Genomic DNA, 144,179 nt, shown 5'->3' on the forward strand with positions numbered 1-144,179 from the left:
ACTTTAAGAGAGATGATGCATAATGAAACCAGTTTTACTACAAGCTGATTGATATAAACAAGATTTAAGTTCCTGTGGCATATTTATGATCACAAAAACATCATGAAACTTACAAAGACCAAAACACTTCTTTGGGGGCGGGGGCTAGAGTGCCAGGGAGTCAGCCTAGCTCATAGGAACCTCAAACTTCTGGGTTCAAGTTATCTTCCCACCTCAGCCTCCGGAGCAGCTGGGACTACAGGCACAATCACAATGCCCAGGTAGTATTTTTCAATTTTTAGTGGAGATAAAGCCTTGTTCTTCCACAAGGGATTCTCTTGCCTTGGCTTCCAGGATTACAAGTGTGAGCCACTGTGTCCTGCTGAAACACTTTTAATATTAAACATTGAAATAAATGTGAGCTATACATACACGTAAGAAAGATTAACTAAGACAAGTAAGATAATTATTTACTCAATTATTCTAGACAGGGTCCTGGGTAGCCAGAGTCTATGCCAGAGGTGCACCAACCCTGGACAGGACTCCATTCTACTGCAGGGTACACTCACACACCTACCCATGCTCACTCAGAAGGGGACAATTTAGACACTCTAGTTCACCCAACATGCACATCTTTGGGAGGTGGGATGAAACTACAATACCTATAGAAACCCTACAAAGACATGAGAAGAATGCCAACTCCATACATACAGCACCCTGATGAGGAGTTGATTTCCTTTTTCCTCTCATCAACGTTATAATGAAAGGATACAATCTTTACTCATAATAATTGCATCAAATAGGAGGAATAGGTATCATCATAATATTGTATAAGTGAGGAAACTGGACATTAATGATCCTGAGACTCAGAATTTTAGTTTTCTGATTTCCAATCCAATATGCTACATCATTCCCCAGGACTACATAATATACTTGTACAAGTAAAAAACGAAAAGAAAAAGTCCTGTGCAGATATGATCCATAGACAGAGTCTCTGCTATGAATTGCATCCTACTGGGGGGTCCGCTGAGGCAGTGTTTTGATAGAAACCAATGTTATTAGTCCACAACTCCCATCATATAAATTTCCTTATCAACCATCTCCAAGTGACTATTTCTAATGTTTTGAATTCCTAATAGTTTGCTCCTTGGAGTACTTGTAATTCAGGACCAAGGAAGTAAAATGTGAGTTGCTCCCTGCTTTTTGTTCTAAGAAAAATGTGTTGTTGAAATTGACTATTTCCTCTTATACCTCAGTATAGAATCCATTACTCTTCCCTTCTAATCCCCTCTTACCAAAATCAGTCCAGCTAAGGCATTTGATTTACCATGAGCATCCCCTGGAGGGTATTCAAGTTTTTTTTTTTTTTTTGGTTTGCTTTTTGAGTCTAGGCAAATTGATATTAAAGAGATACTAACACACTGCTAAACAGGAAAGGCACACTAAGCCTTTCTCTTTGGATTAAAACATGCTGTTGGGTGACCACCCTTACTGGCTCCAGTCCTAAGCCTCAGAGGGAAGCCAATGTTCACTGCAGGGCACAGGAACTTACCAGTTGTCCACCCAAAGGTGTCCCCTTCCCCTAAGTGTTTCTTAGCAGGAAACACTAAGATTGACCTCCTTTAACGTTTCTTCTCTATTAAATATAAGAATTTTGGCTTGGCGCCTATAGCACAGTGGTTATGGCACCAGCCACATACACCCAGGCTGGCAGGTTCGAACCCAGTCTGGCAGGTTCGAATCCAGTCTGGGCCAGCTAAACAGTGACAACTGCAACAAACAAATAGCTGGGCATTGCAGGGGGGGGCACCTGTAGTTCCAGCTACTTGGGAGGCTGAGGCAAGAGAATCGCTTAAGCCCAAGAGTTTGAGGTTGGTGTTAGCTGTGATGCCATGGCACTCTGCCGAGGGAGACATAGTAAGACTCTGTCTCAATAAATAAATAAATAAAAATAAGAATTTTGTATTAAAGTTTTTAGAATTGGTTGTACTGTTTTTTAGGATCCTACACTTTCTCTTCGAATTAAAACATGTTGGGTGACAACCTTTAGAACTTTTGTCAAATCATTTCTCATGGCAATCTCCTTCATCCTCATTGTTTTCTCTTTGAAAAACTGGTGATTTAGAAGTCATTTTTGCTGATCTCATCCCCGAGTCAAAGGAAACAGCAGGGGGTAAGTTCAGGGTCTATATGCTGTATAGAATTTAGGTCTGGTTAAGGCAGCATGGTTTCTTCCATACCCACTGGGTAAAGGAAAAAGCTGAAACACTACTGGGCTCCACTACTGCTCAGGATCCCACTGACTGATAGTCAAGGCCTGCACTCCCTTTTCCAGAAGGGTGAGATTGAACACCACTCTACTGCTGAATTAGGAGTCTATAGAATGGAAGTCTCCCTTCGCCCCATGGATCATGTGCAGGCAGGAGATTGCAGAATTGACCGTGTCCTATGTGGAAGGCGAGGCACCAGCAGACACAGGGATGGGAAGCCTCTCAAAGGCCAAATTCAAATGGGCCATTGATCACCTTGGATTGGGCTATTTCATTGTTATCACAATGTAAACAGGATGCTCAGAGGCGTGTTATGGCAGACAACCAACCAGCTTCACGCTGGTCCTCTAAGTCAATCCTGGCAACACGGCTGGCAGACAGATGTTATTATCCTTACTTTACAGACAGGCAAAGCCTTTTAAAGATCCTACACTCAGAACATTGCAAGGCAGAGACTCTGAGTCCTGGTTCCGCCATCCTAAACCACTTCCTAGATTTTTCCCATGTCTAGACTGCAGCAGGAACAGATCTTGGAGAACAACATTTTAGGCCAACCCTCTCGCTTTACCCTCAAAGAAGAGAAGCGACTTGTTTAAGGTCACACGGCGAGAGCATGGCAAGGCGACAAGGGGAACCCGAGACGCCTGGGTCTCTTCCTTCCCTCGTAAGTTCCCGGCTGCCCCGCAGCCCTCCGGGGCTCAGGGGGGAGGAGCTGAGCAGGGCCCGGGCTTTCCAGGGGCGGTCCCCAGCAGCCGCGCATTCCAGAGCCACGGAGCGCCGAGCTCCGGGAGCCGAGCCGCGCGTCCCGCAGCCCCTGCGCGCTCCCGCCTCGCGGGCTCCGAGGAGCCGGGCCACGTCCGGGACGCTGGCTGGGGCTCCACTTCCAGGCGTGGGGGCGCTTCCCGCTCCCGCTCCCGTGTGGTCCCGGGGATCTTGAGGAGCGCCGAGCCTTCCCTGCCCCAGAACTTTCCACAGATCCATCGCAAGGTTTAAAGGCAGCTCTGAGGACCCAGGGTGAGTGGAGCCGTCGCGTGCGGTTTGTGGGGCGCCGGCAGAGCAGAGCTCTCCGGGCTTGAGACCCAGCTGTCGGGTGGCCCCCACGCTCCTCTTTGTGCCCTCTCCTCCCTCATCCTGCCTTCCCCACTTTTGCATTTCTTCGCCTCACCCTCCACTTCCCTTTTCTCCCGCGGTCACCCCTGAAGTTCCAGCCACCATCTGTCTGCTCACAATCTTGGGCCTCTGGTGAGCTTGGGCTGGTGGGCCCTGTTGGAGGCCGACTTCCCTGCGGGTTCCCTGCCCCTGCCTTCTCGGGAAAGGGCAGCTCCTCGGGCAGACTGCCTCCTCGTGGCTCTCCAGGCCCCGCGTCCGTGAGGGCTCGGCCCCCGCCCCTGACCACCCGCCTGGACGCTGTGCTGGGTTGTGTCTTTTGCCACCCATTACAGCGGATGCTCTGCCCCGCTCTTGTCAGATCTTCGTGTAGAAGTCGCCGGGAGGTTGGAGGTGCAGTGCTGGTTCTGCCACCAGAAGCTGTTTCTCCATCCCGTCTCCTAAGCGTGTTTCTGCATCTGGGAAACGGATGGAAAGCAAAAGAGAAAGGAGGAGTGAAAAGGATCTTGGAGAAGCCTTCCTTCCAACCTCCTCCTGGGGTTATCTGACCCTTTCCCTAGGACGTAGCTGTTCCAATTGCTGGTTCTTTTCTACTCATGCTCCGCCAATTTCTGGAGGGTAGGAGCGCCCTGTCTGTCCTCATCTCTGAAGCGTCCTCAGCACCTGGCACAGGGCTTGCAAATAGTACGTGCTCCATCCATGTTTATTGAGTCAAAGAATGAACAGTGTAGGCCATAAACATCCGTACAAACTTCAAGGATTGTTCTGATTGAGGGCCAGGCTGGATTCATGCAGTTCCACTTGTTTGTTCCAACTAGTTATGATCCTGTTGGCCTGGGGGCTTTGGGGTCTCCCATATTGAACTCCTTGAAACACCAGGTCGCAGTGGTGAAAGCTGCTCAGCCATTCCATTATCAGAGATGCCTGGAGCTGTTGTACCACTGCAGTGGGCACGTAGTCTGGACCGATAGAGAATGTCTGAATGCGATGGGAGTGGGAGCAGGAAGAACAGTTCTCTGGGAGTCAGGAGACCCTCTAAGTGACCCTAGCTGAGGGTGGACCTCACCTTCCCCCTCTGTAAAATGAAGATGTGGGAATGGAACAGATACGTTTGTGGTTGAGCATGGCATGTGCTTTGGGTTATGCAGGCCACATAGCAGTCCCCTGGACACACACAGACAGCCCAGCTGAGCTTTAGGACATCATGTACTTTTGCAGTGACAACCTAAAAAGCCAAGAAGTATTACTCCAATCCAACAGGGACCTCCTGTTTCCAGCTGTCCTGGGGTTATGAGTCATGCTTGGGGGTTACAAGTCATACTCCATGAAGCCTCTGACTTGGTGACCTCTCAGGACCTCAGAACTGTGGCTTCACTGCACCAAAAGTCGAGGGAATTCCCCCTCTCTGGCATAGCCTGCGTACCACTGAGCTGGGGAGAGGTGCTAGACTCAAAACAGATTAGAGACACTGAGGGCTTGGAGTTGTGTCAGATACTCTGCCCTTTTGGGTAACAGACCAAGGGGGTAAGGGCCATTCACAACTTTAGATGGTTTCCCAGCCATATGCTGATCTTTACTTTAAAAATGTGCTTCTGGTTCTTCTCTGTGGATTAAAACTTATGAATGAAGGAAATGCCTCCAGGGAACAAGAATCTTTGTAAACTTGGTTGGTCTTACACTGTCCCTGTTGGCAGTGGTATCAAAAATAGACATATGGAGGATGGGTGGAGGGAGGGTGATTGTTGGGACCATACCTACAGTGCATCTTACAAGGGTATATGTGAAACTTACTAAATGTAGAATATAAATGTCTTAACACAATAACTAAGAAAATGCCAGGAAGGCTATGTTAACCAGTGTGATGAAAATATGTCAAATTGTGTATAAAACCAGTGTATGGTGCCCCATGATTGCATTAATGTACACAGCTATGATTTAATAAAAAAAATAGACATATGTATTCATACTCACAGTTTATAGGAATAAACATTGGCATTGCCACACCCTGCAGCCCCCAACTCTCGCCAGGTAAGCTGAGTAATATAATAATAATCATACTTGAACATTATTGAGTGCTTATAAAACAGGCATTATTCTAAGCATCTTACATGTATTAACTCATTTAGTCTTTACCACAAACCCACTAGGGAGGGACCATCATTATGTCTGTTTTATGGATCAGGAAACTGAGGTCCAGAGAAAGTAAATAACTGACCCATGATCACATAGGAAGTGTTAGAGCTGCAGTTTGAACTCAGCTAGTCTGGTTCCAGGGTCTATCTTCTGAACTTCACTGGAATTGGGTGGGGGACAGACCAGAGTTCAAACCTTGCTTCTGTCACTTACATGCAGGTAACCTGGAAGAAGTTAAGAGAATTTAACAGCCACTGTACTCACAGATCACTAGGGACCCTAGTACCCTTCCAACTCACTAGGGACACAGAAGGTGAACCTCAAGAGAGATTGGAGACAGCTAGCAGTAAAGACTTAGTTATGTAGCCAGGAAGAGAAACAGGAGAGAATTATAATTGCTTGGGGTATTAAACAATGGCAAGCCAAATCCAGTGACTAAACTGTACTTTGAATTGCTTAGTTGTATATAGATAGAGTTTATTTTATTGATTTGGACTCTTGACTGGCTGATTGGGTATATGACTTGCTGGAGACCTGTTACATAGGATTAGGGAAAATGAAATAGAGGATAGAGAATAAGAGACAGAGAAATTAAATTGGGGTACTCAAAATCAGTTTTAATTAATGATGACATGTACCTGGCACATATATCACTACTCCTAACCCCCTGCCCTAGGCCAATGTTGATAACGAGTACTTTGCACTTCCCCCTGGAATCCCTGACTCAGTGCTCTGGACAGCCTCTACCCATGGCTCCTGGAGCTACCTTGCCATGACAGATATGCCACCTTATTCTCTGGGTATGGTCCATCAAGTAGCAAGTGGGGAATCAGAAGATTTGACTTTTCTGTTTGACTACCCTTGTAGTACCTTAGGAAACACCTGAGGGCTTTTTAAAGATTAATTTTCTCTTCTCTTCACTATTTCTGTTTTTTCTTGAGCTGTGGACAGGGCTGTAGGGGAGGTAGGATGTCAGGAGAGGAGTCAGTCCTTGAGAGCTGGCCAGACCCTAGAGATCACCTTGTCATCCTTTCCAATTGACAGATAAGAAAACTGAGGCTCATTTGAGAAGAATGACTTACTCAGGATCATACAGTGATTTTGTCCCTTCCGTTCCCTTCCCTTTCTTCCTTTCTTTTTGAGATAGAGTCTTAATTCTTTCGGCCTGGGTAAAGTGTCATAGCATCATAGCATCATAGCTCATAGCAACTTAAAATTCTTGGGCTTGAGTGATCCTCTTGCTTCATTCTCCTGAATAGCTGGGACATTATGTGCCACAATGCCCAGCCAATTTTTCTATTTTTAGTGGAGACAGGGGTCTCACTCTTGCTTAGGCTGGTCTCGAACTCCTGAGCTCAAGCAATCCACCATCTCAGCCTCCCAGAGTGCTAGGATTACAGGCATGTGCCACCACGCCTGGCCATGTATTTGTTTTCTAATGCCACTGTAACAAGTCATCACAAATTTATTGGCTGAAGAAGATCTCCACAGATCAGAAGTTCAGTATGGTGAGTCTCAAGAGAATAAAATCGAGATCTCATCAGGATGCCTTTCTTTTTGGAGGCTCTAGGGGACGATCAGTTTCCTACTTATATGATTTGCAGATTTCAATTCCTATGGTTGTAGGACCAAGGTCACCATTTTCTTGCTGGCTGTAAACTGAGAGCCAGTCCTTATTTTTGGAGGTCACCGTGTTCCTTGGCTCAGGGCTCTCTTCCATCTTCAAAACCAGCACCAGCAAATCAGGTCTTTGTCATATTACATCTCTCTGACCCACTCTTCTGCCTTCCTCTTCACTTTTAAGGGCTCATGTGATTAGTTTGGGCCCCCTGGATATCTAGGATAATTTCCCCATCTCAGAGTTCTTACCTTTAGTCTCATCTGCAAAGTCCATTTTGCCTGTATTCTCTTGGCTTCACTCTCTGAATCATTCTTCTTTTTTTTGTATTCAGGAATCTGGGTTTGGCACAGTGACTTATGCCTGTAAACTTAACTTTGAGAGGTTCAGGTGGGAGGATCACTTAAGGCCAGGAGTTTGACACAGTCTGGGCAATGTAGTGAGACCTCTATCTCTACAAAAAAAAAGAAAATAAAACAGTTAACTGGGCATGGTGGCATGTCATCTGTAATCTTAGCTACTCAAGAGGCTGAGGCAGGAGGATCACTTGAGCCCAGAAGTTTGAGGTTGCAGTGAGCTACGATTGTACCACTGCATTCCAACCTAGGTGACAGAGTAAGACTGTCTCAAAAAGAAAAAAAAAGATTCTGGGTGCCAGGTTTGATGGTGGGAGGGCATGATTCTGCCTTCTGTATGTAGGAGGCCCACTTTGGGAGAGTGAATTGCTCAGGATCACATAATGAGTCAGGGGACTAGCACCCGGACTCTTGCAGCTCTGTTATGGATCCTCCCTCCCACCCCCCACAGTGCCTGTCATGGAGAGTCTCCTTTGTCAGCCCAGCACACAGCAGACACTTAGTCACTGGCAAATACCAATGATGGATGGTAGTGACTTAAACAGGATGCTGTGGACTTGGCCTGGGTTTTCTTTTCTGCTGGCTGTCTGTTGGTTTCCAAGACTCTGTGATTGGCTGGGTCAGATAGTACGTGCAGTCTTGAACAGCTCTGGCTCTGCTCTGATCTCTTCAAAATATCCTGGTGTTTTTCCATTTTTCTAGCCACAGAGGAGCAGATAGAAACTCAGGCAGGGAATAAGTATTTAGCTTGTTAGGAATTTCGGACAGACAGGGGCCAGTTGGGGTGAAACAAGAACAGAGTGCTCCTTAGAGGTCTCAGGCCATCAAAGAAAGCCCTATAATTTGATTCATTCCATATTTTCGGTAGTTGCATGTCCTGTCCATTCCTTCCCTGGCTCCTTTCTTTGGAACAGAGGTCCTTGGTGGGTTGGTGAATGTTTGAGATTACAGAAAAAAAGAAGAACTATTTCTAAGAGTAAATGTTGAAAGGGGTTTGGGGATGTACCTAGAGACAAGACCAGGAGAAGTTCAGGCCAAGTTTAATGAAAGGGTACTAAGACCTGCCTGGGCAAAGATGGCAGCTGCTATGAGGATAGTGGCAGGCTTGTTTATATAATGGGCGTAGGGGAGGAAGATTTCACAGGTTGCTGGAGGCTTTGACACATGAGGTCTTTACAGTGGAACTCTAGGGGTGGGGCCAGGTAGAACTTTTGTTCTGGGAGGGAAAGCGAGTGAAGGGTTTAGGCCCCTAATAAATGTGAGGTTGGGATGTCCTTCTCATATTAAACTTGGCATGGGATACCTGTTTTATCAGCCCCCCCCATTCTCTTCTAAGAACAGAGAAAGAAAGGTTCACTCCTTGGGTAACAACTAACCCCCTGCCACTCCTACCTCAATGCCCAGCTCCTGAGCACAGGGTGTCAAAACTCAAATTTGAGCTTGCCAGCCTGAGCAAGTCTACAAGAAGGGAATCCTAGAGGGTTCTGAAAGGCCAGTACTCCTCTACCCGCTATGTACAGGGTGGACTGGGAATGTTAGAGGGCCCTATAATCCTTCCTGAATGTACAGAGAAGACAGAAAATGATAAAACTAGAAGATGTCATTTTATTTTGGAGATAGGATTCTAACTTTTAGGGTCACTGGGGCTTTTGCAGGGGTGTGGATTCTTTCTGGACCTCCTCTGCCAATTAGGTTCCGTGAGTTGAGCTCATATCGGAAGTACCCACTCTTCCTATGCTCTTTTCTTCACTGATCTTATTATGTTTATTGGCACTCACGAAGTGCCAGGCCTTTTGATAAGCAAGAGATGAGACTTCTGCTGTCCTTGTGTTTGCATTTGAAGGGACAAAGGAACAAGTTTTTAGCCTGTTAGGGAAAAAAGCCAGTAAAAACAAATAAGCAACAAATGAGGCAATTTTAGATTGTGAAAAGTATATGAAGAAAATAAAACAAGATAAGAATGGTAGTTTAATGGGGCGTGGCTGTAAAGACTTTTCTGAAAGGTAACATTCAGGTTAAGGTCATGAACACTGAGAATGAACTGAGAAGGGAAGAACTTTCTAAGAGAAGAGCAAGCACAAAGGTCATCAAGTGGGTCAGCCCTGGGGACACAGTCATTAGGTGTTTGGGGTGGCCTGTGGGGGACCCTTCTTGGAACTTGAGCTGTCCTTTCTGTCTGGCCTAAACGTTCCATTCTTCCCTGATACTCTAAGCATCTACTTCTGAGGGTAGAGCCTTAAGAAGGGGTCCTATAAGTGAGACGATGCTGGAAAATCCGTGGTCTTTTTTCTTTTTTTCTTTATTTATTCCTGGGACAATGCTGAAGGTTGAAAAATCCTGAGCCTTGTGCCCTGGGAACCATCAGCCTTCTTGTTCACTTTCTGCAAGATGCTTACAAAGTCACGCATCTTCACATGCCCCCAGCAACAGTGACTCAGAGCCGGTTCTAGCTGCTTCATCTCTGGCCTCCGTGTCTAGTGGAAAGGAAGCAGCAGCAAATGTCTGCTCAGAGCTCTGGCAGTGCTGGACTGAGGCCACATCTGCAGAAAACCACCTGCCTCCATCTGCCTTTTCTCCCACTTTGGGATAATTAAGCTTGCCTGCCAGCAGGAAGTCATTTCTTTTATTGCCTTCTTCCTCAGTGAACTCCTTGGCAGTAAAACCGGTTGGATAACCACTGGAAAGCTCTCAAAAGTTAACTGTTAGCTGCTGCTCAAAAGTGGAGGGTGTGCATTTCCGGTGGAAGATAAAAGCTGGGGATAGACTATCATCAAAGACTATTTGGTTATGAAATGTATCACTGCGGTTTGCTATATTAGCGGTAACAGCACTTGATCAGCAGGGCCTGTGAACTCTTAGGAACTGTGCTGTGTTCACTACTTCATTTTAACTTCTGTGAAGCCCTTATTATGTACTAGGCATCATCCTAAGTGCTTGATGTACCTTAGCTCATTTAACTTCCACGGCATCCCAATAGGGTAGTTAGTATTAGTTGTTATTCCCATTTTACAAATGTAGAAGGAAACTGAAGCTCAAAGAGGTTAAGCCTCTTGCCAGAGCCACCAGGACTACATCTACTCACAACACACCAGGTATCTCATCACCTCTGGGCTTTATTGATGAGGTCTGCTCCGCTCAGCCTGCCTTTCCCTTCCTCTGATCCTTTTGAACTCCTACTTATCCTTTAAAGCCCATACCAAAGGCTCTTTTCTGTGTAATATTATCTTTTACTTAGGCAAAAACAAAGCAATGAGGATTAATGTCTTTCTGAACATCTGTTATGTTTGGAATTCTTTACATATTGTCTCACTTTATCCTCACTACAAGATGCTGCAGTGTAGTGCAGCATCCCTATTTTACAGATGAAAACATTGAAGTTTAGAGTTTTTTCTTTTTTGAGACAGTCTCACTATGTCACCCTTGGTAGAGTGCCATGGCGTCACAGCTCACAGCAACCTTCTACTCTTGGGCTTAAGTGATTCTCTTGCCTCAGCCTCCCAAGTAGCTGGGACTACAAGTGCCCGCCCCAATGCCCGGCTATTTTTTTGTTTCAGTTTGGCCGGGGCTGGGTTTGAACCTGCCACCCACCCTCAGTATATGGGGCCGGCGCCCTACTCACTGACTAAGAGGTACTGCTCTGGTATAGAGATTTTTAAATAACTTGTTTAAAGTGTTGTCTAAGGATGGAAGGTGGGATTTACATCCAAAATCCTCAACTCCAAACTCCTTTCTCTTTCTACTTCTTTCCTCTTCTCTGACAGCAAGTGGTTTGTACCTTTAGTGTAGTACGTCTCTGGTCTGGTAGGGATTAGTAATTATGATTCTGTCTTTGTCTTCCAAAAGAAAATGAACTCTTAAAGGCAAACACTATATTTTATTAATCGTATCTCAACGTTCACTTTTTGATATCCAGCGTTGAACACAGTGCCATAAATGTTTACCAGTTTATTTATTTATTTATTTATTTATTTATTTATTTCGACAGAGTCTCACTATGCCACCTTTGGTAGAGTGCCCTGGTGTCACAGCTCCAACAACCTCAAACTCTTGGGCTTCAGTGATTTTCTTGCCTCAGCTTCCCAAGTAGCTGGGACTATAGTTGCCCTCCACAACGCCCAGCTATTTTTAGAGACGCTATCTTGCTCTTCCTCAGACTGGTCTTAAACCTGGGGGCTCAAGTAATCCACCCACCTCAGCCTCCCAGAGTGCTAAGATTACAAGTGTGAACCACTGCGCCCGGCCTTATCAGTTTAGGTTGAATACCAGCTACGTATTTGGACTGGTCACTCAGGTTGTTGATTTAAAAAAATCATTAAAAGGGCTCCACACCGATAGCTCAGTGGTTAGGGCGCCGGCCACATACACCAGAGCTAGTGGGTTTGAACCCGACCCAGGCCCATCAAACAACAATGACAACTGCAACAAAGAACAGGCGTTGTGGCGGACGCCTGTAGTCCCAGTTACTTGGGAGGCTGAGGCAAGAGAATCACTTAAGCCCAAGAGTTGGAGGTTGCTGTGAGCTGTGATGCCACAGTACTCTACCAAGGGCAAGATAGTGAGACTCTGTCTCAAAAAAAAAACAAAAATCATTAAAGGCCGGGTGTGGGTGGCTGACAACTGTTATCTTAGTACTTTTGGAGGCCCAGATGGGCGAATTGTTTTGAGCTCAGGAGTTTAAGACCAGCCTGAGCAAGAGAGAGACCTGGGCTCTACTAAAAATAAAAAAAATTAGCCTGGCATTGTGGTGGATGCCTGTAGTCTCAGCTATTCTGGAAGAGAAAACAAGAGGATGGCTTGAACCCAAGAGTTTGAGGTTGCTGTGAGCTGTGATGAGACCACGGCACTCAACCCCAGGGTGACAGAGTTAGATTCTATCTCAAAAAGAAAATCATTAATACAGATTAATCATCTATCATCTTTATGGATAAAGTAAAGACATGGTCCAAGTCTGGGATGCTAACACACTCTAGCTGAAGGCAAGGAGCATTTTGCTCAGATCAGTGAGTCTCTGCAGCCTGGAATTATAACCCATAATAAGAACCTTGTAGAATGCTTGCCAGTGTCAGGGCATTGTTAGCTACTGTGTATGATTCTTATGTAATTATCTCAACTCTATGAAGCATATACTATTTTCCCATTTTGTTTCATGTAGAAATATAAGGAAATTTAAGTAATTTATTCACAGTTGCTCGGATGACACCACATTTAAATCCAAGCAGACTGGCCTCAGAGTCTGGGTTTGTAGTGTGAATGTAAACGATCTGTCCTGTTGTTTCCAAGTATTCCTTCCATTTCGAAGAGTTCTAATGGCTGTGCTAGAATATAGGAGCTTGAGGATTTATTGATTTACCTACACTGCTGAGGAGAGAAGGTGGGCATTTTCTGTTGGAGAAGCAGAAGTGAGCTGTTTTGGGCAAATCAGTGCTGGAACAGAGTTGAAACCGACAGAGTTGTCTGTGCTGTTCTTCTCCCGGTCCCTCATTTTGTGTGTATGTGGATTTCCCCTCTTTGGTGGAATCTTTTATAGCAAGTAGGATTCTAGCATCTCTTCCTTGTTCTCTGATAGTCTGACCGCAGCTGGTCACATCTTCTTCACTGGATTTATTTGCATTTGGGCCTTAAGCCAGAGGGATGAAACCCAAAGGTGGCACTTCATACGCCAGTGATTTTGTTCTGACAGGATTGCGTGTGCGTGTGCATGCATGTATGTGCACCTCAATAAGCTTCTACATAGCTACAAGGAATAGTCAAGTAAACTGCCTGGCCCTCGTTGTTTACAGAAGTTTATTCTGTCACCACAATCCCACCACTTTTTCCAACTGCCTGCTGCTTTCTTTCTAGCTCCCATCTCAAACAAGGTGGTGATGGAATTGAAAAGAGCACCACAAATGGAATGGTCCTAGTTCTCCCCTCAGTTCTGTCATGAACTTGCTGTGTGACCTTGGGCAAGTAATTTCCTTTCTTAGGCTATTGTTTCTTTGGTCTATCCCTCTCTTCTTAGGGAGAAGGGTTACATGTTACCTGGTTTTAAATAGATAGCATCTAAATTCTGTGCAGAGTTCCAGAACACCATTGGCTTAGAGAAGTTTCATCTCCACAGAACAAACTCTGGAGGATATAGTCCTGCTTTGTTAGTGTTCTGCAGAGGCATAACAAGTACCCACAAACTCAGTGGCTTAAAACATGTATTTGTTATCCTACAGTTTCCGTAAGGAGTCCAGGCGTGTCTCAGCTGGGTCCCTGCTCAGTGTCTCACAAAGCTGCAGGTTGCGTTCTTATCTGGAGGGTCAGCGACAAATCAATCTGCCTCCTTCAGGTTATTGTCAGAATTGTTTCCTGGCAGCTGTAGGATGTATGGAGCCTTGCTTCTTTAAGGTCAACAGGGTAGTTAGTGGACGTTAGGGAAACCCTAAGTGCTCTTTTGAAAGAAAGATTGCCAGCTGATTAAGTCAGGTCTGCCTAGGATATTCTTCTTTTGATTAATCTTTTTTTAATTTATTTTTATTTTTTATTAAGTCATATACACATAGATCATGAATACATTTATTCATATGTGAGGTACAATGTGGTTTTTTAAATACAATTTGGAGTGCTTGCATCAAACTAATTAATATAGCTTTCACCTCATTCACTTGATTATTGTTAAGACATTTATGTTCTATATTTGATAGATTTGACTTGTACCTTTGCAATATGCTCCATAGGTGTGGTCCCACCATTTACCTTCCTTCTATCAAACTTCCCCTGTCCCCTCCCTTCCCACTCCATTTCTCTCCTTTAGCCTGGGCTATAGTTGTGATCTATCTTTCATAAGAAAGTGTGAGTAAATATAAATTGGTTTCATAGCAGTGCTGAGTATTGGAAATTTACTCATAGTGAGAAATGGTGACTGACAATGTTTACCTTTTACTTTCTTTACCTTTATTTGTATCTGGGCCTTAAGCCAAAGGGATAAAAAGTATAAAGAGTGGATTTCTATTATCAATGATTCTGACAGAACCTTAGTTATGTCTGCAGAGTTCCTCCACCCTTGCCACATAACCCAGGGCTAATCATTAGGGGACAGAGATTGTGGGGGTCATTTTAGAATTCTGCCTGCCACAATTGCTTTCTAGAATATGCTATTTAGTTGTACCTGGAACATGCGAGAAACAGCTCCCTCTTGACTCTTCTATTTAATTGGCTAAATTGCTTATCCCTTGCGGACCGAGGAGGACCAATCAGCTATGTGCCTGGTTCGCAGGACTGGCTGTGTAGGATCTGTGATCTGGTGGGGTAGAATGTGTAGTAGTAGTGGCTGCTCTGCTGGTGAGCTCAGGGTGATGTTAATGCAGTTTCCTCGACAAATTTCTTTTGAACATATGTCAAAGTGTATTATGCATTGATAAGACAAATCACAGATAAAGTATGCTAGTGCAAAATGACAGGAGTTTAGGCCTGACTGCTGTTTTATTTCCCATGGTCATAAAAACATCATATTTCATCAGTGATAGGATCAGTTTGTGACGCGAATGGTTTGGGCCATATTCTGACAGGAACCATTAATCAGAAATAACAAGCACTCTAGTTGTAAAGCAAGTGATAAGCAAATTGATCTATGAGTATTAATTAGATGTATCAAGAAACAAGAGTTTATGCATTCATGACACATGCCAAATGGAGGTCAAGCAGAAGTCGGCTCGGAGAAGCTTAGTGTCCTGCTTTTTTCCCAAACAAATTTTTCTAGCATGCAATTAAAGATGTTGAACGTAAGGTTTTGGGGACAGAATTTTTATTTCCTAGTGGGTAGAGGTGGAAATGACTAGAAGCCCTATTACATGGGGAGGAACAGCCCACTGAAGGAAACGCATTTGAGTGGAGAAGATTGAGATAGGCAAATAGAGCTCCCTGTGCCTTCTGATGGCTGTCCACATCTACAGCTGGCCTTAGAAACCTTGTAGTGCTAGAACAGTAGCTCTGGAAGGGCCTTTGGAGAACACTGCAACCTGTGGCTTCCAAGCTGTGTTCTGAGAAGCCCAAGAAGTCAAGGGGAAACAGAACAGTGATGTATCACCAAGTAAACAGACTGTACCAAATAGGGACACACACACACATATAACAGCCCCCCTTAAAAGAAAGACTGAGCAAAGTTATTTTCTCAGATTTTTTTTCAATTAGAAGAAAAAAGTCTTTAATCATCAAATTTCAAATCTCATGTGTTATGGTTTAATATTGCTTTGGTTTGAATTGCGTATGTGAAGGGGACAGGCACCCTAATCTCTAGTGCTTAGAGTCTCCAAGGGTATTTTTTCAGCTCTGCTGAATGGGTAGAACTGCTTCTATGAGAGCAGCTTTGCTTTTACCAGTTTTTGTGATTTGGGTTGTAAATACAATTTTTATTTGTGAAAAAGTAGTATTGGTATAATCCAGGATACAGGTTACAGAAAAAGTTACATGTATTTAACTACTTGCTCTGTTTTGTTTTCTTTTAGTTAGGGGCAGTGACATGATTAGAAGTTAATGTATTTAAGTAATTATTCTGGAGGGGGGTAGGATGGAAGGTAGGGCAAGACACCTGGGCCTCAGTTTCTCATCTGTGAAATGGGACTGATTCTAGCTTTAATATTTCATAATTCTTGATTGTGGGTGAGCCCTGAAGCCTGAGTTCCTGTAAATGACAGGTTTTGTTTATGAAAATCAGCCAGGGGAGATTTATGTATTCCTGGCATTTGGAGTCAGGGAGACTATGTGAAGTTAATGGGTTTACAGGAAGTGAATGGGTTTTGTGGGGTTCCCATTGCTTAGGGCAGGCTAGCTGTTGATGTAATCAAGAGACCACAAAGAATAATTTCTCCGCCTGTCCCTCTTTAACAGTTTGTGTCTCCTGTGACTCATGCTTCTGGGTCTTAAACCTTGGAGAAAGTGACTCCATTTCCAGGGCTGCAGCTGAGCCAGCCTGTACCTCTCCCTCCTCTGTAGGCCCCAGAGGAACTTTGATACTCCTGCGGCCCAGGGGAACTTTGCCAGAGGCGTCTCCTTCATCTTGGAACTCACCCACATCTTCCAGCCTGGCTAAGAGAACTTAGGCATCAGTTCCCAAATCTTAGAGCTGAAAGAAACTTTAGAGATTGTTGAGTATAAGGGGCGCCAAGCCTGGCCGTACATTTAAACCACCTGGGCAATGGGGAAGAAAGGCTCCTTCCTGTCCCCTTTCATATCTAATTCAGTTAGTCTGGATTGGGACCCAGAAGTCAGTGTTTTAATACTTACCTTAATTTTATTTGATTTAAAAATTATATGTGTATGTATTTACTGTTTTTAATATAGAGATAATAAAAACAAACCCTAAAATTCTATTTTCCCCTCAACCCAGTTGGCGTAAAAAATTAGAATTAATACATGGTCATGTTTAAAAATTTGAATGATATAAAAACATGAAAAACGAAAAACACGAATCTCTCCTATCCCTGGTCTAACTCCCCCCAAAGTAACTACTGTTAACACTGATTACACTCAGAGTTCTGTTGAGCACTCAGTGTCACTGTTCTGTTTCCCCTTGACTTCTTGGGCTTTTCAAAACACAACTTGGAAGCCACAGGTTGCATAAAGAATTATGGAATATTTTTATGTCTATATCCTCACTCATCTACTTATTTCTGTAAAATCTGAACCAAAGGGAATATCTTATACCCATATACATTATCCTGCATCTTGTTTTTTTTTCACTTAAAATATTTTGTAGCTTACCACAGATCAGACTTTTTTAGTAATTATTAAATAAGATGATTTCTTCCTTTTCAGGAAGTTATTATTTATTTCTCTCATCTAAGTGAACACTGTTAGACCAACATCTTCCCATCCCCCCTACCTCCTGGCCTCTGCTAACTACCAATCTACTTTCTGCTTCTATATGTTAGATTTTTTTCTTTTAGATTCCATGTACAAATGAGAATTTGTCTTTCTGTGCCTGGCTTTTTTCACTTAGCATAATGTCCTCTAGGTCCATACATGTTGTCCCAAATGACACAATTTTTCTCCTTTTAAAGGTGGAATAGTATTTCATTGTATATATACCACATTTTCTTTACCATTCATGGTTGATGGGCACTCAGGTTGATTCCCTAGCTTAGCTATTGTGAATAATGTTGGAATAGACATCAAAGTACAGAAGTCTCTTTGACATCGTGATATCAAATTCCTTACTTACATGCTCAGAAGTGGGGTTACTGGGATTATTATGGTAATTATTATTGCTAGCTTTTTTAAAGAAAACTCCAGACTGTTTTCCGTAATAGCTGTATTAGTTAAATAAATTAATATTTGTAATGTACTTGGAATAATGCTTGATTTGTACCAAGTGCTACGTATTTGTTAAATGAGTGAATGAATAAACAAATATATCAATGAATGAATACATGATAATAGCTGCACGGTGTTCCATTATATGAATATACCTTACTATATTTTACTAAAACCATGCAGAATAAGTGAGTTCTCCCCGGAAAAGAGGGAGCTCTGTTCCCAGGAGAATGGGACATGAGGTACAGGATGAAAACCAGTGAGTTTCTCATTTTGCTTTATTTTTTTTGAGACAGAGTCTCACTATGTTGCCCTCGGTAGAGTGCCATTGCGTCACAGCTCACAGCAACCTCAAACTCTTGGGTTGAAGTGATACTCTTGCCTCAGCCTCCCAAGTAGCTGGGAATATAGGCACCTGCCTCAATGCCCGGCTGTTTTTTTGGTTGTAGTTGTCATTGTTGTTTGGCATGCCCAGGCTGGATTTGAAGCTAGCAGCTCCGGTGTATGTGGCTGGCACCCTAGGTGCTGAGCTACAGGCACCGAACCGAGTTTCTCATTTTAAAGACGAGAGAACAGACTAGTAGTTAAGCATGGAACGCTGGAGTCCCAGACACTTGGGTTCACTTCTTTGGTCAGATCAATGACACCTCTGTTTTTTAAGGCTGCAGAGTCCTCATCTATAAAAGGGGCATAAGTGAAGATACAGGCCAAGAGATAAAAAATGGACAGTAATTATAGTTTCTGCCTCAAAGAATTAGTGCTCCAAGTGAGGACTGAATGAATAGACATAAAGTGCTCAGCCTGATAATTGGAAGCCCTCAGTAAATAAGCCATTTGCTGTAATATGATTAATGATCAAAAAGCCTTAAGATGCTGTATCTGGTAAGTCACCCAAGCTTCTGACACATGGGGGTTTCCCTCTAACATGGGAGGCAGGGAGGCAGCACACAGTGGTGACTTTCCTTTCCCGTCTGTTGCAGAGTGAAGCAGCATGGACGCAGTCAGCCAAGTCCCCACAGAAGTTGTGCTTCCCAAGCACATCCTGGACATCTGGGTCATTGTCCTCATCATCCTGGCCACCATTGTCATCATGACCTCCTTGTTGCTGTGCCCAGCCACTGTGGTCATCATCTATCGTATGCGGACACATCCTATCCTCAGCGGAGCTGTCTGAGAAACTACAAAGAGGGCCAGGCGAGGGATGAGGACAGGACTCCCTTCCCAGCCCTGTCCCTGTTCTCAGAAAAGCAGCATCAGGGACTCTGGAGCTTAGACCTCAGTTCTGGTTTTGATGCTGCCACTGACCAGCTATGTGAATTTGGTCATGGGGCCTAACTCTATGAGTTCCAGGTTCCCCATCTTTCACTGGGGTATGACGATCCCTGCGCTTTCTACCTCACAGGGTTGTAAAAACCAAAGCACTTAGTGGAGCTGAAAGCTGTGTGAGCAGTAAAGTCACCACAAATAAATAAGTGTAATGATGAATGCTGAGAAACTTCAAAGAACCAAAGAACCTAATTGCTGGTGATGGCCTCAAAGGTGGTGAGGGACACCCTGGGTCACAGCAGCCTTTGCTAGTGCCCCTCAGGTCAAACCATGCCAAGGGCACCCTGTCCTCATTCCAAGGGGCCAACAGTACATTGGCTCAGTTATTTTCTTTAAGGTGGCATTCCCTGTATTTTCTCAGTTGGGAGGGAACTGAGCATGGCAGGGGTAAGGAGATCCGTAGGACTTTCTAGAACCTTCTCTGTGCCAGAATCTCTGTCTCTAAGTCTGGAGGAGGGCTCTGCAATCTATCTGTTGGCAGTGACAAGGGAGCCGGGGTGATGGGTTTCTTTCTGCACTGTCTCATGTCTCTGCTAGCTTTGACACTCAAGCAATGTTGGAACATGCAGAGTGGCTGAGTTCCTTACCACTGGAGCTTTGAGGATCTCCAGTCCCCAGCCCCTCCTTGCCCCTCTGCCCAGCTCCTGCTACAGGGAGCTTCCCCCGCCACTCTCTTTCCATTCCTAGCAATGTAGCCAATCCAAGGTCCTTACGTGTTAAGAGATGTTCCCAGGAACCCAGGTGTTTGGAACCAACTCAAAGCAATGATAGTTATTTTAGATGCTATGATTTGTATTTTTAGAGAGATATTTCTGGACCACGCAAGCTCTTTGATATCAAAATCAAGAGCACCTTGGGATTTATTAAATTATGTAAGAAGATGGCATAGATACCAGGATATTATTGTGCAAAAATGAAGCTTTTAACTTTGATCTGATTTCACTGATGTGCACAGCCAATTTCCAATAAAGTGTTAGAATGAGCATGTCTGAGGTCTTTCTTTAAAGAGCACCTATCCAACTCAACTCAGATAAAAGGATTCCACTTAGACACAGTTTGAATGTATCAACAAAAAAGGGAAGAGAAGAATCAAATTAATTTCCAGGATTTTAGGTTTAGCAACTGGGTGAAGTTGTGCATTTTACAAAGACAGATATTGTGGGGGGGGAGGGGAGGGAGAACAAATTTTGGATGCAAGATAATGAATTTAGTGTTAGGTTGAATTTCAGTGCTTTGATGTTTGTGTGGATGCTATCAGGATGCAGTTGGAAATCTGGGTCTGTTCTTGGAAGGATTTTATGGTTATGGTTTGGGGCTTATTATACATAATAGATACTCTATAGAGGAGGACAGAATTAGAGTGTACAGGCTAAGGATAGTGCTAAAGGCAGAACTTGGAGGACACTAAATAGAAGTGGAAAAGGAGGGCGGCGCCTGTGGCTCAGTCCGTAAGGCGCCAGCCCCATATACCGAGGGTGACGGGTTCAAACCCAGCCCTGGCTGAATTGCAACCAAAAATGTAGCCCGGCATTGTGGCGGGCACCTGTAGTCCCAGCTACTCGGGAGGCTGAGGCAGGAGAATCACTTGAGCCCAGGTGCTGGAGGTTGCTGTGAGCTGTGTGAGGCCACGGCACTCTACCCAGGGCCATAAAGTGAGACTCTGTCTCTACAAAAAAAAAAAAAGAAGTGGAAAAGGAATGCGGGGCAAAGCAAGGAGATTGAAAAGGTCCTATAACATGAGGTGTTTCAGTGGGGGTGCATTCATTTTGTGTTAAATGAATGGGAGGTTAGGGAATTGAGACTGAGCACAAAAGCTCTTTCCAGAAATAACACTGTGGCATAGAGGTGAGCGTCAGAGGCATGTCAGGAAAGCCATGAAGGAGATTTTTTTTTTTTTTTGAGACAGAGTCTTACTGTGTCACCCTTGGTAGAGTGCCATAGTGTCACAGCTCACAGCAACTTCCAACTCTTGGGCTTAAGCGATTCTTTTGCCTCAGCATCCCAAGTAGCTGGGACTACAGGGCGCCCGCCACAGCGCCCGGCTATTTTTTGGCTGTAGTTATTGTTGTTTGGCAGGACTGGGCTGGATTCAAACCCGCCAGCTCTGGTGTCCTAGCCTGAGCCCACAAAGGAGATTTTTGTCTAAGTTTGTTCAAGCTGCTATAATGAAATACCTGAGAGTGGGTAATTTAGAAAGTATAGACATTTATTGCTCATTGTTCTGGAGGCAGGGAAGTTCAAGATCGAGACACCAGCAGATATGATAGATGCTGTTGAAAACCCTCACATGGTGGAAGGGGCAAACGGGCTCCCCCAGGCCTCTTTTACAAAGGCATTAATCCCATTCACAGAGCAAAGTCCTCCTGACCTAATCACCTTCCCCAAACCCCACAAACAATCAGAACAAAGCAAGAAGACAGCTGTGTGTGGTGAGATTCCATTGCTCTAGTCAGCATCTCCTCCAGCCTTCTTTTCTGGTGCGCCTTCCTGGACGTCAAAAGCTGGAAAGTGAAAAACTACATTGAAAATGAAAACCTGCTTTTCCCTATGCCATTGTTGGAAATTAAGACATGACCCAGGCTTTGCTCTCTAGGTGCATGCATGCCGGACTTTAGTTTGGAAGCCAGCCAGATTGGGAGAGAGATGACAAGATGTGAGACCTTCACTGTGCTGACGCAAATCCTGCAGCTGGTGCAAGTCCTGCAGCTGGTGCAGGGCTCTGGAGCCGTACCTGGATTGCAGTTGTGGGACAGTCCAGCAGCTCATAGCCAAGATCGTGGCTTTCTTATTCCCTAGAGTACCAGTTTTGCAGAAGTAGCAAATCCCTAAGGTGGCCGGTGTTGCAATGCTGATCTGGAAGGAATTCCAGTATCCCTTGCCTTCTCTGCTTCTACAATCCTTTTAATGATTTTAAGTGTATAATTCTCTGCATTATTAAAGCCTATTTAACTTAGAGCATACACCTGATTGATCCAGGTGTTAGAAAAATCTATTAATTCTTACCAATTGTTAACCTAGCAATTCCACATTTAATTCCACCATATAATTCAGAATTGGTGGGGGAGACCTCTGTTAATGAGAGGCAGATGGTCTTGGGGAAATACGATGCCAAGGAACTTACGGTCTCAGGGAGACCTTGGAGAGATTGGTGGTGATGGCATGAAAACTCTGCTCATTAGTTTCAGACATAATACTATAAGTATAGTGAGATAGTTATGTGAACATCACCAAAAGGTGTGAGACAATAAAGAGTGGTTTCTGAAAAGAGAATGAAAATAGGAATTTCAAAGTCAAATTTGTTGGCCATTTTGAAAAATAAAGGGCTGGTATTGAATAACAGTTTAAAAAAATTGTATCTATTCAAATTACTGTTTACATTGTGTTATTTAGTTTTGTAGAATGATTTAAATTTTAAAAAGTAAAGAAAAAGAAAAGTAGAGAGAATGTATGTAGGTCTGTAAGTAAGAACAGTACATGAACATATTTTCTATATGCTCCCTATACATGGCAGGTCACGTTTCCACATTTAACACTTACTGTCCTTACTGAAGTTAGCAGAAATAACATTTTGGAAGAAAAGGATTTTCGATAAATCAGAATGCTATTTCTTGTAATAACTAAAGAGCATTTAAAAACCCTTCTTATTAACTCCAACTCCAGGGATAACCAACCAATTTGAGAATTACTATAAGAAAAAACAAGAAACAATTGCACTATTTTATAGTCATAGAGAAATGGCCTGGTAAATATGGTACAAACAATGGAATGAAACCTAGTACTGAGCACAATCTATTATAACAGTAAGCAACGAAAAGTAAAGTACAAAACTGCACATTCTTAGTGGCACCTCCAGAATTTTTACGTAAGGGGTCAAAGTTGATAATCTAGTTCAAAAATGCAATGTGAACTGCTGTGATTTTTCATAGCTCTTTATGTAGGACTTGGAAAAGATCAACTGTCATACAAAGAAATTTGGAGGTGCCGCCGATAGAGATACGATTTAGAGTAGAGATGAAGAGAACTTTATTGGGGCCACTGAGATTATGGTGACCAACCATTTCTTTGTGTTTGATTCTTCATTAGTTGCAATTGTTATGAATACTTGTATTGTCAATTTGTCACTAATAAAGTTATTTCTGTGGCATTTTGTTTCATTTCCAGTTACAGGGGCAATTTCTGCTGTTATATTTCAAATGTAACTGGGTTCTTCAGATTTCTTTCTTCAAACAAATCTGTGTCTTTGGAAACCAACATTCCAAGGGCATCCCTCTATACATATTTACCTAGTCCAAGGGAATGCAATTTGGGAGAGCATGTGTGTGTACCTCTTATGTGTGTGCTAAAGTGTAACATGTCCACTGAAAATGCATATGCAGCTTTTCATCCATTTCATGATAAACATGTTTGGAAATAAATTTTGTAGTACTACCTCCCGAATACACAGCAAGTCTTCTTTACTCCTAGTTTTTAATAATAGTGTTTAGTACTGTCACTAATAAGAGTCATTTTTAATTTGCAGATGGAAAGTTTCTTCTTTCCATTCACCAATTTAGTGTTTTTCCTTGATGGCAACAGTTCTCAAGCCTTAGTTTACACTGAGATTATCTGGAGAGCTTTTGTAAATGTAAAAAAATGATGCCTATTCACAGAAATTATGATTCAGTGAGTTGACGATACAGCCAAGAATTTTGTATTTTTAAGGCAGCGTCCTATCCTTTGAGAAACAGTGCACTGAAGTGTTAGAACTTTATTTCACGCTTATGGCTATCTAGAACTTAATCCTTTTAATTGCCGTTTGGAGGAAAACCTGGAACATTTTGTTATTGACAAAGCAAGTCAAGCCCATGAGAAGCAGGAGACTGGGAATTGAGGGGTGTGGCTGTACAGAGAGCCCTTCTGAGTCTCATTTCCCGGTCTTTGAAATGTGCGGTGTATCGGAGTTAAGTGAGAAAATCATTCCATGGTTTTTGGGTGAATGACTGCAAAGAACTTTCAGGCAGCCCAGCAGATGGCGGTATATACTGTTTTTCAAATGGAGTGATTTTTCTACGTAAGTTCTGAGAGTCAATCCTATCACATTTCCAGCATATCAAGATTTTATCTTTACAGTTCAGGTTTCAGAGACTGTGGAGGTAGCGTAGGGGCGCTCCGTCTGTAGCAGTCAGGATGCCAGTTGCTGCCTGTCCTGTATTGCCCCTGCGTGGTCCTGGGCTATCTGCCTCAGACGGACTGACTCAGGGGCGTTTGTTTACAAATGCAGCTTCAGGGCCCTGCCTGAGACATAGGGATGAGAATCCCTGGCAGAGGGTCTTGAGTACTTGCTTTGAAAAGCAGTCCCTGGGTTGTGAGCAAATTAAACTTTGGGAGCCACGAGACAGTGTAAAGGAGTTTCTCTTGTGGAAGCCCCCTTAACAATTCTGTTAGAATTCTTCCCTTAGTAAGAGTGTGGAATGAGGACTCAGGGATGGCCCGCATGGGGCCAAACTGAAGAGATCAACTGTCCTTTTCCTTGTGACAGTCTAAACATTTGGAAGGTAGCTATGGTGAGACTTCGCGCTCCCATTTTCTTTGAGGGTGGAAAAGAACTCACCCTTTGCTGTTATCCTCCCTCCTGTCCTTCCCAGGAGACAATATAACCACAGATTAGGACCAAGGGCCTGGAGGCTCTTGGCTTCACTATACTTTGATTTTTTTTTTTTTTTGTGGGCAAGTAATAAACTCTTTGAGCCTGAATTTCCTCATCTCTAAAATAGGGGTGAAAGTAAGTATACCTACCTCACAGGATTGTTATGAGTATAAATGAGGACCATAAATACAAGGTGAAAAGTAAAATGCAGCAAATATTCAATAAATGTGATCTGTTAATAATAAGCCTCCAGTTTCTATATCTGTAAAAAGATGATAATAGCTATGTCTGAGCATAGGGAAGATTAGATGAGGTAATATAAGTAAAGGAGTTGGGTCAGTGTCTGACTTAAAAGAGACTCTTAATAATGATAATAACTATAAGATGGCCCATAATGAAAAACCACCAAAGGCCTATGCCCTTAATGATGTGGGATTTAAAAAACTACTAAGATAGTGAGATTGGCAGGAAGTTTCCTTACTGGCATTCTGGGGCTTGGCCTTAGAGCAAGTGTAAATCTTATATCTCTTCTATTTTAATCTCATTTCAGAAAATATTCCATAACTCATAATTATTTCATATTTCATAACTCACAACTATTTAATAATGCAAAGTTTTTAATTTTTAAGTTTTAATTCCTTACAGAAATTGCTTTCTAAACTTTTTTTTTTCAATAGAGATGGAGTCTTGTTTTGTTGCCCAGGCTGGCCTCAAACTCTTGTGCTCAGTGATCCTCCTGCTTCAGCCTGCTGAGTTCTTGGGACTACAGGCACACTCCACTGCACTGGCTGCTTTCCAAACTTTCATGAGTGCAACAAAAACATTTAAAATCTTTCTGTAAAATAAAGCTTAAGTTAGACTCATATAATTCTTGCTAAAGAGAGAAAATGGAACTGAAATTGTGAAATGTTCATTTCTGGGCCTTTTGGCTGAGATCAAGTGAGATTGTGAAATGACATGATGATAATAATAACATTCCCTTTGAAATTATTACTTCCAGAAGTTGAAGAAATAACTTTGAAATCGTCCCAATCGCATAAAGTATTTAACTAAGGTGTATTAGACGGCTCCTCAATTCTCATAAAGATTTACATGGTAGAAAAAAAAATTCTGTTGTTAGCAGGTCTATAATAACATTATTTTTTAAAATTATAAAATTATTGTATGTAGCTTAAAAATTTAGACAGCTGTAGTTATTTAGTGAATTGCTTGCATGCACAAACTTGAATCAAGCAGATTGAATTCCCATCTGGTTCTACCAGAGTGTTCCCTTTAGGAAGTGATGTCTCAGAGTCTCATTGCCCTGGCCTGTGGGAGGGGAGAGCATACTTATCTACCTGGTGCCACAGAGGGTTAAACAAGGTGCTGCAAATAGAACATTTACAGAGGGCCTGGCCAGTAGTAAGTGCTCAGTGCTTATATGTTACCTAAAAATGATAGAGTATCTTTGGTGCTACCTTAAAGAACAGGACATAGGAGGAAGACAGACAATGAGTAGAATATAATTAGGAATATTAAAAAGAGGCATGAGTCATAAAGGTCATTAGAGTTCTCTCCTAACACCGGACACTCTGCAATGGTTATATTTTTATTTTCATTTGTGTTAGTACTTCTAAGGCTATTTCTCCCACTTCACAGAAAATACTACATTCTGCCCTGAATTAGAGGTTTTTCCTTTAAGTTCTTTTGTACATTTGGGGTATTCCTGTAGGATATATTGGTGATAGTGAAATTTTCAGATTAGAAGTTTTATAGATGTGCTAAAATTTAATAGAAAAACCAACATTATTAATTAAAATTAAAGTATAGGCTTTAAAGAAACTATCAGTTCCCTGAAATTTTATATACTATTTGAAGCATGTGAACACATGTGATCTCTTTATAGATCCTAAAAGGGTTTTTTTTTAAGCCACAAATACGTCTCAGACTCTAAGATGCCTGAGGATAATGATTATTAATAGTTCCTCTCACCAGTATGGGTGAGTAAATGGTAAGTAGAGTAACTTTAAAAAATAATACATGCACATATTCTCCCCTATTAGTCAATACGTCTAGGACCATTTAAAATATTGACATTACTTTTTCCTGTTTTATTATATATTAACCTAAATTTAGTTATCAGCATCTCCCCCACCTCGTGTTCTGAATGGAAATGGAAGGAAGAGGTTAAGCATAGAACATGTTCTGGTTTGGGATGGAGAGAATGTAGCTTTCGGTAGGGCAAAGGGTAAATATTAACTCTGAGACATTAAGGATACTGACAGAGGTTGGGTCAGCAATATCAGATATCATTTAATAATAATGCCTTAAAGCAGAGAGCCATCAACTCTGGCAGTTGCATGTGTTTTTCATCAAACTCACCTGGTTACCAAGTTGCAATAAACGATGACATCAGTGTATTCCAATGCTCCTGAGTAGGAGATCCACATTCAGTGAGTGCTTGGCAACAGATGTGGACAAGAGCTTCTGAGAGCTCTTACTCTTGTCTTCTTCAATCTGGAATGGAGAAACAGGTTTGGAAACAGCCACACTCCAGAATTTGGATAGACCAGGTATATAACAGTGAACAGTGTAGGCTCTGTGGAAAAAAAATAGTCTGGGAGAGCTCATGGCTGAATGTCCTCTATTTTCTATCTGTGAATGAGAGCCCTCAACCTGGCTCTCAGAGTTTTTACTGGAAGTGATGGTAAAGGAAGAAAGCCCAGGACTTTCAGATATAGAGAATGGAGTATAAAAATGTTTGAATGGGTTGACCAATTAAAAATGAAAGGAAGGGCCGGGTGTGGTGGCTCAAGCCTGTAATCCCAGCACTCTGGAAAGCTGAGGTGGGTAGATTGCCTGAGCTCATGAGTTCGAGACCAGCCTGAGCCAGAGCAAGACCTCATCTCTAAAAATAGCCAGACACTATGGTGGGCCACATCACTCTACTGAGGGCGACGAAAAAAAGAAGGAGGGATGTGGAATTTAGGGAAGGATGTCTGAGTCATGTGTGTGTGTGAAGGGGAAGAGGGATTCGCAAAGGCGGGGCTTTGGACAAAGAGGGCAACAGCCAGAGAGAAGAAAACCCAAGTCTAAGGAAAGCCTAGGCAACATGGAAGGAGGATTAGGAGGTAAGATCCAAGAGGGGGGGAAAGAAGAGGGGAACCACACAGGTTTTTCTCTCTTCTTTTTTTTTTTTTTGAGACAGTCTCTCAAGCTGTCGCCCTGGGTAGAGTGCCATGGCATCACAGCTCACAGCAACCTCAAACTCTTGGGCTCAAGTGATTCTCTTGCCTCAGCCTCCGAAGTAGCTGGGACTATAGGCAGCTGCCACAACACCCAGCTATTTTTTGGTTGCAGTTGTCATTGTTGTTTGGCAGGCCCAGGCTTAATTTAAACCTGCCAGTTTGGGTGTATGTGGCTGGCGTCCTAGCTTGAGCTGGGCGCCAAGCCTCCTTTTCTCTTTTTTTCCAGTGTTAGAAATTAACTATGATGAGGAAGAAGCTTTTAAAAAATGGAGATAGGATAATGTCAAGATAATAGGACCAGATAAATAATGAAGAAAGTAGAAAGACAGATTCAAATGAAATAATACTAGATATGGATCTAGTATGAAGAAATAAAGTACTGGTAAAGGAAACTGTGTAGGTAAATGTAAAAGCCAGCATGATTGTATTTTTAATTTGTAATTCCTCTTTTATTTTCCGATATAATTTAAAAAGAAATTCATGAAACAATAATTATACATCTGCTAATGGGCACGTAATATATAAAGATGTAATCTGAGAAGTAGCAACATAAAGGAGAGGGATGGAATGTATAGGAGCAGAGTTTTTGTATACTATTGAAGCTAATTTGGTATTAACTAAAACATTTTTGTTATTAGTTTAAGATGTCAGTTTTAGATGTTAAGGAACAACTAAAATCACTAAGAAGACAACCAAAAAATATATACGGAAAAGGAAATGAGCAGGTGATCAAAATGGTAAACTATACAACAAAAATACAAAGAAGACAGTGATGGAGTAACTGAGAAAAAAGATATAAAATGCAGAGAAATAGCAAAATGGGAAAAGAAATTCCTTTATTATCATACTTTAAATGTAAATGAATTAAATTCCCAAATCAAAAGTTAGAAACTGACAGAATGGGTTTAAAAAAGATCCAACAACATTTCTCCTTAGTAAAGTATCTCAAAAATGGAACAAAAAGTATTCAATGTACTCAGTACTTCTATGCAACCAATTTATATTTACTCATACTTTCTTATGAAAGATCACAACTATAGCCCAAGATGAAGGAGAGAAATGGAGGGAGAAGGGAGGGGAGGGAGGATGTTTGATAGAGGGAGAGTAAACAGTGAGAGCACACTTATGGAGCATATTTCAAGGGTATAAGTCAAATCTATCAAGTATAGAACATAAATGTCTTAACACAATAATCAAGTAAATGAGGCAAAAGCTATATTAATATAGTTCATTTGATGCAAAATAAGCATAATATCCAGCATCCTATCATGATCAGAACAAGAAAATTGGTATAGAAGGGACATTTCTTAAACTGATAGAGGCCATCTACAGCAAACCCACAGCCAATATCGTATTGAATGGAATTAAACTGAAATCATTTCCACTCAGATCAGGAACCAGGCAAGGTTGCCCATTGTCTCCACAGCTTTTTAACATTGTAGTGGAAGTCCTAGCGACTGGACTAAAAAAAGGCAAGAAAAGGCGATCCAGGGTATCCATATAGGGTCAGAGGAGATCAAACTTTCACGGTTTGCAGATGATGTGATTGTATATCTAGAAAACACCAGGGATTCGAACACAAAACTCTTAGAAGTGATCAAGAATACAGCAGCATCTCAGATTACAAAATCAACACTCATAAATCTGTAGCCTTTATATATACCAACAATAGTTAAGCTGAAAAAACAGTCAAGGACTCTATTCCTTTCACAATAGTGCCAAAGAAGATGAAATACTTGGGAGTTTATCTAACAAAGGATGTGAAAGATTTCTATAAACAGAACTATGAAACTGCAAGAAAAGAAATAGCTGAAAATGTCAACAAATAGAAAAACATGCCATGCTCATGGCTGGGAAGAATTAACATTGTTAAAATGTCCATATTACCCGGGTGGCGCCTGTGGCTCAGGGAGTAGGGCGCCGGTCCCATATGCCGGAGGTGGCAGATTCTAAACCCAGCCCCGGCCAAACACACACACACACACACACACAATGTCCATATTACCCAAAGCAATATACAATTTTAATTCAATCCCTATTAAAGCTCCACTGTCATACTTCAAAGATCTCAAAAAATAATACTTGGTTTTATATGGAATAAGGAAAAGCCTGGAATAGCCAAGACATTACTCAGAAATAAAAACAAAGTAGGAGGAATCACACTACCAGACCTCAGACTATACTATAAATCAATAGTGATCAAAACAGTATGCATGGTACTGGCACAAAAACAGAGAGGTAGATGTATGGAACAGAATAGAGAACCAAGAGATCAACCCAGCTACTTACCATTATTTGATCTTTGACAAGCCAATTTTTTTTTTTTTTTTTTTTTTTTTTGTAGAGACAGAGTCTCACTTTATGGCCCTCGGTAGAGTGCCGTGGCCTCACACAGCTCAGAGCAACCTCCAACTCCTGGGCTTAAGCGATTCTCCTGCCTCAGCCTCCCGAGTAGCTGGGACTACAGGCGCCCGCCACAACGCCCAGCTATTTTTTGGTTGCAGTTTGGCCGGGGCCGGGTTTGAACCCGCCACCCTCGGTATATGGGGCCGGCGCCCTACTCACTGAGCCACAGGCGCCACCCTGACAAGCCAATTAAAAACATTCAGTGGGGAAAAGATTCCCTATTTAACAAATGGTGCTGGGTGAACTGGCTGGCGACCTGTAGAAGACTGAAACTGGACTCACACCTTTCACCATTAACCAAGATAGATTATCACTGGATTAAAGATTTAAACTTAAGACATGAAACTATAAAAATACTAGAAGAAAGTGCAGGGAAAACTCTTAAAGAAATTGGCCTGGGCGAATATTTTATGAGGAGGACCCCCCCGCCCCGGGAAATTGAAGCAGTATCAAAAATATATTACTGGGATCTGATCAAACTAAAAAGCTTCTGCACAGTCAAGAACACAGAAAGTAAAGCAAGCAGACATACCTCAGAATGGGAGAAGATATTTGCAGGTTATGTCTCCAACAAAGGTTTAATAACAAGAATTCACAGAGAACTCAAACATATTAGCAAGAAAAGAATAAGTGATCCCATCTCAGGCTGGGCAAGGGTCTTGAAGAGAAACTTCTCTGAAGAAGACAGGCACACGGCCTACAGACATATGAAAAAATGCTCATCATCCTTAATCATTAGAGAAATGCAAATCAAAACCACTTCGAGATATCATCTAACTCCAGTAAGATTAGCCCACATCGCAAAATCCCAAAACAGGTGATGTTGGCATGGATGTGGAGAAAAGGGCACACTTCTACATCACAAAATCCCAAAACAGGTGATGTTGGCATGGATGTGGAGAGAAGAGAACACTTCTGCAGTGCTGGTGGGAATGCAAACTAATACATTCCTTTTGGAAAGATGTTTGGAGAACACTTAGGGATCTAAAAATAGACCTGCCATTCGATCCTACAATTCCTCTACTAGGTTTATTTCCAGAAGACCAAAAATCACTTTATAACATAGATATTTGCACCAGAATGTTTATTGCATCCCAATTCATAATTGCTAAGTCATGGAAGAAGTTCAAGTGCCCATCGACCCATGAATGGATTAATAAATTGTGGTATATATACATCATGAAATACTATGCAGCCTTAAAGAAAGATGGAGACTTTACCTCTTTCATGTTTACATGGATGGAGCTGGAACATATTCTTCTTAGCAAAGTATCTCAAGAATGGAAGAAAAAATATCCAATGTACTCAGCCCTACGATGAAACCAATTTATATGAAAGCTATAACCCAATTATAGCCCAAGAAGAAGGGGAAAGGCAAGAGGGAGGGGAGGGGAGAGGGGAGGATAGGTGGAGGGAGGGTAATTGGTAGGACCACACCTACAGTGCATTTTAGAAGGGTACATGTTAAATTTACTAATTGTAGAATATAAATGTCTTAACACAATAACTAAGAAAATGCAGTGAAAGCTATGTTAACCAGTTTGATGAAAATATTTCAAATTGTATATAAAACCAGCACATTAGCCCATGATTGCATTCATGTACACAGCTATGATTTAATAAAAAAAAGATTAAAATCATACAAAGCATCTTCTCTGACCACAATGGAATGAAATTGTAAGTCAATATAGAAAGAAAATTGGAAAATTTGCAAATATGTAGAAATCAGGTAGCACATTTTAAAACAACAAATGGGCCAAATAAGAAATTAAAAGGTGTGGGGAGAGAAGATTCCAGGCATCTCTGGCTGGTGGGATCTGCCCAGAAACATTCCTCTGGGGACAAAGGAAGTCAGAGTGAGACTTCTGGACCCCATGAGGAGGACAAAAGCAGAGGAGAACTGGCAAGTGTTTGCATGTGTTCATTCGGTCTAATCCCACTGGCATCTGTAAGTACAGCAGCAGTGAGATTGCAAACTGGCAAGGCCTTACCTATGAACTGTTTTGGCTTTTCTGGACTTGGCACTCAGTTGAACTACCTTGGGAGAACTTGGGCAAGAGTGTGGAGGACTTTAAGCGTTTCTAGAGCCCCATACTGAGCCGCTGAGCCAGACAAAGCTAATAGTGTTGGGCTGTGGGCCACATGGAGCCATTGTGGGAGAACTGCCCCAGCAAGCTCCACCCTCAGGGTCACAGAGCAAGGATCATTCGGAAGCGAATAATCTAGTGACTGAGCAGCCTAAAGGCAGGGACTGAAAAGCCTTACAGCCTTAGCCCTCAGGGGCATAGAGTGAGACTGGTTTTGGCACACTGGGTAAGTGGATAGTGACTTCAGGAGTGATCCCAGGGACAAGTGCTTTCCTGGGAAAGCTTCTGCTTAGCCAAGTTTAGCAGTTTAAAGTGCCTTTTAAGTGGGCTAAGGAGCAATTTAGGCTCTCCCTCCTGCGGGGTTTGAGAAATCAGCAGATGCCTCCAGTCTCCATCTCCTATAGCTGTACCAGCATTGTGATTAACATCTCATACCCGAGAAGATCACCTGTTGCCCAGACAATATCCAGCAAGATATATATACCACTTTGTTTTTTGCTTTTTTTTTTAATTTCAACATTTTCCCTATAGTTTTTTATTTTCTTTCTTTTCTCTTTCTTTTCTTTCTTTATTTTTCTAGTTTAAATACAATTTTCCACTGTTACTTTTTCAACAATTAGAACTGCATTTTTGCTAGCGTTTCTACCCCTATTATTTGGTCTTTCCCCCATTTTATCCCATAAAGTTTTCTGTTTGCTTGTTTTGGTTTGATTTATAGCATTTTTGCCTTTCCTCTATACTTGGGGGTGAGGGGGTACTATGTTGGAATAGGCTAGCAAAGAGCTGCTGATCTCAAGGGAACCACCCAACCCAGCACCCCCAGAGGTTGGGGATTTTTAAGGTTGGGTCAATGTACCCTACTCTACACCTATATTGCTCCTGTCTCCCTCTTTCTGTACCTCTCTTTGTTTTGTCAATATTCCCTTTTACCTGCCCCCTCTCCTTTCTCTTTTTTCTTTCTTTTTTCCCTTCTTGCTCTTCAATCTTCTCATTCTTCTGGTCCTGTACCAAAAGAACTCATTAAAACCCTAGTCCAGAGGCATGGCAACTTAAAGATCAAAAGGAAGTGAAAGGAAAATTAGGGCAAGGAAACAGATAAAAGAAATCACTCATGAGAAAGAATCAGCAGAAAAATTCTGGCAACATGTAAAACCAGTCCAGAGCAACCCCCAACCCCACAAAGGATGGTGAGGTAGCTACTGCAGAGGATTCCACCTATAAAGAAATGTTAGAAATGACAGAAAGGGGTGTTGCTTCCGGAGAACCGGAGACGGTCCTGCTGCGGCCGCAGTTCTTCCAGTCACTCGGCATGTCGTCCCACTTAGTCGAGCCGCCACCCCCCCTGCACAATAACAACAATAACTGCGAGGAAGGGGAGCAGCCTTTGCCCCCACCAGCCGGCCTCAACAGTTCCTGGGTGGAGCTTCCCATGAACAGCAGCAACGGCAATGGTGACGGCAGTGGGAAGAATGGGGGGCTGGAGCACGTCCCTTCCTCATCCTCCATCCACAATGGAGACATGGAGAAGATTCTGCTGGATGCACAGCATGAATCAGGACAGAGTAGTTCAAGAGGCAGCTCTCACTGTGACAGCCCTTCCCCACAAGAAGATGGACAGATCATGTTTGATGTGGAAATGCACACCAGCAGGGACCACAGCTCCCAGTCAGAAGAAGAAGTTGTAGAAGCAGAGAAGGAAGTTGAGGCTCTGAAGAAAAGTGCAGCTTGGGTGTCAGACTGGTCCAGCAGACCTGAAAACATTCCCCCCAAGGAGTTCCACTTCAGGCACCCTAAACGTTCTGTGTCTTTAAGCATGAGGAAAAGCGGAGCCATGAAGAAAGGGGGCATTTTCTCTGCAGAGTTTCTGAAGGTGTTCATCCCATCTCTCTTCCTTTCTCACGTCTTGGCCTTGGGGCTGGGCATCTATATTGGAAAACGACTGAGCACCCCTTCTGCCAGCACCTACTGAGGGAACGAAAAGTCCTGGAAATGCGTGTAACCTGTGAAGTGGTGTATTGTCACAGTAGTTTATTTGAACTTGAGACCATTGTAAGCATGACCCAACCTACCACCCTTATTTTTACATATCCAATTCCAGTAACTCTCAAATCCAGTATTTTATTCAAACTCTGTTGAAGCATTTTACTAACCTTATTCCCTTTTTGGCCTATAGGACACTTTAGAATTTTCCTAACAGAGTTTACTGTTGTTTAGAAATTTGCAAGGGCTTCTTTTCTGTAAATGCCACCAGCAAATTATAATTTTGTCAACGATGCTGTTATCTCCAGTTGGTGTCACCAGACTTAGACCTGTATCATTCATGGTATAAATTTTACTCTTACAACATAACTCCCATCTTCCCCTTAAAATGAGATCAGGTTAGCAAATCATATAAAAAAAGCTTTGTTGTTGTTGTTTTTCTTTTTTTAAGACAAAGGCAAGCTTCTCTAAGCTTGAATTTATAGTTATTGAAAAGAAAACAAAAACAAACAAAAAAAACAAAACATAAGAAAAAAATCCTCGGCAATAAAAAAAATTAAACCAGCTTTGGAGCCACTTTTTTGTCTAAGCCTCCTAATAATAGCGCCTTTTAATTTATAGGAGGCAGGCTGTATAAATGATAGGTATGAAATAGGATAAGAACTAAAATACATCAGCAGATTTTAATACTAGTGTGTTGTAATGCTGTCTTTTCTATGGTGTAGAATCTTTATTTCTGATAAGGAATGTCTCAGGCCTAGAAATACATGAAATTGCTTTTGAGATTTTTGTGTGTGTTTAGTATTTTTATGTTTATTAGCTGCATGTGAATTTTTCATGACTTTCTCTAAAATTTTTTTATTTCTCCTTTTTTTCTTTGTAGAATAGGCTTTGGAATGTGTTCTAATTTGTAGTGTTAATACAGGCTTCTTGTTTTAGGAAGCACCACTTAATACTCTGAAGCCTTTAAACTCTAGAGATGACTTTTTCAGAGTTATTCCAGGCACTTGTGCAACTTTGAAAAACAGACTTGGGTTGTGGGAACAGTTGACAAGGTTCTGAAAAGATGCCGTTTGTTTCCTTCTAATCCCTCCCTGATTAATGTTTACTGTATAGCCTTCCCTGGTGATTGCTGTGAGCCTGCAGGCGCTGTTGATTTTCTTATGTAGCCATCTTTTCAGTTTTGTTAAGTTCTTGAAATTCCAGAACACTCTACAAATTCCTTCAGTCATATACTTCTTTGTTTATTTTTAAAATGTGAAGCTTTAGGACCAAATTGTTAGAAAGTATTAGGATTACCAGTTATCTCAAGCAGATCTTACTGGATTTCAGAGCACACAGCATAACTCTGAAGGATACTACTATATGTTTTATATATAAATACTGTTTTGTGATACAGACATTGCTGTTGAGTATTTAGGAAGGCATTGTTAATTTTAAAGCTAGCAATCTACGACGTACATCAGGTTGACTTGAATAAAGACACTATGACGACCGGGTTTGCCAGTTTGCAGAAATGATTTAACTCTTCTTTCTGACATCAAGGTTTATAAAATTAATGTGTTATAGTGGAAAATAGCATACAGAATAAACAAAAAGCGTTTCTATCTTTTTTCAAGAATATAGCCAGCTATCTTTAAGAAAGATGATATATTCAAAATAGTTCATTGAGTTTTATTTTTCTCTCTAGCACTTGGTGTCCTAATAGTTTTGGGTATCTTTTCATGATACCTTGTTTCTGTCTTACTCTTGAACCTGGTAACACTTGATTTGCCTTTGGTAACCTGTTTATTTCAAGTGTTCATATTTGCATTTCTTTGGGAAGAAAATTAATCTGATGGCCCACTGATTTTGAAAAACATGAATAAAATTGGAAAGGCTAGTGAAGTTAAGAGAACTAAATAGGTAAACTTCTGCAGTATATAATTTATATTACAACTGGTGTTATGGGAAGGAAAAGTAAAATTAGGCTTTAAAAGAAACTTTACAAGCGGCACATTGCACCCTTTCCAAATTCACTAGCAATTCTGTGAGTAGTGCAGTTGAACTTGGGTATATTTATTTCTTTCAACATTGAAAATAAGTTTATTTTTTGCCTTTTTCTTAAAGTATCTATGAAATGATAGAATATTACTTAAAGCCTGACTGTATCATCCCAGAAGATGAACTCGTGCAGTATTTATCAATAGCCCTAACATACAGGATGAAAGTTTTGCTCCGAATTAACTTTGTGTTGTAGAGAAACAGATCGTATGAGTGGAAAGGAGAATTCAACAAGTAACAGTTGAAATTTTAAGGTTAATGATTAAAAAGCTTTACGCCTGTTTACAATTGGGGGACAAAAAGATAGGCTTCATTTTTCATGGTTCATGAAAACTAGCTTAGTATGTCTGTAAATAGGATCAGAAGCAGAACTGCACAAACGTGCACATTGTAAAGTGTAACAAGATCCCTTGATTGCAGTAAAAATATTTACTATTCTAAAAAATGAAAATCGAAGACTTAGCCAGACAGATTTTTAAATGAACCAGTTGTAGAAATTATTGGAATTAACTGAGCCAAAGTGATTATGCGTTCTTCATCTATTTAGTTAGCACTTTGTATCATTATATACAGTTTACAATACATGTATAACTTGTAGCTATAAACATTTTGTGCCATTAAAGCTCTCACAAAAAAAAAAAAAAAAAAAAAAAAAAAGAAATGACAGAAAGGGAATTTAGAATACAGATGATGAAAACAATGAAGGAAATGATGGAAACAATGAAGGAAACTGCTGATAAAGTGGAAAATAACCAAGAGGAAATTCAAAACCAGAATCAAATAAGAGATGAACAATATGAAGAATATAGAAAGGATATAGCAGAGCTGAAGGAACTGAAGCAGTCAATTAGGGAACTTAAAGATGCAATAGAAAGTATCAACAACAGATTAGACCATGCAGAAGAAAGAATTCGGAGGTAGAGGACAAAGCTCTTGAGATAACCCAGAGAGTTAAAGAGGAAGAAAAGAAGAGAGAGAAAGCAGAATGTTCACTGACAGAATTATGGGACTTTATGAAGCATTCAAACATACGAGTGATAGGTATCCCAGAAAGGGAGGAAGAATGCCCCAGGGGAATGGAAGCCATACTAGAGAATATTATAAATGAAAATTTCCCAAATATTACCAAAGATTCTGACACACCCCTTTCAGAGGGATATTGGACCCCAGGTTATCTCAACTCTAACTGAGCTTCTCCAAGACACATTGTGATGAACCTGTCCAAAGTTAAGACAAAAGAAAAGATTCTTCAAGCTGCCAGATGTAAGCACCAGTTGACCTATAGGGGCAAATCCATCAGGGTGACTGCAGACTTCTCTAATGAAACTTTCCAAGCAAGAAGACAATGGTCATCTACCTTTAATCTACTTAAACAGAACAATTTGCAACCCAGAATTCTATATCCTGCTAAGCTAAGCTTTAAAATTGATAGAGAAATCAAATCATTTACTGATATACAAACATTGAGGAAATTCGAGACTTTAATGCTCCTCTTATAGAGCTGGATAGATCCTCTAAACAGAAATTAAACAAATATATAAGGGACTTAAATGAGACCCTAGAACAACTGTGCATGATAGACGCATATAGAACACTCCATCCCAAAGATAAAGAATACACATTCTTCTCATCACCCCATGGAACATTCTCCAAAATTGATCATATCCTGGGACACAAAACAAATATCAACAGAATAAAAAGAATTGAAATTTTACCTTGTATCTTCTCAGACCGTAAGGCACTAAAGGTGGAACTCAACTCTAACAAAAACATTCGACCCCACACACGGCATGGAAATTAAACAATCTTCTGTCAAATAACAGATGGGTGCAGGAAGAAATAAAACAGGAAATCATTAACTTCCTTGAGCATAACAACAATGAAGACACAAGCTACCAAAACCTGTGGGATACTGCAAAAGCAGTTTTGAGAGGAAAATTTATCACTTTAGATGACTACATTTGAAAAACAGAAAGAGAGCACATCAACAAACTCAGAAGCCATCTTATGGAATTGGAAAAAGAAGAACAATCTAACCCTAAACCCAGCAGAAGAAAAGAAATATCCGAAATTAAACCAGAGATCAATGAAATTGAAAAAAAAAGAATCATTCAGAAAATTAATGAAACAAGGAGTTGGTTTTCTGTTTTAAATAAATAAAATAGATAAACCTTTGGCTAGACTAACCAGAAATGGAAAAGTAAAATCTCTAGTAACCTCAATCAGAAATGATACAGGTGAAATAACAACTAATGCCACAGAGATACAAGAGATCATCTCTGAATACTACCCAAAACTCTATGCCCAGAAATTTGATAATGTGAAGGAAATGGATCAATATTTGGAATCACACCCTCTCCCTAGACTTAGCCAGGAAGAAATAGAGCTCCTGAACAGACCAATTTCAAGCACTGAGATTAAAGAAACAATAAAAAAAACTTCCAACAAAAAAATGCCCTGGTCCGAATGACTTCACACCAGAATTCTATCAAACCTTCAAGGAAGAGCTTATTTCCATACTACAGAAATTATTCCAAAAAATTGAGGAGGAAGGAATCTTCCCCAACATGTTCTACAAAGCAAACATCACCTTGATACCAAAACCAAGAAAAGACCCAACTAAAAAGGAGAATTTCAGACCAATTTCACTAATGAATATAGATGCAAAAATTCTCAACAAAACCCTACCCACCAGATTACAGCTTATCATCAAAAAAGTCATACATCATGATCAAGTAGGTTTCATCCCAGGGATGCAAGGCTGGTTTAACTACACAAGTCCATAAGCGTTATCCACCATATTAATAGAAGCAAAAACAAAGACCATATTATCCTCTCAATAGATGCAGAAAAAGCATTTGATAAAATCCAGCATCCTTTTCTAATTAGAACACCAAAGAGTATAGGCATACGTGGCACATTTCTGAAACTGATTGAAGCTATCTATGACAAACCCACAGCTAATATTTTACTGAATGGAGTAAAACTGAAAGCTTTTTCTCTTAGAACTGGAACCAGACAAGGTTGTCCTCTGTCACCATTACTATTTAATGTAGTGCTGGAAGTTCTAGCCAATACAATTAGGCAAGACAAGGAAATAAAGGGAATCCAAATAGGAGCAGAGGAGGTCAAACTCTCCCTCTTTGCTGATGATATGATCTTATACTTACAGAACCCCAAAGACTCAACCACATGACTCCTGGAAGTCATCAAAAAATACAGTAATGTTTCAGGATATAAAATCAATGTCCAAAATTCAGTAGCCTTTGTATATGCCAATAACAGTCAACATGAGAGGCTAATTAAGGACACAACTCCCATCACCATAGCTTCAAAGAAAATGAAATACCTAGGAATATACCTAACAAAGGAGGTGAAGGACCTCTATAAAGAAAATTATGAAATCCTCAGAAAGGAAATAGCAGAGGATATTAACAAATGGAAGAACATACCATGTTCTTACCATGGCTGGTAAGAATGGAAGAACATACCATGAATCTTACCAGCCATGGTAAGAATCAACATTGTTAAAATGTCTATACTTCCCAAAGCAATCTACCTATTCAATGCCATCCCTATTAAGATACCAACGTTGTACTTTCAAGATTTGGAAAAAATGATTCTGCGTTTTGTATGGAACCAGAAAAACCCTGAATAGCTAAGGCAGTTCTTAGTAATAAAAACAAAGCTGGGGGCATCACCATACCAGATTTTAGGCTATACTACAAAGCCATAGTGGTCAAGACAGCATGGTACTGGCACAAAAATAGAGACATAAACATTTAGAATCAAATAGAAAATCAGGAAATGAAACTAACATCTTACAACTACCTAATCTTTGATAAACCAAACAAGAACATACCTTGGGGGAAAGACTCCATATTCAATAAATGGTGCTGGGAGAACTGGATATCCACATGTAAAAGACTGAAACTGGACCCACACCTTTCTCCACTCACAAAAATTGATTCAAGATGCATAAAGGACTTAAATTTAAGGCAGGAAACAATAAAAATCCTCAAAGAAAGCATAGGAAAAAGACTGGAAGATATTGGCCTGGGGAAAGACTTCATGAAGAAGACTGCCATGGCAATTGCAACAACAACAAAAATAAACAAATGGGACTTCATTAAACTGAAAAGCTTCTGTACAGCTAAGGAGACAACAACCAAAGCAAAGAGACAACCTACACAATGGGAAAGGATATTTGCATATTTGAATCAGACAAAAGTTTGGTAACTAGGATCTATAGAGAACTCAAATTAATCCAAATGAAAAAAGCCACAATCCCACATATCAATGGGCAAGAGACATGGATAGAACCTTCTCTAAAGAAGACAGATGAATGGCCAACAAACATATGAAAAAATGTTCATCATCCCTAATTATCAGAGAAATGCAAATCAAAACCACCCTGAGATACCATCTAACCCCAGTGAGAATGGCCCACATCACAAAATCTCAAAACTGCAGATGCTGACATGGATGTGGAGAGAAGGGAACACTTTCACACTGCTAGTGGGACTGCAAACTAATACAACCTTTTTGGAAGGAAGTATGGAGAACTCTCAAAGAACTCAGGCTAGACCTCCCGTTTGATCTTGCATCATTACTGGGCATCTACCCAGAAGGAAAAAAAATCCTTTTATCATAAGGACACTTGCACTAGACTGTTTATTGCCACTCAATTTACAATCGCCAAAATGTGGAAACAGCCTAAATGCCCATCAACCCAGGGATGGATTAACAAGCTGTGGTATATGTATACCATGGAGTACTATTCAGCTATTAAAAAAATGGAGACTTTACATCTTTTGTATTAACCTGGATGGAAGTGGAACACATTATTCTAAGTAAAGCATCACAAGAATGGAGAAGCATGAATCCTATGTACTCAATTTTGATATGAGGACAATTAATGACAATTAATGACATGGTGGGGGTGGAGGAAGGGGAGAGCAGAGAGTGAAAGAAGGAGGGAGGGGTGGGGAAAGGTAGAGCAGAGAGAGGGAAGGAGCGAGGGGGTGGGGTCTTGGTGTGTGACACACCTTTTGGGGGCAAGACAGGATTGTTAAGAGGGTCTTTACCTAACAAATACAATCAGTGCAATCAGTGCCCACCAACTCCTGGTGTCAATTGTGAAGAGGTAGTTCAGTGGGTCTGTGCTCGAGTTTTCTCTGTTGGTTAAAGAATTTGACTGTCACCCATGGATACCTAGGTAAAATCAGCAACATGCAGAGATGAAGAGTTCCTAAGAGGCGATGACTGAGAAGAGTAAGGATGGAAGGGAACCAGCCTCCAATGGATGAGAAGAGGCTCTCATGCCTGGTCCCCCCTTTCTCTGTTTCCCTGCTGCCAGAGGCCTAGATGTACAGCACACATGTCCTTTTACTCCTGACGGCTACCCACCCTCTATCTAAGCTGGATATGAAGCACTTTATCCTACGTCCTTGGATGAACATCAGCCAGAGCAATAGAATAATAATGAAACTATAAATAACTAAATTCTTCAAGATTTCTCTAGTGCCTACATACACATTATTTAGGCACTACATAAATCATCATAAATCATCATAAATCTTCATAAATTCTGAATAAAATGAAGGATCATCTTAAGACGAATTTCAGACACAAATTAAGAGAATGCTCCAGACATGGGTTAAAAAGGACCCAGGACCTCAGTCCCCTTCCAAGATACTTTCTATTGTATCAGGGGCCTGTTCATCCCCACCCATGGCCATCAGAAGAGCACCTCAGATCTCTTCATTCACAAATTTCTCACAAAAGGCGTCTCTTCTTGCTGTCACCTGTTTAGCCAGCTGTACTTGGTACTCGGCTCTGACCACTCTCCTCTTACCTGTCCTTCCAAGACTGTCAAATCTGATGGATGTATTTGTTATCTGTTTTGGTAACCATTGACTGTTTCCAAAGCAAAGAGGGAAGACATTCTGGAAAAAAACCTTTGAACTTTCTTACCTTGCTATGGCTAAGTGGGGATGGGGAGTGATGGCAAGAGATATAGGGGCCCTTGTCATGAAGGAAACACTGCATGGGGCTCTCCTGATCCCAGGGAACCAGGGGTTTTCTTAGTGATGTTCCTATAGCCCTGAAGGGTATCTCTGCTGATTAATACTCTTGAGGCCAAAGCCAAGATAATGAGCTCCAAATCCCTCATCATGTGGAAGATTGGGATCTCTGATTATTTTTACACCAGAGTATATGGAACAGAAATGCCTGAGTTCTCTATTAAAAAGTGAGAGGGTGTTGGAATTTAAATTAGACACTCTGCCTTTTTCTTAAAAGCTCCATACATTAACAAGAAAAGTGAAATTAGCTGTCAGCCTCTTCTTCTGGGCCTCCATCCTCTGCCCGCGCCTGCGGCTGTCAACTGACCAGAGTTCGCAAATTTCCCGCTCCGATCCGACCTTCCCCCACCCCAGCTTTCTATTGTTTGAAAACTCTAAGAATAATGTCCCTGCATCAGTTTTTACTAGAGCCAATCACCTGTCATGCCTGGAACAGGGATAGTATCCAAATTCCCCTTAGCCCCATTAATCACGAAGTGCACATCTATAAGAAAAATGGGAGCCAGTGGATAAAAGCTCACGAACTCAAGGAGCACAATGGACACATCACAGGTATTCACTGGGCTCCCAAAAGCGACCGCATCATCACTTGTGGGGCAGACCGCAATGCCTATGTCTGGAGTCAGAAAGATGGTGTCTGGAAGCCAACCCTGGTGATCCTGAGAATTAATCGCGCAGCCACTTTCGTGAAGTGGTCCCCCTTAGAGAACAAATTTGCTGTGGGAAGTGGAGCACGATTCATTTCTGTTTGTTACTTTGAGTCTGAAAATGACTGGTGGATAAGCAAACACATTAAAAAGCCAATTAGCTCTACAGTCCTTAGCTTGGATTGGCATCCCAACAATGTTTTGCTGGCAGCAGGATCATGTGACTTCAAATGCAGAGTGTTTTCTGCCTATATTAAAGTGGATGAAAAGCCAGCCAGTACACCCTGGGGCAGCAAGATGCCTTTTGGTCAGCTGATGTCAGAGTTTGGGGGCAGTGGCACAGGTGGCTGGGTCCAGGGGGTCAGCTTCTCCGCCAGTGGGAGCCACCTGGCCTGGGTCAGTCATGACAGCACCGTGTCTGTTGCTGATGCTTCAAAAAGTGTGCAGGTCTCAACTCTGAAAACAGAGTTCCCACCACTCCTGAGTGTGTCATTTGTCTCGGAGAATAGCGTTGTGGCTGCTGGTCATGACTGCTGCCCAACGCTCTTTAACTACGATGACCACGGCTGCTTGACCTTTGTGTCCAAGTTAGACATTCCAAAACAGAGCGTCCAGCGCAGCATGTCTGCTATGGAACGTTTCCGCAACATGGACAAGAGGGCCACGACCGAGGACCGGAATACAGCCCTGAAGACGCTGCACCAGAATAGCATCACTCAAGTATCTGTTTATGAGGTGGACAAGCAAGATTGTCGCAAATTTTACACTACTGGCATTGATGGAGCCATGACAATTTGGGATTTCAAGACCTTAGAATCTTCTATCCAGGGCCTCCGGATAACGTGAAGCTGAGTGAGCCTCTGCCATTCAGCACGACGAACAGTCACTGACTGCAGCTCTGCCATTGGATGGAGAGGAAAGCCAGCCCCAAGGAAACACTGAAAACACATATATTGGGCAAATATCGTGTGGTTTTGTTTCACTATAAAATTGGTGAAAGTATTGGTTTTTTTAAAGCAGCAGTGATTTTTTTTTTTTTTTGGCTATTTCATTCCATTCTTGACCAAAGCTTCTCTTTAAGTAGTTATTATGGAGAATTGTCACACTAACTTAAAGGAAAGGGTGAGGGAGATATTAAATTAGATTAGAAAATTAAATTAAAATACTGGGAAAAAAAGAGAAAATGAAATTAGATTATGTTTTCTTCTCTTCTGAGCAAAGTAAGAGTTTCTAGGAATAGGAGAGTGAAAGTCTTTTGACCAGTAGCCTGGCCAGAGGGAGATGAGATGGCAAGAAGCCAGTCTGGGCAGAACTAAAGCTCTCAGTGACTGGGAGGAGTGCGTAAGTCTTCAGGGGGCAGAGCTGGTGTCTGGGGTGATGGGCCAGGATTCCAGGTCAGTGTAACTGCCAGTGAGATGCTCCCCCTCCCCCTTCCCGCCCAGGCCCTGGGGCCTCCTCTCTCCACAGTGAGTCCTGGGCAGGCCAAGGCCTCTTCTCTGCTCATGCTCCTTTTCACTGATGGGGACCTGCCTCTTAGGCACTAGGGACACAGTGAGATGGAACTGTCCAATCTGTTCAGGGACCACTGAAAGCAGTTTGATTCCTCCTTATCACTGCCCTCTGCTCTGATAGGGACACCGAGGACTCCCCAGTAATTGACCAAAATATTACACAGGAATAATTAATATTCCCTGGCCATGCTCAGGAAATATCTTTTCTCCTGGTCACATTCAAGTAGTTAGAAGTCCAGACATTCTGATAAACAAACTCCAGACCCTTGTCAAACTGAATCTCCCTCACCCCAGCTCAGTTCCACCTCAGACTGAGAAATCAGCAGTCAGGACAAAAGAGCTTTTTGTCTTTTTGTTCCCCCACCTCTTCTGCTTTGAGTCTCTGCTGTTCAGGATCCTTATGAGGTGCATGTGGGGCGTAGAGAGCAGAGGGTGGAGGGGTGGGGAGCAGAGGGGCAGCGGCAAAAGCAGGACAAGTCCCCCTTGTGTGGTACAGCTGCAGTAGGCCTCAAAGACCTCTGGGGTCAGAGGTGACTGCCACTGCCTATCCTGTAGTACGAGAGACCAAGAAGGACTCATTCAGATCCCCTGTGGGATCTTTGGATAGTCATAGCCGCAATCCACAGGCCTCCTCTTGCCTCCTTTGTCTCTGCAACAGCTGGGCAGCCCCAGTGCCTTTCAACCAAGGTCATCTTGCCCCAGAGACCTACGTCCTGCACACTGAATTCTTCTCTCTAGCCCTAACACTGGCCTTTGGTGAAAGCTCATCCACACGCTCCTTATAGGGATCCTGTTTCCTGTTAGTCTGATGGTGGTTCTGTTCTGGCCTGGACAAGAAATCACCCAAGTTCACAATCTCATAGCTGCATAAGTGATTTTGCAACTGCAAATCCCTGAAAAACAGACATACTTGATCATCTTGTTATAATCTCACAGAATAGCTCCTATAACCTCTGCCCCTTGCCCTGGGGCATCTCTTCACTTACTTTCGACAGCCCTGGGAGCTTTTATTACAGAGGAAATGAGAACACTGAGAGGGTAGGCTGGTGCCCAGACTCACACAGCGAGTGGCGCATGGTGTCGGCGCTCAGACCTTGACCTCATGTTCGCCAGTCGCCTTCGGGCATTTGTGCTGCTATGATAAACAACTTTAGACTGGGCAACTCTAAACAACAGAAATTTATTGCTTGCAGTTTTGTGAGCTGGGAAGTCCAAGATGAAGGTGTCAGTAGATTCTTTGTCTGGTTAGGGCTTTCTCTGCTTCATAGATGGCCTCTTCCCTGTGTCCTCATTTCCCTGTCTGCACAGGGCCGAGATCTGAGGATACAGAGCAAACAACATGGCATGGGCGTGGTGTCCAGGATTTCTAAGTTTATATCTTGTGCAGAACACAAATGTCAGCAAGAACTCCTAAAGTATTGTGTTAGGTGGTCAGCGGCAGGCACAGCGGGACAGGTATGTGGGAGCAGGTGGGCAGTGCCTCAGGGGGCCCTGTCGATGGAGGGAGGATGGCAGGGAAGAGGACCGACCTGCTCAGTGGTCCACGCCACAGTCCACAGAGGAACTGAGGGTGGGGGTGAATATTAGACCTGGGCAGGGGGGAGGCAACCCAGGGAGATAACTTTTCAATGTGTCTGCACTTATCTGTGGGTTGCACATCCACAGTCACCCAGGGATCAGCATTGTGGCGCAAGGTCACAGGCTCCAGGCTGAGGAGCCGGCAGGGGACCTTTATTGTGCTCTATGCCCCCACTTGGCCTCTGCACAGTCAGCAGGAATCCTGAGCACGGCCTCCCTGCCCATCTGGGCAGAGGCCAGCGTTGCTCAACCTTCTGCACTGTTCGGATTCTGACTCCTCTGGGCACGAGAAAGTGAAACCCTTTCCACTTCTGCTTTTTAAGAAATAAAATCATTTCTAGGAATAGGAACTGAGAAGTCCTCCCACCAGGACCCTCCCCCTGGACTGGGGGAGGACTTTAATATGGAAACAAGGGAGCTAGGAGAGCTGACCTACCCACTAGCTGGGGTCAGGAAGGCGGCTCCTGACTCAGACTCGGCCTGTTCCTCTCCAGCTCCTCTTCTCCAGGTATTGGCCTGTTCTTCCTTCAACAATTCCTGTTCCTTACATCATCCTTTTGGAGAAAACTGGGATGATCCTAGAGGGAACTGCCTCTGCCTGGAAGGGTTGTGAACACTTCCCCAAGGAAAGGGTGAAGTACCAGGAATTCCCTTGACTTCTGATCATGAAGACTCTGCTTCCAGCAGCTGGTAAGTGAGAGAGACACTTGTGAGATGACAACTGGGATAAAAACTGGGCTGCTTGTTAAGACAATGAGAGGGAAAGCTCTGACACCGAGGATAGGAGAGAGTTAGGTCTGACTTGTTTCATTTCAGCCATGAATTCAGAGCAGGTGTCCCTTCTGACATTCATCAGGTTCTGAGTACAACACTCTCCCAACCCTACCAACCCACAAGTGTGGGAGGCAGTGCATCTTTCATCTAGATCCTCTCATACTAGGAGTTTTCCCATAGAGATTAATTTGGACAAATATGGCAGGTGTGACACTCACATCCATTAGAACCTAAGCTGGAATCTCTTGACACTCAATGTGTAGACACTTCCCAAGATCAGAATCAGCTACAGGCAATGTCTGAGATAGCCTGGAATAATCCATCAATCAATTTGTCAAGCTAGAACACCAAAGGAATAGGTACCTGAGAGTTAGGGGGCTCAGAAATTAGGTGTCTAACAGGCATTTTAATTCCTCTAAATTATTTATCTGCAGTCAACAGTCAAGAACCCTGTTCTTACCACAGGACACTAAATCTTTCCATTGTAGATGCCTTTAATGAGTGTGTGTGTGTGTGTGTGTGTGTGATGGGCTAAGGGAAGAAAGGTGGTAATTTCCACCATCTTCAGAAAATGCCCAGCACATATACTGTCGACCTATGGAAATTTATTCTGCTATTCTGGAATAAATCAAATTGATTTTTCCCTCCACCTTTGCTGATAATGATCAAATAGGAAAAAATGTCTAGGATTTGGTCCACATTGATCTCTGGCTTCAGGGACTTCTCTGATTTCTCAGACCTACATCAGTGCTAAAGCCAGGTTCTACTTCACTATAAGTACATTTGTTCAGGGATCAAGGTAATTGGGTATGGAATGAACTATACATAACTTGGCATGGGCAATCCACTAATCTTTGTTCTTCATTCTGTAGGCTTTGGCTCATGAAATTAATGTAGTGGGTTATGACCAGTATTAAAAAGAACCCAAACAGGTGAAAGAACATTCATAGAATGGAATAGAATAGAATAGAATGGCATAGAATAGAATAGAATAGGACACTGGAGTATAGAGTGGTTTAAGGAAAATCATTGTATGATACCTTTGATTCGTTTGTGTGCATGGGTTTGTGTGCATGTATGCTCAGTTTCTATATGAATTATACCCCTTACTGTAATTCTCATTCAATAAATTTAGGAAGAAGCTCCTTCCAAGGTCTGGTTCTCCTTTTTTATTGTAATTGCCACTCTCTAGCTGACCTTGGCCCTGGGGCTCCCTTTAGAAGGGCCTCCTCAGCCCTTATCTGGAGGAAGGTATCCAGCAATATAGTCTGGGCAGGATACTCAAAGAGCAGAGCACAAGGGCAATTGCAACCAAGGGTGGCTTTGATAATCTCTCCTAAATTTTCAGGTCAGTGCTCCAGGAGGCTCATGCACACAAACACAAAGGCACACTGACACCTCCAGAAGACACTCCGACCTCATGCAGAGCAATGATGCCCTCTCTGGTGTAGAAGTGACACATGAGGCTGGGTAGGCACAGCCACAGAAGAGTCCTGGGGCTGGGGCTCAGGTGGGTCCAGGGTGCAGCTGGTGGACCTTCACCATGGACACAGAACAAATGGGTCATATGAGCAAGGACTGGAGCAAGATAGTTAGAGCTGTGCTGCAGGGTCTCTGGCTCTTTCCCACGGGGCTCAGCACTGGTGGCCAGGTGGGCAGACAGGTTTGGAGATGCTGGGTCGATTCACAGTCATGATTATGGAAAAGGTCTAGAAAAGCAGAGGGTTTTGTACCCAGCTCCTACATTCACCATGGACAGTCAGTAGCCTGGACTAGCCAGTACCCAGCTCAGCAGAACGTGCTTTAGAATGGGGCGCATATGAATAGGCTCCATCCTTAGCAGGTAGATGGAATTTAGAAAGGGAAGTTAATTTATCTGTCAACTAGTAAGTTAATAACATACACAAAGTACACTGTATTTCATTAATCAAATGAAAATATGTTAAATAGCCTCTGGTATTAGAAATACACAGGCGGGCAGCGCCTGTAGCTCAGTGGGTAGGGCGCTAGCCCCATATACCGAAGGTAGCAGGTTCAAACCCAGCCCCGGCCAAACTACAACAAAAAAATAGCCGGGTGTTATAGTGGGTGCCTGTAGTCCTAGCTCGGGAGGCTGAGGCAAGAGACTCGCCTAAGACCAGGAGTTGGAGGTTGTTGTGAGCTGTGACACCACAGAACTCTACGAAGGGCAATAAAGTGAGACTCTGTCTCTAAATGAATAAATAAATAAACAAATAAATAAATACATTGGCAAAGAGTCTAGTTGAAATATTTTATGGTAAGTGCCAAGATCTGCAGATGCATAATATGAGGCCAAGCGTTTAATCCTAGATGAAGCAATAGCTTCTGGGAGTAACTGGGTTAAAAAATGGCCCAGCCCAGGTCCCCAACCCCATTGTCCACCTGCCTGTGCTCTTGCTGCACTCCCCTTGTATCTATCAGACACAGTGTTGTGGGGAAGGGGAGACTTTGATTCCTTACCCTACCCAGCCCACCAGCTGTCCCCGCAGAGACACCAGGGGAAACTCTGAAAGCCAGACCTCCCTGCTGCATTCTCCAGCCAGGCTGCAGGGATTCCACTCCCACCTGGTGACTGTCCTATCCCCTTCCCTCCACATTCCATAGGTTACTTCTTCCCCATTGTGGATTAGCTAAAAGTAACTATGTTAAGTAGCATTTGATGAGAAGAAACTAGTTACTGTAAACCAAAATAATTATTGTTACATCTGTGATAGTTTAGCAACAGATGAAGTCAGTGATCATAATGGGGGTCACAATTTCTTCCTAAGACAAGTGAGGCACCAAGAAATTGAAGAGTTACATGCAGCTCCAGGAATGGGGGCTCTCTGCCCGCTTTTGTCTGATAGGTCTGTCTGATAGGTTGTGGTCTGGAATGGTTGCATGAGAACCCTGACCTGGTTTGTGGGCCAACTGGGAAACAAAGCTGAAGAAAAATAACTTAGGCTAGTTTAAAACATAAAGTCTGAGAATGCCTGGAGAAGGCTTACACTACCTCAGGCCAAGCAGTAAGACCAAGCAAAAGCAGCCCTTCTCTGGCTTCTTCAGAAGGCTTCTATTGATTTCTAACACAGGCGCATGTGCAAAATGCAAAAGTGCCAAAAGATAAGGTAGTAAGAATCCCAACTTCCCAGGAAGATTGGGTAGAAAGAGAGGCTGGGTTAGAAAGGGGGAGGGAGAAACTGGTTCTATCCCTGCAGGGGAGGTAAACCAGGTTTCCTAACCTAACTTCATGTCACAAGTTCACAGCACTTAACCCTTCCCACTCTTGAGTCTTGGCACATAGGTATGGTCAGTTCTATCCCAGAGCCACCTGCCTCTTTTCATCTTCTGTGGTTTTGATGAGCCCCCAGGGATCACAAGTCTGTTTGCTTTCCCCTAGATACCCCAGGATTGAGGCAGGGGAGTCCCGCTGAGAAGTCAACCTATCTTCCTCCCACAGGTCTTTTCTTCCTATTGATAGGTGGGTGGCTGGAGCCTGGGCCCCTGATAAATCCAGTTGCTGGGTAGATCTGTTTTCTCGAGCTCTCAGGAGGCAAAATTCTGCATGTGTGAGCGTGAGTCATGTGGAGCGGGTGTGGGCATTGTGCACACCAAGCCTGAGGGAATATCTGTGGTGAGTGAACATGTGTCAGCCTGTGTGAGTGTATATCTGTGTGCAGTGTGTGTGAGCACATATGCACCAAACATGACTTGTGTGAACATGTGTCTCCATGAGTGAGTATGTGTGGATGAGTGTGTGGGGGGCAGGTTGAACACGTTTCAGCCTGAGTGCACATGTATGATACTGTGTGTAGGATAAATGAGTGTGTGTATGTAGTAGTGTTTACATGTGTCAGCTAGAGTATGTTAGGGTGTGTGAACATGCGTCCGTGTGAATGGGTGTTTGTGGGTGTGTGCATTGAGTATGCATGTGTACATGCCCAGGGTGAGTGTGTGGGGAGGGTACATGAACGTGGTTGGGCATGGGTGAGTGTGCATACCAAGTGTGAATGGGTGTGTGCAACTATGTGTTCACACTGAGTGTGTGAAACAGGCCTGCCTGGCCTAGGAGTAGAGGATCACATTATTTTAATCAGTTCCCCACACCTGGCCTTGTGGAGAACCTGAAAGAGCCAGATTTGGGCCATGCAATGATGATCAGTTGCTTAATTGCTGCCTTGCGGAAGAGCAGAACATTTGAAAAAACTCCTCCCTTACCTCAGCTGGGCCCAGCACGATAATCCATTGATTGTCAGGGAAGGGAAAAGAAGGTGGCCACTTCCTCTGTACTGCCGCATTTCAGTGTCACATTTCACTTGTGCTGTCCTGACCGGTGAGGTTACCTGTGAAAAGGACATGCTATAGCTTCAAACGGGCAATGGGAATCAGATGTTTTACATCCCCTGGTACCATCTACAGCAGAGAGATATAGAAGTGACTTTTACTTGCCTGGTCTTTTATTGGTCATGAAATATGTACTGAAAATTGTGAAGGAGCAGACACCTATGTCAGAGTAGAGTAACAGAACAAAAGAAAAAAGCCTTTGTGGGACATGCGGGAGACTGTTTGTTCTGTACTTTCCTGCTTTGGAGGCTGACCTCTGGGGGCATGACAAGCCTCAGAGCGCTCTTCAGGGGCCTCACCTTTGCCGCCCCCTAGAGGACGGTGCGCACGGCTTGGATGAGCACCTTTTGCTTGCTTGGATTTTAACCCAGCTGTCTTTACTGTGGTCTTCATTGTTGGAGAAAACCCTAAGCCAGAGATCTGAGTCAGGTGATGCTCACGCACCCTGTCCGTCCTGACTCACCAGCTCTTCTGCCTTCGCAGGTCCTTCTGCTGCTCACTGATGTGACGGAGCTCCTGCCATTCCCTCCCCCTCTGTTATCTGCATCCTGAACCTCTGTTTTGCCACAGCGTTAGCATTGGGGTATTTTATCCAAGGCGGAGGCCATGGACATTGAGAAAGCCGTTGCAGATGGGAACTTGCCAGCGGTGGTCTCCGCCATCAGGGAGACTCTGCAGATAGTGCTCAGGACACCAGTCAACATCGCTGTGGTGGGAGACTCTGGCAATGGCATGTCTAGCTTCATCAATGCACTTCGGAACACAGGACATGAGGGGGAAGACTCGGCTCCTGTGGGGGTGGCAAAAACTACCCAGACACGTGCCTCCTGTTTATCTCCCTACTTTCCAAATGTGGTGCTGTGGGACTTGCCTGGCACAGGGTGTGCCACCGACAGCCTGGAGAACTATCTGATGGAAATGCAGTTCAGCCGATATGACTTCTTCATCATCATTGCATCTGAACAGTTCAGCGTGAGTCATGTAATGCTTGCCAAAACCATTGAGGACATGAGAAAAAAGTTCTACATTGTCTGGACCAAGCTGGACGTGGACCTCAGCACAAGTGCCTTCACAGAAGAGCAGCTGCATCAGACTATCACAGAAAATATTCTGGAAAATCTTCAGAAGAAGCAGGTATGTGAACCCCCTATATTTTTGGTCTCCAGCCTAGAACCTTTTTTGCACGACTTCCCAAAGCTTAGAGACATGTTGAGAACAGATCTCATAAAAAATAGGTGCCATGACCTCCTTCAAAAGCTGTCCCACACCTGTGAGATGGTCATTAATGACAAAGTGACCTCCCTGCAAAAGAAAATAACCACACAGTCTTTTCAGGATGCCTGTGGCATCTCAGATGCAGATGATTTGGGTGTGTGTCTGAATGCCTACCAATCGTTCTTTGGTGTGGATGATGAATCTCTCTGGCAGGTGGCACAAAGAATGGGGAGGATATTCACGGACTATATGAACATCTTGAAGTCTCGTGATGTGCAAGGTCTCAGCAAAAGGGATTGGAAAATGACTTGCCTGACTTGTGCAGTCATGAAGGCATTCCTCAGTCTCCTGAGCTACATCCCATGGCTAGGTGACTATATCATCTGCTACTTCAGAGGAATGAAACATAGGCTCTTACTTGCCATAGTTGCCGAGGACACAAAGACTATCCTAAGAAAAGTCCTGGAAGACTCCATCATCCCCCAGTGAAAGCCAACTTGAGAGAATTCTAGCAGGCTCTTTTTCAGGTAACACTAAGGACCTTTCGGGGTTCTCTTCTCAATAGGGTACACTTTCCTCCACTCTAATCAGTTAATATTTTCTATTTCTTAGTCTTATGAATTCCTTGAAATGAATTATGAAGTTTGCTTAACTTCCTAGCACAAATGAGGGTACAATTCATCTGAGATTGCAGCAAACAATTGTATTGCTATTGTTGAACTTATTAAACCAGTTTCCTGGACCCACAGTATAGGAATTATGCTTTCAGTTGCAAAGTGGCAGGTACATCCAGAACAGGATCTTTCCCCCTGCTTTGTTAAAGTTAATATCATTCTTCTTCATTAAACCTTTTGATAGTTAGTTAGGAAAGGTTCTCCTGGGAAGGAGGACAATGGTGGGGTCATCTGGCCTCTATCTTGGTGCCTCCCACCTTCATTTAAAAACAAAATTTCTTTTTTTCTTTTTTTTGAGACAGAGTCTCTGTCACCCTGGTAGAGTGCTGTGGCATCATAGCTCACAGCAACATTAAACTCTTGGGCTTGAACAATCCTTTTGCCTCAGCCTCCCATGTTATTGGGACTACAAGCATGTACCACCACTCCTGACTAGTTTTTCTATTTTTAGTAGAGATGGGGTCTTACTCTTGCTCAGGCTGGTCTTGAACTCCTGAGCTCAGGCAGTCCACTTGTCTTGGCCTCCCTGGGTGCTAGTGAGAGCACATGTGGTGAAAATAAGATGGAGCTAGTCAGGCTAAGGCCAACATGACGAACCAGGTCCTACCTGACCTTCACCTTGTGTGTCTCTTTCTTGTTATGATGTAGATTCAGCTCTAACCTGAAAGTGTATATCTTGAGTAGTTTAGGGTAATTGATTTAAGAGATTGTTTTGGGTCATGGGTTATACTGATTATTGTTTATTATGGGTCAAAGGTTATGCTGATTATTGTTTAAAATAAGGGTTAACATGGTTTTTACTTTGAACTTTAGTGTATAAAACTGTAACTTTTGGAAATAGAAGAACAGAGCAGTCTTGGAAAGGCTACTCTCACTGTTCTCCAGAATTCTGGCCTTCTGACAAATACTTGGGTGGACCTATTCTGGTCTCTGCATATTGGCCAGACCTTCTTCATCCAGTAACATTTCTGGCCACAAAGGGAACCCCAGACTGCTCTGGTAAGTCCTGTACCAGGGAAGCCTCGCGGTTGCCTGAACAGGTGGGCCTTGGGGCTGCAGTGCTCCAACACTCCTAGCAGCACTGCCTGGAGATCTTTCCCGGGAGTCTTGGGGCACTGCTCTCACGCACTCACCCTCACTGATCCCTGAGTTCCACCTGCTCTCCTGTCATGCACTCACCATCACTGATCACTGAGTTCCACCTACTCTCCTGTCATGCACTCACCCTCACTGATCACTAAGTTCCACCTGCTTTATTCTGGTTGCATGCTGAGAACTTTAGTTCTCGTCAGTTCTGGTTTCACTGTTGACAAATATGCTATTTCTGTCTGTATCTGATCAGTATTGTGGCAGTTCAGGCCTCAATATCAAATGACAGCCCACTGGGGTATATTCTGTCTGATTGGTCTCGGTATGGGTACCTGCCTTTAATTAAAAAGGCAATGACATTTTACTGTAACATGGCCTGGCCAATGTATTATCTTGAATCCAGAGAAGAGTGGCCTGTAAATGGATCCTTAAATTATTATACCATCCTACAGTTGGAGCGCTTTTGTCAAAGATCAGGGAAATGGGGTAAAATCCCATATATGAAAGCCATCATGACTTTGCATAATAAGGATGCTGATTCTAAGAATAATCTGCTTGTGGTACTAAAGGAAGTAAAACCAGAAACAAAGGGAGAGCAGGGGGAAAATCAAAAGGTGATGTTAATGCTCATGTTGAGCAGGACATTCTAGAGGAGGGTGCAGTGTCTGCTTCCAGAGGACTTAGGACAACAAGTGCTCTGGCACCAGACGAAGAGGAACCTGCTCCTCCTCACTCTGCTGAAGGAGGTTTGGAAGTGGTCTTCCCATCTCACACCCGGCAGGGGGCTTGATTCAGTTAGAGGACCCAAGGAGGTAAGGTGAGGCAATACCCTCTGTGCCAAATGCCAGTGGGAATAAATCAGCAGGGCCAGCCTGCTGGATACTATTGGACCATATGCCTTTCTCCACTTCTGATCTGTTAAACTGGAAAAATAACAACCGCCTTACCATTCGGATCCTGTTAAAGTGACTGAACTAATTACTATCTTTGCTACTCACCACCCCAATTGGGCAGATACACAGGTTCTTTTAAATCTAATTCTCACCAGGGATGAAAGGCGGCTGGTGCTGGATCAGGCATGAGAAGAAGCTGCCAACTCCAGGATAAGGATGGGGAGATTACACCAGTGTCAGAGGAAGCTGCTCGGTTGACAGAGCCAGACTGGGATCTGAATAATGGTTGGTTGCCCCTCCTCCTTTCAACACAGAAAGGAGTTCCCAAGCAAAAGCGTCTAAACATGGTACAGACTCTGCAGCAAAAAGCAACTGAGGACCCATCTGAGTTTCTGGGAGAATATGTGACGCCTACCATAAGGGCATGGACGTGGAATCTCAGGCTCCTGAAAAATCAGTGAATAGTAAACATGACTTTCATTTCTCAAAATGCTCCAGACATATGGAAGAAATTACAGAGACTGGATGAGGCTTTAGGAATGAATACTTCTCAGCTGGTAGTCATTGCCTACAGGGTTTTCAACAATCAGGAGCATCAAAAGGTCCAGGCAGCTACTATTTTTCTTGAGACCACAAAAGATAAAAGGGGAGAGGGAAGGAGCCCCGGGAACAGGATCCTGAGGTGGCAACCAACCTTGATTAAGGAAAAGCAGTGTGCCTAGTCTAAGGAGGTGGGAACTGGAAAAACGAGTGCCCCAGAAAAAGAGAGCTGAGGAGTGGGGTCACATGCCCAACAGTGAGATGGTCGAACTGGACGGCTCTGAGGATGACTGAGGGTGCCTGAGACCTCAACTGGATTTTCTGTCCTGTATCATCATTGTCCCCCAAGAACCTTGGGTAGAAATAAGATGGGGGAAAGACTGGATTTCCTGGTGGATGGGGACAACATTTTTAGTACTCAACGCCCCACTCTCCCCTCCGACAAAACAGTCCATTCTGTTGACAGGAGTGACTGGACATTTGGAACATAAGTTCTTCCTTAAACCTATTGAATGCTCAATTGGAGAAAAAAGAATGACCCGCTGATTTCTGTATATGTCTGATTGTCCTGTTCCTCTGTTGGGAAGAGACTGGTTACCTAAACTAAATGCTCAGATCACTTTTATTCCAGAGAATCACAGCCTCCAGTTGGAGGTTTCACATGAGCACACTTGGCAGCTACTTCTCCAGCAACCTGAAACTGAGACTCAACGGCCAAAATAAGTCAACAAGAAGGTAAGCCCCTGGGTCTGGACTCGCAGAACTCCTGGAAAGGCCCTCTGGGTCAGTCCTGTGGAGGTCTGTCTGAAACCCAACATGCCACTTCCTTGAAAAGATCAATACCCACGTAAGTGAGAGGCATTAAGAGGAGTAGCTCCTTTGATTAATGAGTTTAAAGCCTGTAGACTTATAAGGCCCTATCAATCTCCTTATAATACTCCTATAATGCCAGTGAAAGCCGGGAACAGAAGAATACAGTTTGCACAGGACCTGCGGGCAGTAAACGAGGTGGTACAGGATACTCACCCATGGTGCCTAACCCTCATACCTTCTTAAATGACTCACCATCAAAGGTGACCTGGTTTTCAGTTTTTGGAATTAAAGGGCACTTTAATATTCTCTTTTGCATCCCACTGGGCTCCCAGTCTCAGGCAGTGTTCGCCTTTGAATGGCAAGATCCAGACACCCTTAGGAAGAAACAGTTAAGTTGGGCAATGTTCCCCCAGGCTTCAAAAATGCACCCACTATTTTCAGGGAATCTGGCACAGGACTCGTTAGACCTTAAATTAGAAGATGGACAGATTCTCCAATATGTAGATGAGTTGTTAGTCACTGGGCAGCAGTTTCAGAACTGTTTTTGTAACATCTCAACACTGAAATCACTTGACAAAGTGCGGCTACAAGGTGTCTAAGAGAACAGCCCAAATTTGCTAGCAGATAGTAAAATTTCTTGGGTTTTTTTCTGGGACAGAGTTTCAAGTTGTCACCCTTGGTAGAGTGCCACGGTGTTACAGCTCACAGCAACCTCAAACTCTTAAGCCATTCTCTTGCCTCAGCTTCCCAAGTAGCTGGGACTCCAGGCACCTGCCACAATGCCCAGCTATTTTTTGGTTGTAGTTGTCATTGTTGTTTGGCAGGCCCAGGCTGGATTCGGACCTGCCAGCTCCGGTGTATATGGCTGGCACCCTAGCCGCTGAGCTACAGATACTGAGCCTTCTTGGGTTCTTTTTTTATTAAGTCAAATACACATAGATCATGAATACATTTATGCATATGTGGGGTACAATGTGTTGATTTTTTTTTTATATACAATCTGATGTGGTTACATCAAACCAATCAACCTTCCTGGGTTCTTGTTTGAGCTGGGCAGTGCAGCCTGCTTAGAAGCAGAAAGGAGTTGATCTTACACATCCCAAGACCCAATACAAGAAGACAGCTGAAGAGATTTCTAGGAATGGTGGGTTTTTGTAGGATCTGGATCCCAAATTATGGTCTCATTATAAAGCCCTTGTATGAAGTCCTGAAGGGATTTGAGGAGGAGCCTCTGACATGGGCAAAGAATGTGAGAGAGTCTTTGAACAGCTTAAGCAGTTACTGACTGAGGAACCCACACTGGGACTACCAGATCTGACAAAACCATTTTATTCGTGTGTTTATGAAAAACAAGGACGAGGGCTGGAGATGTTTCTCCAGAAGATCAGGCCACACCTCCACCAGTTACTTATTTGTCTAAACAACTTGACTTCATAGCCTCAGGCTGGCCAGCCTGCCTGAGGGCAGTAGCAACCTCTTAAAAGAGGCAAAGAAATTTACACTGGGACAACCAGTCTCAATCTATATTCCTCAGTGGTACTGACAGCTGGATGGATGGAGAAATACCAGGCAATCCTCCTTGACAGTCTGGGAGTGACTTTGGAAGTAGTGTCCAGATTAAACTCTGCCACTCTTCTTCCTGACCCTAGCCAGGAGCCCTTGAGCATCAATGCCTTGAAGTGATGGAACAGGTGTTTTCAAGCCACCCTGATCTTTCAGATTGTCCTTTTGAAGGAGTAGATTAGACTTTGTAGATGGAAGCAGTTATGTGGAGAAAGGAACGTGGAGAGCTAGCTATGCAATGATAACTATGCAAGAAATAAAATGAAAGCCCTTCCTCCGAACTTCAGTCCAGAAAGCTGAATTGATTGCACTAATGAGGGCTCTGGAGTTAGAAGATAAAGTGGCTAACATTTATACTGACTCAAAGTACTATTTAATATTGCATGCACATGGAGCCATCTGGAAAGAAAGAGGGCTGTTGAAAACAGGAAAGAAGGAGATCAGAAATGCTCCAGAAGTCCTTCACCTGTTGTAAGCCACTTTGCTTTCCTGTAAAGTGGCAGTTATACACTGTCCAAGTCACCAGAGGGGACAGATTGGACTGCAGAAGGAAACCACTTAGCAGATTTGACATAAGCAAGTTGCAGAGATGGAGGTAGTGGCTCTTTTGATGCCCCCCTCCCCCCCGCCCTCCCCACCGCGTGAACCTGGCAGAGTTCTGGGCCTCCTATGACAAAGCAGACCAAGAGTGGACAGAAAAAGAGTGATTCCAAAAAGAAAGAGGAGGGTGGTTGATGAACGACTAGGGAAGAATCCTGTTACCCCAGACGGAACATGGTACCTCAAACCCTCCAGTGAGTACATGAAATAACCCATTATGGCTAGGAGTCTCTGGCAGAATTCATCTGTTCATGGATAACAGGCAGACAACTCACCCAGATCATCAGAGAAATCACCTCCCGGTGTCTACTGTGCATGAAAAACAATGCAAAGACTGAGAACAAACAAAGGATGCTGCTACAACACCAAGAAGCAGTCCTCTTTGAAGATTGGCAGTTGGATTTTACCCAAATGCCCTCTTCCAAAGGCTTAAAGTATCTCTTAGTCTTTGCAGAAACTTTCTCAGACTGGGTGGAGTAATTTCCAGCCTGGACTGAGAGAGCAGCAGAGGTTATAAAGGTACTTCTGAAAGAAATAATTCCTCAATATGGGCTCCCGAAAACCCTCCAGAGTGATAATGGACCCTCCTTCATTGCTGAGGTAACCCAACAGGTAAGCAAGTTTTGTAAGAATACGGTGGAGACTAAATACTGCATGGAGATCTCAGTCATCTGGCAAAGTGGAGAAGATGAATCACAGTTGAAGAAACATCTCACCAAACTGTGTCAAGAAACCCATTCACGTTGGATTCAGGTATTGCTCGTTGCCTTAGTTGAGGTGCAGGTAGCCCCTAGAACAGTGGTTCTCAACTTTCCTAATGCTGCGGCCCTTTAATACAGTTCCTGTGGGTCGCAACCCACAGGTTGAGAACCACTGCCCTCGAAGCAGGCTTAAGTTAAGCCCTTATGAAATTGTGTGTGGAAGACCCTTCCAGGCAGTCTCAGTCCTAATTCCTTTCCAGGAAGAGTGTGATCTTAGGGTACAAAAGCATGTGCAGCACATTCAACAGGTGTTGTCTTTAATCCATAATTCTCTCTCCCCAGCTCTGCCCTGACCCCATCTGGAAATCTGCACCCCTTCCAGTCTGGAGACCAGATCCTTCTCAAAATTTGGAGAAACGGGGCAGATGAGCAGTTAGAGGGAAATGGACTGACCCTTGGGATGTCCTGCTCACTGTTCCTACCACAATTAAACTGGCTAGATTAAAGACCAGGACTCATCACACCTGAGTGAAGCTTTACCCATTGATGGACACAGCAGAACAGGATATAGTGCCCAACAACTGAAAGAACTGGTTGTTGATAGAAAGATCAAGACATGGCCAGGAGACTCACTCTCTTCCTCTTCATAGCTCTTCTGACCTTGGGGACTTTGGGGAATGGACAAGACATGATACCCTTCCAATGGGATGAGAATATTTGGACTTAGTTGGCTAAGAATGTTATGAATGTATCTGATTTTTGTCTAGCAGGCAGAACTCATGTAGACCAGTATTTACATCTTGTTTACTAGGAGTCTGTATTCCTTTAGAAATGCTCAGGAAATTTCACTGTGTTCCACCACAGCCAAAGGAATCTCACCTATCAGGATTTGTATGGGCAGGGACCTGCAAGATGGACTAAGGAATGGTATATATTTTCTATCCATCTTAAAATAGTTACACCTGGTAAAGATTATGTAAAGTTCTTAGGATGCACCACCCCCACGTCAATTTAACTAATAGCTTGCTTCAATATCATAAGACAACTACCATATCTTATGCCTATATACATACTAAAATCCCTAAGGGATGGTTTTTGGTGTGTGGACAACAGGCCTTTTTTTATGTTCCAGCTAATACCACAGGAGGGCCTTGTTCTCTAGGGAGATTAGTACCATTCTTGCCCAGGGCACAGGACCTGAATAATACCCTGAGCATATGTCTTGTCCTGGGCATGCATATGACTATAAATTTATAATACAGACAAGTACTTTGAATGCCCTAATTTCCTAAAGAAATCAGGGCAGAGAAATTAAAGAATTCAAAGTGCTTTTTAAAAAATGCTTTACTACTTTCCTCAATTGTTGTCTTTCACACTAGGTAAATGTAGACTGTTCACTTGTGTTATAGTGTTTTTGAGGAATATCTGCTACTTTTGTTCATTGTGTAGTTGCCTTTTTCATTATTCAGCATTTATTTGGTTGCTTTTAATATTTGACTAAACAGTCAATAAAGTTCTAAAAATGTTGATTCTGACAGTTTTTACTTGACTTTTCTTACTTTCTACTTTATTTAGTACTTGAGCACATCTTCAGTTGCATTTTACATATTTAATATGCTGCATTTTTATCATTTGTCAATGTGAAACATTTTATAATTTTTATTGAAATTTCCTTTTGGAGGTAGTTTGCAGTATATTGCATATTTTCCAACTTAGGGGCATTTTCCCCACAATTTTTCTAGTAGTGATTTCTATTTGAACTCCAATCAGAAATTCTTCTGAGTCTTCCATTTTTGCCCATCATGTGGTCTATTAAGATGTAAGTTGTAGGTACATTTGAAAGGAATATGCATTCTTCAGGTTGGGGCTGTGGTGTCTATACAAGCTAATTAAAATAAGTCCATTAATCATGTTGTTCAAGTCTTGTATATTTTTATGCTACTTCTATTTATTATCTGTGCTTCCCCTGGTCTCCCACCCTCCATGAAACTGGGTAAGGGTTCCATTCTCCTGAAGAGCTCTGAGCAAAAAATTATCCGGCCTCTTTATGAATCATGGGCTGAGAGGAGAGAGAAAAAGGTTTAGGAATAAAGTTGGCTGAGTCAAAAGTAGAAAAATGCCCCATCCAAGGCCATCAACAAAAAGGCTACTGAATGGAGGTGTCTGGGCTAGAAATGCAGATATGAATATGTACATAGTATATATATAACTGACTCAGGTGGGCCTGAGTCCTTGATGCAATTCCCTCCAGGAAACTCCAACACACTGGCTCTGCACCAGAGAGATGTGGGGACAACAGCTCCCCGCTGTGTAGCTTATGTAATTGCCTCTGATAAGTCTTGAATGAAATCTGACAGCTAACAATATAGAAATATTATTGACCACTTTCTTATGAACATATATACATATATTTTAAATCAAATATCAGGCCAGGCAGGGTGGCTCATGCCTGTAATCCTAGGATTCTGGGAGGTGGAAGCAGGTGGATCACCTGAGCTCAGGAGTTCGAGCCTAGCCTGAGCAGGAACAAGAACCCCCCACAAAAAAAAAAAATATATATATATATATATGTATATATATATATATATATATATATATATATATATATATATATATACAAAACTAGCTGAGCACTGGGGCATGCGCCTGTAGTCCCAGCTACTTGGAAGGCTGATGCAAGAGGATTGTTTGAGCCCAAGAGTTTGAGGTTGCTGTGATTTATGACACTAGGGCACTCTACTGAAGGCAACACAGTGAAACTCTCTCTCAAAATCAATCAATCAATCAATCAAATTTCAGACAATTAAATCCTATGAATATAAAAATAATATGATTTTTCTTATCTTAGAGCTAAGCATTCTGCCTCTATTCTGGTTCTCAGTGTGCCTATTGCATGGTTGGAGTCTAATCAGAGGTTCTAGTAACCTTAGCTGCCATGGACATGATAGAAGATGTCTCTAGCTATAGATAAGTAGATATCATCCTAGTCTGGATAGCTTTAGGATTTAGAATCTAACCACAAGAATAGGAAGTAAAAAGTACAAAGATGTGTAAGGGATTATTCCCATCCCATTTTCTGGGATTGGGAGCTTTTACTTTTTTTTTTTCCTCACAAATGAATACTTAGAAGGCAAGGATATTTCTTATTTTTATTTCAGATTAATATTAGGGTACAAACCTTTAGGTTATATAATTTACACATGAAAGGTTAAGGTCAGAGTTGTGGCTGAGCCCTATACCCAGGGAATGTGCCTTGTATCCATGCATTATGCCTGTTGGGTGGGGAGCTACTGAACCCTTTCTGCCCCACTTCTTGAATTTAATTGAGATGTTCTCTCATGTGGGTTTGTGATTGTTAATCTTCTAGTTTTATTTTGGTATTGAGTGCCTATGAGGGTTGAGTTATTCTTACAATCTTGTGATACAGAGGAGAATGTTCTCCAAATCCATCTAGGTTGTTACAAACGATGCAAAATTTCCACCTTTTTAGGGCTGAATAGTATTCCGTGACATACATACACCACGGTCTATTAATCCATTTATGTGTTGAGGGGCACTTAGGTCTGCATCTTTGCTATTGTGAATTGTGCTGCTTCGGGCATTTGAGTGCAGGTGTCCTTATAGTAAAATGTCTTTTTTTCTTTTGGATGGATGCCTAGTGGTGGGATTGTGAGATCAAATGGAGGTCTACTTTAGTTATTTGAGGAATAGGAGGCTTTACTTACTAAAAACCTCAATTGTTCAGCAAAGTGTTAGCTAGAAAGCACTTCATCAATTTCCTCTGCCCCCTTTGGCTCTGTGTTTTACTATAACTCCTAGTTTGTTCATTAATATTTATAGAAAGACATGTTGTATTTGGCTGCATCATGATGATATCAGTGCCAGTTTGCTTGGTTTAAGTAGAAGATCCATTTAAAACATAAAAAGAATAATATATCCAACTAAATTTTAATTTAAAGAGATAAGATCATATTTATATTTAAAAATCAATGAATTGGACATACAGAAAGATACTAGACTAGGAAGCTCCAAGCCCTCATTCCCCCATAGAAACATTAAAATAACCAAAATCTAGCTAAAATAACTATAGGAGTTCTGCAAGAAAATCACTTCTCTATAACAACCAAGTTAATGCCAAATCAAGAAAAAGATTCTGAGTTAGGCCCACTCCACAGCTAGTTTGGCCCCCATGGACTTGGGCTTTAGGCTAGCCCTTATATACTCAAGCTCTAGGCCTTCTCTAGGCTGCAAACTGGCCTCAGTGCCATTCAGGCCTCCTATAGCCCTAGGTTCCATGCTGGCTTTTGTGGCCCCAAGTTTCAGTGAACACAGAGTCTAGGACCACTCAAGCATACGCAGGATCCAGGTCCACCTCAGAAGGACCTGGCATTGGCCAACTCCATGAATATAGGCTCCAAGACTGCCCCAGCAGACCTAGGCTCCAGGCTGGCCCCCACATACACAGAACCAAGCCCACCCATGGACTTAGGCTCCAGACCCAGTCACAAACCAGGCTAACTTCCACAGACTCAGGCTTCAAGATGGCCCCAAGGCCATAGGTTCTATGTCTAGCACACTGGACCTCCCCACCAGGTCCAGCCCCAGTGGACCTAGGCTCTTTGTTTAACCCTGTAGACCCAGATACAAAGCCAACTCATCTGCTGACACAGATACCAGTACAGCAAGCCTACCCATGGGCCCCAATAGCTCACTCAGAATTTTTGGACAGTCTGGTAAGGATCTTCCCTGATGAAGCCAGCCTGTAAAGCTTGGAATGGGTGCCTCCTTCTCTAAATGCACAGACACTAACACAAATCCACAAGGAAATTACAACCAATTAGAGGAACATGACACCACCAAAAATCCAAAATAAAATACCAGTAACCAATCCTAAAAAGATGGGGATTTGTGAACTTCCTGAAAAAGGATTCAAAATAGTTATCTTTTTTTTTTTTTGAGACAGAGTCTTATTCTGTCGCCCTCAGTAGAGTGCCAGGGTGTCACAGCTCACAGCAACCTCCAACTCTTGGGCTTAAGCAATTCTCTTGCCTCAGCCTCCTGAGTAGTTGGGACTACAGGTGCCCGCCGCAACGCACAGCTGTCAAAATAGTTATCTTAAAGAAACTGAATGATCTACAAAAACAGAGAGAAATAGCCAGACAAAATCAGGGAAATGATACAAGAACAAAATTATAATTTCCACCAAGAGACCATAAAAAAGAATCAAATAGAAATTCTGGAACTAAAGAATACATTGATGGAACTGAAAAATTCAGTATGGGGGTTTTAACCACAGACTTGATTAAGCAGAAGAAATAGTCAGCAAACCTGAAGGTCTTTGGAAATCATACAATCTGCAGAGCAAAAAGAAAAAAAAATGAAAAAGAGTGAAGAACACTCAAGAAACTTATGGAATACTATCAAAAGGAAAAACATGTACATTAAATATTTTAGGAGAAGAGAGAAAAAGGAACAGAAACCCTATTAAAAGAAATAATAGCTGAAAACTTTCCTAAGCCTAGAAAAAGAAACAAAAATACATATGCACACAGCAGAAATGACACCAAATATGAGGAATCCAAAGAGACTGACTCCAAAACACAATATAATCAAATTGTCAAAACTTAGTTAATACTGAAAGCAGCAAAAGGAAAAAGACTTGTAACATACAAGAGAACCTTTTTAAGATTATCAGAAGATTTTTTAGCAGAAACTTAGAAGGGAGTAGGATGATAAAATCAAAGTGCTGCAGAAAAAAAAAAAATCCCCTGTCAACCAAGAATACTGTTGGCAAAACTATTTTTCAAAATTGAAAGGAAAATAAATACTTCCTCAGACAAAAGCTAAGGAAGTTTATTATCACTTGACCTGCCTTACAGATAATGTTAAAGGGAGTTCTTTAAGTTGAAATGAAAGTGCTAAAAAGAACACAAAGGCATAAAAAACTTGTAAAGGTAAATATATGGGCAAAAAAGAATATTTTACTACCATAACAGTAGTGGGCAAATTGATTTTATAATAGGTTATAAAAGCTAAAAGATACAGCTATGATTTAATAAAAATAAAATAATAAAATAAATAAATAAGGCTGCTATGAACATTTATATAAAAAAGCTAAAAGATGAAAGTATTAAAAACAACTACAACTAAATAATCCTACTAAATACATAATGTAAATAGTTGTAAATCATGACATCAATAGCACATAAAATAGGTGGGGGAGAAAATTTCTGTCTTGTACAGTTAGTATAAGAAGTTGAAAATGCCTTCAAGTTATAATGCAAAACATCTATTTTTGTTTTTAATCACTGTCTCTTCAACTAGAATGAAAAAATAATTTTAATTGTTATTAAATTACCGGTTGATTTATCAAAAGCCTTATATAAAAATTTCTTGAATTGGATCATTTCAAATTTAATTTATTTTTAATGCATAGTTATTTGCTTAGCAATGATACAGCAGTTTTCAAAACTGGAGGTTCAGAACGCTTTGACAAATTAAAAAAACTCCCTGACAAGCTTTATTGCAATGCCCACACGTATGCCATTGATTTGTAATAATTTACTGACAAAGTTTACTTCCTGAGCACCCACAGTACTTGTCCTGAAGCTCATGCCAAAGAGTTAATAATTATGCAGACACCATAAGAACAAGGTCCAAGATGGACAGGCCAGCCAGGTCCCTGTGCTGCTCCTCAGGCTATGGCACCATTACCACAACTGTTAACTTCTGTTGCTGTCTTGAGGTCTCTCACATACAGATGGAGCTATTAGGCCAATTGCTCTCAGGGCTGTGCCACTTGCCTTGCTTGTTGGCATTTTTATGTTAACTTAGTTCTTCCTCCCCATACCTCCTGTGAACTTTTGTGAGATTTAGGAAGCTAATTTTTTAAGAGAATATTACATATTATAAAATTTAAATTTCATCCTTTCATGAGTAATCTCATCTGTAGGGAGTTTTAAGATTGCTCAGTGGATGGTAACAGTCACTCATAACTTAGTGGCTTTGATCAGCAACATCAATTTATTGCTGCTGATGCGTCTGTGGGTTAGTAGGTCTCACCTGGGTAGTTCTCTACATGGTATAAACTATGGCTATGGTCATCTGAAGGCTCAACTGGTTTGGAATGTCCAAGATGGCTCACTGGAGGATCAACTGATTTAGAATGTTTGAAATGGTGGCAGTTGGTCCTTGCTGTGGGCTAACATCTTATGTAAGGGTGTCATTTGGAGCACTTTGACTTTCCTCCATGTAGCCTCTACATGGCTCACTTAGGCCTCCCTAAGTGAGGACGTAGTTTTGGGACTGTCATACCTCTTCAATGGTGACTGGACCCTAGGAATGGAAAGTGGGAAGCTGTCAGTCCTTTTTAAGGCCGAGGACAGGAACAAGATAAAATTACTTCTGCAGCATTCTACCATTTAAATGAGTCAGAGGGCCAGCTCAGATTCAAGAGGAACAGCAGAAGGAGTTGTTCATTAGTGGTCATCAGCGTAAGGGATTACCTCAGCCTCCCATTCTTTCTATTTCCAAATGTGCATGTTCATCATGGGTATCCTGTCCTTTATTCCTTCACTGAATGTTGGGTGTGGGGGCAAATAAATTGTGATTTTTAGTTTATAGGTCTCCGAATTAAGAAAAGGTATATCATCATGATATCTTGGGCTTTGAGTCTTTGGCCAGGATGATGAAAATGTTGGTTGTATCACTTAAAGAGGGAGTGAGGATATTTTCATTCTGAAGGAAAGGGGGTAAATATTTGTGAATATCCAGGAAAGTGGACTATGCAGATGGAATTATTTTTCAAAACTGTTTACTGTTCTTTCCTATCAGAACCCTTGAATGGGTATATTAGTTAAATATTGCCTCATGACAAATTACCACAAATTATGACTTAAAAAACACATGTTTATTATCTTACAGATTTTATGGATAAGAATTCCAAATACAATTTAGCTAAGTGCTTTGCTCTGCTGTTTTTCTAAAGCTATAATGAAGTTGTCAGACAAGACTGGGGTCTCATCTGAATGTTCAGTTGAAAAAGGATCTGCTTCCAAGCTTACTCAAGTGACTGGAAGAATACATTTCCTTGAGGATTTTTTCATTGTTGGCTATCACCTTGAGCCACGCTCAGTTCCCTGTCCTTGGCATTCTCTCTCCACAGTGCAGCTTTCAACTTTCATCCAAATCAGGAAGAGGATCCACTAGGAAAACAGAGGATATAGTCTTATGTGATGTAGTCTCAGGATGACGTCCCATCAACTTTGCCATAGGCAAAAGTGGGTCAGAGTTCTTGTCCACGTTCAAGGGGACTACACAAGGGATGAATATCAAGAGGTGGGGATTATCGGGGACTACCTTAGAGTCTGTCTGTCACACCAGGGTCCTTGCTGAGGGCCAATTAGACTTTTTACAGCATACATTTCAGAACTGCACATATGACTTACTTCAGCCTATGAAGTTTGGTAGAAAATGATACACGTATCTGCTGCTTTTAAGGAGATTTAAGAATTGTCATCTCGTATACCACCTTCTCTTTTTTTTCCCTCAAGCAATTTCTCAGATATTCATCAGACTGAATCTTGGAGCCAACACAGTCTAGGTATGTAAAAGCAATAAGAAATTAACTCTATTTGTTGAAAGTGATTGAATTATAGGAAAGTTTTTGACTGCAATATAATTCAGCTAAAGCTGACTGGCATAGCTGAGCTAAGAGATTACAGAAAGAGGTGGTGAAGCATCCAGGAGCTAGCAATTGTGGGGAGCCATTACTGCCCTAGACCAGAAAGGACACAGGCAATAGGTGAGGCCCTGCAAAGGGGGATCCAAGGAACAAACATGCTAGCCTCACTCTCGTCTTTGGATCCAGTAGCAAGGAGAAGGTGGCTAAAAATAAGATCTTAAAGCGAGTGTATGATGCCCCATGATCATATCAATGTATACAATTATGATTTAATAAAAAAAATAAACTACATAAATGCCAATTTCCAAGAGCAACAAATAAATGCAATTGTTTTATCTCAAAAAAAAATAAAATAAAAATAAGATCTTAGATAATGTTACCCTTCTGGAGCAGATGATCTAGATAATTAACTAAGGATAAAACTAAAATAATAGGATTTTCAAACAGATGATTTTGCATGTTAAAAGCTAGGAAGTTGGTGAATTTCATACCTGAACACCTCTATCTTCTTCATGAAGATGATTTAGGCTATCTGCTGGATGAGGAAAAAATGATGCCTTAAAGAGTAACCATGAGAGTAGATTGCTGAAGGTGAGCTAAGACAAAGATCATTGAAGTTGGGGGCAGCGCCTGTGGCTCAGTCGGTAAGGCGCCGGCCCCATATACCGAGGGTGACGGGTTCAAACCCGGCCCCGGCCAAACTGCAACAAAAAATAGCCGGGTGTTGTGGCGGGCGCCTGTAGTCCCAGCTACTCGGGAGGCTGAGGCAAGAGAATCGCTTAAGCCCGGGAGTTGGAGGTTGCTGTGAGCTGTGTGAGGCCATGGCATTCTACCGAGGGCCATAAAGTGAAACTCTGTCTCTACAAAAAAAAAAAAAGATCATTGAAGTTGAGAATAATGATAGGGACCCAGAAACAACACTGCTATTTGTAATGCTAGTAATGCTAGGATTATAAATAATGCCTAACATTATTGAATGTTGATACTGCTGCAAGGTACTATGGGAAAGATGAACATTTATTATTCAATTTAGTCTCCATAATATCTATAAAACAATATGATCCCAAATGGACAAGTATGATCTACAAATGAATACATTAAAATTTAGATATATGACACAATTTACCCAAAGTCATAAAGATAGGAAACAGAACAGCCAGGATTTGAAGACAGATCTGTCCAACTTTAGAGTTAAGTCTTTAAATGCTAAACTGTCCTGCTTTCTAACATTGCCATTTGGTTTTCCTTGGGTGATGTTGGGCCTTCTGGGCTAGTTGATAATCAGATAGTGCGATGGCATAATTGGGAGATTGGTAGATGGCTGATAAAGTGAAATCTAGAACACAGAACTGGGTTGTATAAGTTGGTGCAGAAAGGGAGTTTTTTCATGAGGTGGAAGATGGCTATCCTGGAAGGAGGTGAGGGAAGACAGGAGAACACAGACCCTTCCTTTCCCCCTTTCTGGTACAGGGAAGATGGACACCAATACCGATGTCCATTTTGAGGGGGAGCCACAAGAAAAGGTGTATCCTGTAGGTAAACATAGGTTTCAGGTAAAGTAAGAATCTAATGTTTTTGGATCTCAGAATTTCTGCCCTAACCCAGGCAGAAACCTGATGTATTAACTAGAAGCTTAAATTTATGGATTTCTTTTGTCTTCTCTGTTCCTCATTGAAAATTAACCAAGAGTTGTCTTTGGTTTTTCAGCAATGTATAGTTCAAAGAGATAGTTGTGGGGTGTTCAGAATCTGAGTCCTTTGGTCCTGGTGGAATCTGATCTGAATCTCTTTATTTCCTACAGCAGAAGACTCTTCTCCTAACAGGCTGACCTTTGTTTCCATGCAAAACAGTTGATATATTCTAGGATGGATTCCTGGATGATTATTCTCTTTAGAACAATGATGACATTGTGATTTTGGAGGAGTGGGCCACATATGATAATGCTATAATCGAACTTCTGGGGCTTGAAGGAGCAGTCAATAGTATCCCAAGAGCACAATTGGCAAGGTACAAACTTCTGTAAGTCAAAACATTACAGACAATGCAGTGATGTCACAGCTGAGTTACTGCTAATTAGCATGTCATAACTATTAAAATATACACATATTTTTGCTGGTAAATATTTTAAAACATCTATTATCTTATACATATATATTACACATACCCCCGTGCTGAGGACGTCTGCCCTTCAGAAGGGCTCCCTCAGACTTTGATAACAGAGACTGGCCTAGGAATCTTGATAGCATTTTATACTATCCTCAAGCAATACATATTCTATCACAATTTTCCATCTCTACCTTTCTACCTCTGCCCTCCCATGTGGCTTATATATGTACATACCTATCTCCTCACTATACTGTATGCACCTTGACACAGGAATTAAGTCTGGTTCACTTGTAATAATCCTTATCCCAGCAAACACTATCATGCTTTATTTATGTGGCTCATTAATTTAATTTGACAAACATTCCTTGAGTCTTGAATATGTATTCTCTTCCTCTATCTTCAATAGCATCTAGCACATAGGAAGGACTAATAAGCTTTTATTCAATTACTAAAGAAAAACTACTTCACCTAATGCTACATGCCACATTAAACTATCATCTAGACTCAATATCACACAACACATTTGAAAAGTGCAAAATGCTCCTGGCTTATTGTACCCTCAATGAATCCCCAACAATAAAAAAAAGAAAAGAAAAGAAAAGTGCAAAATGCTGTGATGAGTGCTTTACGGAATACCTTGATATTATAAAATGGATGGTCCTGCCCTCCATTTTATTTACTGGGGTTGGGGAAAAGGGAGAGATTAGATAAATACAAAGCATAATTCAAAAATAGCATTTTACAATAGGATTTAAAATGAACTGCTGCTAAGATGCAGGAAGTCGGAGCATATCTAATTGCAAAGATTGGAGAAGGCATCTCTGAAGTAAGAGGTGTTTGAACTGGCACCAAAGAATGCATAATATTTGATCAGGCAGACATGTCTGATAGCTATTGAGACATAAAACATGATATGAAAATAGAAGGGAGAAAAAACTTCAGGTTATTTAGTAGAAATAGTGAGTTAGTCCTTTGAAAGAAAGAGGTGAAATATCAGGATGGTAAACAAGTTAGATGGAAATTATGGATAAGACTAACTATAAAATAGGAACTATAGACTTGGCTAAGAAGACAACTAGATGCCAATCCTGTTTTTAAATAGGGTTATAAAATGATCAGATCTCTAATTTTAAAGGATCATTGTGGCAATATGCATAAATTCAATTGGATAGGGATGAGATGATAGAAAAAAGGCTAACCCAGGGAGACAGTTTTGTAGTAAGTTGTATGATGTAATAAGGGACTGAAATAAAGCATTTAAAGTATACTGAAAAGAGAAATAGGATTAAATTTGGCAATCATTATGGAGAGACAAGGAATTGGAGGTGACTACAGTTTTAAGACCATTTGCTTGGGAAATGATGTTCTTAACTACTTCTCCTCCTCTTAGATGAATTTGAAGTTTTGTTGCTTTTTTAGTATTATTAGGGTTTTAAAATAAATTAGCATAAAAAAGCAATACCAGTTGCTTATCTCAACAAACAACAAACATCTATTAGAAAAGTTTCATATGGACATCAATCTATGGGTTTGGCGCCTGTGCCTTAAGTAGCTAAGGTGCCAGCCGCATACACCTTAGCTGGCGGGTTCGAATCCAGCCTGGGCCCGCCAAGCAACAGGGATGGCTGCAACCAATAAACAGCCGGGCATTGTTGTTGTGGCGGGCACCTGTAGTCCCAGCTACTTGGGAGGCAGAGGCAGAAGAATCCCTTGAGCCCAGCAGTTGGAGGTTGCTGTGAGCTGTGAAGCCACAGCACTCTACCAAGGGCAACAGCTTGAGGCTCCTCTGATTCAAAAAAAAAAAGAAAGAAAAGTTTCATATGGATAATAAACACAATAACCCTATGAGTAGAGTAAAAACAAGAGAGAAAGTGATTGCCCTATTTATTTTCCTTCTGTACTCAGGGTACTTGTGGATGGAATAAGATGAAATATTCACAGATCTAGGAACAAATGAAGTCATTCATAATAAGAATGGGGATATGAGCCTGGCTAAGATAAGCAGTTACCATGGGCAGAAGATACTGATGGAGAGAAGGAGAAAACAAAAAATGTAGTTACATTTCAAAAAAGGAAAAAAAATATTGGAATACAAGAATGGGAAACTGGTAGCAGAGAGATCCATTTATAAAGGAGGACATTGTGTTGGGACCCAGGAGACTTCATTAGAGCTTGTTCCAATTCAAGTAAACAAAGGGAATGAAAGTCAGTGGTTCTCTGAAAATGGTAAGTTTTGACTGAAGGGTCTGTACTCAGTGTCCGAGATTGTAGAAGTAATCCCTTCAGACTTACCCAGCCACTCCGGGTGGGGTGTCGGCAGTGGTAGAAATGAAGTTCAGAGCTGGTTCTACCTGTATATTTAGTGTTCTTTTCTCCTTGTTGTATGCATCTAAGGCCTTGCTGTCAATCATGCAAGACTGATGAAATCATCCAACACTGGGCGGCGCCTGTGGCTCAGTGAGCAGGGCGCCGGCCCCATATACCAAGGGTGGCGGGTTCAAACCCAGCCCCCGCCAAACTGCAACAAAAAAAATAGCTGGGCGTTGTGGCGGATGCCTGTAGTCCCAGCTGCTCGGGAGGCTGAGGCAAGAGAATCGCGTAGGCCCAGGTGTTGGAGGTTGCTGTGAGCTGTGTGATGCCACGGCACTCTACCGAGGGCAATAAAGTGAAACTCTGTCTCTACAAAAAAAAAAAATCATCCAACACTAAGAAGTCATTTAAAGTAAACACTATTTTTATTTCATTTTTACTTTGCAAGTGAGTAAGATCCATGATCTTTCTCATGGATACTCTAGATCTAGATACTTACTCTATCAAGGAAAGATAGTTCAACAAAGACAGGACATAGGGAAAAGAAAATGTGTTAATGGCATCATTTGTGCCATCTATGAGGTAAAGAAATAGATGACCTGTTTAGTCTGTCATTTAGGTAAGCAGTAATACTATTTTATACTATCAACAGTATTTTATAAATGAAAAAAGAAGAGCCCTGACAGATGAAATGACCCATCTAGAGTGCACAACTAATGGCTTCTATAGCTAGGATTTGAAATTTGGTGTGTTGATGGAAACCCTAATGCCCCCTAGCAGTGAGTGGATGCCACTCTCTCTTCTCCCCAAATTGCCGTAGGCCGTAAGGACAGGTCAAGTGACCCATAAGTCATCCTATTGGATTCCCAAACTCACACAGAGCCTGCTCCCTCTTTGCCCCGCTCCTTGCTTATCTCCCTGATTCTGTTTTCATCTTCATACAGCATCTGCCCAGGTCAAGAGAAATCTCCTGTGATCTGCATGAGTGCAGTTGAGAACCCAGCTCCTTCAGGGAATCTGAAAGGTCAAGTTGCATCTAAACATTCAGTACAAAGATAAGGACAGACTAGGATTTTACACAAGTTTAGCAACAACCACATGCAGAGTGCTGAGCTGAAACAGCTGAAGACAAGCAACTGTTACTCATTTGACCTTTTATGGCCTCAGTTTCCTTCTGGTCTCTGTGAAATGGAGAAGGAAATAATGCCATTAATTTTCTACCTACTGTGGGTTCAAATTTGACTTTTTAACATTTGTAACCATTGGGCAAGTCCCTCCTTTCAGAGCCTCAGGCCTTCCCCACAGTGCTCTGAGCCACAGGTGAGGGGACAGCAGTTAAAACAGTATGTTTGAAATATGTAAAGTGCTAAGAGGAGGTAAGTACTTATTTTTCAACATATCCAAGTGTATTGATTTGGAATGTTGCTCCAGCCTGCCATGATAATTTACACAGCATAGGTTGGTGGTTAAAGAATGTGATTCTGCAGTCAGATTTCCTGAGTTGATCCTGGCTCTGCTATTTACTGGCAGTGTGACCTCGGCAAATAACATCAATCCTGTATGCTCCTTAGATACTTCACTGCAATACAGGGACAATTACAGTATTTAACTCATACTATTGTGATTATTGTGAAGATTAAATGAGTAAATACATAGAAAGTCATAAAAGTGTGCTTGGCAAAATTAATCTGGGTTCTATCAGAATTTACAAGAGTTGTTATGCTCAGAGCACAGAAGGAGAGGTGACTGCAGGTAGTGAGGGAGAGGGAAGACTAAGGAAGGTCCTGCATCCTGGGAACAGCCTTGTTTTTGACATGGGTGCTAATTTATCATGTATTCAGTTTGTGAAAATTCACCAAGCTGTATGTTGAAGATATTTGCAATTTTGTCTGTGTATTATACTTCTTAAAAAGGTATTAAAAATAGTGCCTGGTAATTCCTGGGAGATCTTCAAATCTCCAAAGGCTGTGAGCATGGTAGAGTTCAAGCCTATATCTCCAAGGGTGAAAGGGAAACACAGCATGGATATGGGTCACAATGGGGATAAAGATAAATTTGTACCAAGAGGTGTACATATATACCTGATATGCTGAAAGATTTCTAGGTAAAAAATGGAGAACCAGAGAAAGATCTGGTGACCATCCAGGATGGTGGGTTCTGCTAGTCTAGATGGTGAGGTCTTAGATTGACCTTCCTTACTTTGTCCCCTCCCCCACACTCAAGAACCCTTTGTGACTGACTGTTCCATGGCTCTATGATGTAGGTCTGTAACAATAAACTTGGAGTAGGTATTTTCTCTGCTCAGCTAACTTAAGTAGCAATGTGCTTTAGATAATGGAGAATTTTGGCTGGTTGCTTCTGTACTTCAGTGAGCCCTGGGGCATTGCTTCTGAAAAGTTCCAGACCCAAGGATAAAATCATTCCGAGAAGCAAGATGAAAGGAAGACGGAGATCCAGTTCATGCAATTAAAGTGGTTTTTATTCCACCTGGAGGGCAGGTGGAATAAGATTCCTAACTAGGGACAAATCCACATGTGGGCTATGGAAGACAGGGATTTAAAGGGTTAGGACAGCCAGGGTTGGTGGCATTTCTATTTCCTCGGAGGGACATGAGTCTGACCTGCCTGGGTGGGGCAAGTTTATTTGGGCAGGTACACCTGATTCTATCAGCTTCCTTTTTTTTTCCCCCCTCTATGGATTTGGAGTCATCAGTCTGTCTCTTTACCGTATTCAGGGGAATACATATATTCCATTGTTGGAAAAAATATCAATCAGGTAAGAGAACTCTAAACTCAGCCTTTTTCTACTCCCTCTGTTCCAAATCTATTATTGGAATGGAGAGATACCAGGAATGAGAACTCTCAGGAAAGATTAGGACATCTCTGTTTAGGAGAACAAGTTAGGTGGGCAAAGGGAAGAGCAGAGACTAGAGCTTCACAGTCAGCTCAGAGTCTGTAGCTCAAGTGGCTAAGGCACCAGCCACATACACCAGAGCTGGTGGGTTTGAATCCAGCCTGGGCCCGCCAAAACAACGACAACTATAACCAAAAAATAGCCGGCGTTGTGGGCACCTGTAGTCCCAGTTACCTGGGAGGCTGAGGCAAGAGGATCACTTAAGCCCAACAGTTTGAGGTTGCTCTGAGCAGTGATGCCATGGCACTCTACCCAGGACAACAGTTTGAGACTCTGTCTCAAAAAAAAAAAAAAAAAGAAAGTTCACAGTCCATCTACCTAGGTGTGGTAAAGACTCTGTAAGGTAATGTCAGACACTGTGATTCATGGGTCATTAATTGGTTCATAAAGAGAGATCAGGACATGTGAGGGGAACCAGCTGTCAAAGCTTGCTCAGCAGCTGCCTTCCTAGAATAGATGACTGTGGGCTGAGCCTTCCTTTGTGCTGGAGCTGACTTGGAGAACAATGTTTCTACTCTTGGAACAGAATCCTACAGCATAGAACATACTTATGTCCAAAGATGTGAGATTCTGTGCCCCTTTACAACAGAGAACTATCTGAAATAACAATTGAGAAACACTGGCATTAAACCACTCTTTCAACCCCCCCCCAAAACATTCCTTCAGTTTAACAGAGAAAAATCAGTAGGAAATACATCAACTTTAAAAATTAATAATATGGAAGTAACACAGAACTCAGATCAACATACCCCGTTTCCCCGAAAATAAGACAGTGTCTTATTTTAAGGTGTGCTCCCAAAGTTGTGCTAGGTCTTATTTTCAGGGGACATCTTTCCTGTAAGTAGGTCATATTTTCGGAGGATGTCTTATTTTCGGGAAAACAGGGTAGAATGACACATTTTTCCATCAATGATGTCTCCTGCTTGCTTAGAATGGGAAAAGGAAGAACTCAGTATCAACTCAATGGCAGAAAGAGAAACAAAATGAGTGTTTTAAAAGCTAAGCTTTTGCTATTCAACATAGGCTCTTCCAGGGACAATTATATATCTTTTTTCATGAGGTGTCAAGTCTACAATTGCTGAGAATATCAGTTCCTAAATCCAATCCTCAAAACCCATCTTTCTGAGGAGAAACCCATGGAAAGTAAATCAGAGCCTGGGAGACTTCAATCCTCATGGGAATTAAGCACTGATGGAGCTAGATAATGGATCCTGCCCATGAGGTGGTGGTGTCAGACCTAGTAGTAGTAGTATAGGTTGATTTGAAGGCAATATTTTGGGGCCTGACTTTGTACAAGTTGTTAACTTCCCTAATTTTCAGACCCTTCCTTTGAGAGAATATCTGGCTTGCCAACCTCACAGGATTATTGTGATAATCCCCTGGGTTAAAGTGTATGGACAATCACAAAGCATTATACATCAACCTTATTATTTTGTCATTGATTTAACATTAAGGCCCAATTTCTGGAGGCTGTCATGTCAAATTTTGAAACAGTATTCTCCCAGTTGGACCTTCTACTAAGTCTCTGATGAGATCCCTTGCATTTTCCTTGAAACCATAAGCTATTTTCCTAATCTGAGAGCTTGTCTGAAAGGCACCAACGTGGCACCAGACCAGTTTCTTCTTTGAAAATGGTTAACCTCTTCTATTTCCCCACAAATCCCTCTTCCAGGCTTGTTCCTTAGACTCTCAGGACCCCATAGCAGCCTGGGGATGGCATAAAAAAGAGAAGCATGAGGGAACAATGTGATCAGAAGGTTTGGGATGGGGGATAAGAGGTGCATCTCAAAGTCAGGATTGTGAAGAAATGTGAAGAGATAGAAAAAGATAATCCATGCAAATGAAAACCAAAAGAGAATGAGTAGCTATACTTAAATAAAATAAAAATTAAGTCAAAACTTTAAAGAGACAAGGAAAGTATAACAATAAGGGGTTCAATTTATCATGAGGGTATAACCTTTATAAATATATGCAGCCAACATCTGAACACTTAAACATCTAAAGCAAATATAAATAGATCTGAAGGAAGATTTAGATTATAATATAATAGGGCACTTCAATATCCCATTTTTCACCAATGAAAGATCATTCAGATAGAAAATAAGGAAACTGGGGGCAGTGGCTCCCAGAGTGCTATAATCCTAGCACTCTAGGCGGCCAAGGGGGATGGATTGCCTGAGCAAGAGCAAGACCCTGTCTCTAAAAATAGCCAGGTGTTGTGATGGACACCTGTAGTCCTAGCTACTTGGGAGGCTAAGGCAAGAGGATCCCTGGAGCCCAAGAGGTTGAGGCTGCTGAGTTATGATGCCACGGCACTCTACCCAGGGCAACAAAGTGAGACTCCCTCAAAAATAAATAAATAAATAAAATAAATAAATAAAAGAGAAAAAGAAAAAAGAAAATCAATATGGAAACATCAGACCACAGTTAGGCCTAACAGATGTATACAGACTTTCTCATTCAACAGCAATAGAGTATACATCCTTAAGTACACAAGAAACATTCCCCAATATAGATTATAGGTTAGGCCCCACAAAACAAGTTTTAACAAATACAAAATGATTAAAATCATATCCAGTTTCACAGCCACAGAGGTATGAAACTAGAAATCAAAATCAGAAGGAAATTTAGAAAATTCACAAATATGTGGAAATTAAAGAACGTGTTCTTGAATGGATCAATGAAGAAACTAAAAAAGATGGAAACTAAAAATAAGGAAAACTAAAAAATGTCTTGAGAAAAATGAAAATGGAGACAAAATATACCAAAATTAAAGGATGCAGGAAAAGCAGTGCTAAACACAAACTATTACATTGAAAATAAAAATCTCAACTAAACAATACTATACCTCAAGGAACTAGAAAAATAAGAACAAACTAAGGTCAAAGTTAGTAGAAGGAAATAATAAAGATTAGAACCAAACTAAATAGTGAAAAGACAAATGATAGATTAAAAAACAGAGTTTTTTAAAAAGATAAACGAAACTGACATACTAGACTAAGTTAGCCTAAGAAAAAGAGAGAGGAGACACAAATAAATTAAATTGGAAATGAGTTGTAATGTCTACAATACATTACAATTGAAATGCAAAGAATTATGAGACTACTATGAATAATTATAGTTCATCTAATTGAATAACCTATAAGTGGATAAATTCCTAGACACATACAACCTATCAAGATTGACTCATGAAGAAATAAAAAATATGAACAGACCAATAACAAGTAAGGAGATTGAAGTAGTTAAAGTGTCCCACTGAAGAAAAGCCTAGGACCTGATGGCTTCACTCCCAAATTCTACTAAAGATGTGAAGACAAAATAATACCAATTTTTCTTAAAATCTTCCAAAATATTGAAGAAGAGGAAATGCTTCCAAACTCATTTTACAAGCTCAGCATTACCCTTGTAAGCTGCCAAAGCTAGATAAAGACACTATAAGAAAAAAGTACAGGCCAATATCCTTGATGAACATAGACACAAAAATCCTCAACAAAATATGAGAAAATTGAATTGGACAACACACTGAAAGGGTTGTTTATCATGATCAAGTGAGGTTTATCCCAGGAATGTAAAGATGTCTTAACACACAAAAACCTGTGAATGTGATATATCACATGAAGAAAATGAAGGGCAAAAGCCATATGATCATATCAATAGACAGAAAAAGCATTTTACAGGCTCAGTGCCTGTGGCTCAAGCAGCTAAGGTGCCAGCCACATACACCTGAGCTGGCGGGTTCAAATCCAGCCCAGCCTGCCAAACAACAATGTCTGCTGCAACCAAAAAATAGTCGGGTCTTGTGGCAGGCACCTTTAGTCTCAGCTACTTGGGAGGCAGAGGCAGGAGAATCGCTTGAGCCCAGGAGTTGGAGGTTGCTGTGAGCTGTGATGCCACAGCACTCTATCCAGGGTGACAGCTTGAGGCTCCGTCTCAAAAAGAAAAAGCATTTTACAAAATGCAATATCCTTTCATGATGAAAACAATAAATTAAGAATAGATGAAATTTATCTCAACCAAAGAAAGGCTATATGACAAATTCACAGCTAACATCACAATTGTGAAAAGTGAAAAGTTTTCCCTCTAAGAGCAGGAATAAGTGAAGAATACTCATATTTGCCACCTCTATTTAACATAGTCCTGGAAGTTACTAGTCAGAGTTATTAGGCAAGAGAAAGAAATAAAAGACATACAAATTGAAAAGGAAGTAGTTAAATTGTCCCTGTTTACAGATAACATAATGTTACATGTGGAAAACACTAAAGACTCCATCAAAAAACTGTTGGAACTAAAAAACTCAGTAAAGTTTCAAGATACATAATCACATACAAAACTCATTTTTATACACTAATAATGAATTTTCTAAATAATAAATCAAGAAATGATCCCATTTACAACACCTACAAGAACAGTTCTGAATAAATTTAACCAAGGACATGAAAGATCTGTACACCAAAAACTATAAAGTATTGATGAAAAAAATTGAAGATGACACAAATAAATAAAAGATATTCCATGTTCATGGATTGAGGGTTAAGATTGTTAAAATGTCTATAGTATCCAACGCCTACAGATTCACTGCAATCTCTATGAAAATTTCATGACATTCTTCACAGAAACAAAATCAATCCTAAAATTTGAATGGAACCACAGAAGACCCTGAATAGCCAAAGAAATCTTAAAAAAAGAAAAGAAAAGAACAAAACTGGAGGCATCACACTACCTGATTTCAAAATCTACTAACAAAGTTATAGTATTCAATATAGCATGGTCTCAGTATAAAAACACATAGAAGAATGAAGACCAGAGAACCCACAAATAATCTAAACATTTGTAGTCAATTGGCTTTTTGCAGAGTTTCCAAGAACACACAATGGAAAAAGGACAATCTCTTCAATAAATGTAGGGAAAAATTGGATATCCACATGCAGAAGAATGAAATTAGATTCTTATCTCACATCATATACCAAAAAAATCAACTCAAAATGGATTAAAGACTAGGGAGGCGCCTGTGGCTCAAGGAGTAGGATGCCAACCCCATATACCGGGGGTGGTGGGTTCAAACCTGGCTCTGGCCAAAACTGCAAAAAAAAAAAAAAAAAAAAAAGGATTAAAGACTTAAAGGTAGGACCTGAAATCATTAAACTACTAGAAGAAAACATATGGAAAATGCTCCATGACATTGGTCTGGGCAAAGATTTTCAACATATGACCGCAAAAGCACAGGCAACAAAAGGAATAATAGACAAATTGGAGTTCATCACACCAAAAAGCTGCCCAGCAAAGGAAACAATCTGCAGAATGGGGGAAAATATTTGCAAACCATACATCTAATAAGGAGTTAATATACACGATAAATGTATAAGGAACTCAAATAACTCAATAGCAAGGAAACAAATAAAACAAAAACTGGACAAAGGACCTGAATAACATTTCTCAAGAGAAGACACACAAATAACAAATGGGTAGATGAAAAAATACTCAACATCACTAATCATCAGAGAAATTAAAAGCAAAACCACAATAAGCAATCACCTCACACCTGTTATAATGGTTACTACAAAAAAGATAAAAGATTACAAGTGTTGGTGAGGATATTGGAAAAAAAGGGAACTTTTGTTGGGAATGTAAATTAGTATAGCTATTATGGAAAACACTATGGAGATTTCTTTTAAAAATTAAAAACCAAACTACCATATGATCTCAGATGTGTAGTGGCCAAGGAATGGTCAACTCAGAGAAGCTATATTTCCTCCAGAAAAACTGTGCTACTGGATAAGGATGGAAAGAACTCAGCCTGGTGCCTTAGCATAGAAGAGTTTGGCCCTCTCCCTTGTGAACAGCTCTGTCAGTCTAGAGAACTTTCTCTGATTCTCCTGCCAGTGGTTCTGCCTAGTGGCTGGAAAAGTAACATCTGAACCTTGCTGAAGCTTTCTAAAGCCTCTCAAGTTCGTGCAACCTAGCCACAAACTGCTTTGCTCCTCTCCCCATCTCAGTGGTGGTAAAGATGAAGAAACTCCCTAGGAGGTAGAGGCTCCTTCCTAAAGCTTGGAACATTGAGGTACTCCACCTAGGAGACAAGACACACCATGAACACACACAAAAAATCTCAATAGTAGTCTCACTCACACAGATATTAACCAAAGATAGGTGAACAGTGACATAGTTTACTAAAGTATCTTCCAACACAAGAAAGTATGGCTGATACACACATACAAGAACCACCTACCATTACTGAGAGCTGGGAACAGTCATTGGGATCTCAGAGACATGGCCTAAAAGCCAGCTCTATCACACTCAGCTACTGATCAAGAGATCAGATGAAAAGGAGCCAGCAAAAGAAAAAAACACCAGAAATATAAAAAAATCAATGTGAAGGGTCACCCCATAAAGAAAACAATAACTTCTTACTAATGGCTACCAACCTAAATTAAAATATCAAAATAACAGGTGAAGAATTTTGAACATGGGTTGTATGGAAGCTCATCGAAATAGAAGAGGAAATGGAAACCCATCACAAAGAAGCCACAAAGACAATGCAAGAAATGAATGAAAAATTCTCCAAAGAAATCATAATATTAAAGAAAAACCAAACATCTTCTGGAAATGAAAAATTCATCAAAGGAAATAGAAAACACAGTGGAACACCTTTAGAACAGGCTTGATCAAGCAGAAGAAAGAATCTCAGAACTTGAAGAAAATATTTTTGTGCTAAACAACTCAGTCAAAAAAAAAAAAAAAAGAAAGAAAGAAAGAAAGAAAGAAAAAGAGGACAGAGGAAAAGAAAAAGAAAATAGAATTAACCAAGCCTAGAAGAAATGTGGGACTTTGTAAAAAGACCAGACATAAGAATCATAGGTATCCTGGAGGGCAAGGAAGAAAACACTCAGTGAATGATTGGATAACTTATTTGAGGAAATTCTTAGGGAAAATTTCCCTGGCCTTTCTAGAAATCTGGATGTCCAGGTGCAAGAAGCAAAAGGGCAGCTGGGAGATTCATTGTGAAGAGGCAATCACCATGACACATTATCAGGCTGGCCAAAGGAAACATCAGGCTGTTTTCACTTTACTGCATCCCATGAGTAGTAAGTAAAAACAGTGGGTAACTTACAAAGGAAAACCAATTAGACTAACTGCAGACTTCTCAGTTGAAAGCCTACAAATCAGGATGGATTGGGGACCTATCTTCATTCTTCAAAACAGAATAATGGTCAGCCTAAAATCTTGTATTTTGCTAAACTAAATTTCCTATGAGTGAGAAATAAAGACTTCTGCCCACAAGCAATTGCTGAGGAAATTTGTGAATACCAGACTTACCTTGGAGGAAGTACTCAAAAGTATTCAGACCTGCATTACACATGGAATAGCACAACAGACACCGGCCAATGTAAAATCACCCAAAAGCTAAAGTTCAGAGCCCAGATACACAATAGCTCAAGAGGTAAAACAAAGCAATAAGCATCTACCCAAAGGAATGAACAAGAACCCACCACCCATATCTATAATTTCAATAAATGTGAATGGCTTGAATTCTCCACTAAAGAGACATAGGCTGGCTGAATGTATAATAAAACACAAACCAAGTACCTGCTCTTTCCAGAAAACACATCTAACACACAAAGACTCATGTAGACTCAAGGTGAAAGGTTTGAAAATAATATCCCAATGCAAATGGAAACCAAAAGAAAGCCATACTCAAATCAGACAACATAAACTTTAAATCAACAAAAGTAAAGAAACACAAAGATGGCCGCTATATAATGGTGACGGGAACAATCCAACAAGAAGACTTAACAATCATAAACATTTACACATGCAATACAGGATCACCCAAGATTCTTGATCAAACCTTATTTGAACTAAACAAAATGATAAAAGCAACACCATAATTTCTGGGAACTTCAACACCCAACTGACAGAACTGGACAGATCCTTCACACAGAAAATAAAGAAATAATGGACCTAAACAAAACTCCAGAACAAGTGGATATAACAGACATTTACAGAACATTCTGCCCCCAAATGGCTGAATATACATTCCTCTCATCAGCACATAGAACATTCGCTAAGATTGATCACATTCTAGGCCACAAAATATGTCTGAAAACAATATTAAAAATTGAAATTATACCTTATATTTTCTCAGACCACAGTGCAAAAACTAGAAATAAATTCCAATAGAAACACTCATTCCTACACAAAGTCATGGAAACTAAACAACATAATGCTGAATGATAGGTCAACGAAGAGATAAAGGTGGAAATCAAAAGATTATTCAAACAAAATGACAATGGGGACACAAGTTATCAAAATCTGTGGGATAAAGCAAAAGCTATCTCAAGAGGAAACCTCATAGCCTTAAATGCCCACATCCAAAAGACAGAAAGATCACGAACAGTCTAATTAATCATCTCAAGGAATTGGAAAAAGATCAGCAAACTGATCCCAAACCCAGCAGAAGAAAAGAAATAACCAGGATCAGAATAGAACTAAATGAAATTGAGAATAAAGGAACTATCCAGAAGATTAATGAAGCAAAACATTGGTTATTTGGAAGGATAAAATTGACAAGTCTCTTGCTAGATTAACTAGAAACTGAAAAGAAAGAACTCTAATCAGCTAAATTAAAAATGTAAAAGGAGATGTCACAACTAATATCACAGAAACGCACATAATCTCAGAATACTATAAAAATCTCTATGCCCATAAGTTTGAAAATGTGGAGAAAACAGACAAATCCTTGGAAACACACAGACTCTCTAGGCTCAATCAGGAGGAAATAGAACTCCGGAACAGCCCTATATCAAGCCCTGAAATTGAAGCAGCAATACAAAAATCTTCCAACTGAAAAATGTCCCAGAACAAACAGTTTTACACCAATATTTACCAGACCTACAAAGAGAAACTTGTACCTATACTAAAGAAATTATTCCATAGCATTGAGAAGGAAGGAATCCTCTCCAACTCATTTTATAAAGCCAATAATACCTTGATACCAAAGCCAGGGAAGGACATAACTAAAAAAGAAACTACAGATCAATGTCTCTTATGAATATAGATGCAAAAATTCTCAGTAAAATTTTAGCAAACCAAATTTAGCAGTACATTAAAAAAATAATTCACTCCAACAAAGTGGGCTTCATCCCACTGCAAGGATGGTTCAACATACACAAATCTCTAAATGTAATTCACCACATAGATGCAAAAACAAAGATCATATGATCCTTTTAATTGACACAGAAAAAGCATTTGACAAAATTCAGTACCCTTCCATGAAAGAACGCTCAACAAAATCAGTATAGATGGGACTTACCTCAAAATTATAAAGGCTAAACCCCCCCCCCAAAAAAAACTACAGCTAACATCATATTGAATGGAGAAAAATTGAAAGCATTTTCACTTAGAACTGGAACCAGAAAAGGTTGCCCACTTTCACCACTTCTATTCAACATAGTGCTGGAAGTTCTCACCACAGCAATCAGGCAAGAAAAGGAAACCAGGGGGATTCAAATGCGTGAAGAAGAAATAAAACTATCACTCTTTGCCGACAATATGATCTTATATCTAGAAAACCTCAAAGATTTAACTAATTGACAAATAAATTCAGCAACATCTTAGGTTACAAAATCAATGTACACAAATCAATAACTTTTGTATATGCCAATAGTCAAATTGAGCATCAAGTCAAAGACATACTACCTTTCATAGTAGCAACAACAATAACTAAATACATAGATATATACTTAATAAAAGAAATGAAATACCTCTATAGGGAGAATTATGAAACACTGAGGAAAGAAATTGTAGAGGATGTAAATGTATGGAAAAATATATCATGTTCATGGGTTGACAGAATGAACATTGTTAAAATGGTTATACTATCCAAAGTGATTTAGAAATTCAATGCAATTCCAATTAAAATACCAATGCCAATTTTTTTGTAGATCTACAAAATATAGTTCTATGCTTCATATGGAACCAGACGTATAGAGTGTAAATATTTTCTCCCGTTGTGTGACAGAGCTGGCAATTAGAAGACAAGTATATGGCTTGGTGCCTGTAGCACAGTGGTTACAGCACCAGCCACAGGCACTGAGGCTGATGGTTTGAGCCCAGCCTGGGCCAGCTAATCAACAATGACAACTGCAACAAAAAAAATAGCTGGGTGTTGTGCGGGCACCTGTAATCCCAGCTACTTGGTAAGCTGAAGCAAGAGAATAGCTTAAGCCCAAGATTTTGAGGTTCCTGTGAGCTCTGATGCCATGGCACTCTACCAAGTGTGACATAGTGAGACTCTGTCTCCAAAAAAAAAGACAAGTATGACATATGGACTATAAAAACTACCAAATTAAGAATCAAGGTGGGGAAATAGTTTTAGTCAAAAACTAGTCTGCAAAGGCAACTTAGAACATTGTGGGAAGGAAAAGGGGGAAGTTGGTTTTCACAAAACATCTAATCTGTGACTAGACCTCCTTGAACACTCATACATTTGTATTTTAGATAAATGTAATTATTTCTTACTTGCTTGAAATTTTATAGCCATTCAAAAGAAAAAATATTGAAATTAGGGTTTTTTTGGAAACTAGGGTTTCAACATAATTGATTTTGTTCATTTGTTATCTGTTTTTGTTCATTCATTGTTATACCAATATTAGTGTTGATAATTTGAGATTTTGGGGAGTATACTGCATTGGTAAAATAAGTATATCTGTTAATGTGGTTGGGAACCATTATTTTCACTATAAGATGGAGATACTAGCAAAATTTTATGATATCAATAAAATAAAACAAAATTTTATGAAAAATATGAACACAAGAAATCAGTATAAGGTCATAATTTAAAATATAAATTATTATATTAAAACATAATTTAAAATATATGTTCTGATCCCTCACCAAGTCCACTGAAGGTAGTTAGATGCAGTGACACCCCACTGGTTATGAGCCCCCAAAGCAGTCAGGTTGGGGCAGTCAAATCCTTTGTCCACTAAGAGGAATCAGTAACTTCTAGATAAAATGGCTGATTCCATGCCTGGTGGAGAATATAAAGGCAGAGCTTGGGGTATTACAGTAGGGTACTTTCTTAACAGGGACAGAAGAGCAGAAGTTATCATTACAATGATCTCCAGCTTATCAATTTTTAATTTTATGCTTTGTGGGGTTTTTTTTCCTGTTTTTGGCCGGGGCTGGGTTTGAACCCACCACCTCCGGCATATGGGGCCGGTGCCCTACTCCTTTGAGCTACAGGCACCACCCTATATGCTTTGTGTTGTCCAAAAAATCTTCACATAATTCATAGTTTTCTTCTAGAACTTCATAATTTTTAGTGTTCTTTGTTCTTTTTCCTTCCTTCCTTCCTTCCTTCCTTCCTTTTGAGACAATCTCACTATGTCAGCCTGGGTAGAGTGCTGTGGCATCACAGCTCACACCAACCTCAAATTCTTGGACTTAAGCAATTCTCTAGCCTCAGCCTCCCAAGTAGCTGGGACTACAGGCACCTGCCACAATGCCCAGCTATTTTTTGTTGCAGTTTTCATTGTTGTTTATCTGGACTGGGCTGGGTTGAACCCACCAGCCTCAGTGTAAGTGGCTGGCACCATAAACACTGTGCTACAAGTGCTGAGCCTATTTTCGTGACTTACTTCAGTTTATATTTATATAGTGTGTGACCAATGGTCAAGGTTTGTTTTTTTCACATGGCTTTTCACAGATCCAACACTATTTGTTGAAAGGATTACCTTTTGTTCATTACCTTGATAACTTTGTTCAAAATCAGTTGCCATGTATGTATGGCTTCATTTCTATTAATAGAATCTATCCTGTTTCACTGACCTGTCTATTATGACAATACTACAGCCACAATTACCTTGAAATCAGGTAGTGTGAGTCTTCTAATTTTGTTTTTTTCAAAGTTGTTTTGTCTAATTTAGGTCTTTTGCATTTCCACATAAAGTTTTGCACTTGATCTTAGCCAAAAGGCAGAGAAGCAATCCACACAAAGTTTTGAATCAGCTTATCAATTTCTATGAAAATGCTGATGGGTTTTGTGTTTGTGTTGTGTGTGTATGTAATTACATTCAGTATACAGATCAATTTGAGGGGAAGTAATATCTTACCAAAATTGAATCTTTGGGTTGTTAAATATAGAATATATCTCCTTCTATTTAGATATTTTGCAAAACCTGTTGACTGGGTCTAATAAATACTTTGTACAGTTCTTGAGATATTCTATGTAGAAGGCCATATTGTTTATAAATAAAGATACTTTTGTTTCTTCCTTTCCAGACTGCAAGTCCTCCTTTTGCTTTCCTTACTGCACTGGCTAAAATGCCAGTATAATGTAAGCAAAAATAATGATAACAGAGCAGATATTCTTGCCTTTTTACCAACCATTAATATGATAACTATAGGTTTTCTACATACAGGCAGCTGCTAGGTAAAGGATAACCCAATGTATGGCATTCCATATTTACAAACAGGCTACCAAGTCTCCCAAAAAGGATAATTTATGATTAAATAATTAATAATCTGGGAACTACTTTCTTCCACACACGTAAACAGACCTGTATGACATAAGAAATTCATTGGCACAGCATCTTTGTGTTAAAGGCTTGTCTTATAGATAAATAGAGAAGCAGCTAATAGAAACACACAAACATAAAGAACCAGAAGATCCAGAGCCAAGAAACAAACAACTGAAGCCTTTCATCTCATTGAAGCAGGATTTGCTATCCTGACACTGAACAGTTCGCAAAGGTTTACCGTTGAGTTAGTGAGATCATCAGCTACTATAAGGTCATTTATGATGAAGAAAAAATGAAAAAAGCTATGCAAACAATCCTAGATACCTTTTTCAAGAAACCAACTTCAATGATAAGCTCCTCTCTTCCAGCAACAGAATCAAATTCTGATTCTCCAGCATCCACTCTAACCCCTTCTGATTGTTAGTCTACCTTCTTGCCTCAAAAATACCCCTTCTAGGAGGCAAGACAATGATCCAACAGTAGATGACTGTTAACGTTTAAAATTCTTTTTTGAATGAGTTTGTTTTTATGTTCTGTTTGAATTAAAACAGCATAATAATTTATGTAACTTATTATCATAATACAGTATCATTATTACAGCATTACACTGTATTACTATTATCACAGATGAGCTATTATAGTACTGTTATTATTGCCATATATGCACTTTTCATCAGGGATCCAAGTTATATACACATTCAACCTAAAGACATTCTCAGGAATGAATCTTATCTGTAACCCAGGAACCACCTGTATGTCCTTCAACAACTTGAAGTGGTGCAGTGGCTCACACCTGTAACTCTCGCACTGGGAGGCTGAGGTGGGTGGATTGATTGAGCTCAGGAATTGGAGACCAGCCTGGGCAAGAGTGAGACCCCTGCTTTTACTAAAAATAGAAAAATTATCTGGACATGGTGGCACGTGCCTAGAGTCCCAGCTACTCAGGTGGCTTGAGAGGAGTTTGAGGTTGCTATGAGCTACAGTGACACTACAGCATTCTACCCAGGGCAACAGAGACTCTGTCTCAAAAACAATGAACAAAAACAAATTGAGGAAGCTGCCTTTTGTTACTAGTTTCCTTGAGAATTTTTATTCTAAATGGATGTTGAATTTTTGTCAAATAATTTTCCTACATCTATTGAAATGGTCATGTTTATTTTGTCTTAGGCTATTCACAAGATGAATTACACCAGTTGGTTTTTTATGTTGAACCAACTTTGTATTCCTGAATTAAATCATACATGGTCATGATGTACTTTCTTTATAAAATATCGCTGGATTTTATTTGTAAATATTCTCTGAGGATGATTTGTGTACATGTTCAAGAGAAATATTGGTCTTTAATTGTTTTTCCCTGTCTGTCAGGCTTTAGCTTCAGGGTAATGCTAATCTCATGAAATGTGTCAGGAAGGGATCCTTCCTCTTCCCTTTTTGGAAGAGATATTGTAAAGTTGGCATTATATTTTACATGAATATTTAATTGCATTCACACCATTTTTTAAATTTATTTTCATTTCAAAGTATTATGGGGATACAAATGTTTTTGGTTACATGGATGGCTTTTGTAATGCTTGAGTCATGGTTTTAAGAGTGCTCATCACCAAGATAGGGTTCTACCTGTTAGGTAGGTTTTCATGCATCCCCTCCTCCAAATCTTTTTAATATCTTTTAAGTATCTGTAGATTGTGAAGTGATGCTCTTCCCTTTCATTGCTTATGTTGGGTATTTATGCCTTATTTCTTTAATCTGTATTACCATGGGATTACAGCTGCATTATTTTTTTCAATCAACAATACTTTGGTTTTCTTGTCCTATTTCGTGGGGGTTTCCCCCTATTTCTGCACCTTGTTATGTCCTTTTTACTCTCTTTGAGCTTAATTTGCAACCTATCTAACCTATCAGAACAGAAACTTGGATATTTTTAGATTTTCTTTTTGCTTGGTCGGTACGTATATACTGCTATACATTTCCATTACAAGTTGGGTGAAATTGATTTTGTGGTTTAAGGTTTTTTGTTTGTTTGTTTGTTTTACACATATGGATAACTAAGCCAGAAAGATTATTTAAAAGGCCATTTCCTCCCACTGTTTGAATACAACTTTTTTTTTTGAGACAGAGTCTCACTAAGCCGCCCTCGATGGAGTGCCGTGACGTCACAGCTCACAACCTCAAACTCCTGGGCTTGAGTGATTCTCTTGCCTCAGCCTCCCAAGTAGCTGAAACTACAGGCGCCAACCACAACACCCAGCCAATTTTTTTTTTTTTTTTTTTTGCAGTTGTCATTGTTTCAGTTCAAACCTGCCAGGCTCAGTGTATGTGGCCGGCGTCCTACCCACTAAGCTACGGGCGCCGTCCTTGAGTGGCACTTTTGTCATAATTCAAGCGTCTACAGGTAACGGCCAGTTTCTGGATTTTCTTTCACCATTGATTTGACTACGCATGCGCAACACTACACTGTCTGAATTACAGTTGTTTTATAAGAAGTCTTTGATAAATTTTCTAAATTTGTTTTTCTTTTTAATTTTTAAATTTAAGTATTTATTTAACATTTATTACACTAAACTTTCTTTTAGGCTTTTCCCCTCTTTGTTGTGGGGAAGGGGAATCCTCATCATCATTTCCTTGTTTTTGTCGTTGAACTAACAGGGTCTCACCTCCGGACTTAGAGCAGTGAGAGGCGGCACTGCTGGACTGGTGACTGTTTGGGGCCAGGAACTGCCCAGTTGCTAAGGCCACTTCAGCATCCAAGCCTAACCCTTGACTGGAGTAAGGTGACACCAGTGGTCAGGTTGAACTTGGAAACTGGGTAGATTTCAGAAGTAGTCCCTGATTTAGCCAGGAGGTCCTGTGGAGATGGCTGTGATACAACCTTGCAAAGCTTTTGGCACCAGGGACTTAGCACGTTTCAGGTCTTCCGGAGAGCAGTTGCCTGACTTCAACCCACGGACATTCCCATACACTTCAGTACTTCTGCCTCATCATGGATCTGAAAGGTGTTGTCAAAATCAAAAAGATATTTCAACTTATCACTGGAGATGCTGTAATCTGTGACTGTTTTTCTGTTTCCACTGATGAGTTTAAAAGGCAGCTGGATGGTGGAGTTCAGAGGTGGAGGTCTCTGATTCTGCTGTTCTTTTTGACAATTTTTCTGTACCAGGTTTTTGAAAGCAATTTGGTGTAGGAAAAGCTGTTGCAGCTCCGCCCACGTCTTTATCCGTTCTATCCGCTTCTGCTTCTTTATCTCCAGGTTTTGATATTCCTGAGCAGAGCTGATAGGTAGGCCAATCTACCTGATTTCTTTTCCTTTGGAATTATGTTCATTGCCCTCAGCACATTTAAAGCATCATAAACTCTTCACCTAAGTTCTTCTCATGGTAAGACTGCAAATCAGCTGCTGAATGGTTATTCGGATTGGTGAGCTCTGACACCAGCTCATCAGCTACTTCCTTATACGACGTTGTGCCTTTTTGCTGAACTTTCTCACACACTTTGACTGAAGAAATGTCTCAAGCCTTTTCCATTTTATCTCCTTTTTTGCTTCATTTACTTTCTGAAAAATCAGATCGTAAATTCTCTAGCCCATTTGCTATCATGACCAGGGACCCAGCCAGCAGCTTCTGCTACATGTGTCTGAGTATTCATTGCTGGTGCAGGGGTGTATGGACTCCCATCAGAACCCTTCCTGAAGTGGTTAGTCTAGTGGTGTGCTCATAATCATCTGGGGTCCAACATTTACATTTATTGGTTCCAAGGTAAAATCTTCATTGGTGAGTTGGTGCTAGGAACTGAGTCTACATGGAGTCATGTAGTTCTATAGGTATTCGAAAGTAAAATGTCTGAGATTCATCTCCATCCCTAGGAGAATAGTCTGTTCATGCACACCAGGTCGAGTGGATTTCCCATCAACTTGACTGCTGACTGGGCAGCCATTTTGTGACTGCCAGCTTGGTCGCCATTGTGGGACCCGAAATTTGTTTTTCAAAAGGGCCTTAGCTATTCTTGGCTTGGAGTATTTCCATATATAACTTTAGAACCAAACTAAGTTAAAAAAAAAAAAAAAAGAGCTCATTGAGGTCTTTATATGGAGTGTATTGCATATTTATAAAATTGATGTAACATTATTCAGGAATGTTGAAGGCTATGACTAGTCATATGTGTTATATACATCATTAAGAGCTACTATATGAAGTGCTAATAAATTATGGGGAACAGAGCATAAGAATAAGCTGTTAAAGAATTATACAAAACAATAGATCAAGTAAGCCTAGTAACTATTGAAAGAAACAGTATCTACCATTTACTAACAGGGAGCTGACCTGTAACAATTATAGCTTTAATTCCACATAAATAGTACAAAATTTCCACTAGAGCTTTGTAGCCAGGGGTTGGCCAGCTGGTACATAGTATCTTTATAGATAAACCTATATTTATGAATGGGCTTGCTCCTTTGGATTTCAATTTCTTTCCCCTTCCTAACAATATATAAATCACTTTAGGGGGAATTGACATATTTAATATTGAGCTTTCACATCCCTGACAGGTGGACCCTCTCCTCTATAGAGGCTCTCACCCAGAGCAGCCCTGCCTTTTCACAACATACAGTTCATCCATGCAGGAAGGGGGTTAGGGGGCTGGACATGTAAAGGAATCAATCAGGAATTATGTGCAGATATCATGTTTACCCCACAGACCCCTCATCCTTCCTAAGTATGCTCTCCTGTAGGGCATCTCCAGCAGGAGTGCTCATCTAAAGCTGATCATGGAGAAGTAGGTGGAGCCACAGAAAGGAGGGAAGGAGACATATCAGAGACCTCATGTTCTCAGGTCTATGCATGTATGACTTTGCATCACTGAGTTGTCCTGTGAAACCGTCCTCAGTTGGGGCTGCAGGACAGGGGTCAGAAAGGAGTGAAGAAACTTAGTCAAGGTCTTTATGTACAATCATTCCACAGTTTATATAAGTATATGTACACATAAACAAATTTAAAGTATTTTAAAAAGTCACTTTAACATAGCAAAAATAAGGCCACCAGGGTCAAAAACAGTAAAATGGGCCAATCATAGGGGTGGGCAATCAAAAGCAGAGTGTCCAGAGGGCAAAACATGTTCATATATGGCTTTTACACATTAGCCATTTAAGTGTCCATTTTCAAGAGAAGAAAGATAAAGAAGAATTAATACTATCTTAACACAGAACATTTGCTCTACATTATACTTTTATTTACTGACCAAAAATATTCAGATGAGTAAAGTGGGCTTTCTGGAAGTCACCAATCTGTGAGTTGTTGGCCAGGACTAAAACTCAAGACTGTCTTTAGTCCCACAGTCTTTCTACCACAACGATGAAAATAAAAGGCAGACCTGATCAAAATGCATGAATGTCAAGATCTGGGACATCAACTGATATGCTTGAGACTGGAAAATACATATAAAATTTATTGAATCTGATCAACCAATCTTTCCATCTCTGTACAAGAATTTTACATGTCACTTTAGGAATCATGCTCAAGGCTTTTGTTGTTGTTGTTGTTATTGTTGTCGTTATTGTTTAGCAGGCCCTGGCTGGGCTCAAACCCACCAGCCCCAGGGCATGTGGCCAGCTCCCTAAACACTGAGCTGTGGGAACCAAGCTTCAAGCCTCTTCTTAAAATATAATTTCCAGGAACTAATGTTTTGTTTTAGTTCTTACTGAAGTTTTCTTGCACATCTTTTATAGAAAATTACTGTATCGCCATAATTAGGCCAAGCTAATATTAGTAAATTTCACAATATCTGATTATCATTATGTAGTATAAGGTATTTTGTATACATAACTTGTATACATAACTTTTTCTATTGATCATTTGATTCATAACTTTAAAAGCTTTTCATGCCATGTTAAAATGTCCTTCACTTATATAATTGTTTTCCATCATCTTTTCTGAAAACATTAGGGAACACACCAGAACCATAAAGTCCCTTGTTAAATTTGATCTATAGAAATGTTGTCCCCAAGTTTATCAAATTAGGTTTCTAGTAATTATTAAGGCTTGAGCTAATACTGAAGGATTTTGTGGTTAGTTCATTATGATTTCACTACTGTATGAATTCTCTGGTGTACAGTGAGTTGGGACTTCTGGATGAAGGCTTTCCCACATACAGCACACTGATAAGGTCTTTCCCCGGTGTGAATTCTCTGATGTAAAACAAGATCTGACTTCTGGGAAAAAGCCTTTCCACATTCAAGGCATATGTAAGGTTTCTCTCCAGTATGAATTCGCTGATGTCCTGGGAGGTGGGACTTCTGAGAGAAGGCTTTCCCACATTCAGTACAAATGTAAGGTTTTTCTCCTGTGTGAATTCTCTGATGTCCAATGAGATGTGATTTCTGACAGAAGGCTTTTCCACATTCACTGCATTTAAAGGGTTTCTCTCCAGTGTGTGTTCTCTTATGTATGATGAGCTGTGACTTCCGGGAGAATGTCTTTCCACATTCAGTACATTCATAGGGCTTTTCCCCAGTATGAATTAACTGATGTGTAATGAGTTCTGTCTTCCTGCTAAAGGCTTCCTCACACTGAGCACATTTGTAGGGTTTCTCACCAGTGTGAATTCTTTTATGGATAATGAGGTGGGACTTCTCACAGAAGGCTTTCCCACATTCAGTACACTCATATGGCTTCTCTCCAGTATGAGCTCTGTGATGTATAATAAGCTGTGACTTCTGGGAGAAGGCCTTCCCACACTCTCTACATTCATAGGGCTTTTCCCCGGTATGTATTCTCTGATGTATAATGAGGGGTGATTTCTGGGAGAAGGCTTTCCCACATTCACTACATTCATATGGTTTTTCCCCCGTGTGAACCCTCTGATGTATAATGAGAGATGATTTCTGAGAGAAGGCTTTTCCACATTCAGAACAATCATAAGGTTTCTCCCCAGTATGAGTTCTTTGATGTACAACAAGATGAAACTTCTCACTGAAGGCTTTTCCACATGCACCACAGTCATATGGTTTCCTTCCAGTATGAATTCTTTGATGTACAATGAGTTGTGACTTCTTAGCAAAGGCTTTGCCACATGTAATACACACACACGTTTTCTCCCTAGTTTCAACATTCCGATATTGAATAGGGGATTTATTGCTAAAAATGTTTCCGCACTGATTATCATCACAGGGTATTAATCCATTGTGAATTTTCTCAAGATTTGAATTGGATTCACTGTGGCTAGACAGTTTTCCACATCCAAAACTCTGATCAAGGTTTTTACCTGAACTGATCTTATTACAACTAGGTAGGTCAATATTCAGTTTTAAGTTCTTTTTAAAAGCATCATATTTGTGGAGTCTTTGACTTAATGTATCTGGATCTTTTCTTCCCAGTGCATTATATTTGTGGCTTGATACCTCAGTTACTCTCTTGCTGCTGACAAATGTGACTTGACTGAAAAGTTCGTCTTGGTTTTCCTTATATTTCTGCAGCTGACCATCACAAACTTTTAAAATTGAGTAAAATGAGCCTTCTTTTGTGACTCCTTTCAGTATCTTATTATGGAAGGAAATAGCCTCCAAAATATATGACTGGGAGTTGTGAAGATTACTCTTCCTATCTGAAAGAAGAAAAGATAAAAAAGAGTCATTGTAAGAGTCAATTAACAGAGGGAAGAGAAGTGGAACAAATGAATAATACAAAATAGTTGGATCCATCATGGAAGAAAGTAGAGCACACAGTGTTATTAGGTGAATAGATAGACAAGGATATGAAATAGAAATTTTATGTAAAAATTAAACCTAATAGAAAAGTGTCTGAGTTCTTATCACTCTAATTTTGATTTGTTCCTAGAATCTTTAATTTCTTCCATTTTTTGAATAGAAGCCTTTTTCAACTTATAAATTCATTAATCTTATAAACTATCTACTGTATATACTTCACTCTTATCTTACTCCCACTCCAAAGAAACAAGGTCTTTTCTGGGCGGTACCTGTGGCTCAAAGGAGTAAGGTACCAGCCCAATATACAGGAGGTGGTGGGTTCAAACCCAGCCCCAGCCAAAAACTACAAAAAAAAAAAAAAAAAAGAAAGAAAGAAACAAGATCTTTTCTTCCTTTTTTTTTTTTTTTTTTTCAGACAAGAGTCTCACTTTGTCACCCTTGGTAGAGTGCCATGGTGTCATAGCTCACAGCAACCTCCAACTCCTGGACTTAGCTAATTCTCTTGCATCAGCCTCCCAAGTACCACAAGGAACGGCTATTTTTTTGTTGTAGTTTGGCCAGGGCTGGGTTCATACCTGCCACCCTCAGTATATGGGGCCAGTGCCCTACCCACTGAGCCATAGGTGCCACCCACAAAGTCTTTCCTGTAGTCAAAATACTTTAACTCTCCTTGGTCTATCTGTGTAATTAACAACTAACATAAATAACAGAAAAACCCAAGATCCTGGTATGGATTCAATATTAGAATCATACCAGGAATACATGCTTAAATTCCATTACACCCAAAAAACTACCTTCCAAAAGCCCTTCTTCCTGACTGTAAGGTTTTATTTATACACTCTTTCTCACACAGTTTGCTTGTCTTCATCCTCCTCCTTCTACCTCGTCAGCACTATGTCATTCAGAGCAGCTACAGCTGTATGCTCTGAAAAAGGTCTTCTCAAATTCTGCCACATTTCTTTAAACCCTAATTTTCTGTGAACTTTTAAAACATGACTATTTGACATTTAATTTTGTATAGACATATATCTGGGCATCTTACCTCCTAAAGTAAAACCTATGTTCTTGTCTTGGAAGGACTTTGCCTTCTAGTCCCTTTAAAACCCTTTAATAAAAAACACTAACGATAAATGTGAGAGAAAGAAGATCAACAAGTTTTTCTTTTGAAAAACTCACAATTACTTTCAACTATTTGTTAAATACCTATTAAATTCACAGGATAGGAGCAGAGAATAGATTTCAGTAAAGATAATAACACTAGCCTCAGGCACCAACCAACTAAAAAAACAAAACACACAAACTGATATTTCACTTCCCTTGTCTCCCATCTGCCTAATTTTCATCTGGATAGATCCAACCTGGTATGTCTCCCTTTATGATCCATGGATCTTCTCCTTGTTCCAATTTGGAGATGACATCTGGTTTGGAAACTGGATACCCTATTAAATGGAAATCACGGAGGAATTCAGATTGACTGCACTGAAGGAGTGAGTGAAGGTGCAGTATCAGGTGGTCTATAAGGAAGTTGTCCAGTTAGCCCTTGGCAAAGTAATGATCTCCACTTGTGAAGGTACAAAAGTTGTTACTTATGTCAGCAACCACTTAATCACAACAACTGATAAGGAAAGGCACTTTATTGGACAACTCTTTATTGGAGTAATGTGGAGAAACCAACCTTACCCATTGAAACTAGATGGCTATAGTTCTCCAGCATCACATCCTTATACAGGGTCTTCTGAGCAGGGTCCAGTTGATGCCACTCCTCCTGAGTGAAATCCACAGCCACATCCTTGAATGATATTAACCCCTGTAATAGTACATTCCTGTTCAATATGAAGTGATCATTCTTATTTATGCTATGATATGCAAAACTACACCCACATCTAGTTTGTAGCATAGTTTTTAGGGAAAAACAAAGTAAAATCCTATCTTTGACAAAAAGAGCTAGACAGATCAGAGGAGGTAAACCATAAAACACCTACCTAATACATATGGTAATTTCATAAATTATACAGGCAGCATCAAAATAACTGGAAAGAAGAGGAATTACTGAATGAATAATATTGAAACAAGTGGATAGTGAACAGGAAAAAAGAAATGCTGAAGACACATGTTAAGGGTTGAATTGTATCTCTTGAAAATGTATTTAAGTACTAATTTCCTGTACCTTAGAATTTGATACAACTTGGAAATAGGGTCATTGCAGATATAACCTGTTATGTGAGGTTGTAGGGTAGACCCTAATCCATTATGATTGGTATCCTTATCAAAAGGAGAGATTTGAACCCAGACACAGACTCATGTAGAGGAAAGATGATGTGAGGAGATAATAAAAAGAAAATGGCTATCCACAAGCCAAGGAGTGAGTCCTGGAACAGACCCCTCCCTCACAGCTGTCAGGAAGACTCAAAGCTATAGACACCTTGATTTTGAACTTCTACCTTCCAGAATTATAAGACAATAAATTTCTGTTGTTTAAGCCACCCAATTTGTAGCACTTTTTATGGCAGCACTAGTGAAATCAATATACCATGTACCTTAGAAGAAAGAATAAATAAATTTTGATGGAACCAAAATTTAAACTCTAAAAAGTACTAGAGACCATAAAGGTAATAAAATAATACATAGGATAATTTTTTTTTGTTTTTTTTTTTTTTTTGTAGAGACGACAGAGTCTCACTTTATTGCCCTTCGTAGAGTGCTGTGGCATCACACAGCTCACAGCAACCTCCAACTCCTGGACTTAGGCGATTCTCTTGCTTCAGCCTCCTGAGTAGTTGGGACTACAGGTGCCCCCACAATACCCAGCTATTTTTTGTTGCTGTTTGGCCGGGGCAAGATTTGAACTCACCACCCTCGGTATATGGGGCCGGCGCCCTACCCACTGAACCACAGGTGCCGCCCAATAATTGTTATTAAAATTATAGAACAGAGAAGCCTTTTTAAAATAAATTTTTAGATTGGGGGGGCAGAGTCTCACCTGGTAAAGTGCTGTGGTGTCATAGCTCACAGCAACCTCAAACTCTTAGCCACAAGCAATCCTCATGCCTCAGCCTCCCAAGTAGCTAGGATTACAGGCATCCGCCACAATACCAAGCTATTTTTACACATGGAGTCTTGGCCTTGCCCAGGCTGGTCTCAAACTCCTGAGCTCAAGCAATCCACTTGCCTGGGCCTCTCAGACAGTAGGATTACAGGTGTGAGCCACCACGCTCAGCCCTTAAATAGTTTTTTAAAAGTACATTAAGAGAATCACAGAATGTCAGAGTCTTAGTTCATTAACTAAACTCCTCATTTCATAGGGGAAAAAAAGCCTTAGCTTTCCTTAAACTTAATAGCTCTTTTTATGTATGTGCGAAAGCTAGTCAGAAGATGAAATATATCAATTACAGTAGTAACAAGAAATAAAAAATCCCAAATAATAAAATGTGCAGAAAACATTCATGAAGAAAACCACAACAAATTAGTGACATGGCATCAATAGAGGACTTAGGTAAGAATAGAGCTACAAAATGTCCTTGGAATGAAAATAGACTTTTAAAATTACCTCATCATTACTATCACAATAATTGTCATCTAACAGCAAAAACTAATTTAATAGTGGAGTGACTTGCATTAAAACAATTTTTCAGATTGTTTCCTAAATATTCCATTATTATCAGACATTGCTTTTAAAATGAAAGCAAATTATTTTCAAATATTAACAGTGTCCTGTTTAAAAACCTCCTTTGTTTCCCTCCATGCATATAGTCTCATCCCTGTCATCTCAATATAGTTCCATAATATAGTTCCATAATCACATCATCAAGCCATTAAATATTTAGTTTATCCATGACAAACCTATTAATTTTCCTATTTTACATATCAGAAAACTTAGGGTTACAGTAGTTAAGAAACTACATGCCAAAGGTTACACACTGATTGATTGATTCTCAGATTTACTTTTACTCCATAGCCAAGGTTCCTGACTATCACTCTCCAAACTGCCTTCTTGATATTGTAAACATCATGATTTTTGTTTGTTTGTTTTATCACTTCAGTATCACTCTTAGTCAACCTTTCTATGAAGCACTCTCCACTTTTGTTTTCTTAAAATTCTCAGCCTTCCTAAAAATCATTCTTCTCTTTCTGACTTTACTAATGCTGCTTCCTGTCCTCACCTTACTTCCACCACAAGCCGAAGTGCAATCATCCTTTAGCTATTTCTTACTTCCTTGTTCCCCTCTCTGCTGTGACAGTACTGCCCTCACATATGCTACAGAGCTTTTATGTGTCAATGTTCACCTCTTTGATCCCTACAGTCCTCCCAGAAGAAAATGCCTAAATCTTGAGATATTCCATAGCTAGCCAATGCATATATATGTTGAATACTCAATACATACCTGCTAAAAAGAAACAGAGGAAGCTCATAAAGAACAAAATAAATTAAAACTCGTATTTAGTTAAGAACATTTAGTGTATCAGTCTATTACACTTTTTGATCTGAAGAACAGTAACGTAAGATACTAAACGCAGAATGTAGAGGAAATTCATTCTGAGTAGAAAATTTATAGATGTTGTAACTCTAACATTCTATTTTATTAATGATACTCAAATAGTCCAATATATTAAATAGGCATACATTTTGTTAATTTTGGGGAAAATATATAATCAGCAGAAAATTATAATTTTGTCATCTATAAACAATTTTTACAGTGTAGGTAGCTGGGGGAATAGAAGTGCCATTAAAAGATGGAAGGAATGGAAGTGGAGTAGGTATTAAAGGGACAAAGGAAGGATATGTGTGAAAATAATGACTTCACTTCTGTATGGTAAGGGAAAACCATAAAGGGCTTTTACTGAAGGAACAAGCATTTAATCAGTTAATTAACAATGGTAGCTGGATTTATTAGGCTAATAAAAAATATCTCTTCTTATTCTGCTCTAAAGCAGTCCTCTCTGACAAAAATATAAAGCTAATCAGACAGGTAATTTAACATTTTCTAGGAACTGTGTTCAAAAAATTATTTTCAATAATATATATTTATTCCAATATATATTATTCAAAATATCACTTCAACGTGTAATGAATCCTTAAAAACCATCAGTGTATTGTTTGGAACTGTAGCTTCAAAGTCCAGTATGTGCTTAGTACTTACAACATATCTCAATCCAGACTAAGCAATTTTTTTTTTAATTAAGTATTTTTTAATTTTACTTCATTTATTTATTTATTTTTTTGGAAACAGAGTCTCACTTTGTCACCCTCGGTAGAGTGCTGTGGCATCATAGCTCACAGCAATCTCAAATTCTTGGACTTAAGAGATTCTCTTGCTTCAGTTTCCCAAGTAGCCGGGACTACAGGTGCCCACCACAACACCAGGCTATTTTTTTTAATGTAGTTGTCATTGTTGTTTGGCAGGCCCGGGCTGGATCGGAACCTGCCAGCTCTGGTAATGTGGCTGGCGCCCTAGCCACTGAGCTATAGGCGCTGAACCCTGACTAAGCAATTTCAAATGGCTAGTGGCTACTATATTGGACAGCACAGCTCTAAAGCTACTGACATGCGAAAAGAAAACAGAAAAAACCCATCTCTTTGCCATAGAACTCATTTATTAAGCTCTATTGTAAAATATACATAAGGACTCCTAATGTAAAAGCTGATTTCAAGATATGACAATGATAATGATGAAGTAATTATAGTTCTAAGATGGCTTTTATTTAGTTAATTCTCACAACAACCCTATGAGGATTATAATCTCCATTTTACAGATAAGGAAACAATGACAAGCAACCAGGCTGCAAGGAAATGTTTTGCATCTGATAAATAATAAAGGAGAATCCTATGTACTGACATGGTAAGATATTCAAAATGGATGCAAAAAAAACATTTATACTGGATAGCAAGTTAAAAATCCAGCTGTGAGGGAGAGGGAGGAAGAGGTAGGGGGAAGATGGGAAGAGGGAGGGTGATTGGTGGGATCACACCTACCGTGCATCTTACAAGGGTACATGTGAAACTTACTGGATGTAGAGTGTAAATGTCTCAACACAATAACTAAGAAAATGCCAGGAAGGCTATATTAACCAGTATGATGAAAATACGTCAAATGGTATATAAAACCAGTGTATGATGCCCCATGATTGCATTAATGTACACAGCTATGATTTAATAATAATAAAAAAAAAATACAGCTGTGGAACCAAATATTTAGTATAACATTTTTTCTAAAAGAATAGTACAAGAAAATAAGAGCTAGTCTCACACATTTGTACTTTCACATAAAACAATTAATTGTAATTATACATATATCAAAAAAGGTTTAGAAGGTTAGAAACAAATGGTTAACATTGATTATTCCAGGAGAAGAAAAGTTTAAAGTTAAAAGGTCTCTTCCTAAAAATTTTTAATCTTTTTAAATAGTCTAAATGTTTATGTCATACATATAATGTTGGCAGGAAGAAAAAATACTACAGATTTTTAAAACTGGTAGAACAAAAAAGGAACAGCCTTGACTTGAACAGTAATCCTAAGAATTCTGAAACACAACAAAGGATATGGAGCATCAGGGTTTTTTGCCCTCCAAAGTTTTGCCAGGTAAATTTAAGAACTGCTTTTGGAGAGAAACTGGTATTTTAGAAGACAATTCCAAATGTGCCTATCCTACAATATTGAAATTTTATCTCTGGATAAATCTAGATTATAGTAAGCATCTATAATCATCTTGTTCTTTTAAAGCTGGGGTCAACAAACTTTTTTTGTAAAGTACATATTTTTGGCATCTCAGGCAATATGGTTTCTGTTGTAAGAATTCAACTCTGCCACTGTAGCTCAAAAACAGCCTAGACAAATGTAAACAGATGATATGGCTATGCTCCAATAAAATGTTTTTTGCAAAAACACTGTTTTTGGTCCATGGGTAAGAGTTTGTCAATCTTTGCCCTCAAGAATAAAACTCAAGGAGTTTGGTTATGACATTATGATACTCTCCCTGTGAAAAAGATCATTTTAAGGCACAACTACAAGAAATCTCCTGTGGCATTTACCAAAGGAGTGTTGATGAGGACACTGTGCACTCCATCTCCTAGAAACACCCCCCCCAAAAAAATCCCTATTTTTAGTCTTATAGAGCAAGAAACATTTTACTATGAGAAACTGATCTTTCAGAAAGACCAGAAAAAGTGGTACCTTAATTTATAAAAATGGTTTCAAGCCAGGTTTTCTAATATTACCTAGCAACTCTTTGTAGGACTTGATCTTTATTCTTGCTACCTTTTCCCTAATCCAAATTTTAGCTATCTTTACTTTCCATTTGATTATCCAGCAAACTAAGCAGGAAATTTTTTACAAAAGCAACTCACCTGGGACTTCATCATATTCTGCTCTCTTCCAAAAGGGCAGATGCCTGAAAAGGCAAAACTGGTGATCAGAACGTAGTTTTCATAGCCTAAACCAAGAATGTAGCTTCCACGTTCACCAGTCTAGAAATAAGCACCACTGGAAGTCAGGTAGATAATAGACTACCCTGTGAGAGAAGGTTGTTTGAGCCTGACCAAAGTTCCAGCAGTACCAAGTGGAAGAGTCATCAACCTTCACTTCTCTTCTGCCTGTCTGATCATGTTGAACTTAACCTGGTTTTCTCATTGAATTAGAACTGAATAGATGTGAAGATTTATTAATAGCTTGTTGTTCCCCTTAGGAACCAGAATTTCCATTTGTAAAACATCCTCATAAGGCAATAATCATGAATTGATATACAAAGAATTTAACTGCAGATGTAGCTCTCTGGCAAAAAGAATGGCAATGACTAAAAGGAAAACTGAGGAACGCATTTCCCTATTTCCCAGAAAGAACCAGCAGCTAATAATCTCCCCAAAGCCCTCTTATATTTCTTCTAACACTCCAGTCAAAATAATATTCACAAACTAAAATGTTAATTTTAAGGTGCTTTCTGTTTAAATTTTTATTGCTGATTTTCAACAGCAATACCTACCTGTAGCCTACCTGCAAAAATGGTTATGGTTTGGAACTAGTGATAAAAGAGAATATGCCACCACCAGGAAGGGACGTACCCAGTAAATTTTTCTCAGTCCCAGGACGAGTCTTGTGGACAGTGCTGAACTGGTTCAGAGGAAATGACGGCTTCCATGACAGGGAGCACCCCAGGCTTTATCAAAACACATCTGGAAGGAAACAATTAAGAGAAATAGTCATATTCATTTTTGGAAACTTAGCAGATGCTCAATAAATGTTTCTTGAATATAAAATGATTTCAATAAACTTAGCAAGGAGGACTAAAATCACACTTTTCAAAAGAATCCTATTGATACAGGGCGGGTGCACCCAGGCTTGGTGGGTGCCAGCCACCGGGAAGGACCTGATGCGCCTTCCGTATCTGCGCCCGGGCGGTGTTGGTGCAGCGGACCAGGACAGGGAGAGCTGGAGAACCAAGTGCGGTAGAGAGGGCGAGCACTGCAGAAGCCTGAGGACGCCAGTTAGTTGAGGGAGACCACAGCACAGCCCGCGCTGTTGCTGGTGCCCTCCCCCCCCACAATCATCCTTGAACCTAGAAAGCCCTCCTGTGGCTGCACTACTCCCCTGGGAACATTTCATAGGCCTAAGGGTGATACGGGCTTTCCCCATTCAGGGATGAACAGGACTTCTCACTTCCTAGGCCTGGACAATTTCAGGAATGGACAGTATCTCTTCATTAACGCGTTATTCACCTTTTCCCAGCTGAAGGAACTGTATCCATTCATTTGTTACCAAGTCCTGGCCAAATGCAACTACAAAGGACCCATGCCACTATATATACCTCTAGACAAAGAACCCAGGCCGTCAGGAGATTTCTCTGAGTTTCCCTCTGTCAGGAGCTCTAAGCGCTCTTTCTGTATTCTTTTCTGTAAAATAAATCCTATCTTACCACTGATCTGTGGTCCGTGGATTCATAGTTCGAATTCCCAAGACCAAGGACCTACTGAAGAAGAAATTCCGGTAGCACTATCCCTTTTGATTTGTTTGATCTTGTTGTAAAAAATCATTTCTGACAGGGGCACCAGGCTAAAGGGGCGGTAGTGAAATGAGAAAAGATGTGAGAAGAGACTTGACCTTAAGAACTCAACAACGGCCTATACCTGTGGAAATTTAATACGTGTAAAAGCCTTCCCAGTAAATTGCAACTGACTACCATGACGACCTCACCCCATTATTGTCTCCTTCAATTCTCAGAATCCTCGGCCCTGGCAACCACATGTCCTACTGTGGACTCCCACCACGTCACTGATCTCACGGACGCCCCCACCATTTAGTCCATAGTGCTAAAATCAACGACTCCAGTTATCCCCACCAATCAATCCACTTACACGCCATTCCTGACTCCACAGACACTCCATCATTTCATCACTCCCTAGTTACTAATTGCATAGCTCACTGTGCAATAATAATAAACCCAACACTAATCCCACGTACATTCCCCACCAGTGACTTCACAAACCTCCTATCACTGACCATCACAGACCCCTCCCCTGCCATTACCAAACCAACAGACTCACTCATCGCCGCATATATCCTTCCGACCCCCAGCTCAATTATCAAGTCTTGAAACGCCCATCACAGCTTAACCCGGTTGGCTGTCATATCCATATGGGCGAACTCCTTCGCTTCCTGTGAGCCAAGCGCGGGGCTCCTGGGGTTGCGCTGTTCGGTACCAAGCAGTTCTGCCCATTCCGCAGCTTGAGCGGCTTTGTTCAGGAGGCTATAATGGCTGCTCCCTGGAGAGGTTTCTATAGGGAGCCGCCATCTTGAGAGCCCGTTAGGTTCCGTACAGGCAGAGGGATTCGACTGGTTCCCAGCCTCAGTTGGGCTGTACCACTGTGGCAGCGAGGGAGGGGAAGACGGTGGAAAGGAGGACTAAGACAGAAACCAGTAAGGTACATAGTTTTGCAGAAAGCTTTTACAGGGGTATTGAAGAAGGGGTTGCAATGATACAGACCTCTGTTAGAAGGATGAGTTTTGTTAAAGGTAAAGAATTTGGAATGGCGCGATATTTTTATGTGTTGAGCTACCCAAATGTGTTTGTGAATGGTACAGCCCTATACTGGGAAATTCGACTTGGAGAGGGCAGGTGAAAACGTAAGATGGTACGGTCCTCTCCTTGGCTGTTCTACGGTGAGGAACAGGGATGGCACAATAAGATAAACTTTAATTATGCTAATAACAATCATAAGGAATTCTTCTAGGAGAAATTGTAAATCCAGTAATAAGCTGCAAGGGCAGACTAAAGGAAAAAGCAAAGTGAGAGACGAGGAAAAGCAGACTGAGGAATGGAAAAGCAGACGAGGAAGAGGCACAGCGAGAAGCAGACAATGGGAGGCTAAGAAAACAGGGCTGAAGGGGCGAAAGAGAGATGGGAGTATGCAGGGCAAAAAGTGGGAGCCACAGGAACATAAGTGGGGAGCTAAGGAGCAGAACGCGAAAGACAGAGATTGAGACATTTGAAAAGAGGGAATTGACTCGAAGAAATTGAGGTTATAGTTCAGAAAGTTAAATAATCACAAAACACTTGCTGCACAAAGAGAATACTATATTTTAACTTTTGATCTTATATTAAGCTTTTATATTATTGGAAAACAAATGCATGTTTTCCCCCAGATTAATATAAGGATAATACCATTAGGTTACATTGTCTGTCTGTCTTAGAAAAAGGCAAAGTTATAGTGTAGTCCTTCAGTCAGGTGTGACCTATGCCTCTACATTGTAGCAGATAGGTGGGAATTTAACTTCCCTTCTACAATCCCCTTCTTGAATTTAACTGTAATTTTCGCTCCTGTGAGCTTGTAGTTATTCCTGTACTAGTTTCAAATTAGTATTGAGTACATGGGATGCTTGTTTTTCCATTCTTGAGATACTTTACTAAGGAGAATGTTCTTCATTTCTACCCAGGTTAACAAAAAATATGTAAAGTCTCCATATCTTTATGGCTGAATAGTACTAAATATATCACTGCGAGTCTACGCAAATATGTTTGTGAATCGTACAACCCTATACAGGGAGATTTGACTTGGTGAAAGCAGGTAAAAACGTGAAATGGTACATCTTCTCCTTGGCGATTCCACGGTGTGGGGGCAGGGAGGGCACAATTATATGAACTTTAATTATGTCAATAATAATCATAAGGACTATGAATTATATAGAAGATTATATATAAAAGGTATGTACGCACACATAATTATATCACAAGATGGTTTTTTATTTGCCTTTTCTCTTAAATGCTTCCTAACAAACTTATGGTTTATGTGTAAATGGTTACAATTTTGAACCATAGTTTCCTATGGGCCATGATTTTTTACATATAATTACATAAGCAGAAATTTTCCATTTAGCGATTTTATTTCTTGTGTCAAAACAAATCCAGACATAGATAAGAGACTTTATTCAGAAAATAGGAAGCATCTCAAAATGAAACAAAAAGACTTTTTAGGGAGGAGTTAGAAGAGTTAATGGGAACTTTGTGGGGAAGTGGGACATGAGATGACATGCACAGGTGAGAAAACCAGAACATATCCCCAAGAATTGTTTTTGTGGTGTGAGATTCTGAGGCTGAGGCATTAAGCAGGAACATCTTGCATCCTAGTGCTTTAGTGCAGTATTTCAACTTAGGGGCCAAAGTTTAGGGGTCTGTAGAGAGGAGAGATGCTTGACTAAAGTTTGGAAAAGACAAAGTGGAGGGTAAGAAATGGCTGATTGTAAGTACTTGGCCACTCACCTCTAGCTTACTTCTTTTTTTTTTTGAAACAGAGTCTTGCTTCATCAGTCCTGGTAGAGTGCCATGGTGCCATAGCTTGAAGCAATCTCAAACTTCTGGGCTCAAGTGATCCTCTTGCCTTTGCCTCTGAAGTACCTGGGACTACAGGTGCCCACCACAATGCCTGGCAAATAGACAACCTTCAGAATGGGAAAAGATATTTGCATGGTATGAATCTGACAAAGGGTTGATAACTAGAATCTACAAGAGCTCAAGTTAATCAACAAAAAAGAGCAAACAACCCATCTACCAGTGGGCAAGATGAATGAATAGAACCTTCTCTGAGGAAGACAGATGAATGGCTAACAAGCATGTAAAAATGTTCATCCCTAATCATCATAGAAATGCAAATCAAAACCATCCTGAGATATTACCTAATCCCAGTGAGAATAGTCCACATTAGAAAGTCTCAAAACTTCAGATTCTGGTGTGAATATTGAAAGAAGGAAACACTTTTACTCTGTTGGTGGGACTGCATATAATACAATGTCTTAGCAATGAAGTTTAGAAAATCCTCAAAGAACTCAAAATATACCTTCCAATTGATCCTGCAAAACCATTACTAGGCATCTACCTAGAAAAAAAATTATTTTATTTGCACTAGATTGTTTATTGCTGCTCAATTCATAATTGTCAAACCACCTAAATGCCTATCAACTCAGGAATGGATTAATAAACTGTAGTATACATATACCATAGAATATTATTCGGTTATAAAAGAGATAGTGACTTTACATCTTTTGTATTAACGTGGATGAAGGTGAAACATATTCTTCTTAGTAAAGTATCAGAAAAATGGAAATGTTAAGTATTCAATGTACTCAATACTAATGTGAAGCCAGTAGATGATCTAATACATGCCCACAGAAGAGAAAAGCTCAAATCAATTCAAATTGGGGGGAGGAGGCAGAGGGAAGGGGCTGGGTGTGCTCCCACTTAATGTACACCATGTAAGGGTATATGGCACACTTTTTGGGTTCAGGACACAACTACAATAGGGACTGTACCTAACAAATGCAAACATTGTAACTTAATTGTAGGTACCCTCACATTAATCTGAAATAAAAATAAAATAAATAAAAATTGAAAAATTTGCCAGGCACTGGGGTGGGTGCATGTAGTCTCAGCCACTTGGAAGGCTAAGGCAAGAGGATCTCTTGAGCCCAGGGGTTTGAGGATTCTGTGAACTATGGTTCCATGGTACTCTACCCAGAGCAACACAGTGAGACTGTCGAAAGAAAGAAAAAAAGAAAGAGAAAGGAAAGAAGGAAGGGGAATAGGAGACTCCTGACTATCCTTCCTTTCACAGATACAACAAAAAAAAAACTATACATGAATAAATTACCTCTGAGAGTAAGTCAGAAACTCGTTGAAAGACTCCTGCACACTGAAAAACGGAGAAAACAGCCACATCAAAGGAGGTAGGAAAAGTAGAAACAAACTCATGCCCAAACTCCACTCTATGCACACCACCTTATGATTGGGAAGAATTTCCTATCCCAGGTTCTTCCCTAGGGATTAAGGGTTTATACCACATATATGGTACCCCAATTTTATGATCTCTGACAGAAGGTTTGGCTGTAAAATTACCAGGTAGAGATCAGCAGCCTTACAAATAAGGGAGCAGTAATTACTTGGCACTAGATAATTTCCCTGAAGCACAAAAGTCACAGAGATGGTTTTGGACTATGTAAGCATTCCCAGAGGCTGGAGCCTGTAGGTGTAGTTCGACTTCCAGCTTCTTTTTAGAAGGAGTTTATCTGCACACTTTTCCAATAGCTCTCTGAGGTTATGGCTTTTAAATAGTCTGTACCTAGTAGCCTATCAGGCAGATAAAGAATAAACTTCCTCCAGCCTTGATGGGAGGGACGGCACTGCTATGCCTTCTAACTCAGCTTATACCAGCAACCAATACAGGTCTGCAAACTCCTAAAAGGGGACTGTGAGACTTCTGCAAGGCGGAATAGGAAACTGAGCATTCCCCATGCCTTCCTCCCTGGTATGCTGTAGCAAAATATCCAGATCTGAAGACTCCCTGGAATGAACTTTTGCATGGATGGAGTGCCCAACTATAGTCTGAATGAGAGCATGATCATCTGTCATAGAACCTCTCCTTGACTTAGGGCAGAATGAGTTGGGAGATAAAATCTGGTTCTCAGCTTCTCCCTGAGGAAAAGAGGAAATCGGAACACCATCTAAAACCCCAATCTTTCAAGCTGCATTCTGAGGATCTGGCTTCTCTCTCACCTGTCTCAGGGTGCTCACATGGCTTAGTATACCCTAATCTCCTGGGGGCCACAAAGAAAAAATTCAACAAGTTGGACAAATACTGAAAGTTAAGAGGTAGCTGGAATCTCTGGCTGAGCTGATTGGTCAGAATATGAGCTCAGTCTATAAAGACTAGGAAAGGTGGTTGTATCTAATGAACAGAAACCAAATAGACAGTCAAAGAAAATATGTTCCAAATAAAAGAACAAGATTAATCCTGGTGAAATGGAGATATGTGATTTACTTAACAGGGAATTCAAAAGAATAGTCATAAACATGCTTGCCAAGGTTGGACACCAATGCATGAACAAACTGAGAATTTCAACAAAAAGATAGAAAATATTTTACAAGTACCAAACAGAAATCATAGAGCTTAAGGCAGGCACCTGTAGTCCCAGCTACTCGGGAGGCTGAGGCAAGAGAATCGCTTAAACCCAGGAGTTGGAGGTTGCTGTGAGCTGTGTGATGCCACGGCACTCTACCGAGGGCCATAAAGTGAGACTCTGTCTCTACAAAAAAAAAAAGAATACAGTAACTCAAAAATTCAACTAGGGGTTTCAACAGCAGATGCATCTAGTGGAAGAAAGGATTAACAAAATTGAAGACACATCAGTAGATCATCCAACTTGAGGGGCAGACAGAAAATAAGAATAAAAAAGAGCAAAGATAGCTTAAGGGACTTTGGGATGTAAAGTCTCCATTTTTTTAAATAGCTGAATAGTATTCCATGGTATACATATACCACAGTTTGTTAATCCATTCCTGGGTTGGTGGGCATTTAGGCTGTTTCCACATTTTGGCGATTGTAAATTGAGCTGCAATAAACAGTCTAGTACAAGTGTCCTTATGATAAAAGGATTTTTTTCCTTCTGGGTAGATGCCCAGTAATGGGATTGCAGGATCAAATGGGAGGTCTAGCTTGAGTGCTTTGAGGTTTGTCCATACTTCCTTCCAGAAAGGTTGTACTAGTTTGCAGTCCCACCAGCAGTGTAAAAGTGTTCCCTTCTCTCCACATCCACGCCAGCATCTGCAGTTTTGAGATTTTGTGATGTGGGCCATTCTCACTGGGGTTAGATGATATCTCAGGGTTGTTTTGATTTGCATTTCTCTAATATATAGAGATGATGAACATTTTTTCATGTGTTTATTAGCCATTCGTATGTTATCTTTAGAGAAGTTTCTATTCATGTCTCTTGCCCATTGAGATATGGGATTGTTGGCTTTTTTCATGTGGATTAATTTGAGTTCTCTATAGATCCTAGTTATCAAACTTTTGTCTGATTGAAAATATGCAAATATCCTTTCCCATTGTGTAGGTTGTTGCTTTGGTTATTGTCTCCTTAGCTGTACAGAAGCTTTTCAGTTTAATGAAGTCCCATTTGTTTATTTTTGTTGTTGTTGCAATTGCCATGGCAGTCTTCTTCCTGAAGTCTTTCCCCAGGCCAATATCTTCCAGTGTTTTTCCTATGCTTTCTTGGAGGATTTTTATTGTTTCATGCCTTAAGTTTAAGTCCTTTATCCATCTTGAATCAATTTTTGTGAGTGGGGAAAGGTGTGGGTCCAGTTTCAGTCTTTTACATGTAGACATCCAGTTCTCCCAACACCATTTATTGAATAGGGAGTCTTTCCCCCAAGGTATGTTCTTGTTTGGTTTATCGAAGATTAGGTGGTTGTAAGATGTTAGTTTCATTTCTTGGTTTTCAATTCGATTCCAAGTGTCTATGTCTCTGTTTTTGTGCCAGTACCATGCTGTCTTGAGCACTATGGCTTTGTAGTACAGACTAAAATCTGGTATGCTGATGCCCCCAGCTTTATTTTTATTACTAAGAACTGCCTTAGCTATACGGGGTTTTTTCCAGTTCCATACAAAACACAGAATCATTTTCTCCAAATCTTGAAAGTACAATGTTGGTATTTTGATAGGAATGGCATTGAATAGGTAGATTGCTTTGGGAAGTATAGACAGTTTAACAATGTTGATTCTTCCCATCCATGAGCATGGTATGTTCTTCCATTTGTTAATATCCTCTGCTATTTCCTTTCTGAGGATTTCATAATTTTCTTTATAGAGGTCCTTCACCTCCTTCGTTAGGTATATTCCAAGGTATTTCATTTTCTTTGAAACTATGGTGAAGGGAGTTGTGTCCTTAATTAGCTTCTCATCTGGACTTCTATTGGTGTATACAAAAGCTACTGATTTGTGGATATTGATTTTATATCCTGAAATATTACTGTATTTTTTGATGACTTCTAGGAGTCTTGTGGTTGAGTCTTTGGGGTTCTCTAAGTATAAAATCATGTCGTCAGCAAAGAGGGAGAGTTTGACCTCCTCTGCTCCCATTTGGATTCCCTTTATTTCCTTGTCTTGCCTAATTGTATTGGCTAGAACTTCCAGCACTATGTTGAATAGTAAAGGTGACAGAGGACAACCTTGTCTGGTTCCAGTTCTAAGAGGAAAAGCTTTCAGTCTTACTCCATTCAGTAAAATATTAGCTGTGGGTTTGTCATAGATAGCTTCAATCAGTTTTAGAAATGTGCCACCTATGCCTATACTCTTCAGTGTTCTAATTAGAAAACGATGCTGGATTTTATCAAATGCTTTTTCTGCATCTATTGAGAAGATCATGTGATCTTTATTTTTGCCTCTGTTAATATGGTGGATAACGTTTATGGATTTGTGTATGTTAAACCAGCCTTGCATCCCTGGGATGAAGCCTACTTGATCATGATGTATGACTTTTTTGATAATAAGCTGTAATCTACTGGCTAGGATTTTGTTGAGAATTTTTGCATCGATATTCATGAGTGAAATTGGTCTGAAATTCTCCTTTTTGGTTGGGTCTTTTCCTGGTTTTGGTATCAGGGTGATGTTTGCTTCATAGAATGTGTTGGAGAGGACTCCTTCTTCCTCAATTTTTTGGAATAATTTCTGCAGTACAGGAATAAGCTCTTCCTTGAAGGTTTGATAGAATTCTGGTGTGAAGCCATCTGGACCAGGGCATTTTTTAGTTGGAAGGTTTTATATTGTTTCTTTGATCTCAGTGCTTGAAATTGGTCTGTTCAGGAGGTCTATTTCTTCCTGGCTGAGTCTAGGGAGAGGGTGTGATTCCAAATATTGATCCATTTCCTTCACATTGTCAAATTTTTGGGCATAGAGTTTCCGGTAGTATTCAGAGATGATCTCTTGTATCTCTGTGGGATCAGTTGTTATTTCCCCTTTATCATTTCTGATTGAGGTTACTAGAGATTTTATTTTTCTATTTCTCATTAGTCTGGCCAATGGTTTATCTATTTTATTTATCTTTTCAAAAAACCACCTTCTTGTTTCATTAATTTTCTGAATGATGCTTTTGTTTTCAATTTCATTGATCTCTGATTTGATTTTGGAGATTTCTTTTCTTTTCCTTTTTTATTTATTTATTTATTTATTTATTTTGGCCGGGGCTGGGTTTGAACCCACCACCTCTGGCATATGGGACCCGTGCCCTACTCCTTGAGCCACAGGCGCCACCCTGGAGATTTCTTTTCTTCTACTGAGTTTAGGCTTAGATTGTTCTTCTTTTTCCAATTCCATAAGATGGCTTGTGAGATTGTTGATGCGCTCTCTTTCTGTTTTTCGAATGTAGGCATCTAAAGAGATGAATTTTCCTCTCAAAACTGCTTTTGCAGTATCCCACAGGTTTTGGTAGCTTGTGTCTTCATTGTTGTTATGCTCAAGGAAGTTAATGATTTCCTGTTTTTTTTCTTCCTGCACCCATCTGTTATTCAACAGAAGATTGGTTAATTTCCATGTCTTTGTGTGGGGTCGAGCGTTTTTGTTAGAGTTGAGTTCCACCTTTAGCGCCTTATGGTCTGAGAAGATACAAGGTAAAATTTCAATTCTTTTGATTCTGTTGATATTTGTTTTGTGTCCCAGGATATGATCAATTTTGGAGAATGTTCCATGGGGTGATGAGAAGAATGTATATTCTTTATCTTTGGGATGGAGTGTTCTATATGTGTCTATCAAGCACAGTTGTTCTAGGGTCTCATTTAAATCTCTTATATCTTTGTTTAATTTCTGTTTAGAGGATATGTCCTGCTCTGTGAGAAGAGTGTTAAAGTCCTCTGTTATTATGGTATTATCAGATATCATATTGCTCAGACTGAGTAAGGTCTGTTTTAAGAATCTGGGAGCATTTAAATTGGGTGCATAAATATTTAGAATTGAAACATCTTCTTGTTGTATTTTTCCCTTGACCAGTATAAAGTGACCATCTTTGTCTTTTCTGACTTTAGTTGCTTTAAATCCACATGAATATGAAAATAAGATTGCAACTCCTTTTTTCTTCTGAATGCCATTTGCCTGAAAAATTGTCTTCCAACCCTTGAGTCGGAGCTTTAATTTGTCTTTTGAAGCCAGGTGTGTTTCTTGCAGACAGCAAATGGATGGCTTGTGTTTTTTAATCCAGTCAGCCAATCTATGTCTCTTCAGTGGGGAATTCAAGCCATTAACATTTATTGAGATAATTGATAAGTGTGGTAGTATTCTATTCATCTTATTTTGTGAGAGTCCATTGCTTAGTTTTATCTTTTGCATCAGTGTGGAAGTTAGGTTCTGTCCTTTAATTTCTGAGTTCTTACTTTGCTGCTGATCCATTGTGGTGGTCAGTGTGCAGAACAGGTTGAAGTATTTCCTGTAGAGCTGGTCTTGTTGTGGCAAATTTCCTCAATGTTTGTATATCCGTAAATGATTTGATTTCTCCGTCAATTTTGAAGCTTAGCTTAGCAGGGTACAGAATTCTGGGCTGGAAATTGTTCTGTTTAAGTAGATTAAAGGTAGATGACCATTGTCTTCTTGCTTGGAAAGTTTCATTAGAAGTCTATGGTCACTCTGATGGATTTGCCCCTGTAGGTCAACTGGTGCTTACTCCTGGCAGCTTGCAGAATCTTTTCTTTTGTCTTGACTTTGGACAGGTTCACCACAATGTGTCTTGGAGAAGCTTGGTTAGAGCTGAGGCGACCTGGGGTCCAAAATCTCTCTGAAAGCAGTGTGTCAGAATCTTTGGTGATATTTGGGAAATTTTCTTTTATAATATTCTTTAGTATGGTTTCCATTCCTCTGGGGCATTCTTCTTCCCCTTCCGGGATTCCTATAACTCGTATGTTGGATTGCTTCATAAAGTCCCATAATTCTGACAGTGAACGTTCTGCTTTCTCTCTCTTTTTTTCTGCCTCTTTTACTATCTGAGTTATCTCAAGAATTTTGTCTTCTACCTCTGAAATTCTTTCTTCTGCATGGTCTAACCTGTTGCTGATACTTTCCATTGCATCTTTAAGTTCCCTAATTGACTGTTTCAGTTCCTTCAGCTCTGCTATATCCTTTTTATATTTTTCATATCATTCATCTGTTATTTGATTCTCTTTTTGGATTTCCTTTTGGTTATTTTCCACTTTATTAGCAGTTTCCTTCATTGTTTCCATCATTTCTTTCATTGTTTTCATCATGGGTATTCTAAATTCCCTTTCTGTCATTCCTAGCATTTCTTTACAGGTGGAATACTCTGCAGTAGCTACCTCATGGTCCCTTGGCGGGGTTGTTCTGGACTGGTTCTTCATTTTGCCTGGAGTTTTCTGCTGATTCTTCCTTATGAGTGATTTCTTTTATCTGTTTCCTTGCCCTAATTTTCCTTTCACTTCCTCTTGCTCTTTAAGTTCTCGTGCCTATGGACTAATGGTTAGATGAGTCCTTTTGGTACAGGACCAGAAGGGTGAGAAGGTTGAAGAGCAAGAAAGGGATGAAAGAAAGGAGGACCCAGTGGAAAGAAAAAAAAATAGAGAAAGGAGAGGGGATGGGTAAAAGGAATATTGACAAAAAGAAGAGAGGCACAGAAAGAGGGAGACAGAGCAATATAGGTGTACAGTAGGGTACTTTGACACAACCTTAAGAAAAAACCCACCTTCTGGGGGTGCCCAATTGGGTGGTTCCCTTTCGGTCAGCAGCTCTTTGCTAACCTGATCAGACACAGTACCCCACCTCCACCAAGTAGAGAGGAAAGACAAAAATGCTATAAATCAAACCAAAACAAGCAAACAGAAAACTTTACGGGATGAAATTGGGTGAAAAACCAAATAATAGCGGTAGAAACAGTAGCAAAAATGAAGTTCTAGTTATTAAAAAAGGCAGCAATGGGAAATTATAATTAAACTAGAAAAATTGAGAAAGAAAAAAGATCTGTACGAAAAAGGTTGAAATTAAAAAACAAAACAACATCAACAACATCAAAATAAACAAAAAAACAACCAAACCAAAAAAAGAAAGAAAACAAAAAAAAACAAAACACAACCAAAAACAAAGCAGTATGTATATGTTGTTGAATACTGTCTGGGCTACACGCGGTCTTCTGGGGTATGAGATGTTAATCAGAGTTCTGATACAACTGGAGGCTGCTGATTTCTCAAACCCCAGCAGGTAGACACCCTAAATCTCTCTTCAGCCCACTTAAAAGGCACTTTGAACTTGTAAACTTGCTGAGCAGAAGCTTTCCCAGCTTTCTCACTGGAATCACTGCTGAAGTGGCTATCCACTTACCCAGTGTGCCAAAATGGTCTCACTCTGCCCATGAGGGTTAGGGCTGAAAGGCGGCTCAGACCCCACCCTTAGGCTACTCAGTGCCAGGTTGCCAGCTCCCACCTGGATTCTAGCTCTGTGACCCTGAGGGTGGAGCTTGCCGGGGCAGATCGCTCACAATGGCTCCCTGTGGCCCACAGCCAAACACTATTAGCTCCGTCTGGCTCAGCAGCTCAGACTGGGGCCCTAGACAACGGCCAAACTTCTCCGCATTCCCCCTCAGGCTCTCCCCAAGCCAGCTCAACTGAGTGCCAAGTCCAAAGACACCAAAACAGTTCACAGGTAAGGCCTTTCCAGTTTGCAGTCTCGCTGCTACTGAACTTACAGTTGCAGGCGGGTTTAGACCGATTGAACACACGTGACCACTTGCCAGTTTTCCACTGTTTTAGTCCTCCTCTTGGGGTCCAGAAGTCTCTTGCTGACTCTCTGTATCCTCGCAGGGGTGATGATAGGCAGATCCCACCAGCCAGAGATGCCTGGAGTCCTATCTCCCCGGACTCACAGTGCCCAGATTCAAGGAAGCTGTTACTCGGCCGCCATCTTGCTCTCCTCTGCTCAGCCTTCTGGTTTTTGCACTGAGTTTGGTGTAAGTTTCATCGTGTCCTCAGCACCATCTCCCTTGCTTGCCACTGTCTCATGTTGGGGTTCACTAGACACCCAACAACTTAGTAAGGGATGCAAATTACAAAACGATTTAACTTAAAAACATAAAATATAGGGGGGAGCAATAAAAGTGTACAGTTTGTGCATGTGATAATAGTTCAATTGTTAACAGCTTAAGTATCCTGCCTGTTATAAGTATGTTTTATATAAGCCTCCTGTTAAACATAAAGCAAAAATCTATAGCCGATACACAAAAGGTATAAAGAAAGGATTCAAAGTATACCACAGCAGAAAATTGTCAAACCAAAAAGGAAAACAGCAAGAGGGAAAGAAAGGGAAGAAAATTTCTCCAAAACAACTAGAAACCTGAAAATAATTAAAATGGCAGAGGAAAGTCCTTCCCTATCAATAATTATTTTTAATGTTAACAGATTAATTTCTCCAATCAAAATAAATATACTTGATGAATTATTTTTTAAGGGCCTAATTATATTGTGCCTACATTAAACTCATTTCACCTTTAAGGACATACATAGAATGTAATTTTTTTTAAGAGATGGTGTCTCACTCTGTTGCCTAGTCTGGAGAGTGCCATGACATGATTGTAGCTCACTGCGGCCTCAAACTCCTGAGTTTAAGTGATCCTCCCACATCAGTCTCATGTATATCTGTACTACAGGCACACAAAACCAAGCCTGTCTAATTTTTATTTTTCTTGTGGAGATGAGGTATTGCTATGCTGTCCAAGATGGTCTTGGACTCCTGACCTCAAGTGATCCTCATACCTGGGCCTCCCCAAGTTTTGGGATTAAATTACAGGAATGAGCCACCTTCACCTTTTCACAAAGGTGAAAAAACAGTATGATGGAGAATGATAAACCTTTCAACAAATTGTGCTAGATCAACTGAACATCTCTATGCAGAAGAGAGAAAGAGAAAAGAAAAAAACTAAAACTCAATCTCACACCTAATACAAAAAAACCCTCAAATTGTATAAGTTTGTAAAATTATAAAACTTATAGGGAAAAAATGAGGAAAATGTTTATTATTTAGTCTAAGCAAAGTCTTCTTCAAGTTGACAACAAGAGCATGATCCATAATATAAAACATTGATATCTTGGATTGCATAGTAGGTTTTAGAATTCAAAGATTTTTTTTTTCCATGTTTGAGGAGAATAGTGATGGTTCTATAGCAAACAAAACAATTGGAAACTGTAATAAGGTCTTTTGGGCAAAATTCCAGAGAAGTGGAGATGCAAAATATGATTAATACTGACCTGAAATTTCTGATGATGGCAAGAAAGTAAAAACACAAAGAAGAATAAATTAGAGAAATATTTGGAGTGTTCAAAAAGGATGGTAATTGCTGTATTAGTACTGAAGAGACTCACAAGCAAAACTAGAAGAAGTTGATGGTTGACGAAATAATATTGATGTGAATAGTCAAGTAAAGATGAGAAGTTTGTACAAAAGGAGATGATAAATTCAATAAATTGCAGAAAATCTATTAAAATTCTTATCTAAAACTGAGCATTTTCTTATCTTTCTATTTAGAGTGACATGGCTTCACATCTCACAGCAACCTCAAACTCTTGGGCTTAAGCCATTCTCTTACCTCAGTCTCCCAAGTAGCTGGGACTACAAGTGTCCACCACAACAACTGGCTATTTTTTGTTGCAGTTGTCATTGTTGTTCAGCAGGCCTGGGCCGGGTTCGAACCCACCAGGCTTGGTATATGTGGCTGTTGCTATAACCACTGTGCTACAGATGTTGAGCCTTTCTTTTTTTCTTTCTTTATTTTTTTAGCATTTTTTTCACTGCATTTTCTTAATTATTGTGTTAAGACATTTATTCTCTACGCTTAGTAAGTTTAACATGTACCATGTACCCTACACTTAGTAAATTTAACATATACCCTTATAAAATGCACCATAGTTGTGTTCTCACCAATTACCTTTCCTCCAACCATCCTCCTCCCTCCCCTCCCTCCCTTCCCTCCCTCTCCTCTTACCCCTTCTTCTTGGACTATAGTTGGGTTATAGCATATGAAAGGTATAAATTGGTTTATTTATTTATTTTATTAAATCATAGCCATGTACATTAATGCGATCATGGGGCACCATACATTGGTTTTATGGATCGTTTGACACATTTTCATCACACTGGTTAACATAGCCTTCCTGGCATTTTCTTAGTTATTGTGTTAAGACATTTACATTCTACATTTACTAAGTTTCACATATACCCTTGTAAGATGCGCCACAGGTAATTTCCCACCAATCATCCTCCCTCTGCCCACCTCCCCCCTCCCTCACCTCCCTCTCCCCCTTTCCCATATGCTTAGGTTATAACTGGGTTATAGCTTTCATGTGAAAGGCATAAATTAGTTTCATAGTAGGGCTGAGTACTTTGGATACTTTTTCTTCCATTCTTGAGATACTTTACTAAGAAGAATATGTTCCAGCTCCGTCCATGTAAACATGAAAGAGATAAAGTCTTCATCTTTTTAAAGGCTGCATAATATTCCATGGTGTACATATACCACAATTTATTGATCCATTCGGGTGTCCATGGGCATTTGGGTTTTTTCCATGACTTAGCAATTATGAATTGGGCTGCAATAAACATTCTGGTACAAATATCTTTGTTATAATGTGATTTTTGGTCTTCCAGATATATACCTGGTAGAGGAATTAAAGGATCAAATGGCAGGTCTATTTTTAAATCCCTAAGTGATTTCCAAATTTCTTTCCAAAAGGAATGTATTAGTTTGCATTCTCACCAGCAGTGCAGAAGTGTTCCCTTTACTCCACATCCATGCCAACATCTCTGGTTGGGAATTTTCTTATCTTTCTTTTTAATGTTTGTCTCTATCTTGTTTCTAAACAGTTTTCCCCTACTATCAACAGAATACTCATGAATATTAATGACTTCAATCTTTCATAATTTTTTACCTTATCTTGCTATTATTATCCTAAAATCTTACCTTAGAAAATTGATCGTGTAATATATTAGTTGTAGCTTATTTTGGATATATCTAAGACATTCTATACAACTAAACTTATATAGAGAGTTGATCAAATGAGGGTATACTTTAATTATGCCTTTTCTCTTTTTGAGACAGAGTCTCACTCTTTTGCCCAGGCTAGAGTGCCATGGTATCAGCCTACCTCACAGCAAACTGAAACTCCTGGGCTCAAGAGATCTTCCTGCCTCAGCCTTCTAAGCAGCTGTGGGTGCTCAGCTAATTTTTTCCTTTTTAGTAGAGTCTCAGGATACAAAATCGTTGTACACAAATCAACAGCATTCCTACACACCAACCCCAGTCAGCCAGAGAATCAAATGAAAGACTAAATACCTTTTATAGAAAATTAAAGAAATGAAGAAAATTAAAAGATAGGTATGTATGTAACCAATGAGACAAGACCTCTACAGGGAGAACTATGAGTTACTAAAAAAGAAAACTGCAGAGGATGTAAACAAATAAAAAAAATCATGCTCATAGATTATCAGAGTCAATATTGTTAAAATGCCTACACTACCTAAAGTGATCACCAGAGTCAATGCAAACCTCATTAATATACCATTACTTTTTTCACATCTGAAAAGAATAAATACTATGCTTCATATGGGAACCAGAAAGGAGCCTGAGTAGCCAAAGCAACCTTAAGCCAAATGTACAAATTGAGAGGTATTATTTTACTAGAATTCAAGCTATACTACAAGGCTATAGTAACCAACACAGCATGGTACTGGCACAAAAAACAGAAACATAGACCAATGGATCAGAACAGAAAATCCAGATGTAAAACCTTCTCATGTTCTTATCTGATCTTTCACAAAGCAGATAATAATATACACTGGGGAAATGAATCCTCTATTCAATAAATGGTGCTGGGAAAATTGGATAGCCACATGTAGAAGATTAAAATAGGATCCACACCTCTCACTGTTCACAAAAATTAATTCATGATGGATAACACACTTAAATCTAAGGCATAAAATCAGAATTCTGGAAGAAAATGTTGGTAAAAACTCTCATACATATTGGCCTAGGCAAAGAATTTATGAAGACTCCAAAGACATTCACAGCAACAACAAAAATTAACAAATGGACCTGATTAAATTAAATTTAAAAGCTTCTGCACAAGGAAACAATCAATAGAGCAATTTACATACTAAGACTTTTTTTTTTTATTATTGGGGATTCATTGAGGGTACAATAAGCCAGGTTACACTGATTGCAATTGTTAGGTAAAGTCCCTCTTGCCCCCATAAAGTGTGACACACACCAAGGCCCCACCCCCTCCCTCCGTCCCTCTTTCTGCTTCCCCCCATAACCTTAATTGTCATTAATTGTCCTCATATCAAAATTGAGTACATAGGATTCATGCTTCTCCATTCTTGTGATGCTTTACTAAGCATATTAAGACTTTTCTATTATCTTTAATAAAAAATTAAATACTACATTAGGAACATGATTGATCATACAAAATTTAATCACAGAGATGTCCCTAAACTAATCACATTCATGGGTGTGTAGTATTTATTAAGGCTTGAACTGATATTGAAAGCTTTTCTGTGGTTGGACCATCCTTAGGATTTCACTACTATATGAATTCTCTTGTGCACCATGAGTTGTGACTTCTGGATGAAGGCTTTCCCACATATAGCACATTGATAGGATTTCTCTACAGTATGAATTCTCTTATATACAACAAAGTCTGACTTCTGAGAAAAGGTCTTTCCACTCTTATCACATATAAAATGTTTCTCTCCTTTGTGAATTCACTGATGTCCTGGGAGGTGGGACTTCTGAGAGAAGGCTTTCCCACATTCACTGTATATATTCAGTACATATATAAGGTTTTTCTCCTGTGTGAATTCTCTGATGTCCTGTGATATGTGACTGCTGACAGAAGGCTTTTCCACATTCACTGCATTTTTAAGGTTCTCTCCAATGTGTGTTCTCTGATGTATGATGAGCTGTGACTTCCGGGAGAATGTCTTTCCACATTCAGTACATTCATAGGGCTTTCCCCCAGTATGAATTATCTGATGTATAATAAGTTATGTCTTCTTGCGGAAGGCTTCCTCACATTAAGCACATTTGTAGGGTTTCTCACTAGTGTGAATTCTTTTATGGATAATGAGGTGGGACTTCTCACAGAAGGCTTTCCCACATTCAGTACACTCATATGGCTTCTCTCCAGTATGAGCTCTGTGATGTATAATAAGCTGTGACTTCTGGGAGAAGGCCTTCCCACACTCTCTATATTCATAGGGCTTTTCCCCGGTATGTATTCTCTGATGTATAATGAGGGGTGATTTCTGGGAGAAGGCTTTCCCACATTCACTGCATTCATATGGTTTTTCCCCAGTGTGAACTCTCTGATGTATAATGAGGGATGATTTCTGAGAGAAGGCTTTTCCACATTCAGAACAATCATAAGGTTTCTCCCCAGTATGAGTTGTCTGATGTACAATGAGGTGTGACTTTTCACTGAATTCATATTGAAACTATATGTACCACAATCATACAGTTTCTCTTGGTATAAATTTGTTGATGTTTAATGAGCTGTGACTTCTTGAGAAACATTTTTCCACATTCAATACATACATGTTTTCTCCCCGGTTTCATTCATATATTGACTAAAAGATTGCTTATTGCTGAGAATTTTTCCATCCTGAATACCTTCATAGTGTTTCACTCCATTATGAATTTTCTCATGCTTAGAATAGGAACAACTGTAGTTAATTGTCTTCTCACATCCAAAATTTTTATCAATCTTTTTTCTTGCATAATTTCTATTACAACTGAATGGGTTCATATTAGGTTTCAAGCTCTTTCCAAGTGAATTGCACACATACAGTCTTCATTTTGAAGTATCTAGGTCTGTGCAGTTATGAAACATTTTTCCAAATGCATTATTTTCATGACCTGATTCTTCACTAATTGAATTATTCTTGATAACTGTGACTTGCCTGACAAATTTGTCTTGGTTTTTCTGCTCTCCAGCTGGCCCTCATATTGCCAGACATTCAAAATGGAGTACGAGCAATGATCTACTTTGACACATTCCAGTATATCCTTATTGAAGAAAACATCTCTAAATATATCCAGTTAAAGGATGTCATGTCTACTCTTGCTGTCTGAGAAAAATAAAGACATAAAATAAAACAGATATTTAAAAAAAGAATTAATAGAAGACATAAGAAGTAGAACAAATCAGCAATCTAGTATACTCCAGGAACACAATAAATTGCAGGGGTGTCAGGCTATTTAAAATCAAATAAAACGTAAGTTTATGAAGTGAATAAATAAAGATGGGTGTTACTTCCAATAGTAACAGAAATTCCCCTCTTCAGAAAATAACTGAACAAAATGGTTTTAAAAACAAGCAAGTCACAACATTAGAAAACTGCAATTGTGGACCACAAGGTGAAAAGTGTTTACTCATAAAATAATGTTATTTCATTAGTCAAGAAACTGGACTTTATGGCATTTTTTCCTTGGGTCTTCTCATTTTCCACTGCTAGTTCATGTGGCATTAATAGATACAGGTGAAAAACTCAGGTTGACCCTGGTGGTAGAGCAGATAAGTATTTAACACGAAGAATGTGGAAGCCAAAGAGTTATAAAAGAATTGAGATAATAAACTCTTCATATGTTCCCATCTGAATGCTAAAATGCTTATGCAGGGAGAGCCTAGAGAAAATAGCAATGATTAAAAACCTAGGGAGACTTCAGACTTGCTTAAAATGTAACCCACAGAAAACAGGCATTGATGTCTAAGAGTTTTATTGGCTTTGAATGTCTAATATATCCTCTGCCCAAATCACTAGCTCACCTCTATTTTATGCAGATGCAAGGAAGATATTTAGGAGTTAGAATTTAAAATATAATATAAGGCTGGGCGCAGTCTCACACCTGTAATCCTAGCAATCTGAGAGGCCAAGGTGGGTGGATTGCCTGAGCTCACAGGCTCAAGATCAGCCTGAGCCGGAGTGAGACCTCATCTTTGAAAATAGCCAGGCATTTTGGCAGTGCCCATAGTCCCAGCTACTTGGAAGGCTGAGGCAAGTGAATCACTTGAGCCCATGAGTTGGAGGTTGCTGTGAGCTATGAGGCCATGGCACTTGACCAAGGATGACAAAGTGAGACTCTGTCTCAAAAAAAAAAAAAATATATATATATATATACATATATAATATATACATATATGATATGTATTTTATATGATAAAGTGATATATATAATATGTATATATTTACATTATATTATATTTTAAAGCACAAATATCAGCAATGCTATACTAGTGGGGAAAGATATGTCATGATTTGACTCCAAGTAAGTAATTTTCTCTAAAGTAAAACTAATTACTTTCAGAAGAAGAATAATAATCCAGAGGCACCATAACATATTGTCTATGATGTACAGTTTCAATCTAAAATTATTATATATGTAAAGATGTGGAAGGCTGACACCACAGCATCTATTTTGTAGGCCAAGTGCTATTTCCAGTACTAACAGACTTAAGTTTCTATTTCCTGCAAATGCTAGGCCTAAGTTTCTATTTCCCTGCTAACGCCAGGCCTCTTCTCATAAATCACGTGAGCGAAACTTTGAAGCTTGCCGTTGGAACTTATCTCCACCAAGGCCAGGAACTTATCTATACCAAGGCCAGGTTGCTTGGATACCTGGTGATGTAAACCTCCTCCTTCGCCTACCCTTATATACCCTGGAAGAACTTTGTAATAAACGAGACTTGATCAGACTCCTGTCTTGTCTCCATTCTTCGCGCCCCTTGCCCCTTTTTCATTCTCACCCCCTCCTCCAGGTATCCCTGTCAACTGACCCGCGGGCCGGATCACGTGGCGCCTGAACAGGGACCTGGATACAGGGAAAACGGTGAAGAAGCTACTGGAGGCAGCCAGCCGGCTCAGAGAAACATCGGGACCTGGCCACGCAGTAGCCTGCTGCGCTGGAACGAGGATCTCGGTGAGTAGTAGCGATCATGGGGCAAGAATTCAGTCAGCATGAGTTATTTGTGAAACAGTTAAGAGATGCACTCAGGACGCGAGGAGTAAAGGTCAAAATTAAACAGCTATTTCAACTTTTTGACTTCTTAAAAGAAGTCTGTCCTTGGTTTCCTCAAGAAGGAACCATAGATGAGAAAAGATAGAAAAGAGTAGGTGATGCTTTAAATGATTTTTATCAGGTATTTGGACCTGAAAAGATACCAGTCACTGCTTTCTCATACTGGAATCTCATAAATGATATTATTAGTTATCGTAGTGTTTGTCCCGCGGTTGCGGATGTCATAAAAAAGGGAGAAGAACTGTTACATCATGACAAAGAAAGGGATATTAAATACCAAGATCTGTCCCAGGATTTTAGGGCTGCTGGAGGCACTCCTCCTAGCAGTCAGCTTAATGAGCAAGAGGATCTTATCTCACTAGAGAGTGATGAGGAACCCAACAGGGAGGAACAAAAGGCCCCTACTGTTTGGCAGAAAGCTCAGCCTGAGAACAAACTGAGAGCAAAGCAACTCAAGGTCAAGGTCTCAGAGCCAAAGTGTAGACTCTACCCAGACTTGAAAATTTTCAAAATAAACCCTGATGATAAGCTTTCCGATGAGGAATGGAATGAGTTAGAGGAGGAGGTGGCCAAGTATCATAATCCAGATGGGCCCCTACTTGAAAAATGGCCTCCCCCGTACAGCGCAGCGTCCTCCATGCCGTCCGTGGCAATGGCTGCTATAGACCCAAAAAGGGATCTAGAGAACAAAATTGCACATTTACAAGAACAAATAAAACTTGAGAGGGAAGATCAGGAGCTAATCAGTGAATTAGAGAGGCTTAAAACAGGCAATTTGGACCGTAAGGATCAGAGGCCTCGAGAACAAGAATCTGCTGGCCCCATATCCCAATCTTCCGTTAAAGGTATAGTTGTGAGGAGGCCCTCTGTTAACCAGGAGAGAACAGAGGCATTTCCAGTCACAGAAACCACAGACAATCAGAGTCAGGCATGGAGACATCACAGTGGATTTGATTTTCAAGTGATTAAGGAATTAAAAACGGCAGTGGCCCAATATGGAGCTACTGCTCCCTATACACTAGCTATATTAGAATCTGAAGCGGAGAAATGGCTTGCTCCTGGCGACTGGTATACCCTAGCCAGGGCTGCCCTATCCGGACGAGATTACTTATTATGGAAATCTGAATATGCTGAATTTTGCAAAGATACTGCCAAAAGAAATGCTCAGGGAGGACATGGCTGGACTTACGATATGCTTCTTGGCGAGAGGAATTTTGCTAGTACAGATACTCAAATGCAATATGATCCAGGTCTGTATGCGCAAATCCAAGCCGCGGGAACCAGGGCTTGGAGAAAACTCCCAGTGAAAGGAGATTTTAGCTCCTCCCTCACTGCAGTGAAGCAGGGCCCTGATGAGCCGTTTTCAGAGTTTGTCCACAGACTTTTGACAGCTGCAGGCAGGATTTTTGGTAGCGCAGAAGCTGGAATGGACTTTGTTAAACAATTGGCTTATGAAAATGCCAATACGGCATGCCAGGCAGCTATTCAACCATACAAAAAGAAGACAGATTTGTCTGGATATATTCGCCTTTGCTCTGACATTGGCACCGCATATCAGCAAGGTCTAGCAATGGCTGCAGCCTTACAGGGCTATACTATCAAAGATTTTTTAGCTCAGAAAACTATGGGCCGATGTTTTAATTGTGGGGAACCAGGGCACTTTGCTAAAGACTGCAAAAAAGAAAAATCTTCAACTCCTAAAAAAGCACCCCCTGGCTTATGCCCTAAATGCCGCAAGGGCCGTCACTGGGCTAAGGAATGCAGATCTAAAACAGACAATCAAGGAAATCCCCTCCCCTCTCAGCAGGGAAACGGGGAGAGGGGCCAGCCCCAGGCCCCAAAACCCAAACAAGTTTATGGGGCAGTCAGCTTTGTTCCAGCCAACAGCAATCCATTTCAGACCTCTGCAGAGCCACCCCAGGAAGCGCAGGATTGGACCTCTGTTCCACCTCCCACACAGTATTAACCCCTGAAATGGGAGTGCAAACTTTACCCACAGTTGTGTTTGGTCCTCTACCCCCAAACACCTTTGGATTAATTATTGGACGCAGCAGTAGTGCCGTCCAAGGACTCCAAATTTTCCCAGGTGTAATTGACAATGATTATAAAGGGGAAATTAAATTAATGGCTGCTTCCCCCTGAAATATCTCCACCATACCACATGGCCAAAGAATAGCCCAGTTATTACTATTACCCTTCTTGCCAACTAATAATAAGATTAAAATAAAGCACCGAGGTGCAGGAGGCTTTGGCTCCTCTGATGTTACTAGGCTCAGCCTATCTCACCCCAGAAACCAATGCTTACTCTAAGCCTAGATGGCAAGGAATTTCATGGCCGTGTGGACACCGGAGCTAACGTCACTATAATTAACAAAGAATAATGGCCCAGCCAGTGACCTCTTTCCCCAACCTTAACTCATTTAACAGGAATTGGTCAAAGCCAAAACCCTGAGAAAAGCACCAAGATACTTACTTGGAAAGATAAAGATGGCAATCAGGGAACCATACAGCCTTTTGTCATACCTAGCATCCCTGTCAACCTTTGGGGACGAGATCTCTTGTCCCAAATGGGACTCATAATGTGTAGCCCTAATGATGTAGTGACAGTGCAAATGCTTGCCCAAGGTTTTCGACCAGGAAAAGGATTAGGAAAAGAGGAATCAGGCATTCCCAGCCCTTTACAAATTACTGGAAAAACAGACAAAAAAGGGCTAGGAAATTTATCTTAAGGGCTATTGACATTCCTGCACGCCATGCAGATAAGATCACTTGGAAAAGTGATGAGCCTGTATGGGTTGATCAATGGCCCCTCTCAAAAGAAAAATTAGAAGCTGCTCAGCAGTTAGTGCAGGAACAACTAAAAACTGGGCATATAGAGGAAAGCAACTCCCCATGGAACACTCCAATCTTTGTCATAAAAAAGAAATCAGGGCAATGGAGACGATTACAAGATTTAAGAGCTGTAAACTCCAGTATGGTCCGCATGGGAGCGTTGCAACCAGGTTTACCTACTCCTGTGGCCATCCCTCTTGGTTACTATAAAATTATCATTGATCTTAAAGACTGTTTTTTCACTATACCACTCCATCCATTAGATCAAAAAAGATTTGCATTCAGTCTGCCCTCTATTAACTTCAAGGAACCTATGAAAAGATTCCAATGGAAAGTTTTACCACAGGGCATGGCCAACAGCCCCACCTTATGCCAAAAATTTGTTGCCGCTGCTATTCAGGAAACTAGGCTTCGCTGGAACTCCATGTACATCATTCATTATATGGATGATATTCTTATTGCTGGACAGAATGCTCAGCAGGTTTTACTGTGTTACAGTGATTTATCATCCTCCCTCACAAACCAGGGACTTCAAATAGCCCCAGAAAAAGTTCAGCTAAAAGATCCCTACCTTTATCTTGGTTTCCACCTAACTGGATCCAGAATTACTAATACTCAAGCTGCCCTCAGATTAGACAAATTAAAAACACTAAATGATTTTCAAAAGCTCTTAGGGGATATAAACTGGTTTAGACCTTACTTAAAATTAACTACAGGGGATTTAAAACCTTTATTTGCTATTTTACAAGGCAATAACAACCCCAGTTCTCCTAGAACATTAACAGAAGAAGGCCGTCAGGCTTTAGCATTAGTACAACAAGCTATTCATTCACAATTTGTTACAAGCATAGATTACACTCAGCCCCTGAGTTACATCATTTGTAAAACTTCTCTTACACCCACAGCAGTATTTTGGCAAACTGCCCCCATAATGTAGATCCACTTACCTGCTTCTCCCACGAAAGTTATTTATCCCTATTATCAGGCTGTCGCAGATATCATCATTATGGGAAGGGAAAATAGTAAAAAATACTTTGGTAAAGAACCAGATATCATTATACAGCCTTATTCTCAGGCAAAAATTAATTGGTTATTTCAAACTACAGAACATTGGCCTATTGCTTGTGCTTCTTATTCAGGTAAACTTGACCATCATTATCCACCCAATAAATTATTACAATTTATTAGTACACATGACTTTGTATTTCCCACAAGAACCTCCAATTCCCCATTGCCCAATGCCTTATTAGTTTTCACAGATGGCTCCTCTTCTGGTCATGCAGCTTACACCTTTAATACAGAGATTGTGCAATTTCAGGTAAAATCAAATTCTGCACAAATTGTAGAACTTCAAGCAGTTATCACAGTTTTCTCCGCATTTCCCAATCGAGCTTTGAATATTTATACTGATAGTGCTTATCTAGCTCATTCAGTTCCCTTATTAGAGACGGCAGCGCAAATCAAACATGTATCAGAAACTGCTACCTTTTTCTTGCAACTCCAAAATCTTATACACCAAAGGACCCTCCCCTTTTTCATTGGACACCTTAGGGCTCATTCCAATTTACCTGGCCCCCTAACTGATGGTAATCGCAGAGCAGACAAAGCCACTCACTTAGTCTGTACTGCCCAAACCACCACAGAGCCTGATCGAATCGCATTAGCCTCCGCTGCTCACCAATTACATCATCTAAACGCTCACACCCTTAGACTCATGTTTCAAATTACCCAGGAACAAGCCCGCCACATCGTAAAGCAATGCCCTTCTTGTGTAATTCTACTCCCTACTCCCCATCTAGGAGTAAATCCTCGAGGTCTCATACCCAATGCCATCTGGCAAATGGATGTTACTCATCTACCTGAATTTGGAAAACTCAAGTATGTTCATGTAACCATAGATACCTTCAGTGGATTTATTTATGCCACTGGCCAGTCAGGGGAGGCTGGCAAACATGTCATTGCCCATGTACTAGCCACCATGGCTGTACTAGGCACCCCTAAACAAATTAAAACTGATAATGGTCCAGGATACACAGGACATGCATTTAACACCTTTTGTAAACACCTCGGTATCAAACACATTACTGGTATACCGTTCAACCCCCAGGGGCAAGGCATAGTAGAACGTGCCCACTTATCTCTTAAATACACTTTAGAAAAAATAAAGAAGGGGGAATGGTACCCTGTTAAGGGGTCCCCAAGAAATCTCTTATCCCATTCATTACTCATTTTAAATTTTTTCACACTAGACCAAGATGGCCGGTCTGCAGCAGGCCACTTCTGGCACCCAGATACTAAACGGGATTTTCCACTGCCCTATGGAAAGATCCATTAGATAATAAATGGCACGGCCCCGATCCAGTTTTAATTTGGGGTAGAGGTGCAGTATGCATGTATTCATAGAAGATGGAAGCAGCACGATGGTTACCTGAACGATTGGTCAAACAAGTAGATAACATCATCCCCTCTAAATCCAGGGAGCAAGAGGCCCCCTGAGAAGGCTTTCTTTTCTTTTCTTTGCAGGTAACTATGAGCACCTGGATATGGCTACTGATGGGAATCTCTCTCCTGATACGAAAAAATGAAGGTGGTTTCGGTAATCCCCATGAGGCTCGGGCACTATTACAAAAATTAACTGGTACTCCTTGCGAGTGCCGTGGTGGCACCTGGAATGGTGAGACAACCCCTCTCCTAAATGTAGATTGTGGTGATAAAACAGCATACTTAGTAATGAGACAAAATATTCATGGAGCACAGGCATGAGTCTGTAGCAAAAAGGCTAAAATTATCCCCACCTTTAATAACAAGCCTGGACCATGCCCTTGTATAGAATTCCATCCATCTGTACATAATACCTTTATGAGCAGGTTCAACTATGTACTGCTACAGATAATAATACCTATTTTACAGCAATCTTGATCAGAAAAATTATGGACAACCCGTTTTGGAGTGGACTAAATGGCTTTCTACCTTATCTCTTTCCATTTTTAGGGCCCTTCCTTGGCTTACTAATATTACTGTCGCTAGGACCTTTTCTTTTTAATAAAGTCATGGCCTTTATAAAACAACAAATTGATGCTATTAAAATGCAGCCCCTCCAGGTTCATTATCACAGACTTGCTATGGAAGATGAACACATAACCATAACTACTTAGGGGACTAGCTAGTCAAGGACAGGTAACGAGGACCCTCATCTCTGACTTTGCTTATCCTACCAACCTAAGACAGGAACCTGGTCAGATAGCTACTGTGTATCCCATGATGGGTAAGGAGGATCAGCTGAGATGGTAAGGCGGTCCCAACCTAAGACAGACACAGTTACCCTGCCCGCTCGGTGGAGAGCTGGCAAAACTTTAAAGGTAAAATGTACATTTAAAAATATTATAAAAAAGGGGGACCTGTGGAAGGCTGACACCACAGCATCTATTTTGTAGGCCAAGTGCTATTTCCAGTACTTAACAGACTTAAGTTTCTATTTCCCTGCAAATGCTAGGCCTAAGTTTCTATTTCCCTGCTAACGCCAGGCCTCTTCTCATAAATCACGTGAGCGAAACTTTGAAGCTTGCCATTGGAACTTATCTCCACCAAGGCCAGGAACTTATCTATACCAAGGCCAGGTTGCTTGGATACCTGGTGACGTAAACCTCCTCCTTCGCCTACCCTTATATGCCCTGGAAGAACTTTGTGATAAACGAGACTTGATCAGACTCCTGTCTTGTCTCCATTCTTCGCACCCCTTGCCCCTTTTTCATTCTCACCCCCTCCTCCAGGTATCCCTGTCGACTGACCCACGGGCCGGGTCATAAAGAAACAGGAAAATGTAACCCACACATGAGAACAAAAACATACATGGGAACAAAAACAATCAATAGAAAGGATTCAGATGGGTGCAGATGTTGGGTTTAACAATCAAAGTCTTCAAAAAATCCAGTGTGTAAACATATTCAAATAATTAAACAAAAATACGCTAAGGAATAAATAAACAAGTAGGCAGTTTCAAGAGAGAAAAAAGTAAAACAAAGCAAAGAAATAAAAAAGAGGAAATCTTGAAAGTAATGAAATTGTTCTATATCTTGATTGTGAGAGTAGTTAAAAGACTCTAAACAATCATCAAATTTTTAAAACAGACTAAACTTTATTTTATATAAACTTAAATTAAAAGAATAAAAGAACCAAATGGAAATTCTAAGATTGAAATAAAACTTTCACCAGATGGGCTCATTAGTAGATTTGAGAGGGCAAAAAACAAAATTGGAACCAGTAAACTTGAAGATCACCAGAAATCATCTAACCCAAAGAACAAAAAGAAAAAGTAGTTAAGAAAATTAAGCAGAACATCCTCTGATGTTCTGTGGAACAATACTAAATATTCCAGCATATGTGTAATTTGAGTGCCAGAAAGATGAAAAAGGGATAAAAAAATGTATTTGAAGAAATAATGTCTGAAATATTATCAAATAACACAGTTCAAACTTCAATACTAAGATATATTTATTACCTGTGAATAAAATAAAGTACAAAGTTGATTGCCATCTTGTCAGTCCACAAGTCAAATTACTATGCAAATAACAGATATATGAGGTCCGATAATTAAGTTCACAAACTCATCCTAGAAAAATGCTACGTATGTCATTGAAGAATATCACTACAGTCACCTTTGAAGCATTCCCCTTGGGAAGATATGCACTAATACCAGCACTCCACTGGTATATCAGTGTATCACAGCTATATTCATGTCAATGTGTGGCCGTGTCTTGCTGAGAGGCGGTCATTATTAATGTTACATGTTTTTGTGTGCCACATGATGACAGCTTTTCCTGGTCATTCCAGAAAAAGAGTTCCAAATTGCTTTGAGGGGTGGACCAGGTACTGACATCAGTGCATAGCTTCCCAAGGAGAGGACTTCAAAGGTGACTGTTAGTGATATTCAGCAATGAGGTATGTAGCATTTTTTCTAGGGTGATTTCATTAATTTAATTGTCTGACCTCATACATCATGATCTATGAGCAATCATCTCACTCCTTTAAAAATCTGTTGTGATTATTAAGTGCACAGCTATTATCCAGTATGTTCACAGAGGGCAAAGTATGGTTATGTTTTCTTCTTACCTCAAGTCAGTGATAAGTCCACATGACATTTTACAAAAATGGGCAACTAAAAGAGGCAATTCAACAAAAGATGAAAATTCATTGAAGAAGCAAGATATACAAAACTGTATTTGAATGGAAGATAGTTGACACTGCTGCTATTCAAAAGACTTTAGATATACACAGCTGGAGGAACTTAATGAAATCAAACATAACTAACATAAATGTAGAAAGTGTTTGTGATAAAAAGGATAACGATATTCCATTGAAAGAGATGCTATCAAAAACCTTTGTATCAAGAAACTCTTAGACACTTTACAACATTGAAAACACAAAAGATAAAACATTGGAGTGGACCCAAACTTAGAAAGGAGTATAATATTAATAATTCACCACTCCATAGAATACATGCTCACTCCATACCATAAGTTATACAATATGATGGTAAGCAGTGTGCAAACTACTCTTCGTAAGTTAGCAAACAAACAAACAAACAAAAACATTCAAAAGCTACCCGTTTTAAACTCTAGAGTAATAAGCATTAATTTTACTTTATTTTCATTCTCCTCTACATTTATAACCCATAGTAACATACTTTTTATTGTTTTGGAAAAATTCTTAAAGGCCACAAAACAATTGTAATTTTTCCTAGTGATTATGAAGATTACTTTGTAGTTTTAGCCTCCATCATCATTTTTATTTTTTTGAATTAAATCATAGCTGTGTACATTGATATAATCATGGGGCATCATTCACTAGCTTCACAGACCATTTACCAAGTTTCACATATACCCTCCATCATCATTTTTATAGGCCCTCACTACTAAGCAAAAGGAAGACTACCTATATTTAAATGCTTATATTGGACAAAAAATAAGGTCTCAAATCAATGACCTAAAACCCACTAAAATGTTTACTTTTAATGGGTGAATTATATGGCATGAGATTTATGGCTCAAAGCTGTTTAGAAAAATAACAATAGAAAATTTCAGTGTATGGCTAATAAAACAGTAACTGCCTGCACCCACCTGATAATTATCTCATATTGAAGGCAAGTGAGTCCAGCAAATTCCTGCCAGAAAAGCCATGTTGATTTATAACCCTAAGGATTTATACTTGTCCTCCTTCCTCAGCTTGCCCTCACCCTCCTTCTTCTACCTAACCCTCATTTAAGATGTGAATTAGAGACTTGGCGCTCATAGCACATTGGTTACAGAGCCAGCCACATACACCAGAGTTGGCGGGTTCAAACTCAGTCCAGGCCTACTAAACAACAATGACAACAACAACAAAAAAATAGCCAGGCATTGTGGCAGGCACCTGTAGTCCCAGCTACTTGGGAGGCTGAGGCAAAAGAACACTTAAGCCCAAGAGTTTGAGGTTGCTGTGAGCTGTGATGCCACAGCACTCTACCGAGGGCAACATAGTGAGACTCTGTCTCAAAAGAAAAAAAATGACGTGAATTAGAGCAACTGATAAATGTTCTGAAAAATGTCTTCTTAAATTCTGCCACATCTTTTTAGTCTATAATTTTCACTAAACTCCTAAAACAGTAACTACACATGACATGTAATTTTACACAGCCATCGATTTTGATGACTTGGCTTTTCATGTACAACTTATGCTCCTGAAAGAACTTTGCCCTCTATTGCCTTTGAATTTCTTTTAGAGAGACACTACAGATATGATTGTTGAGTGGATTAACAAGAAACATCACTATTAATGAATTAGTTGTTAAATGCCTACTATATAATTCATTTTATTTTATATTATTGTTTCAGGTTAATTTGAAAGTACAGAGAATTAGGTTACAATGTTTGTGTTTGCTAGGTAGAGTCCCACCATGTATAATTATGTCCTGCCCCCAAGAGGTGTGCCATACACCCTGACATTGTGCCCATTAAGTGGGAGCACACCTATCCCACTCCCTTTTCTCTTAGCTTCACTCCCTCATTCCCCTGCCACCCACCTTGAATTGATTTAATTTTTCCCTTACTTAGACATGTATTAGATGATCTGCTGTTTTCATATTAGTATTGAGTACATTGGATTCTCTTGCTCCACCATTCTTGTGATACTTTGCTAAGAAGAATGTGTTTCAACTCCATCCAGGTTAATACAAAAGATGTAAAGTCACCATCTTTTCTCATGGCTGAATAGTATTCCATGGCATACATATACCATAGCTTGTTAATCCATTCCTGGGTTGGTGGTCAGTTAGGCTGTTTCCACATTTTGGTAATTTTAAATTGAGCTGCAATAAAAAAAATCTAGTGCATATGTCCTTATGATAAAAAGATTTTTTTTTTCCTTTTGAGTAGATGCCCAGTAGTAGGATTGCAGGATCAAATGGGGGGTCTAATTTGAGTTCTTTGAGGATTCTCCATACTTTCAAAAAGATTGTGTTAGTTTGCAGTCCCACCAACAGAGTAAAAGTGTTTCCTTCTCTCCACATTCACACCAGCATCTCTGCAACTTTGAGACTTTGTGATGTGGGCTAATCTTACTGGGGTTCGGTGATAATCTCAGGCTGGTTTTGATTTGCATTTTTCTGATGATCAGGAACAATGAACATTTTTTCAAATGTTTAAATGTTTGTCAGCCATTCATCTGTCTTCCTCAGAGAAGGTTATGTTCTTGCATCTTGCCTCATGGTGATGGGATTGGTTGCTCCCTTTTGTTGATTAATTCAAGTTCTCTATAGAATCTAGTTATCAACCCTTTGTCAGACTCATACCATGCAAATATCTTTTCCCATTCTGAAGGTTGTCTTTCTGGTTTACTTGCTGTGTCTTTAGCTGTGCAGAAGCTTTTCAGCTTAATTAAGTCCCATTGTTTATTTTTGCTGTTGTGGTTGCTGCTGAAGTCATCACTAAATCTTTCCCTAGTTCAATATCCTCAAGAGTTTTCCCCATACTTTCTTCTAGTATTTTTATTGTTTCATATCTTAAATTTATCCATCTTGAGTCAATTTTTGTAAGTGGTAAAAGGTGTGGGTCCAGTTTCACTCTTTCGCAGTATAAAATCTGTCCTCAGGGAGACTCCTGTGGTTATCCAGTTCTCCCAGCACCATTTGTTGAATATGAATTCTTTTCCCCACTGTATACTTTTGTTTGGTTTATCAAAGATCAGATGGCAACTAGAGACTGGTTTCATCTCTTGGTTTCCTATTTGGTTCCAAATGTCTTCCTCTATTTTTGTGCCAATACCATGCTGTTTTTATCACTGTGGACTTGTAACATAATTTGAAGTCTAGTAGAATGATGCCTCCAGCCTTGTTTTTATTACTAAGAATAGCCTTGAGTATATGGATTTTTTTTTTGCTTCCATACAAAACAAAGTACTATTTTTTCCATTTCTTTAATATTTAAAGTTGGTATTTTAATGGGAATTGCATTGAATCTGTGGATTACTTTGGGTAGAATAGACATTTTAACAATGTTGATTCTTCCCAGCCAAGAGCATGATATATTCTGCCATTTGCCAGAGTCTTCAGCTATTTCTTTTCTTAGGGTTTCATAATTCTCTCTGTAGAGATCACTCAGCTCTTTTATTAGATATATTCCTAATATTTCATTTTCTTTGAAGCTATTGCAAAGGGAAGTGTGTCCTTTATTTGCTTCTCAACGTGGCTGTTATTGACATATACATATACATTTGTGGACCCTGATTTTATACCCTAAGATGTTTCTACATTTCTTGATCATTTCCAGGAGTTTTTCAGTTGAGTTTCTAGAGTTTTCTAAGTATAAAATCATGCCCTCAGGGAGACTCCTGTGGCTTAGTGGGTAGGGTGCTGGCCACATACACTGAGGCTGGCAGGTTCAAGCCCAGCGTGGGCCAGCTGGGACAACAATGACAACTACAACACAACAACAACAACAACAACAATAACATCATCATGTCATCAGGAAAGAGTGAGAGATTGATCTTCTCTGCCCCAATTTGGATGCCCTTTACAGCCTTCTCTTTTCTGATTACATTGGCTACAACATAGTGCTGGCACTATGCTAAATAGTAGTGGTGATAGAGGACATCCTTGTCTGGTTCCAATTCTAAGTATAAAAGCTTTCAGTATTACTCCATTCAGTCTGATAGTAGTTGTGGATTTGTTATAGATAGCTAAATCAGCTTAAGAAATGTGCCATCTTATGCCTATTTTCTTAAGTGTTCTTGTTAGAAAAGGATGCTGAATTTTGTCAAATGCTTTTTTTGTATCTATTGGGAGGATCATATGATCTTTGTTTTTGCTTCTATTGATATGGTGAATTACATTTATGGATGGGCGTATGTTAAATGCCTACTATATACTTCAGCACAGGAAGAAGGAATTGTAGTTGGGGACCAGCCCCAAAGTAAACTGTGAGTTCTTTCTCAGTGGCTGGCAGAGATGACAGGATGAGGGAAAATAGTCAAGACACAAAGAATTTTTTTTTTTTTTTGCAGTTTTTGGCCAGGGCTGGGCTTGAACCCACCACCTTTGGCATATGGGGCCAGAGCCCTACTCCTTTGAGCCACAGATGCCGCCCAACACAAAGAGAATTTTTAAAGAGCAGTTGGGTTGAGGTGGCTGACCACCTTCAAAACATGAGCATTGGTGAACAGCCCTTTGCTCCAAGGTAGCTCTGTTTTTATTGCATTATACCATTGTTTAAATCATCAATCTAGGCTCAGCGCCTGTGGCTCAAGCGGCTAAGACGCCAGCCACATACACCTGAGCTGGCGGGTTCAAATCCCTGCCAAACAACACCATGACTGCAACCAAAACACAGCCCTACGTTGTGGCAGGCACCTGTAGTCCCAGCTACTTGGGAGGCTGTATGGCTGCTCTCCGATGCTGCTTCCGAGCCGGAGGCGCCATCTTGAGAGTAGGTTCGGTTCTGTACAGTCGGTCGCCACAGACCCGTAGCTAGCCTCAGATTGGGCTGTACCACCATGGCAGCGAAGGGAGGGGAAAGAAGAACTAAGACACAAACCAGTAAGATGCATACTTTTGCAGAGAGACTTTACAGGGGGATTGGAGAAGAATTTTCAGTGTCACTATCCTCTGTTGGAAGGATGCTTTTGGTGAAAGGGGAGTAATTTGGAATGGCACAAAATTTCCGTTGGCGATTCTACTTCAATGTGTTTGTGAATGGTACACTCCTCTTTCGGGGAGTTCCAGTGTGGGAGGCAAAGTGACGCGAGAGCTCATTTGGGCAGGGGAGATGAATAACGATGAACTTGATGTTACTAGCGATGGTAAGAAATCCTCCAAGCGGGAAGCCACTATATAATACTGTACAGCGATAACTTGTAGGAGCCGACTGGGGGAAAAAAGGAAGAAAATTGCGTGACAGGAAAGAGGAGACAGGTGTAAAATAAAGGAGAATTTGAGGAATTTGTGACTAAGGGACAAAAACATGTAAGAGAATGGGAACCTAAGGGACTAAGAGTCCAGACACAGAGGAGTGGCGCCGGAAGGAGAGGCGAGAGTGAGGCAGATGGGGGTGCTTACAAAGAGGAGGATGCTGACGGAATGGAAGGGGGAAACTGCGGTCAGCTACTCCTCGGTCTTGGTTAGCAGGAATCTGTCCCAGAATTAGCAGCGAAAGTCCTGTGTGCCAGGAAGTCCTTCCCAGAGACTTCTGAATTCATAGATTTCCCAGGGTGAGAAAAGTTAGAAAGTACAAAACCTATGCGGCGACCCAAAGAGTAGGATCAAAAGCAACAGTTTTGATTGTCAGCTGGATAAGACATAGATGTCGTGCCTTCTCTAGCTGTTATTGCTGTTTTCCCCCTGACGCATGTTGGCGACCAAGGTTTGCAGTTTACAATAAAGGATTATCCGTTGTTACGTCACTCCAGAGTAGCGGGTTATTAAGTGTGTGACTTAAGTGCATTGCAATCATAAGCATTAACAATCACTCTGATGTTGTGGATTAACTCTTGTGCTCTGTGCCGATTATAGGTGCTAGTTTCATTTTGATATAGTAAATATTGAGACCATGTTTTGTAAGAGTTCAGGTAATAAAAATGAATATGATTATAATAGCAACACCAGCATGATCCAGACGTGCAGGAAAAGACACTTATTTTAATGACAGCTGTAAAGATACACCCAACTGGCTTAGAGAGGTAAATAACTAAAAGCAGACTGCACAATATGCAAAAAGAATTTGGGATTGGGCGTGGTGATGAAGGGGATGTAAAAGCAGCCATGGAGATGGAATCTTATATGTCCAGCATCAGACAGGCAAGTATTTGAAATAGAAAGCTGTTCCTCTCCCAAAAAGATACCAATGTTGAGTTGCAAATAGTGGCTGCTAAATTAGCTTAGGCAGACCACACAAATGATGTTATCCAGTTTCATCCCTTTTGTTGAAAATAACAGAATTTCCTTTTTAAAGGCTGAAGAGTATTCCATTGTGTATATACGCCACGTTTTTTTCATCCTTTGATGGATGCTTAGATTAATTCCATATCTAGGCTATTGCAAATAATGCTGCATTGACATGGGAGTGCAGATATACCTTCAACATACTGATGTTATTTCCTTTGAACATACATCCAAGAGTGGGACGCTGTATTACATGGTAGTTCTATTGTTAATTTCTCTGAGGAGCCGCCATACTGTTTTCCGTAATGGCTGTACTAATTTACATTCCTACCAATAGTGTACAAGGGCTGTCTTTTCTCCACATCCTCACCGACACTTGTTACTTTTTGTATTTTTGGTAATAGTCATTCTAACAAGTGTGAGGTGATATTTCATTGTGGTTTTAAAGTGCATTTTCTTGATTATTAATGACATTGGACATTTTGTCATATACCAGTTTGCCATTTGCATGTCTTCTATGGAAAAATGTCTATTCAGGTTCTTTGTCTAAATTTTTTAATCAGGTTATTTGTTTTCTTGCTATTGAGTTGTTTCAGTATCTTACATATTTTGGATTTTAATCCTTACCAGATGTATGGCAAGAAATACTTTCTCACATTCCGTACATCATCTCTTTAGGCTGTTGACCATTTCCTTTGCTATTCTGAAGCTTCCCAGTTTGATGCAATACCAGTTGTCTATTTTTCCTTTTGGCACCTATGTTTTTGGAGTTATAGCCTAGAAATCATTGCCCAGACCAGTGTTCTGGATCTTTCCCCCTATGTTTTTTTTCTAATCATTTTACAGTTTCAAATTTTATGTAATCGTTTTATAGTTTCAAATTTTATGTTTTTTTTTTTTCTAAATCCATTTGAGGGGATTTTAAAATATGGTATATGATAAGGGTCTAATTTCATTTTTCTGCATGTAGATTGAGTTTTCCCAACACCATTTATTTAAGAGACTGCCCTTTCCCCCTTAAGCATTCTTGGCACCCTTGTCAAAGATTAGTTGACATAAATCTCCAATTATATGTGGGTTTATTTCTGTGCTCTCTATTCTGTTACATTGGTCTGTATGTCTTTTTTTATATGCCAGTAACATGCTGCTTGGATTAGTATAGCTTTTTACTATGTACATACATTTTGAGATCATGTAGTATTATGCCTTTAGCTTTTTTGCTCAAAATTGCTTTTTATATTCAGGGTTTTTGTGGTTCTTATAAATTTTAGGATTTTTAAAATTTATGTAAAAAGTGTCACTGGAATTTGATAAGGATTGAATTCAATATAAATATACCACATTGGGTAGTATGGACATTTAAATATTAATTCTTCCAATTTTGAATATAGGCTATCTTTCCATTTTTGTATCTTCAGTTTCCTTCATCAGTATTTTGTAGTTTTTGTTTGTTTTGAGAGACAGAATGTCACTTTGTCACCCTCAGTAGGGTGCTATGGCCTCACAGCTCACAGTAACCTTCAGGCAATTCTCTTGCCTCAGCCTCCCAAGCAGCTGGGACTACAGGCATCCACCACAACGCCCGACTATTTTTGTTGTTGTTGTTGCATTTTGGCTGGGTGTTGCAGACCGCCAGTCGATGGGCCTCAGTCCGAGGGTGCTCAGGGCAAACGGCTCAGGTTGATTGAAAGGTCGACGCAGGTTGAATTGACAGACTGTTACACAAAGTAGCTGCACTTTATTGATTTTTAAGTCTGGTATTTATACATTTTTTTTTAGGGTTAAAACAATGTAATCATTATTTTGTTTATGTTTGTGAATTATCTTTGTGTCTTCAATTATCTTTGTGTCTCCATATGTGGTTTATCATGTACTATATGTTTTCAAGGTTTTTCTTTTTGGAGGGAGGTGGTTTATTTTTTTAAGGTTTTTGTTCTAGGGAAGTGGTTTCATTAGTAACACCTGGTTGTTTCCCCTTATCTAGGAATGTCAAGATTTGTGACTTCTCTTAGTTTTGTAATTGGTTTTAGTTTTTTATGATTTTTTTTAAGAATAGTTGAACATATTTTTTTATGTATAATGTTTGACTACTTCTATATATTTTTACTCTAATTAGTAACTATATTTTGATTTATTGTTAAACATTAAACTACTTTATTGATTTGTGTTACATATGAAAATTAGTGAAGTAAGATGTTTTTTTAAGTAAAGTTTTACTGTAGAAGGTGTTATGTTGGAACATCTTGTTTGTCGTGTCTGTATTGTCTCAAGTTACTGACATTTATGGTAGGGACGTGCTGTTGTGCAGGCTCTCTTGGAGCTACTGAGTTCAGCACAGCTATACTTGCTGTGTTTAATTGTGGATCAGTAAGTCACTGTGTTTATTCTTAGTTTTTCAAGACAATTAGGTAATAATTAGGCATCCAACTGAACAGACAGGTTTCAGAGCAAAGGTTTTTTAGGCTTTTATGCCGCACCTCGTGAGTTATTACGTTCAAACAAAGGCATGTTAGGCAACTTATGCGCTGCTGTCGCAAACCAGGGGGGCTGGGGGTTTCGCTCCAGGGAGCACATACCACCTACTCACGCATTTTATAATGCGGACAGCGCCACTTCACCCCGGCTAGATGCCGGGGGTGCGGCATTTCCCCCTTTTTTGTTTATGAAGCGTAATTCAAAGAGGTCTTGGCGAACAGCCTTTATGGAGGAAAACATACAACGAAGAAGACATGGTAACAGTAAGACAACACAGAATATTAGACATCCAATGATGACTATAAACACAATGTACTGAATTTAGGTTACAGGATTTAAGGCTTTAAGATTATCAGTCAGTGATTGAGCTAATGCATCCAGGGACGTAATAGGTAGATGAGCTTCACTTATGGCTGTGATGTCTTTTTGTAGGGTGTGTAAATTGTGTGTTATGTTATTGTTTTTCTATACATTCTGTAAATGCGTTTTTGTTTTCTCCCATGATGTAGAAAGATTGTAAGGTAAAGGTGTAACACAGATAGCCTGAAAGGCTGAGTGACACTTAGTCTGTAGTTTATGTTGTATGAACTTAATATCTTGTCCTAAAGCTAATACTACTTCTTCTAAAATATTTAATTTTGTTTCAAGTTTATTATCTATGCTGGCTTGAGTCATTAAGGTCAAAGTAATGTTGTTGTTTAAAGAGTTGATAAAGTGAGCCGTATGTATTTCTTGTACTAAGGTAGTTGTAGCCACTGTAAATGTAGTGACTATAGAAATTAAAGTTAAAATTCCTAAAATTAATGTTGTTATAAATCTCTTAGGTCTAATTAATTCATTAATAGTGTGTAAAACTTGTAAAGTAGAGTTATCATATCAAGGATTATTTTGTAAGTCTACAGGTAATAGTACATAAGACGGTCTTTTAACAATTAATACAGAATTAAACAGTCTGTCATTAAATAAATTAGTAGAAGTGAGACAATTGGTTACTTTACAAGCAGTACAGGTTATATGATAGGAATTTTTTAACTGTGTAATAGTTAAGTACTTATTAGGAGCCAGAAGCAAAGCATATGGATATCTAACACAAGTTTTTACTGATATTGGTGTAGGTTTAGTCATACCGGGTTTCTTTTTTAATATTAAGTTGGATGTAGCAACAAGCCTAAATAAATTATAATGTATTTGAGTTTTATTTTTTTTTTGGGTAACTCATATGGGTTTAACTAAACCAGGTGTAAACCATCGCTGTATAGGTTGAGGGGTGTCAGACTATTGGTATTGATGGTATTTATCTAACTGTTTCGATAAATATTTATTATGATCATAACAAGAAGTAGGGGAATAGTCTCAGACGATTGTTTTTGAATTTATAAGAAAATGTTTGTTGACTGTATCTGGGAATCTACAAGAAAGCCAAGTAGGTGTGTTAGTTAAAGATGATTTTCAGAATTGGTTTCTATTTTTATATTTTTCTTTACAATTAGGAATAGGCAGTCAGTTCACTGTCAAGCAGGTTTTATTATAATTAAATGTTTTAATAGTTTGTAACTTATATTCCCAAACATAACGCTTTTCTGCATCATTAGGATCTGGAGCATCAGTTAAAAATACTCTATAACTTGTAGGTAAACAAAAGGGAGGTGCTTTGCCTCTCAGGGTAAAGTAAATAGGTAGTGAATCAGTTTTACCAGTGAAGTTAATTAACGCCGTAGCATGGTTTCTAGACTCTGAGTCTTGTAAGTCTTCCAGTCGGAGGGAATCATTAGTTAGAATTTTAACAGGATCTTGATTTAACCAGCCCACTGGGTGGAGTAGTGGCGGGTTAGGAATGTATGACCAATAAGCTGTACTCTCCACTATAGGAGTAGATATAAGTGATAGAAAAGTTATAAAATACATGGAAGGAGTCAAAGAATTGTTTTGTGTCAAGATAAGTTGTTTAGCTTGTTTCACCAGGGTTCTGATCTGTGTCTACGTGATCTTGGGAGGTTTCGATAGTACTTTCACTTTCTTCATTTGTGTCGCCAGGCTCTTCATCTGTTGTAGGCGTCGCCTCCTGTGTCTGATCTTTCGGGGGAGCCGGTTTGATGAGCCGGTTCGGAATCCAGATGGGGGATTTGGTATTTTGGGGAAACACACAAGTATAGCCTCGTCCCGAGGTTAGTAATATATCAGGGCCCTTCTATTGGCCTGATAACAGGTCCTTCTATAGTACTCTTGGGAATGTAGCAGCTGATTTCGGCTGTCAGTGAGTTAAAGCTGGTGTTTGATTATTAGAGTTAACATTTAGATGATTTAAAACAAATAAAGCATGAGTTAAAATATGATGAGGAGAAAAATATTTATGAGTTTTTTGTAGGCGTTCAATCTGTAATTTTAATATTTGATTAGTTTTTTCCACAAT

At 40.3% G+C, this 144,179-nt stretch overlaps 5 protein-coding genes and 2 pseudogenes across 7 annotated transcripts; 4 read left to right on the forward strand and 3 right to left on the reverse strand.

The window, feature by feature from the left end:
* Positions 1-3,129: 3,129 nt before the first annotated feature.
* Positions 3,130-20,050, forward strand: SMIM3 (small integral membrane protein 3). Its single transcript, XM_053567173.1, has 2 exons — positions 3,130-3,263; positions 18,722-20,050. The coding sequence occupies exon 2, from the start codon at positions 18,733-18,735 to the stop codon at positions 18,913-18,915; it is 183 nt and encodes a 60-aa protein (XP_053423148.1). The 5' UTR covers positions 3,130-3,263; positions 18,722-18,732; the 3' UTR covers positions 18,916-20,050.
* Positions 20,051-33,660: 13,610 nt separating this feature from the next.
* LOC128569081 (BCL2/adenovirus E1B 19 kDa protein-interacting protein 3-like) lies at positions 33,661-34,957 on the forward strand. The gene has a single exon (XM_053567171.1). The coding sequence runs from the start codon at positions 33,723-33,725 to the stop codon at positions 34,380-34,382; it is 660 nt and encodes a 219-aa protein (XP_053423146.1). The 5' UTR covers positions 33,661-33,722; the 3' UTR covers positions 34,383-34,957.
* Positions 34,958-42,878: 7,921 nt separating this feature from the next.
* LOC128569082 (actin-related protein 2/3 complex subunit 1A-like) lies at positions 42,879-44,111 on the forward strand. Its single transcript, XM_053567172.1, has one exon. The coding sequence runs from the start codon at positions 42,906-42,908 to the stop codon at positions 44,013-44,015; it is 1,110 nt and encodes a 369-aa protein (XP_053423147.1). The 5' UTR covers positions 42,879-42,905; the 3' UTR covers positions 44,016-44,111.
* Positions 44,112-46,727: 2,616 nt separating this feature from the next.
* On the forward strand, positions 46,728-90,678 carry IRGM (immunity related GTPase M). 2 transcript variants are annotated; one of them, XM_053567170.1, is made up of 3 exons: positions 46,728-46,948; positions 51,860-53,118; positions 90,644-90,678. In XM_053567170.1, the coding sequence occupies exon 2, from the start codon at positions 51,983-51,985 to the stop codon at positions 53,078-53,080; it is 1,098 nt and encodes a 365-aa protein (XP_053423145.1). In that variant the 5' UTR covers positions 46,728-46,948; positions 51,860-51,982; the 3' UTR covers positions 53,081-53,118; positions 90,644-90,678. The 2 variants fall into 2 exon arrangements, with proteins under 2 accessions (XP_053423145.1, XP_053423144.1); XM_053567169.1 differs by lacking the exon at positions 90,644-90,678 and adding an exon at positions 59,807-60,814.
* On the reverse strand, positions 90,536-91,953 carry LOC128568542 (transcription factor Dp-2-like; annotated as a pseudogene).
* A 996-nt stretch (positions 91,954-92,949) lies between these two features.
* Positions 92,950-105,460, reverse strand: LOC128569256 (zinc finger protein 300). Of its 2 annotated transcripts, none has more exons than XM_053567397.1 (6): positions 105,222-105,460; positions 103,743-103,853; positions 103,032-103,075; positions 97,371-97,497; positions 97,049-97,129; positions 92,950-95,587 (listed from the first exon to the last, which is right to left on the reverse strand). In XM_053567397.1, the coding sequence occupies exons 3-6, from the start codon at positions 103,044-103,046 to the stop codon at positions 94,062-94,064; spliced, it is 1,749 nt and encodes a 582-aa protein (XP_053423372.1). In that variant the 5' UTR covers positions 103,047-103,075; positions 103,743-103,853; positions 105,222-105,460; the 3' UTR covers positions 92,950-94,061. The 2 variants fall into 2 exon arrangements, with proteins under 2 accessions (XP_053423372.1, XP_053423370.1); XM_053567395.1 differs by having other exon boundaries at positions 103,977-105,460.
* Positions 105,461-121,550: 16,090 nt separating this feature from the next.
* Positions 121,551-125,694, reverse strand: LOC128568543 (zinc finger protein 300-like; annotated as a pseudogene).
* Between the last annotated feature and the right edge of the window lie 18,485 nt (positions 125,695-144,179).

The sequence above is a fragment of the Nycticebus coucang genome, chromosome 17 (assembly GCF_027406575.1).
Source record: "Nycticebus coucang isolate mNycCou1 chromosome 17, mNycCou1.pri, whole genome shotgun sequence".
Classification (NCBI taxonomy): domain Eukaryota; kingdom Metazoa; phylum Chordata; class Mammalia; order Primates; family Lorisidae; genus Nycticebus; species Nycticebus coucang.

Coding starts and splice junctions, on each gene's coding strand:
- SMIM3 (XM_053567173.1), top strand. CDS start 18,733: ATGGACGCAGTCAGCCAAGTCCCCACAGAAGTTGTGCTTCCCAAGCAC.
- LOC128569081 (XM_053567171.1), top strand. CDS start 33,723: ATGTCGTCCCACTTAGTCGAGCCGCCACCCCCCCTGCACAATAACAAC.
- LOC128569082 (XM_053567172.1), top strand. CDS start 42,906: ATGTCCCTGCATCAGTTTTTACTAGAGCCAATCACCTGTCATGCCTGG.
- IRGM (XM_053567170.1), top strand. CDS start 51,983: ATGGACATTGAGAAAGCCGTTGCAGATGGGAACTTGCCAGCGGTGGTC.
- LOC128569256 (XM_053567397.1), bottom strand. Junction 97,130..97,370: donor TAGCCATCTAGTTTCAATGG/GTAAGGTTGGTT, acceptor TCCATTTAATAG/GGTATCCAGTTTCCAAACCA. Junction 95,588..97,048: donor CATAAAGGGAGACATACCAG/GTTGGATCTATC, acceptor TTCTTCTTTCAG/ATAGGAAGAGTAATCTTCAC.